Raw genomic sequence first — 138,021 nt, 5'->3', positions numbered from 1 at the left:
ATTTTTGCTCTAGGCACTATCTTTAAAGGCTTCCAGGAGGCACCGATTCACTTCCGCCCCACATACAAGTTTGACACCGGTTGTGACGTGTACGACACCTCCTCCAAGCAGAGAACTCCTTCCTACACAGTAAGAAACCCATTCATCGTCATCCCTCATGGCTTTGGGCAAGAAACATTGTTGATGTAGGAGTCTTAACCTACTGTACATCTGTCTCTGTGTATTGTAGGACAGAATACTGTACAGGAGCAGACAGGCAGGTGACATCAAGGTCATCAAGTGCAAGAGTTGTACAGAGATGACGACCTCAGACCACAGGCCTTTGGTCGGCGTCTTCCAGGTCAGACTGCCCTCTGGTTGTGGGAAAGCTGTGTCCAAACTCTGTGTCCAAACTCAAGAGCTCTCACCCCACTCCTCCTCTGTCCCTGATGAGACGCCTGAGCTTCTTGGTGCGTGTGGTACAGCACAGGCAGCCAAGAAAGGAAAGAAGGGAAAACTATTCTCTCGCTGGAAGGTATATTACACATACTGAATGTATATCTTTCAAAATGTTAATTGATAACACTGCCTTGTCTTTAACTAATTGATACAGAATTACACATTTATATTCATATGTGTAATATTTTAGTTTGTATAATTGCATTGCTTTATTGGGATTGATAAGCTGCAACAGGTATGGCATTTCCATTTGCACCTTTTCTCAACATTCAGGGCTCCAAGAAAATAGACGGCAGTCCTCCGAAATCGATGAAGAGCAAACCTCAAAGCTCTTCCAGGCCTGTATCCTCTACAGGTAAGTAAACCACTGCTCTGTCAAGAATGTTGCACATTCAACTGAATTGATGTTTAAAAAAAAGAAAAGAAAAAAAAGCTGCACACCTATACCATCCTCCTTTCTCTTCCTTCAAAGGGAAAGATGACTCCTCTCCTCGAACAGAGAAGAGCAGTAAAACGTCCCTCTTCACCAGGATGAAGAGAAGAGGCTCCGAAGTTATATCCAGCCTGTTCAAATGCAGTGGATGATACCATCCTCCTTTCTCATCCTTCAAAGGGAAAGATGACTCCTCTCCTCCAACAGAGAAGAGCAGTAAAACGTCCCTCTTCACCAGGATGAAGAGAACAGGCTCCGAAGTTATATCCAGCCTGTTCAAATGCTCTGGATGATAATGATAATCACCAGAATGTAGGCTAATAAAAAATAATTGGGTTTATTTCATTGCCATTCTTTATTGCAATAATAACTTCTTTAATTATTTTCTAACATGATCATTTGTATTGATTAGGGAGTGTGAAAGAGCAAGTAATTATGGACAATTGTGTTTTAACATTGGTACGGATTTTAAATTAAAAGACAGCACAGATCCCCTTTGTTCAGTTTGATGATTATAGAAATCCCACAATTGGTAATTGTAATGGAACGTTTTCCATGTATTACTGGGAGTCCTTCTTCTGCCACTAGGGGGCATAGTTGTTTTATCTTTAGAGTCTTTTGCCAAGGCCATCTACTAACCTCTAACCTCACCAACAGAAAGCTCTGGGACCTGTACTAGACTGATTATTAATTTGATCAGTCCAGATGAATTAAATTGTCTGAACATCCACAAATTCACTCGTAAAATATGTATACATTACAATGATAACTACCTAATAATGAAAGTACTGTATGCTGAGAGCATCTGATTTATAATAATTTGAACACCCTGAGAAGTCAAACATTTATTCATGTATATAGTCATATCTTCTTATGAGGCTGAAGAGGCTATATCTTACATTGCTGCTGCATATTCACCATCTCTAACAGATACACTGATAACACACATTATATGATAACAAACCAGATCAGACATTACTGTTATGAAGGCCCACAGTTTAGAGCCAGTTTAGTTTACCCGAAATCAGCCCTTTTGCCCTGTTATTTCCTTTCTTATTTTTCATACTATTTCTGTACGTTTTATGAAGGTGTATGTATTATTATTGTAATGTTTATGTATATGTTCGATGACGTAGTATATCCGGGGTGTGTCCGTGACCCGGATGCTAGGTTCGGTGGTGTATATATAAGAGACGGAAGTGGTCAGAGAAGTCAGTGTGTGATGAGAATCAGAACGAGAGAGACCAAACGAGAGAGAGAGTAACGAGAAGTCAATGTAAGATGGCGGATTCAGTACCACGCACACCGTGCAGAAGCTGAAGACGCCAGGAAAGTGATTATCGAGTTCAGAGCTGTATAGCCCGTTTAGTTGTGTTCCCGTTAGACAGCCTTGCCAGCAGCCGGCTGTTAAACGTTGGACCAAGCGAGACGCCAAACTGGACATAATCGTCGCCTCCACGAGCGGACTGTGACCGAACGCTGACTCCATCGGAGCTTCGACGTGGACCACCCGGACCTGAGCCCTTCACCCCTCGGCGCGGACTACGAAGAAGGCCCTTTCCCTCCGCGTTGCTACGTCACCCCCCCCCTTTTGTCTGCTACCTTCCTCGACGCACATGCCATCCGACCAGGCCTCAACGCGCACCACAGCCCGGGACTATAAGCCTGTTCAGGCCAGAGACTATGAGTGAGTGATTGAGTGTGTGTGTGGCCGGCGGGGAGGGAATGTATATATCTGGGGATGTATACAACAGTCATGTAAATAAATGTGTTGTTCATATGTGATACCGTTACCGTGTGTTAGTTGTTTGTATGCTAATGCTAATTCCAAGGCTAATGCTAATGCTAATTCCAAGGCTAATGCTAATGCTAATTCCATGCTAATGCTAACGATAGTAACTGCTAGTCTAACGGTTTGCTGGCGCCCCCTGCCTGTATCCTCCTACACTGCCTATTTAGCTTAGAGTTAGTTAGATAACCAGCCCCTTCCTAAATTATACAGTCCTTTTCAGCTACTCCCTGGTTACAATTGGTCCTTCGAGCCGGATAGGTAGTGTAGTGATAGAATGGCTGAGCGCAGCCAACCAGACCAGACAGTTACCCCCCCTTCTCCGCCCCCTGAGCCAGAGCCACGACCACAGAGAGTCCCGCGGTTGCCTCCGAGGTTACAGGAGTATGAGCTTGAGCTCGAAAGCTCACTGAGTGGTAGCGAGGAGCGCACTCCACGGGATACAGTGGTCGGAGAGGCCGAGGTGTCCGCCGGCGCGCGGGTGGCTAGCACTGAGACAGCCCTCAAAGAGCACCAGCCTGAGGATGAGATGGCAGAACCGCAGGGTTTTGCCGTGGAAACGGAAGAGCAGGAAGGAGAGGCCCGGTCCGACAGCGCCTGCGGGCGGAAGAGGGAGGGCCTCAGCCTTAACGATCTGCCTCCCAGTACGGCGCGCTCGAGACCTAGCTCCTGCCGCTCAGTGGCTTCCTCCCGGTCCAGGGTTTCCGTGGGCAGTTCTGCCTCTGGGGCGGATAGCCTGCACTCCAGAGGGAGTAGTGCCGCGCTGTCCGAATGTATGCGCCAACAGGCCGAGATGGCGTTAGAGCGGGAGCGCCAACAGGCCGAGGTGACGTTAGAGCGAGAACGCCTCCAGTTCGAGCGTGAACGAGAGAGGGAACGCATCCATTTCGAGCGTGAACGCCTCCAGATGGGGGCGGCGGAGAGACAGCGCCAGGAGGCGCTAGAACGTGAACGCTTCCAGATGAACGGAGCGGAACGCGCGGCGGAGAGACAGCGCCAGGAGGCGCTAGAACGTGAACGCTTCCAGATGGAGCGCGACCGCCTCCAGATGGAGAGAGAGCAACTGCACGCGGAGAAGATGGAGGAAGTGATGCAGACCATGCGCGACGTGTGCATCAGCAGAGCTCCGTCGGCCCGTAGCTCCAGAGCATCATCCGCACGGCCCTCTCGAGTGCCATCTCCTGAACCCCCCGCCGATGGCTCCATGACCCCCGCCATGACTGTCCAACTACAGGCCCAGCTGACCACCTGGAAGGAAGAGGACCAGGGACCCGACCGCTACGCGGCCCAGAGGGAGCCAGCGTCGCTGCCCGGGAGGGGAGCCATCCCCCAAGAGCGTAGCACACCCCTAGGTCCTCCAGTGCACCAAAATGCATGCAGGCCGGACACCCAGACCGTCACTCCAGCCCCGATCATCCACTACAGGATGTTTCCCCAGGTGGAGGGACCCAAGTTCCCCTTCTTCAAGGACGAGGACAGGAGCCAGTATGTGGAGCTACGCATCTGCCTGGACACGCTCTTGGACGACTCCTGCTCAGAGTCCTACAAATATGCGATTCTCCTTCAGCATGTGAGGAACCCCAGAGCCCACAACATGGTTCTGGCCCATGCCTCCGCACCGACACCTTACACCAGAGCGCTCGCCGACTTGGATGCCCGCTACGGTCGTCCCTGGAACCACGCCCTTGCTGAACTGCAAGCCCTCGAACAGCAGGCCCCCATCAAGGATGAACGGGCGCTGGATGACTTCGCGCTCCGCGTGCACACCTTGGTTGGAATGCTGAAGACGCAGGGCCCAGCTGGCGCCAGCGAGATCAACAGCACCTCCAACGTAGAGCGGCTGCTCCGCAAGATCCCACGCTTCCGGCAGGAGAGGTTCCGGCGACAGCAGCGCGTTCGTAACCCCGGGAAGTTGGGTCTGAGCATGGCTGCCTTCGCGGAGTTCCTACTGGAGGAAGTGCATGACACCAACGTAGACGCCATGGGTTACGCTGAGCCGAAGAAGGAGAGGGAGAAGGGAGACCGCTGGGACAGGCCGAGCTCGAACAGAGGACGCCCAGTAGGAGTGCTGCACACGGAGGAGGAGCCTCGGAGAGAGAGGAAAGCCCGACCTGAGGGAAAGGATTCCTCTCAACCCCCTCCAAAGGGACGGAGAGGTCCACCGCCATGTCCGTACTGCACCAGCGAGCACTGGTTCAATGAGTGCAGTGACTTCAACAACCTGAGTACCGAGGTCAAGCAGAGGTGGCTCGAGGAGAACAAGAGGTGCTGGAACTGTGGGCGCGACCATCTGGCTAAGAACTGCACCTTGAGGAGAAAGTGCAATCGCTGTGAGGAGGTCCACCTCAACATTCTACACGAGGTCTCCCTCGCCAGGTCCACGGAGGGCACCAGAAGCCCTAGGTTCGGTCGCGCACCGGAAGAGGAAACCCCTGTCTACTACCTAGACCCAACCCAGAGCAGCGGCTCCAAGGTCCTACTGAAGGTGGTGAAGGTCCGACTTCACCACAACAACGCTGTGTACGACACGTACGCCGTTCTAGACGACGGGTCGGAACGGACCATCCTCCTCCAGGAGGCAGTGCGCCGGTTGGGGCTCCACGGGACTGAGGAGAAGCTGACTCTGCGCACGATACGTCGCGACCTTAAAGAGGTCATCGGGGCGAGAATCAACTTCTCTATCTCCCCGGCGGGGCGGCCGTCGGATAGACATCGGCTTCAGAATGTCTTCACCGCCGACCAGCTAGCGCTCTCCCGCTACGACTACCCCCTGGAGAGGTTACGCGCAAGATATCCCCACCTACGGCGAGTAGACCTACATCCGATAGAAGGAGCGGAGCCAACCCTTCTCATCGGCTCGGACAACGCTGCACTGATCGTGTCGCTCCGTCCTCCGCTGAGAGGACCACGAGGCTGCCCGATGGCTGTTAAGACTGCGCTTGGGTGGGCCCTCCAAGGCGCTACCGAGTGGAGAGATAGAGACGGGAGAGCTACGTCATCCCTCCATGTCCGCACCGAAGAAGTGCAGACCATCAACTGCCTTCACACCAGTGTGGACTCCATGAATGCGGCGCTGCTAGACAACGTCCAGAAGCTATGGACGCTAGACGTTGCGCCCTACAAGAATGAGAAGCTCTACGTACGGTCAAAGGAGGACGTCTACGCCCTAGACCTCCTTAAAGCAAAGACAGTGCGTATCGAAGTCCAGGGCGTTAAGAGATACGTCACACCACTACTCCGCAGAGAACTCATGCCAGAGTTTCGAGTATCCCCTCGAACCGTCCTACAGTGTCTGACCAGCACTGAGAAGCGTATGAGGAAGGACGAGGTCCTTGCTGCTTCTTACCGAACGGAGATGAAGAAACTGACGGAGTCCGGTCTGGTGAAGAAGCTTGAGCCAGCCGAGGCGAACCAGAGTGCCGAGTCTTGGTACCTCCCGCACCACAATGTTCACCACAACGGGAAGAACCGAGTGGTCTTCAACTGTAGCTACCAGGTGGGGAAGCTCAACCTCAACCACTATCTTCTCCCGGGTCCAACCTTGACCCCAGCCCTCTTGGGAGTTCTGGTGCGCTTCCGTCAGCAGCCGATCGCAGTCAGTGGTGACATTAAGCGAATGTTTCACCAGGTCAGGATGCTGGATGCCCGAGCGACCCCGACCCCTCTATCTACCAGTGGGAGGTGCTACCCTTCGGGACAACCTGCAGCCCCTGCTGCGCTACCTATGCGCTACAGACTCACGCCGCGCAGGAGACGGCACCTCCTGGAGTGTTTGACGCCGTCCATAAGAGCTTTTACGTGGACAACTGCCTCCACAGTTCGAAGACAGCCACGGAAGCCCGTCAGCTAGTCCAGGACCTGCGTGCTCATCTCCAGGAGGGTGGATTTGAGATCTGCCAGTGGGCCAGCAACGACCCGCAAGTCATCAGAGACCTCCCGAAGGAGGCCACCTCGACCAGCAGCGAGGCTTGGGTCTCTCACTCACCAGATGATGCTCAGGAGATGACGCTCGGACTTATCTGGCAGTTCCAGACCGACACTCTACGCTATCGCAATAAGCCTGCCAAGCCTCAACGCGTCACGATGAGAACGATATACAGCACTCTAGCGAGCCAGTACGACCCACTGGGATATATCGCTCCCTTCACGACGATGGCCAAGGTGCTTGTCCGGGAGCTGTGGGCCCAAGAACGAGGATGGGACGATCCTCTGCCTCGTCACCTAGAAGAGAAGTGGAAGGCCTGGGAGCAGGAACTTCCCACTCTCCAGCACATCAAGCTGCAGCGGAGCTACTTCCCTCCCTCCACGGACCTAGAGAGGAGTGTCATCACGCTACATGTATTCTGCGACGCCTCGGAGATGGCGTACGGGTCCGTGGCATACGTCAGAGCGGCAGAGCTTGGAGGTGAAGTCCACGTCTCGTTTGTCCTGGCACGTTCCCGAGTGGCGCCGAAAAAGCAACAGTCCATCCCAAGACTGGAGCTGTGTGCTGCCCTGAACGGCGCGCAACTGGGAAGGTTCCTGCTCGACGAGCTCCAGCTACCTCTGAAGAGCGTCACCATGTGGTCAGACTCCACTACCGTCCTCCAGTGGTTGAAGTCCAGCTCATGTCGGTATAAGGTGTTCGTGGGCACCCGAGTCGCAGAGATTCTGGAGTTGACTGAGGTGAACTGCTGGCGTTATGTAGACACCAAGAGGAACCCTGCTGACGTCATCACGAGAGGGGCAACTCTACAGGATCTGGCTGAGCCCCACCTGTATCACACGGGACCAGACTTCCTACAGGAGCGGGAGTCAGAGTGGCCAGCCACGCCGGCGTTAGCCGAAGACAGAGAGGACAAAGAGCTGCGTAAGACATTGTTCTGCGGAGTCACCCAGGTCGTAGACCCTGAGACTACTCCAGGAGAGGAGTGTGAGACGCTCGAAGAGCTGCAGAAGAGGATGTTCTGCTCCAAGGCCGGTCTACCCCTAGATACTACGCTCAGCGCCGAAGATTACACCGCGGCGGAGCTCCTGGTGCTGCAGAGTGCCCAACAGGATGCCTTCTCCCGAGAGCGGGAGTGTCTCGAGAAAGGGAAGCCGATCCCCTCGGACAGTAGACTCCGCGGCTTAGCTCCAGAGCTCGACGGTGTTCTCATTCGCGTGGGTGGCAGACTGCGCCGCGCTCAAGATCTAGACCTGGACACGAAGCATCCCATCGTGCTTCCCACTAAGCATCAGGTCACCAGGTTGGTCATCAAGCACCATGATGACAAAGTGCAGCACACGGGTGGAGAGCGTGTCTTCGCGGAGGTACGACGGAGATTCTGGATACTCCATGGACGGGAGGCGGTACGGAGATATCAAAGGTCCTGCTCGGACTGCCAGAGGTGGCGAGCCACGCCGCCGCAGCCCATGATGTCCGATCTGCCCGAGGACCGGCTGCGACTGAGACAGGCTCCGTTCCACTCTACTGGGGTCGACTGTTTCGGGCCACTCCTAGTCCGAAACCGGCGAGCCTCCGAAAAGCGATGGGGCATCATCTACACGTGCCTGACGACGAGAGCAATGCACCTGGAAGTTCTGCACCAGCTCACAAGCGACAGCTTCCTCATGTCCTTCAAGAGGTTCACCTCCAGGCGAGGGACCCCTAAGACCCTCCGGTCGGACAGAGGCACCAACTTCGTCGGTGGTGAGGCCGAGCTGAGGGCGAGCTACGCTGCGATGACTGAGGAGGCCCGTGACAGACTCGCCTCCCAGCAAGTGAAGTTTGAGTTCAACCCCCCAAATGCTCCACACTTCGGGGGAGCCTGGGAGCGGGAGATTCGCTCAGTAAAGAACGTCCTACGTACCATTCTCGGACAGAAGGTGCCTACCGATGAGGTGCTCCAGACTGTACTAGCAGAGATTGAGGGCATCTTGAACTCCCGGCCCCTAGGCTATACCTCCAGTGATGTAGCAGATCTGGATCCCATCACGCCCAACTTCTTGCTGATGGGGCGGCGAGACTCTGCACTGCCTCAGGTAGTCTACGACCCTGCAGAGCTCACCGGAAGAAGATGGTGGAGGCACAGCCAGGTGCTCGCGGACCAGTTTTGGAAGCAGTTCATACTGCACTACCTGCCGACCCTGCAAGTCAGGCAGAAGTGGACGAGGGAGAGAGACAACTTGTCCGAAGGTGCCGTGGTACTGGTGACCGACCAGTCCCTTCCACGCGCCGCCTGGCAGACAGGCAGAGTGACCAAGGTCCTGCCGGGTCCGGATGGAAGGGTGCGGACGGCCATCGTGGACGTTGGTGGTCGCACTTACACCCGACCTGTGGCACGCCTGATTGAGCTCCCTCAAATTAGCAAGGACACTATCACCTCCTACCTCACGCTGCTAGAGCAGCCTAGCCAGTGTGCCTTCCTTAGTTAACTGAAACCGAGGGTTTCATGGGGCGGCTGTTATGAAGGCCCACAGTTTAGAGCCAGTTTAGTTTACCCGAAATCAGCCCTTTTGCCCTGTTATTTCCTTTCTTATTTTTCATACTATTTCTGTACGTTTTATGAAGGTGTATGTATTATTATTGTAATGTTTATGTATATGTTCGATGACGTAGTATATCCGGGGTGTGTCCGTGACCCGGATGCTAGGTTCGGTGGTGTATATATAAGAGACGGAAGTGGTCAGAGAAGTCAGTGTGTGATGAGAATCAGAACGAGAGAGACCAAACGAGAGAGAGAGTAACGAGAAGTCAATGTAAGATGGCGGATTCAGTACCACGCACACCGTGCAGAAGCTGAAGACGCCAGGAAAGTGATTATCGAGTTCAGAGCTGTATAGCCCGTTTAGTTGTGCCAGCAGCCGGCTGTTAAACGTTGGACCAAGCGAGACGCCAAACTGGACATAATCGTCGCCTCCACGAGCGGACTGTGACCGAACGCTGACTCCATCGGAGCTTCGACGTGGACCACCCGGACCTGAGCCCTTCACCCCTCGGCGCGGACTACGAAGAAGGCCCTTTCCCTCCGCGTTGCTACGTCACCCCCCCCCTTTTGTCTGCTACCTTCCTCGACGCACATGCCATCCGACCAGGCCTCAACGCGCACCACAGCCCGGGACTATAAGCCTGTTCAGGCCAGAGACTATGAGTGAGTGATTGAGTGTGTGTGTGGCCGGCGGGGAGGGAATGTATATATCTGGGGATGTATACAACAGTCATGTAAATAAATGTGTTGTTCATATGTGATACCGTTACCGTGTGTTAGTTGTTTGTATGCTAATGCTAATTCCAAGGCTAATGCTAATGCTAATTCCAAGGCTAATGCTAATGCTAATTCCATGCTAATGCTAACGATAGTAACTGCTAGTCTAACGGTTTGCTGGCGCCCCCTGCCTGTATCCTCCTACACTGCCTATTTAGCTTAGAGTTAGTTAGATAACCAGCCCCTTCCTAAATTATACAGTCCTTTTCAGCTACTCCCTGGTTACAATTACTGTGTGGCGAAATATACCATAATCTTTCCTAAGTAGTGACAACACAAAGATAATTCTAAATTCCTGTGGCAGGAGAGATTATCAGAGGGGCAGAGTTTCTACCACCATCATTAGTACAGGCGCTGAAGTATGGATAGAGTTCCTCAGTGAAGGTGCAGCCAGTGAAAGAGTAGATCAGAGACCTGGCCAATAATTTAAATTGGCAATTAATCTGGCAAAACATATCCCTTTCCTCCAGAAATCCCAACCACCAGGTTATCCATTTCAATTTTACTCATAGGACATACTTTACTCCATATCTGCTACATAAAATAAAGACCATACCCTCACCTAACTGTACTCTGTGCACCCAAAATACAGTTGGCACCTTTTTTCATATGGTATGGGAGTGCCCTGGAGTGGCTGATTTCTGGAGGACGGTTAGTGATGCATTGTCCCTGATCCTATCCAAACACATTCCACACTCACCAGTAGTCCTATTGTTAAATGACAGTTCAACCCTAGACTTAAACATCAAACAAAGACACATCTGGCTGGCCGGCCTTACAGCGGCCAAAAGGCTTATTGCTTGCAGGTGGAAGTCACCCCATTTCTTGACCACGCAGAGGTGGATATTAGACTATATAGACATAGCCAGCATGGAACACTGGATTGCCAACAGGCATCAGGCAATCTCTGACAATGTTTCATGCTGGGACCAAACTATAACCATTCTCAATAGGCTAATCTATTTGCTCCTTCCATAGGGTCCTGTAGGGTGGGGGCTGTGATTGGGCGTGTGGGTTGGAGGTATTTGGCGGGAGGGACATTTGTGGGAGGAGGGGGAGGGGGGCGGGGGCTGTGATTGGGCGGGTGGGTTGGAGGTATTTGGCAGGAGGGACATTTGTGGGAGGGGGGCGGGGGGCTGTGAGGTCCAGAGAGCAGCCCAGGCTTCATATGCTTCTTGTCTCCTTCAAGCATGGATGCTTACAACATGGAAGATTTTGAATTGGATTTGGACACATTTTTCACTCAAGAGGAACTGGAAAACGTGACTCTAGTCACACTTAAGGAGGCTTCGGTGGTTGGACCCCGTCACTTAGTGGCTCTGATCTGCTATGGCCTGGTCTTCCTCCTGGGTGTCCCGGGCAACGCCCTGGTGGTGTGGGTGACGGCCTTCCGCATGCCACGCTCTGTCACCTCAGTGTGGTTCCTCAACCTGGGTCTGGCTGACCTGCTGTGCTGCCTTTCCCTGCCTCTGCTTATGGTGCCCCTGGCCCAGGACCAGCACTGGCCCTATGGCCCTATGGCCTGTAAACTGCTGAAGGGGCTCATCTACCTGGTCATGTACTGCAGCGTGCTGCTGCTGGTGCTCATCAGCCTGGACCGCTGGCTGCTGGCCAGCTGGCCCGTGTGGTGCCAGAACTGGAGGACGCCTCGGTGGGCCGGCTGGATGTGTGCTGGAGTGTGGCTTCTGGCACTCCTGGGTAGCATCCCCCAGTTTGTTCATTTGACGGAGGTCCGCTTCAGTAGCGCTAAGGCCTTGTGTGTCGGCTCCTATACTAAAGCCAGTGGCTGGCCTGTTGCCACCCTGCGTTTCCTGGTGGGTTTCCTACTGCCCTTCCTGACCATCGTGGCATGTCATTGGGTGGTGTACAGCAGGGCGGGGCATGGAGCACCAACCGGGTTGGGGTCAAGGAGAGCCAACAGGGCACGTTCCCGACGCACGTTGAGCGTCATTGTTGCCGTGGCACTCAGCTTTTTCCTGTGCTGGCTTCCACTGCATCTGCTGGACTTCCTGTTGCTCGAGACCCCTCTAGACTCACCACACAGTGCTAACGTGCAGCTGGCACATGCCTTGGCACTCTGCCTGGCATACTCTAACAGCTGCCTCAACCCACTGCTCTATGTGTGCCTGGGTCACGGCTTTAAGAAGAGTTTGACCGCTTCCTTGCGCAATCTGTTGAACTTTGCTACTGAGGAGCCAGTGGCCAGACCAAACATCTCCAACACTAAGAGCTCAGAGGAAAAGACCAAGGAGATGACGGTTATGTGATGTTGTGTGTACAATGTTTGTGTCTCCCTGTGTGTGTGTGTGTGTGTGTGTGTGTGTGTGTGTGTGTGTGTGTGTGTGCGTACATGTGTGGGTGTTTATGTATGAGTGTGTGTTCTGGGAGAGCACCATACAAGTCAAAGTCATATTAATAGTTGCTGAAGGAACTGAGAGTACATATAATATAATACATATAATATAATACATATAATATAATACATATAATATGCTGGTAAAGTGGAACGTCACTGGAGGCACCCCACCCAAACAAGCAGTGCTGTGACATTGACATGGTGATGCATATATTTGGCTGTCAAACCACCATAAAAATAAAACTAAATATGTCCCCAGACACATTTATTGTGATGGTATTCTTTCATTATGATGCAATCACTTTAGCAGCATATAAATCATACCCCTGTGTTACACAACAGATGTCCCCTCCCCCCCATCTCCCCCTCTTTTGTAATCTTGTAATCATTGTTTTCTATTGTAAAGTGCTTTGAGTTGCATTCATGTACGAAAAGCGCTATATAAATATAGTTTCGCTTCGCTTCGCTTCTGTGGAGAAGGTAAGACCCACCCCATGTCAGGAGACATGTGCAATGTGCAATATACAGTAGTACTAAGGTAGTAATGTACATCAGTAGTGCAAAGGTTATAGAGTGATCACATTAACCAGGGATGAGCAGCCATTATTAAGTATTGTCATTGTCATCATAGTGTAGGCATTTTCCATTGTCATATCCTAAGGTGGGGAGGGGGTACTGAGAGTCATAGTCAAGTGTGGGTGTGTGCGAGGGGGGGCAATAGTTCAGTGGGGTATGTGGAGGGGGGGATTGTTTATTGAGTGATAGCTCTGTTATCTCCATCGGGGAGCAAAGGACTATGGTATTTAGGATTGCTAAAAATAGACAATGCACAAAGATGAGGGGAGACAACTGACTGGTTTTATTCTCCGAAAAGACAAGCTACCCCTCTTGCCAAATACACCTTTAGTGTGTTCACTGTATGTCCACAGGAGTGTAAAGAGGCCCAGGCTGCCCTGCTGTTGGAGGCAAACCAAAGAAAGGCGGAGCAAGAGATCTAGAAAAGGGAGTTGGAGGAAGCACAGGCCAGGTACATGGCAGAGAAGGCCCGAGTGGCAGAAGAAAGAAAGGAAGAGCAAGGTGTCTGGAAGAGGGAGATGGAGGAAGCACAGGCCAGGTACATGGCAGAGAAGGCCCGAGTGGCAGAAGAAAGAAAGGAAGAGCAAGGTGTCTGGAAGAGGGAGATGGAGGAAGCACAGGCCAGGTACATGGCAGAGAAGGCCCGAGTGGCAAAAGAAAGAAAGGAAGAGCGAAAGACCTGGAAGAGGGAGATGGAGAAGAGAGAGAAAGAGGGGGAGCAAGCTCAGGCCAGGCACATGAGAAAGATGGCCAGAGTGGAAAAAGCAAGAAAGGCAGAGCAAAAGGTCTGGAAGACAGAGAAGGAGAAGAGAGAGAAAGAAGGGCAGGAAGCCCAAAGCCTTCTGCAGAAGGAGAAGCAACACGGCGACGCAGAGAAGAAGAGGCTGAAGAAAGAGAGACAGAGGGTAGATAAGGACAGAGAAGAGGTGGAGAGGAAGAGGAAAATAGTTAAGGATCTTCAAGATGAATTAGAGAGGAGGAAGAAAGTGTTGGATAGAGACACTCAGACTGTGAAGGATTGCAACGCAACCTTAAGTTTCATCCAGAAGACACAGAAAAAGAAGACAAAGGAGGTGGAGGACAGGGAGAGAGAGAAGGGGAAGATTGAAAAGGAGAAAGAAAAGGATATCGAAAGGATGAGAAAAGAGATGGAGGCGATGAAGAGGACAGAAGAGGTAGAGAGAGAGGGAGAGAGAAGGAGGGTAGAAGTCGAGAGAGAAGGAGAAGATTGAAAAGGAGAAAGAAAAGGATAATCGAAAGGATGAGAAAAGAGATGGAGGCGATGAAGAGGACAGAAGAGGTAGAGAGAGAGGGAGAGAGAAGGAGGGTAGAAGTCGAGAGAGAGAAGGAGAAGATTGAAAAGGAGAAAGAAAAGGATATCGAAAGGATGAGAAAAGAGATGGGGGCGATGAAGAGGACAGAAGAGGTAGAGAGAGAGGGAGAGAGAAGGAGGGTAGAAGTCGAGAGAGAAGGAGAAGATTGAAAAGGAGAAAGAAAAGGATATCGAAAGGATGAGAAAAGAGATGGAGGCGATGAAGAGGACAGAAGAGGTAGAGAGAGAGGGAGAGAGAAGGAGGGTAGAAGTCGAGAGAGAAGGAGAAGATTGAAAAGGAGAAAGAAAAGGATATCGAAAGGATGAGAAAAGAGATGGAGGCGATGAAGAGGACAGAGGGAAAAGTCAAATTTTGTCTCAGAAAGGCTACTTAGCAGCAAAGAAACACAGCTGCCAATAAACTTGGTGTATTAAGGATTTCGCCTAAATAAGTGCATACATGTTTACATTATATGGTCCCAGCGGGAATGAAACTCACAGGCTTAGGGGTTGCACCATGTATTTCCCAAAAAGACGGAATCATTATAAACTATTATATCTATTATACTATTATATCTGGTTTGCAAATGCAGAATGACTTGCAACATTCATTTGACTGCTAATGTACATTGCTTATGTAAAAAACTAAAACAACTGTGGGCTGTAAGAAAATACATATCAGAACTGATCTTAACTTGGCCGGTCAGTAACTAGGCCTAATATAATACCTTATCACTTTTTTAAAAATGTGCTTGCCCATACTGTAAGCTTCAGCACACATCTTATGGTCATCTGTTGTCACCTACTTTGCTTCTATGGTACTGTAGCGTTTACGGCGTACAGGGTCAAAGCTCATTAGCCCTGATCTGCATGTTGTAATTGGTTTGATGTAGAGTATCTCATCCTGGTATTTGCAATTTATGGATCAATGGTGTCAGAGCCAAGGAGCTAGGGTGCACTAAGTCAAACTTCTGAAGTGCAGAAAGGTTGATCCACTGTGATGCTTGTATAAAATCTGGAGAATTACACATTGCACATAACTAATAGAAAAGTGAACAACTGAATGTCTTCAATTCATTTTGAATATAATATTAAATAATATCATGTCTGTTTTTGTCACATTATTAAGCATAAGTGAACATGTCTAGTATCAAGCCTCTATGTGTACCTCTATCTCTGAATGTGTTATAGATGGGGTTTGTGATTGACCATGTGAATTCATATTTATTTTAAATTTTTTATAATCATTTTTGTAATGTTAGTGTAGATGTGCTGTGAGAGTTCAGTTAGCATGTTCTACATACTGTAGGTACTGTAACTGAAGCTATACCAATGTGGCAGAGGGAGCAGACTCAGAGTACTATGTACTTCACGTTGCGCTTTAGCTAGGCTAACTGTAACTGACAATGTAGGTTGAATCTTCACAGACATCCTTGATTTGATGCCAATGATTATTCTAAAAAGGCTGATAATGTATTCATTAATTATAATATGATTAAGTTAATTGACATGTCTTGTCTATTTAAACCCTGTTTAAATCCTAATACAAATTGCCCTAAGGGGACAAATACATTTGTTTGAATTTAATTCAATTCAATGTTGTAAATATACTCGTATAAACTCCCCTATGTGTATACATTATCAATAGAAGAGCCACAGGAAAGACCTCACATGGAAAGATCATCATTCAGGGACAGTTCATGAGATGGACAAGCCATTATTTATTGAATAAAAAATTAAAGTAGCCACAATACTGCACACATGTGCGACTTCCATATAATTCAAATGGCATGGTATTGTGTTTTAGTTATATAAAGCATGCTCATACATTGAACAGTTTATAAATACAGTTATTTACCTTTGCAGAGAACACTTTAAAAACTAACAATATCTGTCGGTTTCCTGAAAATGTAAAATATTTCTTAGAAACAGGGTTTCAGGGTGGGTTAACGCCAGCAGTCTCCAAATTACTCATACCTTGGAATACAAAACAGTTTACAAACATTTGGATAGATAGCATGCATACAAAAATAGACAAGTGTTTCTGATGAATCCTTCACAATTTACAGCACTGGTTTATTACTGCCAATCCTTGTCTGTCTGTGTGCACCAGTTTAGAGAGGGATTGCTTCTTTCAGCCATCTACTGTATGCCACCCGGTCTTAGAGTAGTGGACTTTCAGAATCTCTGAGGCACTGCACACAGGTTTTAATTTTCTCCTCTCAAATTGTTGTGCCGACATTGCAGTTGTGGAAATGTATATGCAATACACACTGCTCAAAGAAATGAAGGGAACACTTCAAGAATATTATGCCTCCCCAGACCATCACTGACACGCCAAACCGGTCATGCTGGATGATGTTGCAGGCAGCTTAACGTCACCACCGTGTCTCCAGACTCTTTCATGCCTCTCACATGTGCTCAGTGTGAACCTGCTCTCATCTGTGAAGAGAACAGGGCGCCAATGGCGAACCTGCAAATCCTGGTGTTCACTGGCAAATCAAGTCAATCGAGCTGCACGGTTCTGGGTTGTGAGCACAAGTCTCACTAGAGGACGTAGGGCCCCCATGCCATCCTCATGGAGTCTGTTTCTGACAGTTTGGTCAGAAATATGCATACGAGTAGCCCGCTGGAGGTTATTTTGTAAGGGCTCTGGCAGTGCTCCTCCTGTTCCTTGTTGCACATAGGAGGAGATACCGGTCCTGCTGCTGGGTTGTTGCCCTTCTACGGCCCATCTCGTGGTATCTCCTCTACGCTCTTGAGACTGTGCTGGGAGACACAGCAAACCTTCTTGTGACGGCACGTATGGATGTGCCATCCTGGAGGAGCTGGACTACCTGTGCAACCTGGATGGGCTGCAGCCTGCAGGTACTGCCTCATGCTACCAGTAGTGACAAGGGCTCTAGCAAAATGCTAAACTAGAGAATAATCAGTCAGGAAGGATAAGGAGAAAGAAAAGGTCTATGGCCACCAGCTGCAATTTCCTTTTTATGGTCTTTATTTATGGTCTTTGTGGTCTTTATTGTCATTGATATAGTACAGGTACCAAACAACGAAATTTGGGAGGGGGGCTCCCCTGGTGCTAGGAAAGAAGAAGAAAAAACAAAAAAAAACAAGAAGGGAAAGGAGCTGGTTTACATAAATAAAGGCTATGTACACTATCCACTATGCTATACTGTACAAATAAAACACTGTGCTGTACTCTATGCTATGCTATACCTATTCTAACATTTCCTATTCTCTGCAACCTTATAGGGTTGTCTTTTGGGGGTTGTCTTGCTTTTGCCTCTGCTGTCCACCTGTTGTCGCTTTCATTTGCACCAAAGCAGGTGAAATTGATTAACAATTGGGGATCGGTGAAGTCATACGTCTTTACTTCCTATCAGATACCTCCACATTTCCGGCAGCGGGCAAATGTTTCCAATGCTTTCTTGCTAAGTCCACTATCTTTGTTTTCTTGCTAAGTCCACTATCTTTGTTTTCTTCTGACGTGTTATTTAACCCCGGAAGTATTTCTTATGGTCACACACATTCGTCGTCCATTCGTTCCCGAGGTTCGTAGTTTTACTAAACCGATTATTATTGTTTTCACGTAAAAGAAACCAACAGAAACTAAACAAAAACATATGTTTCTGCTTCCCTCTAAATGGGGCTCAACTGACTAGCAAACGTTGTTCCTTCCAATTAGCTGACGTTAGCTAGCCATTGTGGTCGCTGGTTTAAGATCCAGCTAGCTAGCTGATACATTGTAGCCACAACAACAAGGCGAAATGGGATCATCAAAGAAACACAAGGAGAAGACCCGGGACAAGGACACCGACACAGAGCGCCACCGGGAACACAAGAAACACCGTCACAAAGACCGGGAACGGGATAAGGAACGGGATGGCAGCAACCGGGATGCCAGGGAGAAGAGGAAACGGTCCAGGTCTAAGGAGAGAGGCGCCCGGGGCACCGAGAGGGAGGGTCGCAGCAAAGGCGAGAGGAGTGGGGAGCCGCGTGTGAAGAAAGAGAAGGTGGATGTCGGGAATGAGGAGAGCACAGGTACATTAAAGGCTTTGTTCGAAATGGCATACTACATACATACTCATACTTTCTACTAAATTCATTAGATCTATGCATCTCGGTATCCCAGAATACTTTCGCACTGGCTAGTGTTTCAGACGAGAGGTTGCTCATCCAAGGAGATGTGAGGTTTACTTTACACATATTGCATATTGTCTGTAACTTTGTTATTTCCTTCTGTAGACATTGGACCAAAATCCGCAGGTGGAGATGCCTCTCTTAGCATCGAAGAGACGAAGTGAGTAAACAGATATGACATTGAATGATGGAGCACTTCTTAATGATGCAAGAGTTGACACTTGACACATTGCTTTTTATCTGACAGCAAGCTGAGAGCCAAGCTGGGCTTGAAGCCCTTGGAATTGAATGAGGGCAAGAAAGGTGAGTCCGACTTGATTATTTGTTTACTTAAACTAGATAACAATACCTGTAATAGTGAGATCGTGCTTGGGAGTGTGTCTTGTTGTTCGTGGCTTTATTGTTTCACCCTTGTCTGCTCACCCAGAGCTCGGCACCAAGGAGGATCCTCTGGTGGCAGAAACCATCAACCCTGTCTACATTAAACAGCAGAAAGAGATGAGAGAGAAACTGGCCGCCATGAAGGAAAAACGTCTGCTTAATAAGAAACTTGGGTAATTATGTGAAAGCTTTGGCTGACTTTAAGGGCACATCCTCTTTGTTCCATTGCATATCCTCCAAAAATGTACAAATGCTCTTTTCAGGAAAGTGAAGACCATAGCAGAGGACGACTGGTTGGATGACACAGCTGCCTGGGTGGAGAAGAGCCGAAAGATGTCAAAAGAGAAAGAGCTGGCAGAGAAGAGAGTGAGTGGGAAGGGAACGGGAGGGAACCATAATGGGAGGAGGTTTTTTAGATGACGGAAGATATTTTTTGTTTTATCGTCCTTCTCCTTTTAATAAATTCTCTCTCCCGATCAGGCCAAACTTCTGCAGGAGATGGATGAGGAGTTTGGTGTAAGCAGTCTGGTGGAGGAGGAGTTTGGACAGGGCAAGAAGGTACAATCTGTTCGGCTCACCTCACTAGTTTACAACTCCACTGATTTTGAAGTGCTTGTGTGTCTGTGTGATTGCAGGCTACATAACGCTAGCTTTAAGTTGCAGTAAATCGTGATGTAGCTTCCTTTTTTTTGTCTAGATGCTATTATGAGTCTATAGTTGGTCTTCTCTTTTTGAATGCTGTTCTGTCTACCCCTAAGGACGCCTACACTTCACGAGACCTAAAGGGTCTCTCTGTGCAACACAAAATTGAGTCCTTTCAAGAGGGACAAACAATCATCCTCACGCTGCAAGACAAAGGTGAGAGATGGTTGACATAGGCACAGAAATACAATAATAATAATTTAAAATCATGCCTACTCCACATAAATATAAACGGGTCCAGTACATGCCGTCCCTGAAATTAGCCCATTGCATCTCTTTCAGGTGTTCTTGAAGAGGAGGAGGATATTCTTGTGAATGTTAACATGGTGGACAAAGAAAAGGCTGAGAAGAATGTGGAGTTGAAGAAGAAAAAGCCCGATTACAAACCCTACGAAGAGGAGGAGAGTATTGATGACATGGCTACTGTAAGAAAATGTTTCAATATTTAAAACGCTGTCCTCTTTAGGTGGAACACTGACACACTGTATGGCCTATCTTTCAATGCTTTATTCAACCTCACTGTCCCGACTTTGTGCCTTTGCTCTGCAGTTCAAGCCCCGCACTTTGCTGGCTAAGTATGATGAGGAGATTGATGGGGAGAAGAAGAAGAGTTTCCGTCTGACCACCGGGGGCTGTGCTACAGGGGACCGGGAACGTGAGCTTGAAGCCATCCGGGAGAGCCTGCGAGACCAGGCCCAGTCCCTGCATATGCCTGCCCTCATGATAGCCTCCGAGTATTACACACCCCAGGAGATGGTGAGAACAAGGTCTACGCGCAGGTGGTGTCTAGAGAGGAGGAGGAGGAGGAGGAGGAGGAGGAGTTGTGCGTGTGTGTGGTGGGGGGTGGGGTTAAATTGTCGTTCTGTGTTGGCATGACCAGATTATTGTTTTTCTGCTGTCGCTATAGGTGGGTTTTAAGAAGACCAAGCGACGCATCAAGAAGATCAGGAAGAAGGACAAGCCTGAGGAGATGGCCTTGGATGATACACGCAACAGCGACTTCGGCTCCAGGTTCGGCTCCTGTCAACTACGTGTGTGACAGTTTTAGCCATTTTAGTTGCACTCACACTTTCTTTGCATCTCTCCTTCAGGGTTCGGGGTCGGGGCCGCAAGGAATTGGATCAGGTGGTTCAAGAGGGGGCAGGAGAGGGGAGCAGTGCGCTAAAAGATGTTCCCCAACAATCTGATGACATCAGAATGGCGGACATGGACATCAGTGATGATGGTGAGGAAGTTATTCATGGGTTAGTGATGAGTTGGGTTGGATAAATATATTTTTAGGTCATGCTGTTTGTAGGTTTACCAAAGCAGTTTAGAGACACCAAGGGCCCTATTATGCACTTCATAAGTTTGAAGCAATAAGACGAGGCGGTAGATCTAAATTTAAGACGTGGAGGCGTGGTCAAGGCCACTTTGCTATTATGCGTGCGGTAGTGGGCGCCTAAAACCCGGCGCTAAGCAAAGAAATTAGTCATGGGTGTGTTTTGGGCGTCTTCTCAATCAACCCAATCAGCGTGCCAGGTGCCATTCCCTTTAAGAACCGGCTGCGTTGAGTCATTAGCGCTATGCTATTATGGAAGTCCTAAGAAGGAGGTCAGCGTGCTTCTCTGCAGAAGAAAGTAACAAGCTCGTGCATGATTATTTTCTGAATAAACACGGCAATACCTCCGCTTGTGAGTTGAGAAGTATTACAGAGGGGTCGCTGGAAGACTGCAGGAATGACAGATGTTGATGTCATTATATTACGCACGGCATGCTCGTACTGTATGTGCACAGTATGCGGAGGCAACATACTGTACAGCGCTGGCCTCTCCCTTCTGAAATAAAGCATTTATACTGTGACCGTAATTGACGTCTTGCCGTGGAGCCACGTGCGTGTTCATGTGTGCCCACATGCATGCGCAAACCGCGGAGGCGCGCTCGTGTTTCAAAACGTGCATGAAGTCTAAACTTAAGAACTTTTCAAACCACTTCTTAGCGCTAGGAGCAAAGTCAGATTGCATAATAGCAGGGGCGCCTAGTGCACTTCATTAACATATGAACACTCCCACAATGAGCAATATATGCACGGGAGTTTTACGTCTTATGTGTGGGCGCCTATCGACACCTGCATAATAGCAGTAGCGCGTATGAAGCGCATAATAAGGGTGGCGGTAGGTCTTAACCTGGCGGTGCGTCTTAATTAAGACTTAAGACGGCAAGTTAAGAAGTGCATAATAGGGCCCCAAGTGTACACAACAGCCAAACAGCTCACTTTTGGTTTTGGTCCATAACTGTCTGCCAAGTTTGTTGAAAACACACCGCAAGCGTCAACCCCAGCAGCGTGTGTGCGTTTCATTTCGGCGCCCATGTTAATCGGTTAGAGCAGCCATACAGCGCGAGTGAGCTGCATCTCCTCTAGAGATTCGGACACTCGCCTATTTTCTACGCGTGAAAATGATCTGTTGATAGTCATATTGACATCATACCCGCAACATACACTACAGTTTCAATGTCTACATCTGTAAATATGTCAGAAACATTCTTTTTAAATCAACACTTCCGCTATCAGTTTCAAATTAAAAGCCAAGTGTAGCAGAAACCCCACATAGGCTATAATTATATTATAAGAACATCAGGTGGTCCAGTATCCAGTATCTTTGGTTTATTGGGTGAACCAACATTTTTCACTGGTATCTCTTGCCACAAATCTCGGTATTCTCTTGCCACGGCAACAATATGACAGATACCATCTTGGTATTATGTTGCGATTAAAGTCGCGTGAATGTTGGCACGATTGTGAAATATTAAAAAACGAATAACATTCCTGTGGAAATGCTCAATATGCTCTGAATGATTTGTCTAATATAATACTACTCTTGTTCTTTCATGCTTTCATTCTCTCTCTCATGCACACACGTACCCCCGGTTTCAGATCAGATTCAGAGCAACCGATAAAGCGCTGGCTCTCCTTCTGTCTACAACTAGCACTAAAAAACTAAGACCATAAAACAATAAATGAATTAACCATCCATGTTACTATTATCTAGGAAATGTAAATAGACAAGTAGGGTAATAAAGTAACATAAATAGATAATACGTTGTCCTAGACAGTCTTTCTTATTTTCACATGCAGTTTTACAATTAAACAAATAACAGAGGTACTATTATACTATAGTAGGTGTTGCTGAGGTAATTAAGTACTCTTGCTCTGAAAGAGGGTAAACAGAAACGAAGTGACTGCTTTCTGCTTATAACCGTTTCACTTTTTGAACCGCTCATTAACGATGGATGACAGCAGAGACTGAACCCAGAACAATTTATAATGAAGTTAAATTAAACATTATATTATTGAGGGCCGTTATCATGGGCAAACTCAATGTACAAAGATAGGGCTGGCAGTAGCAGCTCCACCGTAGCCATAGCAGAAACGCTTCCAGTATGGAAGCCGCAACAGTGAGAGCCACAGCAGTTCCGCCATGCACACGCGCTGCTGAGGTTGATGCTTGCGGTGTGTTTTCGCCGTTAGTAGGTATTACCTACTTGTATTGTTCACCCCTCTCACCCGGTTTTTCTCTTTCAGAGGACTTCACCCTTCCTGAGGCGACCGTGATAGAGGAGGACGAGGCAGAGCAGGAGCTGCAGAAACAGCTGCAGAAACAGAGGAAGCTCAAGCAGAAACAGCTGCTCAAAGACTCTGAGGAGAAGGTGTGTAGACTCTGTGGAGAAGCAGTATTTCCATTGCTCTACCTCTTTTTACATTGTTCTAACTAGGGATGCACCGATGCCACTTTTTTTCTGACCGAGTACAAGTACTTACATTTGGGTACTTACCAATACTGAATACTTAATAATACCATTACAGTTCTAACAATGACTGTGAAAACATATATTAATATATGATCATAATTATAATATTTTAGCTGGTAACAGACAAGCTAGTCTGAAATTGTCTGAATGAATGTCTGTCTATTGCCTTCAAATCACTTAATAAAGTGAATTGATTATGTAAAAGTTAAATGTAATAGTAAAACGTTTTATTTGCATCATTCTCTCTATCTTCCTCACATGTTCAGCAATGCGCACACACACACACACTACACTCACCTCGGATCGAGTATAGTTGCAAATTTGCAATGCAGTTCACTTTGTGAATGCGAACTTCGTGGCCATTTCTATGCTAGTAACAGAGTAGCTTGCTAGTAACGTGTTTAGCACATTTTTCTTTTATTTCCTTTTTTCATACAAAATAGTGTATATTTATTTTCGATACTATAGTGGAAGAAGAGATCCTCATTTCCAGTGAAGTAGTCGCCATCTTGTTGTGACATTCACTTTGAATGGTCCAAAGAACTACTATATCTTACTACATTTGGCCAAATGAGACCAAGGGGAGTAGGAATCTGCAACAGAGTAGGAAAACGACACAAACCATAAAGTGGTATCGGTGCGGATGTATCGAAGTAGTTTTAGTACTCGAGCATGGTATTGGTTACAGTACTGGTATCGGTGCGTCCCTAGTTCTAATAGTGTGACCTGAAATCCTGTCCTGTGCAATGTTACATATCTTGTATACCTTTACAACTGAGAAAAGTTCAGATCTATTGGGAAGGATCCCTCTAAAGGTTGTCACATGTAATTGCTCTTGGGTGTTAAAATAGTTTTCGAAAAATGGTTTCCTTTTAACCGTTCTCTCTCCTTCTCGCACGGCAGGTGGTACAGCGGGTCAAAGTGCTGGGGGCAGGGAGTAGTGATGATGAAGATGACGACCCTGACCAGAAGAACAACATCGTGTTCAATGCCACCTCTGAGTTTTGCAGAACTCTGGGTGACATCCCCACTTATGGTCTTTCAGGGAACAGAGAGGACCAGGAGGCCATCATGGTGGGTACAAAATGCAGGCCAGAGGAGTTAAGGTCTACAGTTAATCTCAGCACAGATAGAAAATTGGCATGCTGGTACAGAAGATCCTCATTCAGAACATTTTCCTCAGATAGTTTTTTTTTCTTTTTCTGTTAACACACTTGCTTTGAAATTAATTAACATTATTTATAACAAATACATTGTGGTGTGCTCAGTTTCAGAAATTAAAATATCCCTAATGTGTTTTCACTCTGTTTTGAGTCTACGCTTGTGTCAACTCTGTATTTTTTTTTTTAAATAGGATTTCGACCAGGAAGAGGAAAGAGATGGTGCTGGAGGTTCAGACTCGGAGCTGGATGAGAACGTTGGGTGGAGCATGGTCAACCTGGATGAGGAGCAGAAGCAGCCTGATGTGAGTGTCATCCTGTTTTTCAGCTTTGTTCACCTTCCCATGCATTTGTCAGTAGTGCTTTTTAGAGTTGTTAGAGTGGTTAACATTCCATGGCCCATGTGGAGAACAAACAATGTTTTTTTTCTGAACTGCAGAGGTTAATTAAGCTGAATGTGAATTGCTTCTATCACAGTTCTCCACGGCTTCCACCACCATTCTGGATGAAGAGCCTATCGTCAACTCTGGGTTGGCTGCTGCCTTACATCTGTGCAAGAATAAGGGTACGATATCACAGTACACAGCTTACTCTTTAGGAGTATTTGTTTCTTTCTAAAGGATTTAAAGGGGAAGTTTACACAAAATCCATGTTCATGTGTATTTCTGGTCAATCCACAATGTAGTATGGTATTCTAAATGCACCTTTTCTTCCACCTTTGCTCATAACCTATTATTCCATCAGGTCTCTTGGATACTCAAATGCAGAAGATTGCCCGTGTCCGAGCGCCAAAAGGTGGCCTGGCTGACGACAACTACTGCATTGAGGACAAGATGTGAGTTCACTGTACTATGAACCAAAGAGCAAATTATTTGCATTTATTAGATTATTTGGCACAGTAATGACCATCCCTTACTTTTGTTTTATATGTGATGTGTATGTGATGTGTATGTAATAAGAGCCCCTTCATCTAGCAGTTGGCCATTCCCTTATTTACCCTTTCTCCATTCTCTCCCAATTCTAGGACCATAGACGACAAGTACAGTCGGAGGGAAGAGTATAGAGGCTTCACTCAGGACTTTAAGGAGAAAGAAAGCTATAAACCTAACGTCAAGATTGAGTATGTGGATGAATCTGGGCGGAAGCTCACTCCTAAAGAGGTATGTTTGTCTTCAGCCTTCAGTACAAAATAGGGATCAGTTTAAAGAGGTATGTTTGTCTTCAGAGGATATAGTAAGAGATGGAATATTTGAACAAAGGTAAACATTGCATCTCATGCTTTGTTATTTTTTGGGGGTAATTTCTTCTGTGTAATATTGTCGTGTTGACTGGGAAAATTCAGGTGAATCATGCTGATTCGAATATTGCTCAAAATCTCATTCCTTTTCTAGGCTTTCCGGCAGCTGTCGCATCGATTCCATGGGAAGGGGTCTGGTAAGATGAAGACTGAGAGGAGAATGAAAAAGCTGGAAGAGGAAGCGGTATGTACAGTGTCAATTATTTATTAAAACATTTTCCTCAAGTAAATTCACTCAGAAATTCTGTTCTGATTTCAACGTCATAGAGCGCTCTGAAATCAGTTAATTTACGCTCAGTTAAAAGTTTTTACAAACTAACTGTAAACATGGCACCATGACACCAAGGATAACATTACCATCATTTCGCTGGCAGTCAACAATTTTGCTGCAGTTGTTGACGTTAATATTGACAGCGAAGATGTTGTCATTTTCATCTTTAAAAATTCATTCAAATGAACGTTAATTCATCCCATGTATAAACATGATTATGTTTCGTTACACGTGTGTTGAATAATACTGGCTAGAGTACCAATCAAGCGCATTTTGCAACAAATGTCTTCAAATTCAACGTTATGTATTGTTCTGACTAATAAGGTTAGTTTGAGATCTTTCTCAAGATCTAATTAATTTTACTCCTTGGGAATTTGACATTTTTTTTGAGTGTTTATCTGAATCTCCCTGTTCATAATAATCAGCTGCTGAAGAAGATGAGCAGTAGTGATACTCCTCTGGGAACTGTGGCTTTGCTCCAAGAGAAACAGAAGTCGCAGAAAACACCCTACATTGTTCTGAGTGGTAGTGGGAAGAGCATGAATGCGTGAGTAATTTACAAGCCACTTGATTTCCCTCCTTTGTCTTTCATACTCTTTACATTGCATTACTGTAGTGATGGATTAGTCTTTTTGGCATGATAGTGACTTGGGTCATCTTACTTGACTATGGCATAGTGAGTGGAGTAGATTGACAATTCCAGAAACTCAACATGTTTCCACCTTTTAATATGACCTCTAATCTGTGTGATAATTATTTCCCCAGAAACAACATCACCAAATAAATCTGTTGGAGAGGGGTGCTTTACTTTTGAGGATCTTCGCTGTGCTGCGCTCCGCTGCGTACACACACATACATACACACACACACATTTTAAAGACATGTCCTAGTAATTATTGTTGTGTGTAATAAAAGTGGATTTGTTGCTTTTGACCCTAGATGTATGAATCGTACACAATGCTGATCATTGTTATTTACATGAAGTAAAGGATTGACATAACTTTCTGGGTTTTTTATGTTTATTTTCCTCACAACTCAGTCATATGTAGGTGGGATGTCATGATCACATAATGTTAAAGGGTCACATAGGTGCAAATCAGAGCAAGTTGGATATTATGGAGTTGACTGGTCAAACAAAGACTACATTTAGAATCTTCTTATAGGCAGGGACTAATGATAAACAAATAATACTGTTGTTATTGTGGGGTAAAGATAAATGTTCATAGACAAGAAAGTAAAACTAATAATGTGGAAATAAGTTTACAAGATAATTATCAGACATTGTATCATGGTTTCTACATGGAGAAAACGGTAGAAAGACAGCAATAACAAAGATTTTTGCGGAAGCGGAAGGGGAAAAGACCTGACGGCGCGTTTACGAAGTGGTGTGATGGATTTTTGTGAAAGACGCGTTATGAATTTTTTTTGCATTAAACTTTGTAAATTGTTACAAACATGACAGTTGTATCATATATTCAAATTGCATACTAAGTAAGCAATGTTCAACGTTAAGCACACCATTTAATAAAATAAACGTCAGAGTATATACATAAATATGTCGTTACTGTACAGTGAACGAAAATAGGGGAACTCCGCCCACCTACCTCCGGTGAAAATGAAGATTTCTTAAAAAAATAAAAGCGCCTACCATAAACTTGTTTATACATTTATATTTAAGACACTTTGAGCTGCATGGCCACCGTATAAAGCTATCCACATTTTGTATGAGACTGCTCATGGTTGATACTCGATCCATACTTCCATATTCTAGAAGTGTTACTGAGTAGTTAATATAACATTTTGGAATAATATTTGTGCACAGTCCTTTGTCATAAAGTCATATGTGGCGATGATGTACTTTCTGTTACATTATATTTCCTTAGAAAGTGATTGGGTCACAACATGATAACATGTTGTGACCCAATCACTTTCCAGTGATGTCTGACCTCGCACTTTTATTTTGAAGTAGCCGAAACGTAACCGGAAGTCTTCATCTCTGAACATTCCGTTTATTATCCTCGTTCACGTATCACAGAAATAGCCACAGCGAGGTTTCCACCAAAGTAAATACCATCTCCGTGGTCGGCAGAGGGACAGGGTCGGATACGAGGTAACAAACAACCCTCCGTGTTATAAATGAATCTTACGATATAGAAAATCACTGTCACGTTATTGTGGTTTAATGAGGTATTTTGGTAATGATAGATGGCTAGCACACAGCCTGGCTAAATGTGTATGCTGTGAAGCTAGGTAGGTAGCCAGCGAATGTAGTACTGTCTCGTGCGGACAATCTCGAAAGAATTAGACACATGAGTCTACATTCAGTAGTCAAAGATAGTGACAAACCCGTCAAATAAGTTTGCTTGTTAGCGTCTGAGTCAGTAGTGGTTGGTGCTCACGTTGAAGTTAGGCGCGCGGACCTCCAAAAGTGCGCCTTTTCGCTGTGGCTAGGTAGTTAGCTAGCTATTTGCATTTAATTCACGATGACGTAACTAGCTGCAGTAACTTTGCTGGCTGGTTGATTAGCTAGCTTCCTAATCGCTAAGGTTTGGTACATAAGTATTTTTAATACATTACATTTTGGAACTGGGAAACTGTGTCCGTTTCTGTTCAGTCATTGGTCATCACCTCACACTTCTATCAATGTTTAGCGCCCTGCTTAATATAGTTCTATTATAGGCGTCTTAATGACTCATATGTACCATGAATAGGACTCTGTTGCCAGTTTGAAATCAATGAAAAATGATGTGTTTCAGATCAGCAATCATGACAGTGGTGAAAATGAAACAATAACCAAGTGTATTAACTATATATGTATATGTTGTCCCTTAAAGGAAAGCTTTGAGGTAACCACAGGAGGTGCTGACAGACACACAAAGCAGCCATGTCATCAACATCTAAAAAGCACAAAGAGTTTGTGGCAGAGCCCATGGGGGAGAAGGCAGTGATGGCTCTTGCTGGCATTGGAGATGCGCTCGGCAGTAGACTGGAGGAGAAAGGCTTTGACAAGGTAATGTGGGCTTTTCTTCATAAACTAGGCATATTTTTTGCATAACTAAACTGACGTTGCTTATACATTTTCCAGTTTTGTATTTTTGACACCTTTCACAGTGGTTCCAAATTGATTATAACCTCACTCATCTTTCTGTTCTCACATCCACAGGCTTATGTTGTCCTGGGTCAGTTCCTGGTGTTGAAGAAGGATGAGGATCTGTTTCGCGACTGGTTGAAAGACACATGTGGGGCAAATGTCAAACAGCAAGGTGACTGCTACGGCTGTCTGCGTGAATGGTGTGATTCTTTCCTGTAGAGCAGACACTCCTTGGTTTTTCTATTTTTCTTCGAGTTCTAAACATGTATTTACCTCAACTATTATCTCACATCAACTAAGCTCCACCTCATATGGCTTCACACAGCACCACATGAAGCAGGTTAGGAAGTCCCAACATCTGAACAATGTTTATTTTATTATTACTGTACAATCCAAATTCAGAAACCTAAGAATGCTGACAACTGTAAGACATCTACTGACTCATATCATCCAACATTGTAGCTCAGTAATGCTAACCTGTTTTATGATGAATATCTTTGGCAGAACTGAAGCCTTTGGGATGAGTGTTTTATTTAATTTCTGTCTTTCAAAGGGGACAATTTATCAACAAAATTCTGTTACAAAATCTGTGTGTGATTTAGTATGGGTATGATTTACTATGGGTACTATCTTCAACTCTGTTCAGTGATCTCCCATGACTGTTCCTTCTGCATTTACTTAAATTAAGATCTGATAGTATTTTAGAATATATTTCAATAGAAAGAATAAAATTGATTCGGTCCTGTTTTCCAGGAAACCGCCCCACGGTGTTGTCAACCAACATTGTATTATTCACATTTGAAATTGCCGGTTTTTAAAATTGTATGGCTTGAAAGTTCAAGAGCTGCCTTAATGTTGTTATACATTAACACTTGCTAGACAATGTGCCATGGTTTGTGGAGTAGTGCATATTAATAAAAAGTGAACTACTACACATCTCCTTATTTTTAATCAAAATAGGTGCATTGTTGGTCTAGGATCTTTCCCTAGGCTTGAGCATGCTTGTGCTGCTCTAATGTGTAATGGTTGAAACACTGGTTCATGTAATGGTTGATGTGAAACACATGTTTTGTATACAGCTGTGAAAACATGTTAGTTTTTATAATTCTCTTCATTAAATAAATTATCTGAAGAAACTGCAAGAGCTGGATAATTCTGAGTTATTTTGCCAATTTTATAAGATAGATGAAGTCACAAATAAAATGCAAACTTAATCTTGGTCACAGGAGTGTTTTATTTTGATCTTTGATACCTCATGGTTTCTATTTTTCAAAGCTTGTGTTTTTGTTATGAAATTTGCAATACAGTGATGGTCTACATTTTAACATTGATCTCATAAGAGTGATAAGATCCCTGAAATTTAAGAAAAAACAATAAATATAAAAACATGTCCTAAAGAACAAAGTAACAGCAGTTTGTGTTTATTCTTATTTATTAAATGTACCTCTTTTTGTCATAATTTTGACATAGCTAGTTATGTTCTTACTGAAGTAAACTAGACAAAGTAAACAGACAGCATGTATCAGTTTATGGGACAGACTTTTCAGACAGCCTTTTACTGGTGATTATAGACCTTGTCCTAATTGAATCTGTTGCTTAAGCTTCACAGTTTGGCCTACACACACACACACAAACTACTGCAACAAACAGTTTAAATGTGTTGACAGTAATGTCAAGATATCAATACAAATAAAAAATAAATTAAGAAAGGTTACGGAATGAATATTTTCTACAAGTGCATTAAAAGTTTCAAATTATTACATTTGATTCTTGATTCTTCTCTCGTACATCACCTGTTTGCCTGTGATTAAAAAAGAAAATGTGCCCATGAATTGTGTTTTTATCAAGGTTGTCTGTATCATCATGATTCCATTCTCCATGGTGTCATCATGTTACATATAATACATTTCTCAGTGATTTGTTTTCTTTCAGTAGAGCACCAATTGGTATCTGATTCTTAAGACGTTTTTAGGAGAATATATTCTTTAGCTTTTTATAAGAGAAAGCTATAGTACATGAATAGTTTATATTTTAAATTAGTTGTGTTTGTGGTGAATCCATGTTCTATCTGGACTGGTTATCACAGCCAAACCCTGATTTGTCTCAAAGAAGTGCACAGAAGAATTTCTTCTCCCGGAAGGGATTCTCGGAGGTGGGCACAGGGGTGATAAGGGGGTCCTCACAGGCGTGTGCGTCACAGTATGCCATCAGGTCTGCAGCTGCCTTTGATACCTGAGGGTGGTAAGTTGGTTGAATCAGGATTGGAAATGATTGAAGGTTAATTTGGAGTGAAAGAAGGGTATAAACATAATTGACAGGACATACAGTCATACATATTGGCACCCCTGCACTTCTGTCAGATAATGCACCACTTCTCCCAGATTGTTGCAATTACAAATGCTTTGGTGTTGTTCCAATGCAAACAAAAGAAATAAACATGTGAATACCAAAGCATTTGTAATTGCAACAATCTAGGAGAAGTGGTGCATTATCTGACAAAAGTGCAGGAGTGCCAATAGCTTTGTCCATGACTGTATGTACAGAGCTGTGAGATGTCAATTCCATCAGTTAGATTGACAATAACTTCTGTCTTTGACCACAATCCAATGCTGGTGTGAAGGGTTATACTGTATGTTGTAACCCCATTAACATATATTCTATGGGTCCATGTTTTGATACCACTGAGCAGTACATGGCAGTAGTCTTATTATTAAGGCATTAATGCATAGATCTTGGACATTGAAACAGTTCTACCTTGATCCTGCAAAAACTGGCTTCAATTTTCAGTTGCTCGACCAGCTTCCTGGCTTGTCCGACACTCATGCTACTGTTCACTGGGGTGTCTCCTTTCATCCTGTCAAGACCCATGAAAAAGTATATACAGTATATTCACAACACACACACACACACACACACACACACACACACACACACACACACACACACACACACACACACACATTACAGAACGTGCATACCCAGCACTGATGGCTGAGAACGCACAGTATTATTATGTTGCATGACATGAATGAAATGCATTATTTTTACTTACTATAAGCTCCTTCTATTTGTAGAGAAAAGCTTAGATTTATATGGATGTATATCAATGAAATGAGGCAGTTTTATGAATCAGACTACCGGTAATCAGACATGATCTAATTCTACTCCCTCTGCTCCGAAATGTTCCACACATCTTTTTGGCTCATCCTGATCTTGTGGAGTCTAGCATTGTGAGACTAGGATATTACTGACTTTCACTACCAGAGCAAACTATAAAATGCCTTTATCTTCTCCACCCCCCCTCACCCATCTCTCTGGACCATTGGTGTCATTTACTACATCCCATGCTAAAAGCCCTTTGCCTTTGAAACCAATACTTCACCTTGGTATAAATCTATTGAATAAAGAGATGCTTTTTATTACATCTCCCTTGTACTGTACACCACAGGACATATTTAAGAGCTTTAGCCTTGACGTGCATTTGCTGTCCTACAGATAGTCAGCTTGAGTCAGTTAAAATGTTTGTGCATCTAACCGGAAGAGATGTGTTTTTTCTGAAATATGTGTACCAAGAGCACATTTAATGGCTTATTATGTATAGCCTATCCATAGACCATGTATAATTTTCTCTAACATGACATATTGTTGTAACTGGTGAATAACATAAAACAGGCTCAAACAGATCATAATTGTGTCTGTAATTAGGGGTTAAAGGACACAAGCCTGCTTTAGATTATGATACACAATAGATAGAAACAAGTTCACAGGATGAAAAAAATAAACCGCTTTGTAATACATCTGACACCTAACACCCAGTCTTTTAAGGGACCTGTTTAACAGGAACCCATACCATTTGAATGAAACAATAAACTGGGCCAATAGGACAGACTTACAGCACGACGGCACACAGATACACCAAGTACGTGTGAATATTGTCAAATCACATCAACATCAAACATGCCGGGAATATTTGCACACCAATGGTTAACATAATCCTTCTCAAATGACAAACAGAAAAAGGGTTTAGAAGAAAATTAATGTAAGATGGACAAGGAGTGTGTAGAGAAATAGAGGTTCAGAGAAAGAGAGGCCAAAGACCAGTCCATAAAGGAGTCAATTAAAACCATTATAGGCCTCTCCCTCTCCTCTTATTATTCCTCATCACCTCCTCCTCTTCCTTACCCTTGTTATATTCCTCTTCAGGTGCTCTCTCTCCCTCCTCTTCTCTCTCTATCTTTCTTGATCTCTCACCCTCTATCTGTCTGTGTTTGTGATTTCAGTGTAGCTGGACCCCACCCCTCATTGACAGTGTAGATGCTGCCCTGCTCTGTACAGTCCAGTGCACTGCAATTCTGCTACAATGACTACCAGGCTCCTGGTATATGGGTAAAAACCCCTCTGCAGCGAGTGGAATCTGCCAGTGCAGGGAGGAGGGTTCCATAGGAATTGATTTTCTTATGTGGGCTGGAATGGATCATACCAAGTATTCGATACAGAGGGAATGAGGGGGGTGAATGTTGTTAGAAATAACTGCCATAATACAAGATGACCATGCTGTTTTGTCAATATTTTTACGCAGCCTAACTCAATATAGTTGGTTAGCATTTATCATGTGATTTATATTTGCACCAGACGCACACACACACACACACACACACACACACACACACACACACACACACACACACACACACACACACACACACACACACACACACACACACACACACACACACACACACACACACACACACACACACACACACACACATTCATGTGTTGTTGCCATGGGAACTGCTGCAGTCTCTGGGTCTTTTTACATTATATCTTGTTGCCGTCAATGGTCTCTCCCACCCTGATAACATCACTACCAGCGATCCCCATCACTTGGCCATATCACTCTTGTCTCTCCCATATCGGTCAGAGAGGTATGGCTGGAGTGGCTGAAGTAGGGTTAACCCACTAATAATAAGAAAGGGCGTTTCCTAAAGACAATTGGTGGTTATAAGTAACTGAAGCAAGCAGTAAATAATAAATAAATAAAACAATACACGTACTCAAAAGAGAACATTTCAAAGCATCTTTCTAAAAAAATCAGGAAAAATATTAATTTATTTCTGATTTAGTCCCTTCTTCCTTGCCGTAGCGTGGTTGTTGGTCATGTGGTGTTGTTTTGCATATAGCCAGGAAAACAAACTAGAAAAGTGTCACTCTCTCTGCTCAGATATTTTAACGCTTTAGGTTTTAATTTTCATAATAATACTCTACATTAGGCGCAGAGGTGAGTACACACTATGACTATGGACGTACAATTTATTTATTTTTAGCCATGCAGTTGCTAGCAAGCTATCTACAGATATTGGGCAGTCATCAAATTATCATAAAAGCTAGCTTTTAAAAAAACACATGAGTGGCGTTATGAAATATGTTATCTATTGTGTGCCCACTGTGAAGTAGCTATCTTAGACATTGATGAGTAATTAGCCGCTATTTCTAATTTAGCCATCTGTTTGGTATTTATTTTTATATTTTACATTCGGATGTTGTCAGTAGCTAGCGAATAGTCACCCATTGGTAGACATACTAGGGGGCGGGACTAGTAGTTTCAAAGCTCCCGGTATCTGCCAACTAAACGACGACTCACATGGCAACATCAAACGAGATTATTGTTTTTAGACAGAGGTAAATGTAGGCTCCTAATTGTGAATTAATGTCCTCTAACGCAGAAGAGCTAGCTAGCTACATTGACTGCGTCATTCCACCACATTCATTACTAATTGCCATGTCTAATTGCTCCTCTCTCACATGTCCCTTGACAGGGCAACCACACATTCTAGGAATCTATGATACCATTGATTCTTGAAGAATATAAATGCCATAAATGTAAATCATCCCATCTGTCCGGGAATTTGAGGGGGGATTACATTTCCCTAGCTCTAACCCTAAGCTGTTTACAAAAATAGGTTGCAGGGCTGCTGTTTTGCTGAAAAATGAATCCCAGATTGTGGCTTTTATCGCATTGTTTGAAGCACTGGAAATCTTGCCCCTAAAATGTCTATCTAGTCTAATTAGAGTGGATTCTATGTGATATTGAATTGCAGAATGAATCAATACATATTCATTGGTATCATCTGAATTACTTTTGCCTTTGTTTTACAGCTTACTGCAGAAGTTACTCATAAGAAGAAGAATTTAAGTGGGCTTCCTACATCTCAGTTTAACAGTAAAACTTTTTAGGGTATGAGGGTGGAGAGAGAGAGGCTTGTGACTGCAGGTATATCAGGAGTAACAGGCAGGGAGACTTCAGAGACTGGATTGGGACGTCAGGACCAGAGACGGCAGCCTGAGAGAGTCACTGTTGGGCCGTTCATAATGGGCGGTATTATGGGACCGGTTCTGCTATGGGTGCAAGATGTGGCAGCGGTTACTCTGCTCAGAGCTCGTCGGACTCTACTGCAGGCTGGCATCTTGCTGTGCATTCTAGTGCTGCTGCTGTGGGTGTCCATCTTCCTCTATGGCAGCTTCTACTACTCCTACATGCCCACCGCCAGCTTCTCCACGCCTGTCCACTATGACTACAGGTACTGAGACATTATAGGGAAGACATTTTTAAATTATTTTTATTGTTTCATTTTGTGCTTCAATTTTAGTCCACACACTCCATTCACTCACCCTAATATAACAAATAAAATACAAATATAAAGGTAATTTCTTTTACCTGTACTTGTAAAAAACACCCTTTTTCCTCTCTCCACTTTTGCCTCTAGCTCTGACTGTGATTCCTCCAGCTCAGGCATTTGTTCTTTCCCCAAGGCCAACATTTCACTGCTGAAGAATGGCAAAGACCAGGTCTGCTTTTCATATACTGACTATCCTTCTAATGTATAATGTTCTTATTGTTTTATTTGTCCTTTTTACTCTACCCCCTTTTTATCTTTCTCAGGTTATGGTCTATGGTCAGCCATATAGAATATCTTTAGAGCTGGAAATGCCAGAGTCGCCAGTCAACGAACAGCTCGGCATGTTCATGATTAGGATGTCTTGCTACACCAAGGGTGGCCAGACAGTCTCATCTGTGGCGCGCTCTGTAAGTGTGAAGTGCTTGTCATTATGTGCTAGGTTTGCAGTATGTTGTCCCTTCCCTCCCACACATTATTTTTTTTTTTTTTTTAAAGCTCTGATATCCATTGTTAGTCCTACTGGTGTAACCTGTTTAATTTCTGTGTAATCTATAATTGTCTATCTTAATAGTCTGTAATTGACTTCTCACTTGACAGTCTTCGCCCTCTGACATTAACACATTCATTACCACCAGGCTATGCTGCATTACCGCTCTAGCCTTCTGCAGACCCTGAGTACTCTACTGTTCTCCCCTCTGCTGATGACCGGGATGGCAGAACAGAAGCAGCATATTGAGATTGAGCTCTTCTCAGACTACAAAGCTAATTCTGTGAGTGCTGTTTGTGGTGGCTTATATACATATCAAATCAATGTTCCCCTCCCACCAATAATACATAACATTTCACACTTATAATATTTCACACTATCTATACTGTGCTCTCCAGAATACTGAGCAATGTCTCGATCTTGTGATCAACTTAACATTGCCAAAGCAAGTGTGAAGATAAAAAAAACAAACCAAAAAGAATGTAATGTATTTGACAGTGATGTTGATTTAAAAAAATAATAATATTCAATTTCAGTTCACTTGTGTGAAGAAGCTCTAATCAAACATAGCTTTTAGGAGAATTCAATCTTCCTATGCTCACAATGAACCAATACCTCTACCTCTTGTGATTAAGGGTCAGAATCCAAAGGAGTACATTTCCATGTGTTCCAACCTAAATACAATCTCTGTATTCATTTTCAACCTCTGCACTTTAAGTACCAACCCACTGTCGGCGCCGTCATTGAGATCCAGTCTCGGCGGGTACAGATGTATTCTGCGCAGCTCCGAATCCATGCTTACTTCACTGGAATCAGGTATGACTAACCAGCCATGTAGACATGGAATAGATTGGATTTTCTCTGTAACTTTGCTTTTCTCTTATTTCATCAACACAATTTATTTTGTCTTCCTTTCCCCTCCATACCTCCTGTCCCCCAACATCCTCCTCTGTCTCGTCTCTCCCACCCCTTTGTCTTCATAGATACCTTCTGTACAACTTCCCCCTGATGTCTGCAGTGGTCGGAGTGGCCAGTAACTTCGCCTTCCTTAGTGTGATGGTGCTCTTCGGCTACCTGCAATTTATATGGGGGGGACTTTGGCCGCCAGAGCAAGTCAGGGTCAAGGTAAGTACTGAGTAGAGTACCACTCTCCCAGTTCTACATAAGAATGTATCTGCTCGGCCCCGCGGTGGTGTAGCGGTCTACGCACTGGCCACTAGTGCATGCTGCCCACCGGGGCCGGGGTTCGTATCCCGGCTCGCCAGATCCAGATATGGCCGAGGCACACGGGAAGCGGCATATTGGGCGGCCGCTTCCGAGGGCGGTATAGGAGTATTTCTGGACAAGGATCCGTCGCGCAACACCGCCCCCTGGGTGCCGGAATAACGGTGCTGGGCTCGAGGAGCCAGTCAGCTAGTCTGCCTGGCGGCCTCTTCTGGGACTGCCGGCCACGGGGTCGTGCGGCGGATCCTATGCAATAGGCAGGGGATAATTGGATGCTAGGTTGGGTTCAATTGGCTACCAAATTGGGTGAAAAAAAGGGATGAAATCTGAAAAAACTAAACAAAAACAAAAAAATGTATCTGCTGGTTTATCCATAACCTGTTCTTAAAAGACCCACAATGTTTTGTTCTCTTTTTTTATGTCCGTGCCAAGGTTATGATGGGAGACACGACTCGCCTGCAGCAGAGAAGAGAGGAGGCTCGGAAGCGCATGGGAAATTCTTCCACACAGAGTGAGTGTTTTATTCCACAACAGACGCTTGGTGATGCTCTGCCAGGTCTGTCCTGCAGCTATCTTCAGCTGTTGTTTGTTTCGAGGTCTGGATTTAAATCTGAAGATTGACTTGGCCAGTCAAGAACCTTCTGTTATGTGCTGCATAACATTTATGTTATGGTTATATATGTGCTACATAACATGCATCTTAATTGATTACTACTTATCCGTAATACATGTAAATATCAAAATTGAGTTTAATGTGAATGTGTTTCAGCTAAAAAGCCTGAAAAAGACGATGATCTCTTGGCTGACCCATTGGAAGAATCCAGATTGGCAGCATCAGTTAAAAAGAAAGGTGAGTGTTGTGTTATGTACAACATAAGTTACTCTGTTGTGATGTTGCTGGAGTCTGTACAGTTACAATATTGCTTTGCATTCATTTTTGTAGGGGAGTTGGAGACACCAGGGGTGATAGGTTCCCTGAACGAGACAGGTATCTTTCGGACAAATAAGAAATCTATCTTTCACTTTAATGATTATATCTTTAGTGTCCACTGACAGTAATTTTACTAACTCAACTTTTCTCTCTTTCATCCTCCCTGGTTCAGCCGATGAGCCCCCGGTACTCTTGGAGGCCCCTCAGATTGTTGAGACGGATGTGAGTGTGGAAGAGTCTGATGATTCTCGATTGGAGGGACCCCAGGTGCCTCAACAGGGGGAAACAACACTCAGGCAAAGACAGGGACCCTGGATGAGTCTTTGAAGCATAGCTCAGCTCTCAAACAATTATACACGCCAAGGTATCTTAATGTGCCTTTCCCTTTCACAAACACACACAGACATTGACAAAGACTGATGGACTTAAGAAACAGATTGACAAACTGACTAGCACAAATACACACTCACCAACACACATATACAAATGAATGTGCAAACATTACTTGTATAATTTTAGTTAGTGAACTTGTGTTTTATTTACCTGTCTTCAAAACAAGTTTACCTCATTTAAACCCTGACCTCAGCTCTTCTTCGCTTTTCATTGTAGTATTTTATTAGTGTGGGTGAAGTGAAGGTTAGTGCTCAAACAACTATGGAAGAGGACTTTAAAGATCTTACTGCATGTGAAGATCAGGAGCGACACTCTAATACACTTCTTTAGGGACAAGAATGTAGCATCAAGATTATAGATCAGTTATCCAGTTCTTACATTGTATCTCACATAGATTATATCCCACTCCTAAATACAACTGGATAATAAATTGCTGTCTCAGAGGCCTATGGTTACCCTAAGAATACTGAAGAATATAGTAAGGGTATTTGGCACATAAGAGCCCAAGTTCAAAACGTTTTTTTTAAATTGACTCCTGTTGACTGTTACCTATTTAGAGTCTCATAGTTTCTTCGGTCATTCTTGACTTGTGTAAAAAAGTAAAAAGTATTGTATGAACTTTTTTGTTGCTGTTACACAGTCCACTATTTGTTACTATGTTTTTAAAATATGTGTATTTTTCTGTGTTACATATAATGTTATTTAAAAGATGGTTTAAGGAGCAAAGAAGGTTAAATAAAAAAATGTTTTGTTATTTCTCTGATGAAGTTCATAAATGCAATGATTCTGAATGGAATATGGTTTGAGTTGCGTATGAATGAAATGCAAGTTGCCCTATTTGAGCATTATTGTGAATAATACATTTTACATTTCATAATAATTATTGTATGTTCATACCATACTCAAAATTGATTTACAAATCTATGTTTGATCCCGCCAATTTCATACCAAAGAAGACATTTGTTGCAAGCGAGTAAATTATTGTGTGTAATATAATGCGTTATTTTACTGGGGGGGGGGGAGATGTAAGATTACATACAATACATTTCCAGCAAAGAATGCTACATGTTATTTATGCTTGATACTTGAGTTAATAAATGCCAGTTCAACAATTGCGTTCATTGCCTCAACAGTTTTTACCCAGTTTTATTGTGTCGGTATTGTAGTTATGTAGTAGATGATTATATTTGTTTATGAATGTTATTCTGTGAAACTTGTTGGTAACTATGGTCTCCAGATTCAAAACGTGTATGACGTAAACAGTCGTGAGTCGACAGCAGAGAACATCGAGCAGAGTCGGAGATGTGATGCACATGCTCAGGACAGACAGTCAACATCGCTGGATAGCTTATGCATGCTGGACGAACATCCTTACTACGCATGAGCGCAACATTTTTATTTGTATGAACAGAGATAACTATATCCACTGCAGTTGGAATCAGTTATTTCTGTTTTAGTTCGTGTTTGGGTCCTGACTATGTCATCAGCTGACGATACGCGCTACTACAACAACGGTACGTAGAGAGTTGGCGAGCTAGTGTTGTTAGCCAGGCAGCTAGTCAGATTACCAGGCAGTAACCTTTAAAAGTTCGCTTGATAAAGTTCCTCCACCCTCCCATCGGGGCCGGGGAGGTCTCTATAAAGAGCTTCATAAGTAAAAGGCAACTCTGAAACCATTTGTGTTTTGTCAGTTGAACAAACACTAGTAGCACGCTTAGCTATCTCGCTGTCCTGGATATGACGACCCCGATGTTAGCACGTTTACCTTTCTTGGGTCTGTCTAATTGCTGGAACGCTTCATTCCATATTCAAACGGCATTAAACGCAGTTTCTAATCATTCTGGCATTAAACGCAGTTTCTAATCATTCTATAATTCGTGAAACCTCATATAATGTTTTATATTTGTAAACATGCAAACGTCAACGTGCCATGTAGGTTACAGTTTTGCTCCAGGGATTAGCCTAGTCCAAACCCCTTGAATCCATGGCACGCCGAGCGTTCCCTCTAGCATTGGATGTATTTGTTTACCAGTCAGGCCACTGCTACATGATCTACCCTTTGTACAAGACATTATTGATAGTCATATGGCTACATTGATATTGTATTATCCTTCATTGAAAGGATTGTAAATTCGCTCCTTTTACTAGTGAAAATCAGTTGAATAGAAAACAGAAAAAGTTGTTGATTTATAAAGCAATATTTTGTGTCATTGAATTTATGTGTTGAAGTGCTGACTCACTGTAGAGACTACTGTATTATGTGTTCCAGATCATGATGACAGAGCTGGAGGACAAAAATGTCGCAACCGTAAAGGCAGAGGTCCATTCAGGGCCCCCATGTACAGCGACCAGCAGGCGCAGAGACCAAGGAATCGTGGTGGTCAAAGAGGAGGAGGAGGAGGAGGAGGAGGAGGCGGCGGTGGTCCTGGACCCAGAGCAAGGTTTGATGATGATGATGGAGACGTGGCTATGATGGATGGCAACTCCCAGGATGGATCCTCTCAACACAGATTGTGAGTTTGTGTGAAAGCAGAGTGAGCATTTTCTTTGGCTCTGGTCCGATTCTCTTTCCTTCTAGCTGAAGGTTGCAGTTGTTCACTCTCCCCCATGTATTTAAAAGCAGTACATTAATTTAAAGCACATCCTAGAGGGACTTTTGACCATATCTCTTACACTAATTTAATGATTGTACATCCATGGGGGGGCATGAATGAGTGCACCACAAAAAGGGTAGACAATCCAAACAGAATTCAGAACAATGGATGACATGTGAGCAGGACATGGTCTCAGGAGTGATTTTTTTATTCCTTGTTTGTGAATGACAGTAATCCTTACGGGAGGCCGAATCGGTTTGACCGGGGTCGCAGAGGTGGTGGAGGAGGAGGGGGTCAGAGAGGTCGTGGTAACAGAGGAGGGGATGGAGGAGGAGGAGGTGGCCGCAAAACCTGGTTTAAGATTTCTGTAAGTCTACTGCCCTCTCTCTGCCACATATTGCCTCTTGCTGTTTAATTTTGGGCCCTATCATAAAGTAATATTGATGTTGTGACTTACAGATCCCCCACGGAAAGAAATTTGACAAAGAGTGGCTCTTGAAGTCATTACAGAACATCTGCACCATGCCTTTCACCCCAGTACATGTAAGTCACAATTTGTGTCTCGTTTCTAAGCTTTACCTGATTTGCATGAAAACATTTAACATTTTAAACAAATGCTGTTACCTGAATTAGCAACATTTTACAGACTTTAATAAATTAACCTTCCATATTTACCATTCTATTTTCCCCTCTGCTTTTTCCAAAGTTCCACATAGAAGGCAACCGAGCACAGTTCTACATTGAAGATTCCACTACTGCAAATGCCTTGTCGAAAGTATCTCGGAAGATCACAGATAAAGAGGGCTACAAGGTACTGTCCCATGTCCCGCCTGTATGATGATCATCAATTAGCGTAATGTGGGATTTCCTTTGTTCGGCAACAGACACAAAATGACAGTAGCACCTGGCATTTAGCTCTGAGATTGTCTTTAGAAACATGGGTTCAGTCTTTTACCACAGTATTTTCCATCCCCAGGTGACCGTACTAATGCATCCCTGTTCACCGCCGGCATTTCTTCAGTCTGAACTGAAACCAGGGGATCTTGAACACTTGAAGGTAAGATGATAAGACGCGGTGTTAATTAGGTAATCCGCAACTTTTTGACTTTTTTACACTTGATATATTATGCACTATTTGGGCTGAATGGCTGTAAAGTAATCTCTTTCCCTCTTAAGCAATGCATGGCTAAACGCTTCGATGGCTCTCAGCAAGCCCTGGATTTGAACAACATCCGGATAGACCCAGGTAAGCACAAGACCGGCATGTAGTCACAACGAAAATGTGTTGGCATTCAATTTGCATTTTCATATACAATAGCAGAATAGTTATCTACATTCCAATGGTTCCCACTGCATTTCGTTGTCTAGTAGCCTACTTGTACTCTGCAATGACAATAAAGTTGAATATAATATAATATAATTCCCAATGGTTCCCTGACACTATTTTTACAGATCTGGTGTCTCAGAACATTGATGTGCAGTTGAACAGAAAGAACTCTATGCAGGCTGTGATTAAGATCATTGAGGAGAACATTCCAGAGGTATGGCTGTTGTCCTAAATTCGAAAAGAAGAGAACGCACACCCAGAAAACCTAGACGGGGTGCTGGCAACGGAGCAAAATACTATTAAAAGGGGTAGAAGCCGCACACTCTAGTTCCTGATGCAAAAATGTGGTTTTAATATGACAACCGTTGTCATATTAAAACAATTTTTTGGCATCTGGAACTAGAGTGTGTGGCTTCTACTCCTTTTAATTGTCGTCCTAAATTACCACAAACTTATATGTAACTTTTATAATATTGCTCCACAGCTTGTTTGCCTCAACCTCAGCAACAACAAGCTGTGTCGGCTGGAGGACCTGGTGGAGCTCGTCACCAAGGTTCCCAACCTGAAGACACTCAACCTTTCTCAAAACGAGGTGAGGCGGGTGGGGCCAGGCGTTGCTCAATGGGACCCATCGCAGTCATTTCCTGTCTGTGTCAGTTTTAGGTAGCTGCCTGCTACTGGAGGAACATCAGATTGCATTCCTTCAGCGTGTTTTTTTTAAGCTGCTAAACCAGAAGCGTAGAAGTCCAGACAATGTTGGGGGGGTAACCTGTTACAAAGTATTCAGAGTTAAAAAAAAAGGTTGTTAGTTTTCCAATATTATTTCCTTTTATTTTCTTTCTCAACGGCAACAAATTAGAATCCTACATACGCCACAGGTTTGCGCTCATCCTGTTTCTGTACGAACATTGTTACACTTATAACATGCCCAAGCAAATTTGATACAGTTTTCAAAGGAAGCATTTCAAGGAATTGCTAAACAAGAAGCTTGAAACGTGCAAATGTGATTGTTATCAGGATATATTAAACTATATTTAAAATAGCTGTAGCTTTATTTAAAACATAAATGTGCTGGTAAATAGCAAATTGTGATTGCTTATATATTTCATAATGTGATGCCATTGTTGTGTGCAACAAAATAAACCAAATTTGTTTAATATTTTAGAAGGCTAAACTTGAGACAACAGCTTCACAAGAATTGAGAAAGGCCACGTTTGCTGCCGTTGTGTTGAGATGCTTTGTCCTAGGAGGAAGTAATATCTCCAAAAGCTGCTTTACATGTCAGTATTATCTGTAGTCTATCAGTATTATCTATAGTCAAGCTCTCAACGGTGGAGGACGCCCTCTACTGGGAATAAGACATACATACATGTGCAAGGCATCTTCAGAGGGTTTTTTGTTTTTGGTAACGGAAAAGTAATGTAACAAGTTACTTTCCACAGTAAATAACATTGTAACCTAAGAAGTTACTTTAAAAAGTACCGTTGCCCAACACTGGTCCAGAATAGCAAACCACGTTTTCTGTCTGTTTACTATGGGTTTACATGTGAGATGTGCATAGATTTGTTGATATAGACTCGAAGTGTACAATTATGCTGCATAAACGGGCATCTCATGTCCAAATGTGCTGCTTACTGGCCGGTGTAGCAGATAACATTGATTATAGTAGGAGCATATCACTTCTGTATCAGTGCCTGTCTCTTGCCAATATCAGTACCAGATGTAACAGCTGTGTTACAGTACACAGCATCCCTTTCCCTGTCTTTCATTTTGTTTGACCGAGACCGTTGCAATTTCTCTTTTGTTTGCCCCCGGTTGACTCCCCTGTCATTCCAGATCAAAACAGAGCGTGAGCTGGACAGGATAAAGGGTCTAAAGCTGACAGAACTTTGGCTGGAGAGGAACCCGCTCTGCGACCATTTCAAGGACCAGGTTGTTTACGTCAGGTCAGTTCACACATGGAATGAGTGATATTCTGTTGACAGTATGTTGTGAATGAGTAGGGGAAGGTGGTAGTTAAGCATCCTCTTCTCTGTATATTGGAAACCCAACTTTGGAAGAATTTGTGTCACGGTCACTGTTACTACTAGGGATGAACCGATACCACTTTTTCATTGCTGACACCGACTTTGTTTTCTTTTAAACAGCTGTATACAAGCTCTGTGTGTATGTGTTTTGCATCAATATTGTCTAAAAATCGTAAACACCATGCTCAAGCTAGGAATTGTGAAATGTTACTACCACCCCTCACAGCAATCGCCTTGCAAATTTTGCAACAAGATGTGTATGAAGTAATTCCAGACCGCAGGTCACTATTGTTGACACTGCACTTGCATGTCACCTCAGCTGTGCAGCCGCCAGTCGATGCATGTGTTTGGAAAGTTTTTACGACAGTTTGCGTCTTGGCATCGGACCAGTAAATAGAATTCCCCATCTCCGTTTCCTGATCCATTATTTTAGGCCAATATCGGCCTGATAACAATGCCTAGTGTTGGACCGGTGCATCTTTAGTTACTACCATAACATTGTGCACTCTGTTTAAACAGGTGATGGAATGTCTCAGTGTTTAGATGTCTGTCGCACATTAGTTTTGAAACAATGAATTGCTCGACGTTGGGATTGTGACAAATGTTCATTGTGATTGGGGAAGCACCACTGTTCACTGCATATCCAAAACGTTTTAATTGATTGGATTTGATTGAAGGCATGCCAGCGATACATGCCCATTTCAATTTTCAAATTAAAATAATAAAAAACGTCTTCACACCAGATGGTTTATCATAGCCAACACATGTCATAGTTGAGGACCATACCTACATCTAGGCTAATCTCTTTGCTTGACATATCTAAACCCTTGACACCTTCTAGATGTGGGTTCATCTGTGCCTTAGTGATCTTTTGTGTCTGTCTGTCTGTCTCTCACTCAATCTATCTCTCCCTTTTCCCTCTCTGCAACTCTGCAGTTGATCTTTTCTCTCCATTCATATTCTGCAGTGGAGATGACCCTGTGCTCCCTACAGACACCCCTCTTGTCATATTTACAAAGTCAAAATCCATGCATCCTCCATTTAAATTTGAGAAGGTATTACCTTGAACTCACCAAAGACCTATGCTTATCATAGATATTGACCACAGTATTGTGCCCCTTGATGGTCATTGAGACATTATATTTTGGGAAGAGCTTGGAGAAATAAGCTGGTGTGCAGAAAAGTAATCCTTATAGATTCATATGGGAAACATGGTTTTTACTGTCTGCTTGTGCTAAATGAAGATTGGGCTGCTGGTACCTCCTCTCCTCCACCCATATTCTCTAATCAGGCTCTGGAATGTGGCCAGTGTTGAAGGCTGGTTAGCCAATGACGGGTAAGATCCCACCTACTCTTACCGGGGCAACCTAAGGCAGGCACAGTCGCGCATCTGGCCAGAGCACATTAACGTACAGTGTACGTTGAATGAAGAAGACACTGCGGTGAAGAAGAAAAGAAGATGATTCTGCTGCTGCTGAAGACGTGTGCTCTACAGGCCTGGGGTTGGAGAAGGAGAAAGTTCTTTTTAATCAAAGAGCCAAGCAGAGTTCCCAAATACAAGCTTTATCATAATTCCCCAAATCTAACATACCTCTAAATGAAGGCTTGTTTATGTCAAGTTTGTGGGCCCATTCTTGGAGTGTAACAGTCTGACTAAAAGAAGGACACAAAGTAAGAAATGTTCATGAGTGTGTTTTACTGATACACTCTTGATAAATATAAGTTATTGAAATGAAGTTGCATCCTTTACCTCGGATAGAGGTGTTCTGTTGGCATGTAGACATGCGCTTACCTCAGAATGGTCACTAGGATGTCTACAATATTGGTCTCAACATGTTTCCCCAAAAAGATATAACCAATTAAGGACATTTAATGTCCTTTTTTTTGTTTAGCTACCCAATACAATGTTAAAGTTGTCACTTTTGGAAGTGGGGTCCAAATTGGTTGAGCTGACAATTGTGACCACTGTTGTGCAATAATATGTGCAATGCCATTGGTTCATGAATCAATGCTCCTCTGAATACAGCTCAGTTGTTGAAAGAAGTCCCTCCCATTAGTGATCTGTAGTGGAGCTCAGGGCTCAGCTTCATTTCTCTCTTTCTCCCTCTCTCTATTTGTCAGTACATTAATGATCTCCTCAACTAACATTTAGTCAACTCCCATTTGCTTTTTTAATTTGACACCTGGCGTGCTTGTCTTTTTATGTTTACCACTTCCCTCAACCTCTCTTTGTTGTTGTTATGGCTTTGGTGAGATACACTGATGACAGGTTTTATGTTTAGTTACTGGTTGTTTTCCACACAACAAGGCATGCAACATGGCACCTGATGAGTGTTACATTAACCTCCTGCATATCTGCTTCATGTTGCTTCATCTCCTTCATCTCTGATCTATCATCACCTCTGCTACCTCTCTACCTTTTACTTTCTACTTCTACCTCTTCTGGTCACATGGGTGTATATTAGACAGAGCAGACATCAACATCATTTGACTAGTTGTACACCATATTTACGAGCATTATGTTCCCACACCCGGTGGCTACTCAGAATCACTAATCCACTCCCACTATATAGGTGTGAAAAGCATTTATTTGTCTCTTGTTGGTGTGAGCGCACACAACCCACCGAGTTAACCCCCTCACACCCCTACCCCTCCCCCACCCTTCAAGACTGTGTCTCGGCGTGTAGGGGGGACGGTGAGTATCACGGTGGGGTGAGTACCATGCTGCAGGACAAAGGGGCCGGGGCCGGGGGTGGGTGGCGAAATTGGGTTCTTTGTTGCAGATTGATTTGGCCTTTTTGTTTTATTTTTTTATTCTTTGTTATACTATTCACATGAGCACCTGAGGATGTGTCACTAGTATAACGTACCTCTTGTTGATTGTTGTGACCAGTACTGTCAGCTGACGCATTCAATGAATAGCCATGGGTGTTTTGTATCCCAAACAATCAGTTGAATGCATCTCAATAGAAACTGCTTCTTTACCAAGTTAGGAATACATCCATGGTGGTTGTTTTTGGTTCCTCCCTTAACTTCAGTTACTGGACAGGAAGGATAGCAGCACCATTTGGATAGTTGTTATAATGACACATAATTGGCCACGGAGGATGCTGTTAGGTCATGAGCACGTGTGGTTAGATGATGTCTCCTAGGTTCATTACATTCACTCAGCACTAACTACTTTCTCTTGTATCTTCTGTCTTTGTGAATGTGAGACAGTGCTGTGAGAGAGCGGTTTCCGAGGCTTCTCAAACTGGTAAGGATTCTGTTTCCTTAACCACAAATGGGCAATTATCCATTCTGCATTATTATTATTATCAATCATCAATCTTCACCAACTGTTATGATGATCAATTCAGTGCCAATTAAAGGATTTCATAAAGGGACATTTCTCTATTCAACTCACAGTTGACTAGTTACGTCTTGAAGAAAACAAGTCCTTTTTGTCTAATCGCCTTTTGTCTTCTGTCTTTGTTGTCTGTTCCGTGTCTCACTAGGATGGTCAAGATCTTCCCCCGCCCATTGGCTTTGATGTTGAGGTGACTCCTGCTGCCCTGCCAACCTGCAAGGTAATAAATGACCTCATTGCCTCATTTAGGGGCCGGCATTTTCATTAATAGCCAGTGTCTCCAAAGACATTTCACACACCACGACCATGTGTTTAGAGGAAGTGTTGTCATGTTGGTTGAAAATGCTCACCCTCTGTCTCTGCGGTCTCAGCCCAGTTACTTCTACTCTGAAGACATCAAGACTCCAATCCTTGCCTTCCTACAGCAGTGAGTTTCACTCAATTCTGATATGTGCAATAAGGAGAAACCAGTATATGTACACACTACACAAACACATATGCGTTATGCCAATGCAGTTGACACTCACCATCATCATACTTTGTTGATGGTCAAATATGTTTCTGTCTAAATACATTTCATGTTTAAAGTACAATCTCTTCATAATATATAATATTGTGGTGACTTCTTCTCAGATACTACAGTGTGTATGACTCCGGAGACAGACAACCCTTATTAGATGCCTACCACGATGGAGCGACCTTCTCCTTAAGCATGCCCTTCTCCATGCAGAACCCTTCCAGGTACCCCTGACCAATCATCAATATCATGTTTCTCCAGCCGCATGTTACCAATGGTTGCTCGTCAGTTGGTCTCTTTCTCCTTTTGTTTCTATTTACACCGTTTCTAAGGCAGCCATTGTCTCCCTTTGTCTGTAGGTGCAGTCTTGGAGATTACCAAAAAGACAGCCGCAACCTGAAAAAGCTCAAAGATCCCAGTGAGTCTCCTTCCTCTAATTAAGTAGTTCAGAGTTGTTTGATATCACTCCACAATATATACGTCACATATCATAACTCCACAATATATACGTCAATGCGAGTTCTCTTGGCAGTGAAACTTGGCAGCACCAAATTGTTTTTGAAGTTGTGTATGTAAGAAGGAAAAGAAACACTGGATGAATCTCAAAAGTTTCCTAGATTCCTCACATCGCCCCCCCCCCCCCCGGCCTTCTCCAATGCATTCTGAGGGGGAGAGAAGGAGAGAGGACACAGAATTGAGAGACTTCATAGGAGGCTGATGCACTGATGGTCATAATGAATCCTTCTGCCCTTCTTGTTTCTCCAGCTATGCGCTTCCGCTTACTGAAGCACACTCGCCTGAATGTGGTCGCTTTCCTGAACGAACTACCCAAGACGCAGCACGACACAGCCTCTCTGAATGTGGACGTCAACACCTTCACCGTGAGTAGAGTTTTGCCTGTAACCATCCCCTTGCATCCAAAGCCCACGCCTTTGCTTCACCTCATAGTTGTCTCTCCCTCTACTTTCACAGAACACCTTGCTGTCTTTCACTGTCAGTGGAGTGTTCAAAGAAGGTATGCCTGTTGACTTTTAACTTCTAGAACATGAACATTTATACTGTTGACTATTTTCATCATGGAGTGGAATGGAATGGACTTTATTATACTTTATCTATATCATGTCATTATAACTAACTATTGGTCAAGTGTCTCACAAAGAAGCTAATGACCGCATATATTTCCTCTCACCTAAGTTGAAGGCAAATCCAGAGACTCTGTAAGAGCCTTCTCTCGAGTGTTCGTCACAGTTCCAGCTGGAGGTACCAGGTAGGTGTTGTTATCTGTACTACCAAGAGCAGACTTTTTTGGACAACTTTGTTGAGTTGATTTTATTTCCAGAAATGACATGGGCTACAAAAAAACAAGACTAAAACGGCACAAACTCTGATAATGAATCGGGAAGTTCAGTTGGGTCCTTGGATGGTTTTGCTTTGAGGTTTATTTTCATCCCAATAGCGTTTTGGTTATTTACTCATTCTTCTGTCTCATTTTGATGTTCTATGTTAGTCTTTGTATAGTGAACGACGAGCTGTTTGTGCGCAATGCCACGACCGAGGAGATCCGCCGTGCCTTTGTGGCGCCTGCCCCCACCCCATCCAGCAGTCCCGTACCCACCCTCTCCGCCCCGCAGCAGGAGATGCTCGCTGCCTTCTCCCTAAAGTCTGGCATGAACCTGGAATGGTCCCAGAAGTAAGTTGTGCGGTTGGGGTTTAACACCAGGCTTCATATTGTATGTGTTGTCTCCTTACTCACTTGTCACCTTTTTGAGGAGAAAACACTTCAGTTGTTAGTTTTGATTATTCTGCCCAACTTTGCCATTTGTTTCTCAGGTGTCTGCTGGACAATGAATGGGATTTCAACAAGGCTGCCCAAGTCTACACAGGCCTCAAGGTAACAGAAGGGCCTCCTGTTGTTCTATAAAAAAACTGATTCTGCACGTTCCTTGACCCAAATCATCATCCTAATAAGGGATAGAAAATGTGTTAAAAATATATATTTATATTTATATTGGGGGGGGGATGTTAGGTGCTGACGGTACCTATACTCCTTTTGCATTAATGTATATAAATCTATCATCAGCTAAACCTTGACTTTGACTAAGCAGGACTTCGTCTTCCAGACCTTTATTATGATAGGCTATGTTTTAGTTTCTCTACTGTTAATTTAAACAATTCTTCTTCTTTCGTCTAGCATTTTGAATACCCCTGACCCGAGCATAGATTACTTTTCCTTGCTATGACTGATGTATACTGAGATGATTAACTTACATAGTCAAATGTAATGTGTACATAGTCATCATTGTAGGGTTAATGATGACACCTTCTGCTCTCCCCCCAGGCTCAAGGAAAGATCCCAGATGTCGCTTTCATAAAGTGAAACGGATGGTTGTGAAACATTTTAAATATTTTTGTCTTTTTCTTTAATTCTCAAAAAAGCTCGCCAAATTGATTGGAAGAGGACACAAGGATTGACTCCATTAATTGTGTACTGATTATGATTAAAGTTAAATAATGTTCTATCCTGCTTTTTATTTCATATACTGGATTTTATTCAAATGTTTATTCTGCATTCATTTACTTCATTCATCTGGACACTTCTTCCCAAATGCGCAAAAGTCTGATGGACCAACGCATCAAAACTGGCCTTCATTGTGACAATAGAAGTGTCTTAAACAGACGGTGTGTAGCCATTCGCTTTACTTGGAGGGGTTAGTGTAGCTTTGTTCAGCAGATAAGGGCTGCGTCTAAATGTTTATACTACATAGTAGGCATTTTATTCAAGATTAGAGTGTTAGAAGTATGTGACATTTACCAGAATAGAGCAAAAATGCCAGGACGCCATTCAGCCTTGCCTTTCATAGTATGTAGTATTCACTGCATACTTCAGTAAGTCAATTCTCATTTCAGTCACATAATTCAATGGCCCAGGACATGGGGGTGGGCAATAGAATGTATGTATTGCTTACTGCATACATTTGTACTAAATAGTATGTAGTATGGTCAGTAGGCAGTATGAACATTTGGACACAGCATGAACATTTGGACTTGATTTTGGCATGCCTTTCAACCTAATAATGATTAGAACAGTGTCTATAGTATAGAAAAAGATCACAGCAATAAACATTCACACAAGTATTGACTTTAAAGCCAACTTTATTAGGTAACAGAATAAGCTTTACAGAAAGGGATGTGCTACGCCACAGATGAAACACCATTCAGCTCAGATTTGTGCGCATTAAGTGAGTTTCACTCCTGCCTCTGGCCCAACATGATGACAATTGATATTATGCCCCCAGCTTCATGGCCAAGTCCAGTCAACAATAATACAAATTAGACTGTCCTGCCATTATTCAGAAAGTCCCCAATCCCAGAGGAGACCAGTCACTGAAAAAGCATAATGTTTTGAACTGCATCTTATGAATCATGATTACTGTAACCACAGCTATTTACTTTCCACACCATTCCTGTGCACCCAATGGTTGCATAGGCATGTGAAAAGAGGGTAAATTAGTATCAGTGCATATTTAGAAGTAACTAAGGTTAGATTCCTGCAGTGTGTGGTGAGGATGGGTGGGAGCTGGTTTATAACCGGTCTAAACGAGAATGTTGGAGGCCAGGCTGCAAGTGAGGCCTGTACCATCAGGCTCCACATTTATCTTCTTCACAACCCCGTCCTCCACCAGCATAGAGTACCTGAAATAAAGGATATGATAATGGTATACTACATTGCTTTGGGCATTTTGGCTTTACAGGAGTGGATGGTTAATAATGGAGAAGATGATTTACTATGAAGTGAAAGAGGATGTTGATATGAGTGAAAAAAAAATATTCCAATGCCTAGGTATTGCAGAAAGTTCAACACTGGTTGAACAAAGGTTCCTTACCTCTGGGATCGCTTGTTCCCCAGCACCTGCACAATTTTGTCATTGTCTAGTAACAGATCCACTGCCTATGAACCAAATAAAGTAAGCGTTACAAATTGGGGCATTACATTTTGAGGAAGCTGGCCTAAAATCAAGGATCTTCAGACATATCTGACCTTAGTGAATGCTCCTGTAGGATCGGCCAGCATTCGCACCTGCAAAGGAAAGTAGATATTTAACATTGAAGTATACATACTGTGCATATACTGCGTGCAAGCATGAAAGTAATGCATTATGTTATTCATTTCACTGTACATACAGAACGTTAAATGTCTTTAAATTAAAGCATGTCCTGTAAGTGACAGGTGAAAGGATAGCACACTCAAAGCCATAACCATCTGACAGGTCATACGTCAAGTTGCGACTACAGCCACAGTTCCCAAAAGACCACTATCTAATTGATGTGCTGGGGACTGAGTGAACACTAGTTTTAAACTCCACTAGAAAGGTCAATCAGGATTAGTTAATAGATAAGATAGTTAAAGTCAATTGTCTACTTAACGTCATATCATAATGTAAAAATATGTAAAAAGCCTAGTCTCTTTGTTGTAATTAACCTTTGTATATTGATACATATCTGGAGTGAGGATATGTGGACCAAGCCTGAAGGTTACAGTGACAGAATGTCATTTTCAAACAGCATTTCACACCTTGCCATCTGCTCCGTGCTCCTTTCCCCAGGCAGCCATGACGAATGCGTCATTAATGGAGACACATGCCACTTCCTGCACACCCTTGCTCTTCAGCTCCTCAGCCTGCTCTATAAAACCTGGAAGATGAGTCTGAACACGGGTAAAAAAAGCAACATTTATTTATTAATATTTGTTCCAATGTTTCCAAAAACAAGAGGAATACCTTATCACTGTGTGTAGGCTCAGTTATGATCCATTATGATTTAAAAATTGTAATCAATTAACCGACACAAATGTATACATGAAATTCCTCAACACAACATGAAAGGTGGCAACATTACTAGTCACAAACATGACTTGCACATCAAGATTCTGAATGCATCATTAAATACCACCTGAAAGATTTTTCATTTTCACTTTCACTGGTGGACTATAGAGTGGAGAACAGTACGCTTTAAAAAGAGCTGTTACATATGGGTACACATATGAAATTTGCGTGCCAGCATATTGGCTTGGCCTGTATTGGCATACAGTTTGCAACACTGGTGCTGCACATCGCCATCATCACAAATCATTCCTGATGATATGAGCCTAATATTTTACTTTGTTCACCATATGTAGTGCTTGGTCTACCATAAATAATGAAGGAAAAACATGGTGAAAATAGGGATTCAAATGTAGTCTTCATGGTTAGAAATGATGGTGGGGAGAACAAGAGAAAATGATGCATATCTATGATATGAATTAAGTGAAATGAGGATCATCTGAATGGACATTACCTTGGAGCACCCTGGAGTAAAGGCCCCCGGCACAGCAAACAGAATTCCCTTCTTCCCCTTGAAGAGCTGGTCCATAGCAACCTTGTTCCCCGGCTCACCCTCATGGACCTCCACAGCTGGAAGGGTTGCTCCAACCTTGTGTATGGAGGGTGAACAACATATATAAGTGTCACAATAAGGGAATTGTAGGATGAATATTGACCACAAGGAGGTGCAGATCCCTGTCCCCATGTAATGATTTATTCCTCATCATCGAATGACATTGCAGATATCAAAATGTTGTAATAATCTGTCCCACCTACTACCAATGGAGACCAATATTTCTAACCATATGGAAGACCATCGAAGGATAAACTGTACAAAGACTGTTTATAAATATATCCAGAAGTGTACCTTAATATATAAATAGAGAGAGACATGCAAGTAAGAGGATACGGATTAGCCTAATTGTTCCATCTGCTGTGTTGACATTTTTCTGGAATCTACTTTCTATTCTACAATTCTATTTGTTTTTGAATGGGGACTGCATGATGTCATTTATTTGACCATCCTGTGTCTGTACTTCCAAAATTAAGAATTGTAGTACATGTTATGATACTAGTGGGCACATAATTGACTTCCTTTTTACTGTTTATCCATCATACAATGTAATTGCTTTAGTTTTGTGTGTGGAATGCACGTAATTTCATGTACTATTCTGTATAAGCAAAATGTCACTTGCCTTGATATGTCAACTGTCAACTTCAGTTCTATTTTATTACAAGAAAATAGCAACCTATAACGTATTAAAACATGCAAGACAGAGTTGCTGAGTCATTGTAGAGGCCTACATTCTCAATGAGGCTATAATTAGAATTGGGATAAGTAGGCTAATAAAATAATTATAATAATCAGACAGATAGGCCTTATTCGTCATGACTTTAGATAGTGGCTGTACCCTACTGTAAGGGGGTGCATGGCGGATAAATGCGACAAACATTCTCCCAACCCCAGAATAAAGAGTCTGCAGTCAAGGTCAATAATAACACATGTGCATTGTTTTTGGGTCATTAATGTTCTATAGTGTTTCTTACCTCGATTGGCATGTTGGCAACGAACGTGGTGTGTAGCGATCTAATGCACTGCACCGCACGAGACCCTTTCAGTATCGCTGAGGTGGGAATCATCGGTCTGAGTTGAGCGACTGAGCAAGTCCCTTTACGCTGTGTTATGGTTACAAAACCAGGCCCGGCGATTACAAGAGCATTAGCCGGAAATGATGTGAGTCTCTCTTTTCACGCCATTTCGCCCGGTGGGCGGAGCCGTACGTCACAGCCGGCGTGGATCAGTGTACATTACAACAACAGAAGGTTAACAGTTTTGTTCAGTTGTGTTTTACAATCTGCAGTTTATGGCGTATGAACTTGACACGGATCTTGTTGATCTTTTACATTAATCCTAAACGAGGCAAAAATTGCTATGTCAAGACTCGAGCTATGTGGCTTGCTATGGGAGGCAACCGGCGAGTTGCTGGGCTCGTTCTCGACAAACATGAACGCCCACTGTCACGTGCCCACCGTCCAACGGATGAAATGGCGTGAAAATAGCATCTCGGAAATCCTCCTTGCTGTCACAAAAAATGGCTTACATGTTACCTTACGCCCGCCTCGATGGTCCGGGCTTCATTTGAAGCTTTGCTGAAGTCCCACCTGCCACTAATCTCCCTCTCCTATTCCCTTTTTTTTTCTTCTTTTTTTTCTGTACACCAATTATAATGTGAAAGGTTGTTACCGGTATTACTTTTGTAATTGTACTGATCTATACTAATGCGGAACCAAAAGTGCGAGGCGGAAGATGTGGCTGTCGCACTTCTTTGAGTGGCCAATCAGGTATGACAAATGGTGTGGCATTTGATTTGACTGAATCCGGCTAATTTAACCGGGCTAAACGGCGAGGGCGGATTGTCATATTTTCCATAAGAGCAGCATAATTGTTTATTCAGAAATAAATAGCAAATCATTTACATAAACATTAAGGAAAATATCATACAATGTACTTGCTTTTTACTAGCAGTACTATTAATTTTCCTTTCCTTGAGTCGAGAGGGTTCCAGGCTTAAACATTTATTTGCCAAACAGGCCTAACCCTGTTCAATAAATTAACGCCACTAGGCAGCAGCACTCAAGAGATTAGGCTACCTGTTGGTCCTGTATGGGCTATGGTTGAAATGTGCTTTAAAGGCACAATGTGTAGGATTTCCTGATGGTTTTGATTATTGAAAAGATTATGTGAAGAGTTTATCTATTCAGTTTAGTAGCCATATTATCATTATCAGAACTAGAGAGGTTCATAACCCAAAATGTATGGTGACCAAGCGGTTCCAAATCTTCCTCGTTGCAATAGGGCTATGCAGTCCATCACATCTTTACATCACTTGGAGAACTGTTTAACATCTTTTGTATCACATCTGCTCATCTGAGCAGCCTGGCTGTAGATTACATGGCAACACAACCTGTGTAAAAAAGAAAAGAAAAGAGGATAGATTTCCTCCAGCCACCACCCATGAATTTAGTATTGAATTCTAGCAAGCAAATAATAAGACTTCTAGGATGGTGACAATTACAAGACAAAAATTCCTGTGCAACCAGAACATCATGAGAAAATGATGACAAACTATCAATAACTGAACATTTTTATTATTATTATTTCTTATTAGCGATCTGTAGAAGGTCATTGTGACCATTTTCTTATCATTCCTCTAACAAATCATTCTTGCTTACACACTAAACTGCTGTTTATTGTGAATTATAATTAAAAGTTTTCTGACTCATCGGCTTTGGTGAGCAGGACAGGGAACAGTGTTGCACATGGCAGACAAACACACATTCAAACAAATAAATCATGACAGTAGACGCACAAGACCGATGATATGTGATGGTGTGAGGTCATTTATTACAAAACACAAGCACCTACAATACACTAATCTACCCCTTGTTTCCTGCAGTGTAGCATTTTGTCTTTTCTTCACAGTGATTTAATATGAACAGTCACATTAAATTAACCATTTTAGCTTACTGAAAAATAGTACAGACATTCACAGCCATTGGACGACTTAAACCCACACAAAAAAATAAAACAAGTATCAACAAACATCAGCAAATTGAGTAAAAAATAGAATTTAATCTTTTAAATACAGTATTTTTAAAATACAAATATTGATTTGAAGTTTTCCATATTATAAGCTTTAGTACTACTATTAATTATCAATATTTTTACTGCAGATGTGAAATTTACATTATGTGACTATACAAGGAAATGTGAGACAGAGTTTTGGTAATTTCTTGTATTGCTCATTTACATAAATGTACACAAACATACTAACAACTACCAATGACTTAAAATCTTCTAAATTGTGACACTCAAAAATGCCCTCCCCCGCCCCCTAACCGTACCTATATATGACAGACAAAATGGCATTACATTATGCTTATCTGTATGAAAACACTACCGTTGTATATATTAGTTATTATTGACACAAACATTAACATCTTTACAACTTTCTGAAACTGGACCCAGGCATCCATGTTTGTGTACATTTTCACACACAAATCAAAGTTATCTTTGAGAAGAAAAATGAAAAAAAGAAAAGAATAATGAAACAAAACATAAAATAGGACAGGAATATACAGGACAGAGTTGAACCAATTGTCATCTAGTTTTACTTTTCACTTCACAACTAGAATCAAAATAATTAAACCACAAACTGTCTTAAAGTGTTCAGCCAAGAACAGAACAGGATGTGCACATTAAAAGAATAAGAACAAATATGAGTTTGTTTGTCAGAGACTTTAAAAGGATCTCAGCAGATTCAAACCATGTAGACTCAAGATGGCAAAATCTCCTTTCACTGCTGTGGGAATACCTATGTTCAGAGACTATTTTAATTCATGATCAGTCAATTCCTGACTAGTGTGATGTTCAGATTCATAAAAACATCTATATTCAGATTAATAAAAGAAATAACATTCACAACATTCTCAATGGATTGCTTTATTTCAGTACCAAACCTGAGGCTGAGTGTAACAATCTTAACTAAAAAGTAGCCTTAAAACCCAGAGACAGAAAAGTATTTGGGATAAATCTACTTAATCTATTTAAGAATTTCCATAATTAGCGGCATTCTAGTCTACTTTGTCATTCATGTCAGGGAATTTGTATCACATTGGCTGGCTTTAGCTCCATGTTATTCTTTCAAAAGAAATTGACCACCCTTCACATATTATGTAGATTGAGGGAGCATGTTGCTGCTCTGATTGTTTTACTATCAATTCTTCATCAGCAGCCATGGACCAACACCTTTACATTTTGCCATTCTGTTTCTCCCCAAAGATTGCAAGTTAAAGTCATTGTAGCGACTCTGAATCCAACATGATTGTTGATATACATTAATCTGATGAAATATGAAATCAAGCCTACAAAACAGAGACAAACAAGTAAACAAACAAATACAGTCAATAAGAAGGATTAAAAGGATGGTCTCAGTCAGACTGGGCTGTAAGATTCCCAAATGAGGCTGAATGTGTTGCATTTCATGTTGCTCTGAGCCCCATTTGGGCACCAATAGGCTTGCAGTTCAAAGGTCATACACAGTCCAAGGACCTGCTGGTCAAAACAATAGAGGTCCCTTTCTTCAGCCTTCCAATGCCTGCGAGAAGGGCAACAGACTGCTGGCACAACCGTCAAATATGACGGTTCAAATGAATAATTATAGCTCCAAAATCGGTTTGATCACTTCAGTTCACCAAACGAACAGTTTTCTTTCTTTTTTTTTTAAACAGCACATTCCATCAGAAGAGGAGTGGTTGGTTGACAAAAACTAGGGAAGAGGTCCGGAGACTCAAGTCACCAATGAAATAGGGATTTTAGTCCCCCTCGGACCCCCCCCCCCCCCCACCGATCTCCTTTATTCACTCTCTTGTAACAAGGCTGGCCATGAAACACTTGCTTTTTGTCCCTGATCTCAATACACCTTAGTTCAGTGTAGCCCCACTGCACAATTACAGTGCATCCCCGCACACAGAAACCAGTTTCTTATGTACCTATTGGATCTACTTACAGTATAAATAAAATCTATTTCCATGTACACTACAATATTTTCAGAGTTGACAATCATGATTGATATTCCCTTTTCTCTGACTAAAAATCAATTGTACAGCCTTTTTAAAAGCAGTTTCCCCACACCCATCCATTTGTAAAGCCAGTTCTTGCAATTATTTTCAACCACATTTTACTTTGAGTATTAATTTATCATGTAAATGTATTGTATTGCTTTTAACATATTGCAAGGAATTCCTATCAATAAACTGTAAGGCTGTGTTTGCCTGTGTATGACTGAGCTAGAGTAAATAGTACTACTCTTCTGTGTGCATGTCAATCTGACACGACACTGTCAATGGCCATTTGCCTGGCATTCTAGTATGGCTTATATGAGAAGGAAGATATTGCATTGTTTGCAAAATGTCTAAGCCACATGGTTACAGTCTAGCCTTTGATATCTTGTAGTCCTTCAGTAGTTTATCACCTACAGATCAGTGCTGCATTGGGACAAACCTTAGGGTTAGTGGTAATCTAATATGATTCTAACACTCAAAATTGATTTAACCTCTTTCAATGCAACTCCTTTCCCCCATTTGAATGTATTGAGTCTTTCATCAATGTTTGGCCGTCATGACTTAGATTGAACCATATAACCCCTCAAAAGGACATGGGGTTTCTCTGTTCTTACTCACTTACGAATCTCCCGGAAATAGCTACATAAAAAAAAAATCCAGAGTATATCCCCACATTCTTCATTATCAAATTCTAATAGAATCCTCTCCATTCACACCAGCCACCCATTCACTCTGGCAGACTTCCTGTCATCAGGACCTCACATCCTCCCTCTCTAGGGCGAGTCCATCATGGCCTCCAACATCTCTAGGAAGAGTTTGTGCATGGGCACGCCACCGCGGGTTTTGATGCTGTAGAAGGTGGTGAGGGCGCGGCCAGCGGTCTGACGGAGGAGGGGGAGGGTGAGGAGGAGACGTCCGGCCCGCTGGGGGTCCTCAGGGTGGCGCTGGCATTCCTGCTCCAACAGGGCCTGGTGGAGGAGGTCCCGAAGCTTCTGCACTGCCTCCATGTCCTCTATGTACACAGAGTCTGATAGGGGGAGAGGGGGAACGGGGGAGTCAGTCAGTCCGTGTGTGTGTGTGTGTGTGTGTACATAGAACACTTTATTTGTGTTTCTCTAAATGCCTGCTTTTCTCTTTGACAGAGGGTTTTCTAAGTTTGGGTTTCTGGCAACAAACCTGGGTCATTATGGAACAGGACGTGCTGGTCCAGAGTAATGATCTTTGTATTTGCATAACAAATAGTGCCTCTGTGGGCTAAGCAGACCGGGAGCGTGAGTCTGCTGTTTACAGTAATCTCCAGTTTATTCCCTCAGGGGCCAAAACTGAGTTATTTTCATCAAGAATCTCCTCAGAGATTGGGACTAAAGCATCCACATTCACTTATCCGCATGCCCTGGAAAAGTACCATAGAGCATCTAATGAACTGAAGCTTGCCGTCATAATTTTCAACCTCATTTATAATTTCATTGCAATATCAGATGCATTACAGACACTGTGTGCAGCCTTTTACATACTTGATGAATAGCTTGTTTACCTGAGTTGGTGAGCGCGATGGCTTTGAGCATGACAAACTCCTCACGGTCGAGCTGCATGACACGGAAGCGGCGGGCCAGTTGACTGATGGCAGCGTTGAGCTCCGTCAGTCCAGCCACGCGGGACATCTCCTCGTCAAGGACAAAGTCCTCTGCGAACACCACCTCATCCTCGCAGCCCAGGGAGCGGAAGGCTACTCCCAGCACGAGCACCTCCAGCCACACCGACTGCAGCACAGACATCTGGTCTGCTAGGGACAGCGACAGGAAGCCTGCACGGAGGGGATTCCAAGGTTAGAGTACACAGACTGACCACACTGATCAATCACTCGGCAGCAGCTGATACAACAAGGCAGCATTCCTGTTCCTGATAAACCTGTGAACCATAGTAGAGCTATCAAGGAACCTGCATTGTGAGATCAGAAACTACCGTATCATCATCACCACCACCACCACCACCCCGCCCCATCCCATCCCTCTCCCCCTCACCGGGGATGTGTTTGGCCCAACCGATGATGACAACCAGTTCACGGTCAGCAAGGTCACAGAGGGTGGTGAGTGTGCGTTGGGCTGTGTCAGGCTGCAGGGGGTCAGGCATGGCAAACAGCTTCTCTGGCTCTGCCACCAGAAGGTGAGACACGATGATGTGGGAGGAGCCTGTGTGTCACATACAAACAGGAAACAAAGGTTTACGGCACAATAGGCACTAAGATCCACCAAAAAACACGATTTTTAAGATTGTGCACATGAGTGCGTAGGCATATGTAGTAGGCCTACGAAGTGTTTTGATGGAAATTAAATGACTACAATCCCCTTACCTTTCTCACCCTCTTTTCTAAGGGGTAGAGGGGCACTCTGGTAGGTTGCATTCTCCACCTCTGGACGTCTTTTATACTTCTGTCTCCCTCCTCTGACCCGGTCCAGACGAACTCCTGCAACACAGACACAATGACAATTTAGAGAGAGAGAGAGAGAGAGAGAGAGAGGGAGAGAGAGATGAGGAGAGTAGCAGGTGAGTGAGGGAGAGACAGGGGGGAACCCTCTGCTCAGCCTAGTTGTGGACCTTGTACTCACCCTCCTTCAGCATGCCCACTTTGAGGCACTTTGTGAAGCGGCACGCCTGGCAAGCCTTTCTGCGCCTCTTTGTGATCTCACACTCGTTTGACGCCGGACAGCTGTACTCAATGTTACCTTCAGAGGGATGACAGGAAGTGGAGAGTAAGAGGCCACTCGGAGATGGAGAGAAGGATTTAGGAGAAACACATGAAAACAATATGCTGCTCTAAAGATGTGCTATCATCATTCCATAGGTGGGCAGAAGGGTATCATTCATTATACTGTGATAGAAATGCACACACATTATGCATAAGAGAAAAGAACAAGCAAACAAGACACACCCTTACCCTGGATGGTTCTTTTGAAGAAGGCCTTGCAGGCCTCGCATGAAGCTACGCCGTAGTGGTATCCCGAGGCCACGTCCCCACACACCAGACACAGCCTCTTAGGTAGCGTACTCAGGGCATACTTGCACCGACCACCTCCACTGCCTGTGGAGCCCTCCTCCACACCATCACCGCCCTCCTCCTTGAAGTGGCAGCGCAGAGCCGGTGTGTAGAGGGGGGGGGAGTAGCGCCCGACACCGTCTCCTCTAGTCCCACCTCCACCACTTTGGGAGGAGTCTGAGGAGGCCCCCCCAGGGCTGGCCCTGCCTCCCCCACCTCCCTCTGGACTGCTAGGTTCTGCCTTTATGTAGAGATCTGAACGACGATCCCTGGAAGACATGGTCTCTGTAGATGGATGAAGGAAGGGGGATAAAATGGGAGGGGAAAGAAAGGAAGAGAGAGGGAGGGAGGGAGGGAGGGGGAGACACAGGAGAGGACAAAGGTGTCATGTCCACATTACTGTTCCAGCGTCTCGTAACATTTAATATCATTACCCTTCCCGACAATTCCTGACCATAGTCATTCCAATGGCGACTCCATTAAGATAATGAAAGCTGTCGCCTCTTCATTGAATTATATCACTTGCTTGACAACTGACACGTAGACACCTTAATCACGGCCATGATTTCAACTGAGAGCACAGTTAGGCTACATGGAAATAGTTTTCTTCCTTTCTCTAGCACTGTGATCAAGGGTTTTACTTATGATGACTGTTGTATAGGTATGTTGATTCAGTTACTCAGATAAAAGCGTCTGCTAAATGATTTGAATGTAAATGTAAAATGTACTGTGTGCCTCCTTGTTCGATTACTTTATCACCTGCATAAGAAAATGTAGCCTATACAAAGTAAGACCTTGCAGGCTAACTGCCTAATGATACACAGTGGTCAGCATAAGCAGACAAATGATAACAGCAGACAATAATGTGAATCTATTTCATTTAACAATGTGTGGATGGAATAGTGGGAATTATGGGAGTATGTGAAGCATAGTGAGTGACACTGAGTGAGTGAGAGAGAGAGTTTGAGGTTGTCCGAATGTTTGCGCTAAGATGATGTGCTGACATGCTATGGGTTGTGAGGAGAGACCATAATCCCAGCTCCAACCTACTCTGCCCTCTCCAGATTAGGGTCATTAATCCACAGCAGAGGAGCACCAATCCCTTAATTAAAACCCCACAAGGAATCCCAGTAAAGAGATAGCAAACACTCCAACACTCTAATGCCCTATTCCCACAGAGATAACAGTAAAATGCCTGAAAAGATTTCCTGGTACTAGTTCCTCTGACCACCGTCTGCACAGGGTTGATTTACTGTGATTCTCACACGTCAGTGCAATGCAGATAGTGTCAGGGGGGGGGAAAGTGGTATTCAATGCAAATGCGAATGAGCAAATCTGAGGGGTGCACAGGACGGAGTGGAATTCAATGCAAATGCAAATGAGAATACCTGCATTTCACCTGTGCCCCATTTACAGTGCTTTACATAGCCTAAATTCATCTATGTCAATGACACACTCTAGGGGAGAGGGTGATTTCAATACAGCGGTCCGGGGGTAATGGTTCTGGGGTAACACACCACATTGACAGAGATTGTGTAAGGGCGGTATACTCTAGAACACACAGTCTCCTCATTTCCAAAGCTCTCGCCCGAGGTGTTGCAATGCAGGCCAATGCACTGATGCCGATCCAGTGGCCCAATGTCTCTGACACTCTGTACAGTCTGACTGGCCCTTACATAACCACTCAACTTTGACATTAACCACCCCACCCACCTCACCCTATCCCAAACCTCTCGTACTACTTGCAGGAGCACAATGCAGCCAACTCCAGGAGATGTAGAAATGACATTCTGCTCTCTGGATATCCTGAAGAAGAATTTCACAGTTGACAGGCTTTGCATCTGGTGACTATGACACATGTTCCTGTTATTAATGACACAAACGACCAGAGCAAGTGCGCGGTGGTTAGGTCTAGACTCTATAATCTGTCAAATTAATCACATTTCTCAGATATTTGGCAAATTAACATTTCAAGGGTGTCAGCCAGGCGTCAATGACCTGCTAATGTCTCAATGGGAGGTCCTCACGCCTATTTGTCAACGAGCCATCTACCTACCAGCCCCCCGCTGAACCCAAGTCTAGAGACACATGAAACCCTCCACATGTTTTAATATACAGTAGCTAGCTACTAGCTGTGTGTAAAAGTGTTAGCCAGCTGCTGCTAGCAACGAGCTTAAACCCATAGTCTGGCACTGTACTACGGCATTAAGCATTAGCTGATGTGTCCTGCTAAACGAAACGAGCCACACTGGCTAACGAATGTAGCTCGCAAGCTAATGTGTATACTCGTTAGATTAAAAAGATCCATGGAAACACAAACAGTAAGATCATAGCTAGTTAGCCAGCTAGCTACCAAGCTAGCTCTGATGTGTCTCTGATTTCCATTTCCTTCTCAGACAGTGACGACAACTCACCTGCGACGTTATAGCTTCCACCTTTGACAACAAGACAAGTTCCCCCAAGTTATGTCCTCAAAGCCCTGGCTTTATCGGGTCGGTGTGACCAACTAACCACCGCTAAGCTAGCGTACTGGAGTCCTCAACGCTTCATTCAACGCAGGGCTCGTGAGATGAGATGGGAGTCTGATGGTCCATTAGCTAGCTACTAGGAAGTGGTTCATAATAATAGGAAAGCAAAGCTGACAGCAAATGTCTGATTGATCCACTCACTGTGTCTACAAAACCGTAGCATGCCCACTAAAGTCAGATGCCTTACATAAAATGAGGGAATCAGGGTTCAATCCAACTCTCAGACATGGTCTAAGCTGCATGATATTAGGGTCTGATCACCTGGACAGGAGCCATGGGGTGTGGGGGGGGGGTGTGACCAAAAACCAGCAAATAAGGCGGAGCTGTCACATTTCGTGACGTTAGAATTATAAGGTTCTATCTCAATTTTTGTCAAAATTGAGTTTTTTACATAATCTGATCCATTAGGTGTTTATTAATGCCTGTGTGGTGTTGTTTTTTTTTTAAATGTTGACATTTTTGAGTTAGTAATTCATCAAATACAAAGGTTCCATCTCACAAAACATAATGGAATGTAAAAACTTTGACGCTCAATATCTCTGAACTGCCCTAAACGGAGATAGAACCATATAATTCTAAGCTCACGATTTGGTGCCTGAAGTCAATCAATCTTACCACACACTATTTAACACTGACACATAGGCCTGGTGGTGATTCCGATTTACACTAGAATAATTGGCTATTGAACTACAATACAATCGCCATTTCTTGATAAAAAACAATAAGAAGCAATAGGGGGAAATCAATTACCTGCGTTCTTTGCTGAAGGAAATTCTTACTGGTCTCCTCTGCTGGTAACCCACTCACGTGCGATTGGTTAGAAGTGCAACTGTGGCCTGGGGAGAACACTGTTTTATCAGGAAACCTAAAAAGAAAGACGACACACAATTTAGTGATTTCATGTGCAGGACAATATGTTATACTATAGGCTATAACCTAAACCTATATAGGACAAGGACATCTGATCTGTACAATCTTGATCTTGATCTCTCTCTCTCTCTCTCTCTCTCTCTCTCTCTCTCTCTCTCTCTCTCTCTCTCTCTCTCTCTCTCTCTCTCTCTCTCTCTCTCTCTCTCTCTCTCTCTCTCTCTCTCTCTCTCTCTCTCTCTCTCTCTCTCTCTCTCTCTCTCACACACACACACACACACACACACACACACACACACACACACACACACACACACACACACATCACTTTACTCAACAAAATAAGAAAGTATTATTCACCATTCCAGGCTTATTCATATTTTCTGAAAAGCACTTTAGTCCGGTGTTTCAGGCTTATGAAGCTTGGGAGATTACAGTGATGCAGACCAAGATTGTGACACCTATGCTTGCTGTTTGTCTTAGTGTGTGAGTTAAAGAAAGAAAGAACCAGGCATAGATGTGTTAAACTATCCCATCTCTATATAGTGTGTAACTGACTGCCAGTCTATCCTAAACTTACTCTTCCCTGCTCTCCTAATCAACCCCATTTGGTAGAAATTGCTGACAGAGGGGGAAATCATTTCTTTGTCTTTTCGAAAGGCACAAATTCAGTTCTCATTTCCACACAATGATACATAAAGGCTACATATGTTTTTGCACACACAACACTCAACCACCCCTCCCCCTTACACTCTCCCTGTGTGACACATTCCAAAGGTCAAAGTCACAGGAGAGCTTGAAGGACAGACAGAGTAACTGCAGTGGACTCTCTCTGTCCCTCACGCGTGCACACTCATGTGGTTTGAGTTGGGTGATAATAAGTTGAGATAGAAGGACTTAAAAGCATGGAGAGAAACAATGGACAATAGACAGGAAGGGTGAATGTTGTGGTGAAAAACCTGAGTACCGTAGATGAAGATGATTTTTCAGATTTCTACTTCTTCTCTGAAATTGCTTTGTATTTTATTTATTTTGTATCTTGACATGCAACATCTAGTGTCACAACTAATGTTTGCATGGGCCTTCATCTCAACAGTTTAATCTATACTGAAGTTGTCCATGCTAACTGACAGCTGACTCTTTCCTCTCTTTGCATGAGAATTTACACGCCTTGGATTAGAATACTAGAATAGAATAAAGTTAAATGTTGCCGGGCAATATCCACAAGACAGTATAAAAAAAGGAATTAGGTCTAAGTGGCCACACTTAAATCTAAAAATATACACACAGACCTCCACGTTGATAACATCTACTGATGGTGAGGACTGTAAACTCTAAGCAAACTTTGACAATTGATACTAAAACTGTCAGGATCAAAAGACCCCATTGTTTCTCCTTCCTTTGTTCTTGCATTGATTTTCTAATTGTTCCTTATCTCAACAGTGTGTAGTGGCAATATGACAATACTAAGTTCATTTGAAAGCTTTACATGCGGCACACCGCGGAGACATTGAGAACAGCAGAGGTGACCTTGCCTACTGATCTCAGGCCGGTGAAAGGTTAATTGCCAAACTGGATTATGGCTTCTTAAGATCAGGAATCTCAATCCTGGTCCTGGGGGACCATCATTTGCACGGGCCATTCCTTGAGGAGAGACCAAAGTCACCTGGAGTCACTCCCACATACTTAGAGAATTGCAGTGGGAAAAGTGGTGTGTGTGTATGTTTAAACGGAGTTTCCTGTAAGCATAAAAGACACATCACATCACAGCTGTCAGTAGGCCTATGCCACCAAAGACTAGTGGCCAGTTTTTTTACAGACAGCTGCAAGCTTACTACAAAGTTCAGGAACCGGCCTGATGATTGTTCTCTCATTACTGATCGCTTGATCAGCAGATTGTTATCAATTCCAAATTGCGATGAAGAGCAGCAATAAAAGGTATAATTCTAGAGAGGGTGAAGCTATCGCAGTACGTCAGTCACGATGTCCTACCACAGAGAACTGATACCAAACACATACCAACACACTTGGTGGCTTATTGCAGTAACGCACTGTAAATTATCGCTCATGCGCCCCCTTCCATATGTGGTCACGCAAACTTAATCAGCTGCAGAGAAGAATCATACATGCAAAACACGAGGACGCATAATGGGATTATTGGTACAGTTTTACAATGTTGTTGGCACCCCCTGAACTAAGAAGGCTACTTACTGGTGTTTGCGAATGCATCGCCGGAAGAAGGTCTAAATTCAGGCACCACCGTAACCACTGATCACCCCCACTACAATGATGTCTTGTTGACCGGCTTAGCCTCGATTAAGCTCTCCAGGTTTTCGACATTGCATCAAAAGTGACAGTCGTGAATAGCCGTATTCGACCACGAGCAACCTCCCGGTGGCGCAAAAATATTTCCAAAATGATTGCTTGGAAATGCAAAAAAACTATGTTCCCGATGGCTGTAGGCGCACGGATTTCATGTTTGGAAAAATGCTCAACCAAATGTGTTATTTTCAAGCTAGGGTACTAAGGGTAGTAGACTACCCGTCTGATATCCAGCCTAGTAGTGGTCCCGGTTGTTGGTGTTAGCCTACTGTACCGAGGGGTGTAGATTCTGGCTTTTCGCTGCTACAACTGAGGTTTTGGTTACGTATATCCTTGTCCATTCTCCTCCCTCTGCCCGCCTGCGTCTGTGTGTCTCCGTTACGTCTGTGCGCTGCGCCCTCCAATCCAGCCTACTTCCACCAGCGTCATCACCAGTGCCACCGTAGAGGTTGTTGCAACAATGAAGAAAAAATGACCTACTGTAGGTCTAATGTAGCGTATGCCTGACTCACTGGTTTAGGTTTTTTCTTTAGATCTATACATAGCTAGCGTAAAATACGCGTTTCATCTATAGGCTATATATGGTAGGCTTATTGTAGGCCTGTTTCGATTATGTTTGCTTACAAAAAGAAAGTGGATACATGGACTAAACACAAGATGTTTAGTTTATATAGGTTTAGCCCACTTCTAAATATGAGACATAATAATAATAATAATAATAATAATAATAATAATAATAATAATAACAATAATAACAATAACAACAATAATAATAATAAGAATCTATTCAACCAACAATACATTATTTATTCGTTTTACAGGTTTCACGGATTTGCAATGATTAATTTCAAACCATTTTTCAAAAATAAACTCTCATCACATTTTTGAGGATTCCCCATCGCCTACTTTCTGCAATCTAAATGGGTTATGCAATGTTCATTTTTCACTCGTACTTTTTGCGTTTCATTAAATAATTCCTAACATTGATAGGCTGGTTTAGCCTACAAACATCTATTCCGCTTTGTGTGTTTTATCTATAACGGGTCGGTAGAATGCAATGGATGGCTTTTGCTTCAATTAAACGCACACGCCATAGTATATCACACACACATCGCTTTAGATGGCATGGAAAATGTTTCCAGACGCGCTCAGTCAACTCGGTCTTGTGACTCTGCCTGGGCGGCTTGCTCCGTTACAGGCCATGCGAGTCAGCTGGTACGCGGAGCACTTTTTGGATCGAGGCCAATGAAGTGGGGGTCAATGGGATGAGGAGAGGAAGAGCCCAAGACTCCAATCCGCTAGTAGGTAACATGACCAGAACAGCTGGCATGCAGAGAGGAAGAGAGAGGGGCGCGCATTCTCTCCGTGGGCTCGTGCGAAATGCTGTCACGGAAAACAGTCCCGTGTCGGAAAATTCCAAATAAAACACAGCACAAGTACAGTTCACAACTTGAAGAACCTGCATGGCATTGTGAATGTAGGCTATTTATCACTTTCGTGTAGGCTAGGCTGGCTATCCCCATATAACGATGTGTCACGATATTACTTACAGGCCCCTGGTGTGCATAGGCTAATCTCAAATCAGGAAAGGGTTTTGGTTATGTAGAATATTGTTTTAGGAGTTGTGTTAGACAACCTAAACCCTGGGGGGAATAATGCCACACACGTGGGAGAGGAGACTCGTGGCTGTGTACCCCGTCATTGAGAATCTACCAACGACCTTGAATTCAAGGTCATTCACTGGCTCCGCATACATACACTGCAATTCACTGCGGCTGCACGATGTTGCAGTCTATGCACGCGCACTCTCCGTCGGAAATAAGCATGTGCATATTTTTTTGATGATTTATGAATTGAAAGCGTATTCTCCTTTGGAAATATAATGTTAAGCGAAGAGTCCTTTCATCGTAATAAGTTGTGAAATAAGTATTTTTTTTAAGAGACTTGGAGGAATGAGAGGATAGGCTACTACAGGCTGGATGCCAGGGAAGGGGGTCCTGGTCTGGTCTGGTCTGGTCTGGTCCGGGGGGCTGGTAGGCTGACGGGGCAGGTCACGACCCTGAGACAGGTGTGAACAATCGAAACACAAGCAATCATAGGCTTAGATAGGCTGTCAGCTTGCAAACACACATTATAGGCTAATCTATTGTCTCATTTGAATAATTCTTATATGGCTGTTTTAAATTGAATGTACCCCCCTCCCCCCACCAAGAGTCAGTAACAAAGAGTGGCAAAGGTGAAAGAAACAGACTAAAATTACAATGTTCTCCCCAGTTAGCATCAGCAATTAAATACATACTTAAATTAATGTGCATGCTCCAGTGTTGCTTTTCCCTGCCATTACTCAGTAGGCTATTTTAGGTAGGAAAAAATGGGTCTGGGCTAGGTGAAGACAACTCAAATGGTGATATAAAGAGGTTTAATGATTTACTCAAAGCAGGGGTGTCACCAGGCTGTTCTTGTCCATCTAAACTAGAGTGAACTGAACAAATGGGTAAAAACAGGACGCATGGTTGAGAAGACCCTCAAAGTGATAAACCATCTTTTAAAAATAGTCTGTGTGAGAAAAAATCCAACTGAGCGCAGGCACTGAAGGAAGCTTACATTCCTAGAATTCACCCCCATTATTCTACACTTTTGCATTTTTTTAAAATGTCAATTCCCATTCTGAAGACCCCCATGTCCTGTTGGAGCAGAGAATCAGAACTTAATTTCACACCACAAGCCTATATAACGGTATGTTACATACAATTGCTGTCTTGTCACATGTCTAAGTTATTACAGGGTCAATGAAGAATAGGACACCTGCTGCCACCTGTCATCATGTATAATTTACAGTCTGCATATATTTTGAGTGGCAATATTTTACAACAATTCTATTAGATTAAAAGAGAAGACCAAGGAAGATCTGGTCAAGGCATGTATTTTCAGTAGGCTCATTTATCAAAGCATTAGAAAAACTGTCGCATTGTATTAGTTGTAGTATTATAGCGCCCTCTAGCGGCATCTTCTTCACATTTTCGATATGTGTGTGTCAGCCTGTCTGCGGTGACGTCTGTGATAACCGTGTCCTCGAGCGCAAGGTCACACAGACTCCACTGCGCATGCAGCGCTTGTTCTCACGATGCAGTCACCTCCAAAGTCCGAGGCAAGTATTTGTGTAACTACAGGGCCTAGCTCACTTGTCGGCAACACTTGATAATAGATTATATTCAGATGATAATAATCATTTATTGGACAGGACAAAGATAAGTTGTATAAAGATAAGTGGACGTTTAGTTTTTAATAACAACACTTTAGATTAGGAAATAGTTGGAAATAGTTAGGTCTGAACTATTGGCTTAGGTGCAACTGATAGGGTATGTAGAGTTTTTAAATCTAACAAATGTATTGGAATTCCTTTAATGTGTAGTTTTGATTTCTCAAGTATAAATATGAATCTCAAATTAATATTTTAATAAACCTTTATTACAATAAAAAAACACAAACTATGTTACTGCATATAAAATCGTTCTGAGACACTGTACAATGTTGCAATACAACCATGAGATACATTAGGATGTCCACATTATTTGGACAAAGGTGGACACTGCTTATTAACCAAATTAGTGTTTGCTGAAATAGTACTCAAAGCAGTAGTATCTAAAAGAGCATAGCTAGAAACTGTACCCATACTCTCACTACGTCAGTCTGTACCCATAATCTTTTTAAGAAATGCTAAAAGTTCTTGGTAAAACATAAATAACTGTTGTTCTTCTGTGTTCAGAGTCAGTAATTGGGCGAGGTCCCTGTGGTGGTCCCTCTGCTAAAAGGCATGTTTTTAAGTATTGACATGAAGCCTACAGCAAGTCCCCTGGTGGTCCCTGCCCTGTGAGGCTGTATAAAAGCTAGGCTCTGCCAGTCCAGCTCACACACACCTCCTGCTCACAGTGAAGGATTCTTTGTGAGTTTCTGGACCAGAACCTTATCTCCGCCATCCTGGCCCTGCTTCTGGGCCGCTCACAGGCACACTCTCCCCTGGTAGCTGCTGAGCACCTCTCCTGTCTAAACTCTGGTTGAGTGTGAACAGAAAAACTCACCCTCTATGTGCTTGTCTCCTCTGCAGGATCAGCCCAGCGACAGTGGTGCAGTGATAATGAAATGATATGATACAGTATAACGTTTTATTATTTGTTCTGAGACATACAACATTTTTTCTGATTTCTAAATGAGTTAAAAGGACTAACAGCAATTACATTATCTAATTGAATCTTCAGGTTCAGGTGTCAGGTCTGAGGAATCTAAGCATTTAGACATCACTGCAAGAATCCTTGAGGCAAAAAAAGTCATGTCATTTACTAATAATCTTACATGACAGTATCTGATTACAGGTATCTTCATTATCTAATTCTCTGGACTCTTTTTGCACCAATGGATCAGCCACATGCTGATGGAAGGAAACGTTGCTGTTTCAAACACCAGAAATGCTATGAAGTGTTGAGGCACCTACACTAAATGGAATAAATCCCCACCTGGACTCGGTGAAGTGCCATTCAACATAAGTGATTGTTTCTGGGAGTGAAAAGAGATCTACCATTATCCTGCACAGAGCAATGTACTGCTTCAGATAAGCTTTAACATGATGATAATGTAAAGAAAACCTGACTTCAATTTGTCTTTATCACAGATGACTCAGAAAAGGCTAAGATTGAGAATTTCAGGAAAACCTGGACTCAGCATTGAGAGCAAACTTGGGTGAACTGAGACCCTCCTGTAAAGTTTGAGTAAAAGGGTTATCAGTCTAATCAGGCTTGGCTGCAATAATGTAACTGAGCTCTAGAGTGGCTCTTTCTCCCCTTGCAGGTGTTGGTCTCTGCTGGGGGAAAATGAATGAATGAATGAATGAATGAATGAATGAATGAATGAATGGTCTTTATTGTCATTGCTACAGTACAGGTACCAAACAACGAAATTTAGGAGGGGGGGCTCCCCTGGTGCTAGGAAAAAAAAAAAAAAAAAAAAAACACAAGAAGGGAAGGAGCTGGTTTACATAAATAAAGGCTATGTACACTATCCACTATACTATACTGTACAGATAGACGACTAGGGTTGTCATATTGCACATAGTGTTATTGCACATTCTTTTGAAGTGTCGCAGTTTGCAGGCTAGAAATGTACATATTTGTGCCTCAGCACTACACCTGATTTTTTCAGTCCAGCAGCTGCCATCAATCCGTCCAGACTGTCCAGGGCCCAGAACCTAGGTCTTTGCTGTGTTCAGGGCCTGGATGGCCCTGGGGTAGAAGCTGTGCTTCAGTCTGTTTGTCCTTGCGGCCATGGTCCTGTACCGCCTTTTCGAGGGCAGCCGGGTAAAGTGTTTGTACCCAGGGTGGGTTGGGTCTCTGGAGATCTTGGAGGCCTTCCTGAGACAGCGTGTGTTGTACAGCTCTTCCAGAGAGGGGAGGGGGGCGCCGGTGATCTTCTGGGCTGTTCTCACGACTCTCTGTAGCGCATTTCTCTCCGCGGTTGTGCAGCTGGAGAACCAGTTGCAGATGCCGTAGGTGAGGATGCTCTCCACTGCGCCGCGGTAGAAGGCCACCAGCATCTCCTGCTTGTTGTGTTCCTTCCTGAGGACTCTCAGGATGTAGAGCCGCTGTTGTGCCTTCTTGATGGTGGCTGTTGTGTTGAAATGGAGGGAAGCTGGAGTTGGAGTTGTCTCTGTCTACGTCTGGCTGTGTTCACCATGGTATCATTCAGCATGAGCTCCTCCATGCACTGGGCTTCTACTACGATCACGCCAGGACTGACAGGGACCAGTATGGAAAAACATCCCCTCAGGTGAGAACTAAACTCTCACTCTCATAGCCATTGTCATGACCACAGTACTGTGCCTTCAGACAGTCAATTATTATTAGAATGACTCTGACTGTTCACTAGCAGCACTAACAGTATACTCCTCTACTGTATTTCTTTCCAGGAACGGCATACAACATCAGAAACAGGACACTGACAACCTAAATGCTCCAGATTACTATTCTGTTATGCATTACGAAAGGTAACACTTTTTTTGTAACGTTTTTAAGATTCTATTCACAATAAGTCTACAAGATTCGGCCATACTGTGTTTACTTTCTCCATCTAAGATCTGCCTTCTCTAAGTATGGGAAATAAACCATTACTCCCATTCCTGACTCCTCTGTGGCGATAGGATATCAAGATATGTCTGACATCGACATTCAAAGGATTAACACTTTCTACAAATGCAGCGAGTAAAGATTCCATCATCCTACTCATAGGACATTAACTCTGATTAAATAACCTAACCACTATTATATTCCTAAATTCCCTTAGTGTTGTGTAATAAGTGCAATTGATGCATGGATTATTTTGACAATTGACGAGTTTGACAATTATTTATACTTTAATATGCCTTAAGACCTCTGTTTTTCAGACATTACTTCAGTTTGTATTTAACACCATGAAATTATAATGTGTCTTCTCATTTAGGTATGTAGTAAATTAAGACAAACTACTGAAAGATAACTGAAAAATAATACATGGTTGTACACATTTACAGTATTTGTATTATTTCAAAAATGATGTTTATTTTATATGACAGTTGTGTGCAATACATAGAATTTCATAACTTGAACAATTTACATAATGGCATATGCTGTATACACAGTGCACGCAGACAAAGTCAGTACTGTAATTCATAGGCTAGGTCATGCAAAACCATAAATGGTTATTGGCAGGGACAGGATTCTAGTGGGCCCGTCAGAGACCAAAACCTTGTTCTCTAAAATTTGAGCTCTGGACTTTCAGGGCAAATTTGCAATAGGATTGCAAATTGAAATAAAAAGAACATTTTATTTTTTCTTCCAAAGGCACACAATAGGGATTGAATCAAGGCTAGAAATCCCAAGTGTGAGGTGTGCTTCACTGCTGATTTTCCTTAGTGGAAACAAGGATGTGCAGTTCCATGTTTGCCCAGTGGAGAGTGCTCACGTCATTAGTAAACTAGGTAAGAGTAAAAGTCAGGCAACCCAAGGTTAATGGAGTGATGTGGTTAAACATTTTTTGATTATTATACCAAGGCAAACGTCTCTGCATGTCAGGCATACTCAAACAACGTTTATCAAACATGAACCGTGGAGTGATTCAAATGTAATCACTCTCAGTATTAAGTACAGTACTCAAGTCTGTTCTTCCCTTTAACATTTTCAGTATAAGGATTGCTTCCTTTTTGTCAGGCAACAAGGAATTTTTTTCACACCAAACCCTTTTCTCACACTCCTATGTGCTGCTTCCAGTTCCACTATATTCAGATGAAATGTAAGCTCACTCCTGTCTGTTAAGGCTTAGGTGGAGCAGGCGGGGGGTTTTGAGGGGGCTCTATGTCCCCATTAGGCTCTTTCTTCTCGGGCTTTATGGGGCTGGTTTTGGGGCTCCTCTGCTGGTGTGGTCTCCTCGGGCGTCTCCTCCTGGGCTTACGAGAGTGATGAGAGTTGGGCTGCGCTGGATCCAACAGGGGATCCAAATGTAATTTTCCACTCAATGCATCTGAGGACTCATCAATGAATGCCAGGTTCTCCCCAAAGAAGTCCAGTGGCTGGGTATACACAGGATCTGGGAGTGAGATCTCCTTTTGGACATCCTTCTCAACCACCTGCTCTGTCTGGGTTGGCTCCGACCCAGTCTCAGAGTCTGAATCCGACTCGTTGGAGGAGTAAGAGTATGAAGATGATGAAGATCCAGACTCTGATTGGCTTCGAGGTTGCCCGTTCTCCATCACTCGGCCCACCTCCCCAGGAGCTCCAGTGCCACCCTGGCCTGCCTTGCTGTGACCGCGGTGGCGGTGGCGCTTTCGTCTGCGGCGTTTGAAAGGGTCATCCATTTTGCCAGATATGCGGAAGTCGACTGACATGTTCTGGATGTTCTGACCCCAGTCAGTGGCATGGAGTCGGAGCTCCTCCATCTGAGAGGGGGGAGAGGTGATGGGAGGGAAGGAGGGGGAGAGGGGAGATCACAGGTTGCAGTTTGTGACATTCTATAACGTACACAACCACATTTGTTTTTAAGTGCTATTCTCCCTCCTCCATTCCTAGCCCTCCTCGTCTTCTAACCAACCTCAGCTCTGGTCTTCTCGGACAGGACTCGGAGCCAGTTCCCAATCATGCTCAGGATCGAGACGAAGTAGGCCAGACCCACCAGGATCCAGAACCACACCAGAGGCTTGTACCAGTGGTCGCTACCACCATCCCCACTATCACCTGACAGAGAAACACAAGGGCATATGGATAGGGGTTTATAAGTGTGAGATATACATGTTTTACCACAGACACTAACAGACTTGTACAGAACAGATGAGAGAGCACGCATCACAGGCTGCACTAAGAACTCTAGGGGGCGATAAAACCAGATGAGCCAATTTATAATTCAACTTTCACAGGAAAAGGATTGTGAATAATTTAAAGAGCAAATTAAATGAAATGCAATACACTCACCAGCCACTTCATTAGGCCACTTCATTAGGTAGACTTTTCAACTGCTCGTTAACGCAAATGGGGAAGAAAGGTGATTTAAGTGACTTTGAACGTGACATGGTTGCTGGTGCTAGACGGGCTGGTTTGAGTATTTCAGAAAGTGCTGATCTACTGGGATTTTCTTTCTCACACAAACATCTCTAGGGTTTACAGAGAATGGTCCGAAAAAGAGAAAAAAATCCAGTGAGCGACAGTTCAGATGGTAGAGGTCAGAGAAGAATGGCCAGACTGGTTCGAAATGATAGAATGCCAACAGTAACTCAAATAACCACTTGTTACAACTAAGGTATGCAGAAGAGCATCTCTGAATGCACAACAGGTTGAACCTTGAAGCAGAAGACCACAGGAAACTGAGGCTACAATCTGCACTGATACACAATAGAGGATGGGAAAAACACTCTGAAGAGTCTCGATTTCTGCTGCGACATAGGGTCAGAACAGGGTCAGAATTTAAACATGAAAGTATAGATTCTTGGACTTTGGGCCCCTTAGTACCAATTGAGCATCATTTAAACACCACAGCCTGTTACGAGTCACTATGGTTTGGACCCAGGTGCAGTGCAAAACAAAGGAGGTGGTAGGAAGGTTTGTAGAATCAAAATAAAGTCACTCTTTTACTAGAAATTCAGGGATTACGAATATAACCACACTATAATACGGAAAATAAAAGGGGAGAATACTCAGTCTCCAAAAGCTATGTAAATAATAAAGAGCACAAGGCAATCACAAAAGTTTCCGCAAAAAACAGTCTCAATACTTCCAACCCGGTTAGATAAGGCTTCAAAGGACAGGCACGTCTGATTCACACGACACAAAGAGAACATCTGACATTGACAATGGGGAATTGGGAGCATATATACACCAGGGAGGGAGCAAGGAACTGGTGCACCAAATTACAGAAAATGACAAGAACTTAACAGAACCATACACAAGATCGCCGGGAGAGGGTGCCAAAGGGCACCTACCTGAGTATTGTTGCTGATCATGTCTATCGCTTTATGACCACAGTGTACCCATCTTCTAATGGCTATTTCCAGCATGTCACAAAGCTCACATCATCTAAAACTGGTTTCTTGAACATGACAATGAGTTCACTGTACTCAAATGGCCTCCACAGTCACCAGATCTCAATCCAATAGAGCACCTTTGGGATGTGGCGGAGCGGGAGATTCGCATCATGGATGTGCAGCTGACAAAACTGCAGCAACTGCGCGATGCTATAATGTCAATATGGACCAGAATCTCTGAGGAATATTTCCAGCACCTTGTTGAATCTATGCCACCAAGAAATAAGGCAGTTCTGAAGGCAAAAGGGGGTCCAACCCTGTACTAGCAAGGTGTACCTAATTAACTGGCTGATGAGTGTATGTCTATTAAGTTTTGTACTTTATCCTTGACAGTCATATTCATGTAAATTACAAATAATACATAGTAGCACTACAATCAAATCAAATCAGTGTGATGGCATGAGAATATTGATCGACACAGATTCCTTGACACAGTCCCTATTGCAGTGGTGAAAATACCTGCAACATAGTCTCCAAACCCCACTGTGGTCAGGGTGATGACCACAAAGTAGGCAGACTCTATAAAACTCCACTTCTCCAGTTCCTTAAACACCAGTATTGGCACAGCAACAAAGAGCACGCAACCCAGCAGGATGGAGAGGACAGCTGAGATGATACGCACGATCGTAGGACTCACCTTCCACCTCTGACAGGGAGAGAGGAGAGAGCAAGAACGAGGAGTGAGAATTGGAGAGAGAAAGTTTAGAGAGAGATTGAGAAAGACAGAATAAACATAGCTACAGCACAAACATAGCACATCTCAGAGGACCTCTCTTGGACCCTTAACACCTCTTCCTTGGTCAAAAAGGAGCAGCAGCTCCTATACTTGAGGAGACTGAAGAAAGCCCAGCTGTCTCCCAGGATCCTGACCAACTTCTACCACTGCACCATTGAGAGCATCCTCACCAACTGCATCACAGTGTGGTATGGCAACTGCAATGTGTCCAACCGGAAGGCCCTGCAAAGGGTGGTGAAAACCGCCGAGCGCATAATTGGCACCAAACTCCTTTCCATCGAGTCCCTCCAGACAACCCGGTGTCGACGGAGGGCGGCAAACATCATCAAGGACATCTTGCATCCCAACCGCGGACTGTTTGACTTGACTATGACTCTCAGTATCTCCCCCGTGGGATACTATGGCTATGATAATGAAAATTACAATACTATGATGACAATGACAATACTCTGACGTCTGCACATCCCTGGTTAATGTGATCACTCTATAACCTTCGCACTACAGATGTTTACATTACTACCTTTGCTCATACTGTATATTGCACATTACACATGTTTCCTGACATAGCATTCTGCACATTAGATACTGTACATAAACCACCACACTGTACTAGCTACCTAACTGTACAAAGCTCATAACTGTATATAGCCCATAACCGTATATATCTCTAAACTAAACTGATGTTTACAATACTATCTCTGCACATACTGTATATTGCATAGTCACCTATCACTATTGTTCTATTTATGTTGTGCCCTTATATCACTATTTTCACGTTTGGGTGGATACTAAACTGCATTTCGTTATATAGTACTTGTACAATAAAGTTTAATCTAATCTAATCTAATCTACAGGACATGGTTAATAGTGAGTGTCTTACCAAGAAGAGAGACTCTATTTCAGCAACAGCCTTACTCAGGCCTGTCCCCAGATGGTCTCCAACTCCAGCCAGCAGGAAGCCAAACAGAGGGATCCCCACCAGGGCATAGAAGATACAGAACAGCTGCCCACCCTCCGTCTTTGGAGAGATATTCCCAAAACCTGAGGATGATGATGATGGAGTTCAGAGCTTTAGGACAGTATATCTCACTAATAAGATTGAGTTGAGTTAAGCACAAAGGAGTCATCACATCAGATTGGATGGAATAATTGCTGACTGGAAATTATGCTGTGGCCAGAAAGGATGTGACAATGACACTAATTAGGCCAGGCTGCCTGTGTTTGTGAAAAACAAAGTGTAGCTAGGTGATCTGTAATCATACTGATTACCCACCGATGGTGGTGATGATAGTTCCGGAGAAGAAGAAGGCACTGGCCAGATCCCAGGCGGTGGTGAAGGTGGTGTTGCCGCTAGGATCTACGCCGTCTCCCACCAACTCTGCCACCTCCTTGGATGGGAGACAAAGTCCAGGACAACAGAGTGAAAGAGAGGAGGGATGAGAGGAAGAGGTAGTAGGTGGTAAAAAGAGAAAGAGAAGAAGACAAAAAGAGGGTGGTAGTTTTGGCTTTAAGCTGCTCCCTTTGGTTAACATGACTGGACACACTGACTGGTATACAAATGTATGTAGCAGGGGAGGCTGGTGGAGGTAGAAATCGGAGGACGGGGTCATTGTAATGCATGCGATGGAATGTGGAATTGGCATTTCCGATTTCTACCTCTACCAGCTTCCACTGGTATGTAGGCATATGTACCTCTATGAAGGCCTGCAGTTTTTCTAGGCTGATGCAGGAGTTGTTGTCCAGGAAGGCTTGACGTGTGTCCTGAAGCTGCCCGAACTGTCTCTCCTCGCGGGGGACCTCCAGGGCGCGGAACACCACCGCCCCCAGCACCAGGTAGAGCAACACCGCTGTCAAGAGGCCCAGAAGAGTGGAGCAGCGCATGGCTGAACCTTTGTTCAGACCCAAAGAAGCCTGCTTCCTGCCTCCACTCCCGGTGCTGGTGCGCTCAGGGACCCACCTGCAGCAGGGACAACACATTGCCACAATTACCACAATGGCTGAATGCAACCTAACACGTATAGACAAGTAAAACCTCTCCTTTTGACCATAGAATGACCTCAGCATCCCCAGTCCTAGCTCAGGACTTTTGAACAGTCATGTCAGTCTTGATTACCTCTCTCTCCCCCTCTCCTCCTCCCTCCTCCTCCGCCTCCAGGCCCTCCTTTCTCTGCGGCTGAGGATGGAGTCTCTGGACCCGTAGCTGTGGTGAAGGCCCTCCTCCTCGCAGTCTGAAGGGGGGGACACTGGGTAGGGATGTGGGTGTACATGGACCAAGTTAGGATAGAGGTTGATGTTGATGGTTTTGGGAACACATTTATCATGATGTGATTTTAAACAGACAGGCACTACAGCAGAGAGTTGAGAGGGCAAGGAAGTGCTATTTGAAAAGGTCATTGACACTATGTATGGTTAGGTTTTTGATCATACACAATGATCATATCAAAGGCTAAAGCATATGTATGGCATCAACAAACTCTAAACAGAGATTCCATACATCACTGATTATCAATGATACGTTTCCTCAGAAACACTGAGCAGAACAATGATCAACCACAGACAATGAACCGTAACCCAGATGCCTCCTGTCACTGTGTGGGTCACACCTTCAGGTGCCTGTGTTGTGGAACCAAAATGTTGTGTGAAAGAGACACATCTCTTCTCATATTCTCACTTTGGCTGACAAAAGAATCCATATCCAGATCCACACACGTAAAGAATACAGAGGCAATAAACATTGAGCAAACAAATAGGGTGTGTATGAAAGCAGAGTGGTAAATCAGTGTGTGTGTGTGTGTGTGTATGTGTGTGTGTATGTATGTGTGTGAGTGTGTTTGTGTGCGCTTTAGGACATACCTCCTAATACACCTACAGCAGGGGGACATTGTAGAGATGCCTAACACATTTAGTGTAATGGTCTTTCCAAGCCGCCTCAGAGTGATTGATAAGGTCATTTGGTCATTGATACAACTATAGATTCGAGTCAAGCCAGGTTAAAGACCTCAGGGACATACTAAGATTGGGCTATCAATTTTTTAGGTATGCAATATCTGTTATAGAACACTGAAATACAGTTTTTTCTCCACCTCAGTGTCTGATTATGCATGTCTGTGTGTGTGTGTGTGTGTGTGTGTGTGTGTGTGTGTGTGTGTGTGTGTGTGTGTGTGTGATTGAGTGAGTGAAAGACGAAAGACAGATACTGTTTATTGCTTGGATCTGTGTGCCCCTCTTTGATCCACAGTATAACTTACTTTACTCTTATAGTCTTACAGTCAGCATACCCTGGCACTGATTTACATTAAGCACTAACCCGTCACCCAGGGTGAAATGTACACTAGCAAGCAAACAACTTCAAGAGCGGCTCATGATGCACAAAATAACTAGCACACTCCAGTCAGTCAACCCCTTTGCCATCGTAATTAACTCATTGTCACCATATTAAACCATTCAAAGTGTAGAGTGCAAGAATTATAATCTCTTAATTATATTCTAACTCCACACCCATGTGTAATACAGAGCCGAACATGAGGTATACAACACATATAGTACCACACACAGTCATAATGCCAGAGAATACACCACAAGATCAAATACAATATGAAATAAACCCAAAAATTCACAACCTGTGGAAATGGAACAATCGCAACCAACAATCATCAATATGTTTAACTACACACTACCTCAAAAGGAATGATGTAAGACCCCTTCTGCCTACAACCATGACACGTTTAATATCTCTGCCTCTAACACATGTGATCTAACACATGGCGAGCCTAGCCTATAGCCTCTTACCTCCAAATGAAGGATGTTAACAATCCAGGGTATCAGCCACTTGACGCTTTAGGAGTCTTTAACACACAGGAAAGACAGACGCTGAGAGAGGAGGGTGTTTGCGTGGGAGTCAGTATGAGAGGCAGTGGGAGAGGCTGTTGCTGAGTAAGAAATAAAAAGATACTCCATCAAACTGAGTCCAAGAAGAGAGAGAGAGAGTGAGAGAGAGAGAGAGAGAGAAGTGGTATGAGAGAGGGAGAGGTGGATTGCATGAGAGAAATGGAGTGAGAGAAATGGAGGGAGGGGTCAATGCAGATATACTGAGCTAGAATGAGCTTGGTGGGTAAAACACCCTGAATTAAATCGTTCCGTTTCTCGTAGGCAATAAGCCAAGAGACTGGGAGAAAGAGGACATGATATAATCACTGTGTGTATGTGTGTGTGTGTGTGTGTGTGTGTGTGTGTGTGTGTGTGTGTGTGTGTGTGCGTGTGTGTCTGTGTGCGTGTGTGTGTGTGCGTGTGTGTGTGTGTGTGTGTGTGCGTGTGTGTCTGTGCGTGTGTGTGTGTGTGTGTATTTCCAAAATGTAAGGTAAGATAAAATAAGATTAACCTTTTGTTTTAAGACCGGTGGAGGCTGGTGGAGGTCAAAATCGGACAACAGGCTCATTGCAATGCATGGAACGGAATGGGGACACACGTGTTTCATACCATTCCTCATTCCATTCCATGCTCCAATTTCTACCTACACCAGTCCCCACTGCTTTAGACATGTCACACTTCAGACAAACAGGTGATAACAACTAGAATAATACCACCGACAGCAATATAAAGAAATGACTAATTAATGTTTTATTCCAGAAGTTATTTACGATTCATAAAGTGATGCCTCTTATGTCTGAAACCTTGCATTACAAATTCCCAACTCACTCTTGCATTGTAGCACCATAAACAATTATGTACATCCAAATCTACTCTGCAATATGCTGTAGTAGTATGTACACCTCTCTCGCTCTCTATGCGTGTGCAGAGTGTAGAGTGTAGTGTGTAGTGCGCGCGCGTGTGTGTGTGTGTGTGTGCAGTATCAGTATCAGAGCCTGAGAGTGCCAGCATGAATTCCTCTTGTTGAGTTTACGTGAGGTCTGCTGGTGTAACACTGCCGACACTGCAATGGGCAGCCAGCTCCCCCTCCCTCAGCCACCCCCCTCCTAAGAACCCAGCCGCTCCTTGGAACTGCTCCAGCTGTGCGTGTGTGTGTATGTGTGTGCGTGTGTGTGTGTAGATGTGTGTAGGCGTGTGTGTGTGTATGTGTGTGTGTGTCTGTGTGTGTGTGTAGGTGTGTGTGTGTGTGTGTGTCTGTGTGTGTAGGTGTGTGTGTGTGTGTGTGTGTGTGTCTGTGTGTGTAGGTGTGTGTGTGTGTGTGTGTGTATGTGTGTGTGTGTGTGTGTGTGTGTGTAATTGTGTGGTACAGCAGGTACACAGAGATGTGATTACGCCTCCCAGGGGTATCCAATTGATGGGACACAAGCTCCCAGAAGTCCCAACTCAAAGATTAAATCATTACCCACCAAACACTTCCACTGCCTCTCCTCTTTTTCCCCAGGACTTCTGCTTCCCTTTCTCTGTCCAGCCCCTCCCCTTGCTCTCGCTCTCTCTTACCCAACACGACGAGTGCCAGTCTATTTCTGCATCCAGGTCTCCAATAAAATATTTCAAATAGATTTATATGAATTTTATTTCTGCGACACTAGGAGAAATGCAGATGCCACTTTATATATCTAGAGATCACATTTCTATATTTCATGTTTTATTTGTCACTGCGCTCTGCTCTATCAAATAGATGTTATTGCCACTCTGCAGCACTGAAATTTTGAACTAATACAATTTACTAAACCTACGCTGGCCTCATTAGCTTTAAACACCATACAGTATACGACTGTTTTCAGGATGTGATTTTGAACCTGAAAAACAGCCAATGTTGTTCCATTATTCATGACAATATCAGCCAGTTCTGCTGTGACAGCAAAAACATGACCACCAATTGACGAGCGCTATAAACACCATTACCATGGTCGGATCCTTCTCTCTGTCTGCCTCTCCCTCACTGATTTCAAGAGACAAAATTTATCATGTCAAAATATATTTTCACATTATAATAGAACTTCCTCATGCTATTAAAATGTTTTTAGCAATGCTGATGAAATCTGGTGCCCAGAGATGCCCTGTTGTTGGAGGAGGAGTCTCAAAGATGAAAAACCCCAGTTTGCAATTAACTGATGTACAATACCTTGATGCTTTTTAGTCTGGGCCAACGGTCTGTTACTCAAATTAACAAGCTGGCTTTGACAGTGAAACACTAACGACCATCTGTGTTGTTCTTTCTTTGGCACACCCAGCCACCTAGCGCAGTCTCTCCTTTTGACCCTGCATAGATTTACTTAATCAATGTACGCTGTTAAAATGCAACCAAGTTTTATACAGAATAAGTAGAACTACCATGCTTGCCTTCAATCTGTAAGACTCAATTTCAACAAAAAGTGCAACATTTCAGTCCCATATTGAGAAGCACTTACAGTACTAATATCTTCTGTGCAGTTGCTGCACGAATAGACGGTTACGAATCTGATTTGATATACTCCCACCAAACAAACTTTTATGTACACTTAGCTCCTTCAATTCAATCTGTGTGAGAGCCTCCAGTTTCCCTTCCCTCACAAAAACTGAACTGAGTCCAACTGCTATGAAACAGGAGTCTTATTACTCAGAGGGTTTGGACTCAGTAAATCAAGACGAGGTCTGAGCACTGAAACAGTGCCATACAGGAGATATACAGCATTTCGAATGGTGAGGTAAATATATAAAAAGAAACTAATTACTCAGAGAATGAACCAGACAACAATATACAATAATCAATATAGCATCGACAAGGCTATATAATAACATCTAGCCTGATCTAGATTGATCAAAGTCAAGAGGGGTCCTGACTCCTAAAGGGAAGACATACACTCCCCGAGCACTTGAGTGCCATACTTGAATGCCACAGCCTATTTGAGTATTGTTGCTGACCATGTGCATCCCTTCATGGCCGCAATGTACCCATCTTCTAACGGCTACTTCCAGCATGATAATGTCACAAAGCAAAAGTCGCCTCAAATTGGTTTCATGAACATGACAATGAGTTCAGTGTTCTTCAGTGGCCTTCCCAGTCACCAGATCTGAATCTAATAGAGCACCTTTGGGATGTGGCAGAACGGGAGATTCACAGCTTGAAAGTGCATCTGAAAAATCTGCAGGAATTGCGTGATGCAATCATGTCATCATGGAGAATCTCAAAGGAATGTTTACAAAATGTTGTGGAATCAATGCCACGAAGAATTGAGGCTGTTTTGAGAGCAAAGGGAGGCCCTACCCAGTATTAGTACAGTGTTCCTAATAAAGTGTTCGGTGTGTACATTTATGACATTAGTTTTTCTTTTAACTAGTATAACCGCCAGATAATGAGACCCTTCCTTGAGCCCCACACATTGGGTAAAAAAACTGTAACGTATTGTTGACAAAATCAAGGGTCATGATTTTAGGGATTCAATCAACTTCAAGGCACAATCAGGCACATTCGAGTAGGGGGCGCATCATACATACTAAGTTCTCTCCTACCTCTTCTTCCTACTTACTTCATTGCTGATATTTGCAGTTGTCTTTTACTTAGAAGATCCAGTCTCATCTTAGTATATTTCTGAACATGTTTTCTATATTCATATTTCTATGAAAGTCATCTAAATCAATGATGACAACTTTTAAGACCAAGCTTGTTAAACATATAACATATTGGTCAGTGAACCCCACAATAATTAATAATTAACATCACTGTTAATAATTAGATCACATTGAATATGCATTTGAATCATGTTATGGATTTGAATGTTGTGATGTCATCACTACCAAGGCTAAACAATGTTTTCTAGAAAATGTTAAAGTTCTTACTTCTGCTCCTTCAGAAATGTTTATGGCTCAGATTCCCAATATTCTTCTCTTGGCTGATTTCTTACTATTTCCGTTTCTGCCAGATGTTTACCTGTACAAGAGAAGAGAGACAGAGAGACAGAGAGAGAGAGAGAGAGAGAGAGGAAAACAAGAGAAAGAGAAAAAACTACAGAGAGAGGTGATCAGAGAAACAGGATAGAATGCAAGGGATGGGCAAGGGATGGAGAGAAAAACAAACTTCACGGGAATAAAACGTCCACATTGATTAAATTGACAGTTACCAGCAATTACATGCAAAAATAAAGGGGGTGCTGGTAAGGGAAGGAGATGAGTAGGGAGGAGGGGGTATTGGAGAAATAAATAAGATGACGACTTCCACCATGAGCACTTTTTTCAATTAAGGCCTTCTTGCATTTAAGCCCCCTGACTGTCCTTTCTGATGATGCATGGACTTCGAGGTCTGGAAATGGATTTGTTAGCAAACGTCTGCAATTTTGTCCCATTTAGTCGAAGATGGCCTTGCAACAGTGCACTGAAAACAAGAGGTAAAATATTGTTACAAGGCAGATAACAGGAACAAGAATTAATCTGCAGTGTGAGTTGCCTATATATGGTTATATTAACGTTTCTTTTGACAATAGCATTTGATATGAAAATTATTCATAAAATTAAATTCAATCTTTTTTAGTGCTTACACACTGAATAAGTCTGACCCTCGAACATCTTAATGTCATCATTGGTATGATTCCCATAAGAGAAAGCTTTATATTCTATTCATTAACTCATTTTCTACATTTCGAACATTCTAGCCTTTTCAAAGTCCCAAACTCTACTCAAAGATATGGAACATTTCCCCAATGGCCAACACACCACAGACAATGAGAGACCTGAAAACCGCAAGCACACTCTTACGGTACACCTCTAATCGATATGCCAAGGAACTTTTACACTAACATCTACATTAATCTAATCCAAGCTAGTTCTGAAAGGCTTTTAAACAGGGAGGGATGAGCAGGACCAGGAGAGAGAGGATACAATGAAATATTAGTTTTGTTTTAAGAGGTTTGTCTATTCAATGATTGATACAGCATCCCTATGTTTCATACCGTAGTAAATGCAGCATGAAGAGAATGGGGGAGAACTGGGGTTATTATAAAACATTGTCTGATTGAAAATGCTCTTGACACGGTCTTCCTTAAGTGGACAGTCGGAGCAGTTCCTAAAAGGGTAAGACATACAAACAGCAGTGATAAGGTGTGTTGTTTTGTATCATATCTATCTGACCCTAAGTTCCCACACGTGTGCTCCACTCTCAAGATGCACGGTATCTTGTGCTCCCTAAATTAAAAAAGAACTAATGGCAGGGGGCAGGGACTTTTCACATAGAGCTCCTCTGCTGTGGAATAGTTTGCCAATCCATGTCAGGGAGGCTGAATCAGTCTCAGCTTTCAAATCCAGGATGAAAACCCCACTATTTTCCCTATCTTTCTCATAAGAGCTACAGTTATTAGCTCTTATCCATGTAGATATTTTTCATTTTTTAAACAAACAAACACTTATTAGCCAACACATAGTAATGACACTACACTCACTCTATGGTGATAGATCTTGGTGTGGGAGTTAAACTATGCAGAGACCTAGACCCTCTACTGTCAGAGACAACACACTTGTCCATTCACAGGTTTTGTATGATTGTTTTTATTTTTTATTAATGCAATCTATGTATTAAACGTTGCATTGTATTTTGTATTTGTCTTGTAGGCTACTTTTGTATTACCTGTACAGTGTGTTTTTAATTAAAAGAAACTTTTAACCCTACTTTGAAACTTTTAACCCTAACCCTAACCATAACCCTAACTTAGTGAGTGACAGATAGAGCCCTGTAATCTAATATTATATAATCACCGGTGAGTATGTCATAATCCTCTCTACTGTGGGTATGCAAATGTAGAACCCAATATGTCAAATGCTTCTAGTCATGTGGCTACTGAAATTCTTTGTTGTAAAATCACCACTATAGTAAACAAACAGGAGAGATGAGTATACACTCCAGCTCAGACAGCAGCAGTTAAAACAAAAACAAAAAACTAAATCAAAGCACGTTAAGCTGCCAGTGGAAAGGGGAAATGCTGATCCAGTCAGTACCAAGCTCGCAGAGACTTGTATTAATAGCGGATTAGAATTCTGCCATGCGCTTCTGCTCATTTAACTTGACACAGAGGCTCACTCACCATTATCATGGTGGAGAACATTGTAGAATAACATCATTGTCTGCTATTGAACCAATTTTCTGATTCCCTATTGGACATTCTGAAGGTAAGGACTTTCACTTTAATGGGTGATTGTATGTACAATAAACTCAGGATGATGTATAAATAGTCTTGGTTTGTAAATTTCTTAACACAATCTTTCATAATCATTTGAAACACATTTTGTCAATGTACAATGGTGAAATATAACAGTGTTGTACAATATTTACTAACCCTAACCCTAAATATATCTTAAGAGGAGCTTGTTTGTCAACAAATCTGGATTACATACTGAGTAGCTCTGTGTCTATTGATCTGAGCAGCTGAGGTCAGATGAGATGCGCTTGCAATTTCGTATCTAACCTCATCTCAACAAGCCAAAACATCCTATTGTTCATTATAGGTGCACAAAATGATCCCCACTTTGACTGTAATCCTAACTACAAATCAAAACACCCTTTCCCTCTTCTGCTCTCAGGAGTACCATCATCACACTGTAACGTGTAAACAGTGACACCCCCTTTCCCTCTCTCCTCAGATGTTCCAGTGGCCCTGTGTGTTCACCTCCACAGAGCCCACAGCCCGGGAGAGGCGCTCATCCCACGAGCTGGTGACCAACACCTTGATGCTGGAGCTGAGTGCACTGCTGAAGCGCACCGAACGTCTCCATCATGAGAAGGTGAAAGAGACGCGCAGACGGAGCGCCAGCGTGGACTACACCTGGCTGGCTACACCGCGTCGGAAGTCGTCGTTTGCGCTCTCCCCTGGGGAATTGCTGGACCTTGAGGACCTTTGTGCCAAAATCCCCCCCTCCCAGTGTGGCCCTGTCATCCTGAGGTAGGGGATAGTCATTACATCTCAATGCCTTGTACAGTACAGTACCAACTACCAAGCTCATTCAAAATGTTTCAAGCTTTTCAAAAATTATCTATGAATATCAAGATCAAGAAACTATAGATAGAGAACTCCCTGGTTGCTCTGTCAGTATGTTTGGGGTCATTGTCTTGTTCTATGATGAAGGGCCATCCAATGAATTTGGAGACATTTGCTTGCACTCAAGCAGACCAGATGTTTCTGTACACTTTAGAATAGATTCTGCTGCTGCTGTCAGTGGTATCATCATCAATTAAGTCAGTTCTTGTGGCAGCTATACAGTACATGCCCAAATCATAGCACCACCTCCATCATGTGTTATAGATGAGGTGGTACTTATGGTGGTACATATGGTATATAAAATCTTGGGCAGATCTATTTTTCTCTTATGTCTTATCTGTCCACAATACTTTTTCCAGACCTCTGCAGACTTTTGAGGTACTTGTTAGCAAACTGTAACTTGACCATGCTTTTTGAGGATAACTAGTGCATTGCACCTTGCAGTGAAGCCTCTGTCGATCAGCTGGTAACATATTCTAAGGATGGTAGTTTTGGACACATTCACACCTACCTTCTGGAGAGTGTTCCTGATCTGTAGGACAGTTGATTCTTAACTATGATGAGCATTCATCGGTCATCCACTACTATGAAGTCTTCCTTAGCATACCAGTCCGTTTGCGACTGCTGAGCTCACCAGTTCTTTCTTTATATTGTAACTGTTACAAACAGTTGTTTTTTCAGTCTAAAGTTTCGGCTATGTTTCTGATTGATTTTTCTGATATGCCAGCCTCATAATGTCTTCCTTGACATTCATTGATGACTCTTTGGTCCTCATGTTGACTGAAAAAAATAAATAAAATTAAAGCTGAGAATATCTACTGCATAGTAATTATTTATTATTTTTAAACTGTTTTGAGCATAGAGCTAAAAGCAGACAATACTGCCACTGTAGAGACTATGGAGACTAAGTTGGATGCTGACATTTGCATATTAAGATAAAAGAGAAATAATCAATATCATTCTCACTTCTAGAACATGGAACCTGGTGACAAGATGTGAGCCAGGGGTGGGTGAGGTGTCCCGAATCTTCCGCTCAGTGCTGTGTGACTGCCTGGACAACATGGAGGGGGATGAGGTCATGAGACTCAAGACTGGCCGCTTCAGCCGGTCACGGAGCAAGAGCCTCTCCTACATCAATTTCCACAACCGCCTCAACCCATTCTGGAGGACTACAGGGCACAGGGATAAAGGAGACCTTGAGGAGGAGGAGAGGCGGTCTGAGAATGAGGAGGGAGGCATAGGGGTCAGGAGGTCAAGTAGCATGCCTGACATATGTCCTAGGGAGGAGATGGCCCAGAGCTGAGAAGGGACACCTCAGGGCAGGGATACCTCAGGGAAGGGATACCTCATTCATAGAGTTATGATATATAAATCACTGAACTTATCATAGTGCCAATTCACAGCAGCTAAACCTAAAACTAAATGTTCCCTCAAAGTATTCATGCAACACTTCTTACTTCATAACACAAAACACAATGCTAATATGGAAATAAACTACAAATGGAGATAAACAAGTCAGCTTCACAATAAGCTATTACATTCGTAATGTAAACAGACTAAGTACTTACCCATAAGCTATGAATTTGTTAAAATAACTGTTTTAAGGTATAATCTGCATAAGTTAATGCTGCTGTTCAATGTTACAATAAATGGTACAGTACCATGTACACTAGCCATTTACTGTTGGGGAATAAATGCCTCCTAAGTTTAGTATAACTGTTTGCTACAAAGAAATATAGCCAGAGGGTGGCATAGTGCGTTAGTGATAGTCTCACAATATCAGAAACCTTCATATCCTATCATTGTGTCATAAGACAATGTGAATAATGAACACATGATTGCCGATGACAAAATAAATCACTCAAAACTATCTGTTCATTTTTGTTTAATTTTCATCTTTACATTATTAGCCATGTTTACAACAGAAGCATAGGCCAAATACAATAATTAGAGGTATCAACGAAATGAGCTGTGACCAAGCCATCTTAGTCCAGAGACAGTAGGGTAGAAGCACAAGGGTGAAGCAGTCTGACTCCAAAAAGTGGTAGAAATAGTGCAAGCTAAAATATGAATGGATGTTCCTATTGGAACACTTCTGGATTTCATTTGGGCTCAGCAGAATATCCTTTTCCTGTGATAAAAAGTCACAGTGTGTCTATCAGTCCTACTCTTGAGCAAAAGAAAATCAAATATACACTCTTCACTTTTACCTCGGAGAGGCTCTGAGCATTTTCTAAAAACTGTTCATGTGAGAATCTATACATACTATAGTGGGACGGGCAGTGTGTTTCTGAGAGGAAAAAAATGATTGTCTGTACACCAAACATACTGTATGGTAAAATGTGAGGACAATGGCTTCACATAATTAAAATAAATGTTTCAAATGACGTAGCTTAATTCACAGACATTGCACAACTGCTATTAAAGCGGTTCTGCAGATACATCAATGTGGAAATAAAGGCATCATCAGAAACAAAAGGCCATGCTTCACTTACAAAGTACATCCATTTATCCTATCTCAACCACAAGTTAATGGTCATGATGTGTCCTTCTATGGTCATGGTTGCACTGAGTGCTATAAATGCATGTACAGTTTAAGTGAAGTGCAACCAAAACATTTCCAATCTGCTTTTCTAACCCATTACAGAAGTCAAAGGGCATTCATTATTCTTGCAAATCAGCCCTATGATCACTGGGAGGTGGTATAGACGACAGTGGGGAGTGTAACTTCCGCACAGAAGTCCTTTAGGGTCAAATAAATCTCCCTTAGCGACCCGATTTTGTTCTTTGGATTAACCAGGTCTTTCAAAAGAATTATTCTACAAAGTACAATTAAGTGTGCATTAAAGATCCCATATTATACTAATTTTTGGGCAAGTTATATAGGTCTCTGGGGTCCCCAAAATATGTCTGAAGTTTACCACTCAGATTAAGCATTCTAGCATACCTCTATCCCCCTCCTGTTCAGTCCTGTTCTGTTCTCAACAGGCTGTTTCTGTAGCTTTAAATGCAGATGAGCTGCTGCTCCCCGTGCCGGAACTGGTTGTAGCTTTCCAGCCATGCCTCCTTGATACCATGGATACCATGAGAAACTCATTACACAGAACATTTTACTTGTGACATACCAAAAGCTTTCAAATACAGTCTAAGGTCCCGTTGCAAACACACTGAGGGCTGTTGACAGTATTCATATTCATACTGGAACTGCAACGGCGCTGCAGTAGCATCACTAATACTAGTAACTCTGTGTATCTGCGGATCAGAATGGTCGTATTAGCCTGGGCTTCACTTTGCACACACTTCCCAGCTACTACAGCTTTATGGTCTGAGAATGTTAGCTGCTGGGTGCTAATCAAAGTAACAGAACGTTGACAAGCAAAGGAATTCCTGCAGTTTGACAATTTCCTTTTTCACCATTTTCAGGTGTATCGTTAAACTAATAACGTAAACGTTATTGTTGATCCTGCAACCATGGGCGGAGATACTCAGATGGAGGGGCGATATCATTTTAATGAGACCCCACTTCTACGTAGGATGGGGTGGCAAATCTGAATGAATTGCATGTTTTCTGAAATAGGTAGCCCACAAAAAAATGGCTGGGTTGTTTTAATTTCACAGTTTGTGTGTACTCACTGAAAAAGTTTTTCATAATATGGGACCTTTAAAACAGGAGGAAGGAGTGTCAAGCTGCAACTCTTCAAATCCTGTCAACATGGTTAAAACTATCATGTACTTCAATAGACAGTAATAACATCAACAATGATAACAACAATAACCATGTATTTCATCTCCTTTTGAGGATGTTCGTGGAAGTGAATATAGGTACCTGCATGTTGCATCCTTAAAATTGTCTGTGTCTCTAGGGGTCTTCTTCAGACTTCTATATTCTTCTTCAGAAGTAGAGATAGTACAAAACATGAAAGACAAGGAAGAGGAACAGCCCTCTCTTTTCAGACATTCTTACATTTCCCAAACATTCTCTATCTTGCCACTATCCTCACTCTACCCTCCTCCAGTCCCATATCTCTCTATCAGGCCTCCTTCCTCTCGTCCCTCATCTAACGCCCCCTGGTGCTCAGGCGAAGAAGATCACAAAGATAATGAAGAAAACTATGAGGATGAGGAAGATTTTGATTAGCAGCCAGCGGTGGGATGAGACGGACTGAAAGTACTTGAGAATCTCTCCGTGGGCGAGGTCTACGTTGAGCTGGGTGTCCTCCACATGGGCGTCAATTCTGCAGGAGAGAGGAGGTCAATGAGTCAAGGGTTCTATTAGCCTGCTGGCCAACAAAGATGATCAACAGAACAACAGACTGTCTACCAGTAGCACTGATCATCTTAACAGACCAGTATCATTGATTATCTCAACAGACCAGTATCATTGATTATCTTAACAGACCAGTATCATTGATCATCTTAACAGACCAGTATCATTGATCATCTTAACAGACCAGTAGCATTGATCATCTTAACAGACCAGTAGCATTGATCATCTTAACAGACCAGTAGCATTGATCATCTTAACAGACCAGTATCATTGATCATCTTAACAGACCAGTATCATTGATCATCTTAACAGACCAGTAGCACTGATCTTCTCCACAGACCGTTTCCCAGCATTGATCATCTTCTGCCTGTTTCCCCTGCACAATGCTAGTCTCTCTCTTCTTCCTCATCTCTCCTCCTCCCCCCAGTCTCAGCTCTGCACCCCCAGTCTCACCTCTCATCTCTCCTCATCCCCCCAGTCTCACCTCTGCACCCCCAGTCTCACTTCTCATCTCTCCTCATCCCCCCAGTCTCACCTCTCATCTCTCCTCATCCCCCCAGTCTCACCTCTTCACCCCCAGTCTCACCTCTCATCTCTCCTCATCCCCCCAGTCTCACTTCTCATCTCTCCTCATCCCCCCAGTCTCACCTCTCATCTCTCCTCATCCCCCCAGTCTCACCTCTCATCTCTCCTCATCCCCCCAGTCTCACCTCTGCACCGTCTCCTCCTGCTCCTTCACCATGTGGGCCAGCTGCTGGAAAATGGAGCCCAGCTCCACGATGGTGGTCTCAATGTTCTGCATAGTGTTTGAACGGCTCTGGATGTACGAGTCCTATAAAAACAGACAAACAAACAAACAGATTGACAGACACCCCACAAGAGTTATTTAGTATAAAGCAGTATGAAAAGGTTATACAGATTTCATGCCATTAAATTTGGAATTTAATTAAGTGTGCTTTAAATTTGAGCGCTATTGTCAGCATTATCATTTCCATCAACATGATTGGAGGCAATACCTGTTCATTGATGAGCTGTAGTTGTTGGCTGGCCCGGAAGTCCATGTCTATAGAGACATCAGCCGTCCTTTTAGAGTCGTCTTGCATTAACACTGAATTACTTCCTATGAGAATGTGTGTAAGAGAGAAGAGAAGAACATGTTTAATGTGACACACAGTATAACAATGCTAAAATCCAATAGAGACACAGAGAATACTATAGGGAGTTATTCCTTAAAGTGGGATTGGTCATAAACATTCAATGTTTTTATCTGTATCTACGAGAAAGGGAAGGGGGCGACCAGCGCAACATACAAACGTCTCACCATGCTTGGCTCTTAATGTTATTACCAAAGTGAGACGTTTAACAAATGCATTATATGATCATCCTATTATTCTGTCTTGTATTCATTTACAAAAAAATAAATTGTCTCTCTCAGACGGGAGCCGGCTCCCATCGTTCACTTAAAGGAGCAGCTCATAGAGCCGACTCGTTCCTGACCGACCGATCACTAAATCAGAAACTGTGTAAATAAAAAAGTTTTATATATCGAAAGATTCTGTTTTACATTGGAATATAATAACGGTGGGGGCGACTACAGAATAGCGATCACTTTTCTGTATAGTAAATGAAACGACTAGTTAGTGAAATCAATTAGTTATGTTGCAAACAAAATGGGCATTTTTATCTTGTGGCCATTCACAATAAGAATCGATAAGAAGAAACATAATAGCTGACGCACAGACATAATAGACAGAATAATAACAAGTAACTTCAGATGGAATCTGTATCTCTTTCCATCGCATTATTTGTGGTTCCCCGAAAAACGTATTTGTATTCTGGTACATGCCTAATAGAGATGTCATTTTGGTGAATAAAAAGGGAACTATGAAGCTCATAACAATTTATCTTACCAAAGTTGTTTGCATGTAATGGCGAGGATGCCGGGTCTTGTGAGAACTGCTCTCTTCTACTCTTCTGTTCTTTCAAATTCTGCGAAAAGAGAGGTAGAAGTATGTGCATTGGACTTGGTTTCAACACTAGGTGTCGCGACCATTTTACAGAACGACTAGACCATTTGCAATGATTTCCTATTGTTGAAAACGTTTACCTCTGTTTGGTCTAATTACCAACCCTTGATAATTCTACCCAGTAAAGCCACAGTAAATAAAGAAATGCCTCTGCCAGCCTTACCTCTGTCCTGACCTCGAGTACGGACTTGAAGTCATTTGACATCGATGCCAGTTTTGACTAGAAAAAGGGAAAAAATACTATTGAACTCTATAATATACAAAGAAAGTTTACCATTGCTAATTTTCTTTGTCTGAAAGCAGAAATCATACCTGGAGTGAGACCACGATACTGTTGGAATGTGTCTGCATGTGTCGGCCATTCTGCCTCTCTCTAGAGCGCACTAGCCCCTGCAGCTGTGCTATCTGTTTATTGAGGCTGTTAATGTCCTGGATAGACAAAAAACAGACAGAGTTTGCATTCAATATCAGTGTAATATTGCAAGAGCCAGGAATTCAACAACGTAAAATGACAACATAGCATATCCATATTTTTCCCCACCTGTTTAACGATGTAGGTTAGCTCCTCAATCTCCACAGCTTTATCATCAAACAGGGATTTCCTTTTGGCAACTAGACATGGAAAAATCAGTCAGCAACACAACATTGTGGATAGAAATTACATTTGAAGAAATCACAAATGATGCTTCCTTACGTATTGTGAGCTTTTCCAATTTGGCAAATGTGTTACTCAAGTCTTTCCCAATTCTCCTGTAAAGAGAAGTAATAGACAAAATCTGAGTTTCCAGCTATGAGTAACATGATAAGGAGCGAAAACTAAATATAATGTTACTAACTTTGCCATGAGAGTGAAATCACTGCGTTGTCTGATTGCACTGAGGGCTGGTTTATTGATCTGGACCCCATTCTAAGGAAAACAGAGAAAAGAAGGAACATTAGACCGAATCCACATTAATCATTGACATTTCATTTAAGCTACTACAGTACTACTCATGTCAAATAAATACATTAGGATTGGCGTAGGAGAGAGGAGATGCTAGCTCAGAACTCAACAGTAAGCCCACTCTCTCTCTGTTGCTGGTCTCGCTTGTCTCACCTGTCGACCCTGAAGAGACCTGCAAACTGACTGGAACTCATTAGTGCGATCCCTGCCCGACATGTTGCTGATGTCCACCAGTGGGGCAGGTGGGGGTAAGCTAGGGGCTAGCAGTAGCAGTGGGTCCTGTGGATGGATCAGTGGTGACTGGGTCTGGGAGGGCCCGAGGTAGACACCTTCCTGGCTGCTCCTACCACCGTGGCGACGACGTGTGTTCATGGATGCTGAGAATCATCACCTTTTGAGAGAATGTAGAGGCCGACTTGAGACATCTTTGCTTCCAGACTACGATGCAAACACACTTTAAGATAGTAAGCCTAATTTGTTTATTAAAGTGTTATTCTAATCATCACTTAAATCAGAATATTCTATACATAAGAGCTTCTAAAAGATGGCTGAAAAACTATTCAGTGTGAGTGTAGAAACAAAATTAGCCTATTTCATGAATGAATTCAGTGTTTTGGTCAAAACCACTCTACCTTAGTCAAGTTTTTGTGATCAGTAATAGTAAGGAATAAATACAATATTTAGAACACGGATGTAGACTCTGTGTAACTTCCCCTGTAGATCCATCCTTGTTTACACGCCATGACAGCAGTGATTATTCCTACAGCTGATTGGCCAAGAGAGGAAGACTACTGAATTCATTCTGAAACTGGAACCTAAACAAAGTAGCTAAGCTTTTGACATCACATCACTAAGTTAGCCTCGAAGATGTTGTTAATGACTTTCTAGTCTGCTAGCCTAGCAGCATAGCTGATTATCAAATAACGGAGTGTTTGTAACGTTACAAAATGAATTATTCGCACCATAAACTGCTGGCCCTGTGTGTGGTGTTCAGTTGTGCACAGGCTTTCCTGCTCAACTGACACATACAACTGGATAATACATAATACATCACAATCATTCCCACGGTATACTTTCAACCAAATTATAACAATGTTTAGGTTCAGTGTCAATTGTCAATTACCGGTAATAAAGACTTATTTCTTCGGCTTCTTCAGCGGTCCCTACTTGATCACTTCTTTATGGAAGCATCCGGGTCCTCTCTGACAACACTGACGTCAGCGCCACGTCGACGTCCAATTTAGGTCACGAGGTTGTACGAAAGCCCAGGTGGGCCATACTACTGACGCGTCACCAAAATCAAAGTGACTACATAGAAAGATGCTCTTCGTTAAAAATACATCAATATTCCTCAGTCTGAACATAATTGTTTATATGTATAGTTTACAGTCACAGATAAAAGAGTCTACTGTCTAAGACTTGTGTAAACATAATATATATATTAAAAAAAGCATAATGGAAGACCGTTTTCTTATCCATTCTTTATTTCAGAGGTTTTCTTGGATAACCCAGACAGGTTGACAGATTGAAAGAAATTGTCTGGATTTCCCCCCAGCATCGGATGATGAAGCACTCAATTCCCCAGTTTGCGTACATAATGACCAAGGTGCCCATCTCAACTACAAATACATATCACGTAGATATAGTAACCACTGTTAAATTCAAAACACGTTATTTTTTGTAATGCCTGAACATACAATTAATCAAAATTGTTTAATCAGTATAGGAACATTGGTGAATAAACAAGCAATTGTCCTCAGCAAGAGGCATAGCAAGCAGTACTTATTATAGAACGACTTAACAACTGGACCCACGTTTATCATCTCATACTCTATTAATGATAAATACTCTTAATTAATTAATTGCTAAACAGTTTGTAACTAGTATGGACAAGGGCACAACTTCCCTTTTTTAAATTTGTAGTGCATACTTTTGTACTACAAGGAAAGAAATGGAAAAGAACAGTAATTACACTTAATATTCAGTGATGCCTTTTGAGTTACAACAGGTGAGTAGAAGCATATTTTTACTATTTATCATTACAATGAGTGGAATGTTATGGACACCATGTGTAATTTCTGTATGAATCGTATGTACATTATGTATGTGGAGGTCAACTCAAATTTTCTAAATGTTAAATTTATTTTCAACAGCCGCTGTGTTTGTGTGCAATCACAAGGTATTGATCTTAATGATCAATATGAAACTACGGCTTTCAGACAGTGTCCCTTTTGCATTTCAAATCCTGTCCAAAGTCTTTCATGCTGTATGACATGCCCATTTATCTAAAGACCGCCAATTAAGGGGGGCACTTCAAACATCTAGGGCCACAGACTTAAGCCTAGTCCAGGACTAAATCATACTTTCAATGTAAAATCTCCATTGAAGATGGAGCTTTTTAGTCTAGGATTAGGCTTAAGCCTAGTATATCAACCCTTCAACAGATACATTTGTGTAAAAAAAATACTACTAATAATAAAAGAACATGGTGGGGTCATCTCTTAAAATCAAGCTTTAAATGAAAGCAAAAAAATAAATCCTGCTGATTTGTAAAAGTTGTGTTACAAATCTCAGTGAAATTAAATGAGAAAGTTGATTGAAGCCAGGAAAAGATCACTGTACCAGCTATTAAGGGTGAAGACCTAAACCGCTATTGCTCAGTCTTTTGTCTTCTCATACAAGAACAAAAGGCTGCTATGGAATGGAGTATCAATTACAGTTCAGAAGAGTTATTGTGAAAGTGAACCACAATTGATCAAATATCTTGCTGGTGATGTTCTTTTCTGTAGGACAGACTTTGAGTTTTGAACCCAAGGTTTGTCATCTTAACATTTATTCACTAAACAGAATTCTTGTCCCAAGCAGCTGTTGCGACAAAGGTCAAGAGACCCAATTCGATCAACAGTTCCGGAACCCCAAACGGATCAGAACAGCCTGATCATGCTCTCCCTGGATTTGCCAACTCCAACCCATTTCACTGCAAAACAAACACAGACATTATCATCAACTCATCAAACTATGGACTGTTTTAGTACAACTCATACACTATCAGCACCATAAACTGTGTCTTGACTAACCTGGCAACTCCAGGAAGTCCTCAATGAAGCGAATGTAGCTTTGTGCATGAGGGGGCAGCTCCTCAAATATCCTGATCCCCTCAGTGCTGCAGCACCAGCCAGGTAACGTCTCATACTGCACGGCCACTCGCGACAGCACGTCCATATTAGCTGAAGAGAGACGGACAGCGAATGAGATCGGACACAAAGAGAGGGAGTGCAAATATAAAAGAGAGACTTGACCCAGACTATGGGTAAGTGAAAGGAACATGTGTTTAAGATAGAAGGGGTAGTGTCTTACCAGGGAAGTTGGAAAGGGGCTGATCATCAACAGTGTAGGATATACCCACTTTGATCTCTGGTAGTGTATCCAGGATATCAAGCTTGGTCAAAGCGATGCTGAAAGAGAGTACCAGTCTTGTCAAATATGAGTCTTGTCAAACATGGTTATGAAACATAGTTAGATGTGTGGACAGCAACGGAAAGTGGCAGAGGCGTATACAAGAGATAACACCATGTTTCAATAATTATAGCCAGAATAGTAGTAATCATGTCACAGCACCAAGGGGAGAACAGAGACTGGCCCTTACGCAGTGAAGCCGTTAACCATATGGGCATATTTGACCAGAATCAGATCGAGCCAGCCACAGCGCCGTTTCCGTCCTGTTGTCACTCCTACCTCCCTCCCTCTGGACTGCAACAAGTTGCCAACATCCTGTATGGGAGGGTAGGAGCAGAGATTGACTGTCAACTGCATGCACGTACATAGTTATAGGACAGACACTCCATAAAAACAAACACTCACATTGTCCTGTTCTGTGGGGAAAGCCCCAACCCCAACGCGGGTAGTGTAGGCCTTGACGACACCATACACCCGCCCTACATAAGAAGGGGGTACGCCCAGGCCGGTGCACACTCCCCCAACGGTACAGTTAGACGATGTCACAAAGGGGTAGGTCCCTGGAAAAGGTGATTAAACAAATTAATTTACAAGCAACTCAACCATCCATTTCTCCTAAATGGCCATAACATCGTCAAGAAGTACAATCATTTTCACTGATAATCTACAGCCAAAACAACTTCCTCTCACCAAAGTCAATATCTAAGAGGGCTGCATTGGCTCCCTCTACCAGGATCTTCTTAGTGGGCCCAGTGAGCGCCTTGTGCATGAAGTAAACCCCATCAGTCACCAGGGGGCGCAATCTCTCTGCATATTCCTGGCGGGAAAGAGAGGGAATTAGTTGCCAAACAACCGCTGGGGCTCTTACTCATTACAACAGTCCTGACTGCAACAGAGCTAGTCAATTAAGGCTCACTTAAAGTTTTAGGCTAGTCAAAAAGATTGATACTATATGGCACTGTGCTCTTTTCACCTTCAATTGCTTCAGCTCACTATCAATGTCAACATTGAGGTTGGGGTACATAGTCAGGAAATGCTCTGCCAAAAGACGGAACCTGTGTAAAAGAAAAAAAGGTCAGGAACAAAATAATTAATTCTAAAGAAACAAAACAGGGGGACTAGCTTTACATTAGAATGACTGCAAGTGCATTCAATGAGTGCAAAAGCAGCTCGAGAGCTAGATAGTTGTTGTTTTTTGTCAGAGATTTTGGCTTGCATTTAAATCACAAGATACTGCTAATGGCAGCAAAGATAAAGAAGTCGTCACAAAGGGAAAACATTCATGTTCCTTTCTTGGCAAATGCAACAGTAAACTAAATACAAGGAGCGACCTCTCTAATCTCTACAATGTCATAAGTAAATACAGGTAGAACACACTGGGTACTGTGGTGACCCCCACGAAGTGACACACCACAACCACACACAGCTCAGCCGGATGGCCCAGGGGAGCAAACCACAGGCTCGTTAACTCAACGTGCCACACCTGTGCCCCCTCACAGGAGGCTAACATAAGGAGGAGTGGTGCTGTCACAAGGGGGGAGAGCTATGGACCGACAGCACGTGTCGACTGGGTGAGAGCCGGTCCCTGGCAGTACATTTCTGTGGCAAGAGGAATTAATGTGTTTTGTCTGTCACCTGACTGATCCCGGCCGCAGGGAGAGACGGAGAGAGAACCCGGCAGCCCTAGAGGGGAGCCTGTAGGCACCTCCGACCCACGGAGCCAACCTGTTGGCCTTCCTAACCTCCTACGGCGTGCCGAGGCCTTGACCTGGACTATATTGAGTGGAAACATTATTTTGAAAGCCTGAGTTGAACTCGTGTTGAGAGGTTCTTTTTGATTTAACACACCAGTGTGGCTGAACCACTCCCTGTCGTCGCTGTCTGCTGTCTGTTCCGACCTTGGTTGTGCTTATTATACCCGGTCCCACACGTGGTGGTCACCACAGTACACATTATGTCTTTACATATGAAAGCACATAAAACATCAGTTCCTAAACACATTCTGACACATTCATTCATTCATTTAAACAACCAAGATAATTTGGAGACTTACTTTTCTTCAAAAACTGTGAAATCAGACACAAGGTCACAGACTCTCAATCCGTTGCGAGCAGCTTTGGAGGAATAGGCAGGGCCGATGCCCTTTTTGGTGGTTCCCAAGCTGGAGAAGAATCAGAAAAAGTAGGTAGATTGTAGAGAGTTCAACACAAAACATTTACCCTTCCCTTGTGATAGTTCTAAAAGGCATGATTAAACCATCATGTCAATTGCTTATTTTATCACATTTTGATATGATGACACATACTTTGGCTCAACTTGAATTAGTTTCGCTACAGTCTGCAGCAAACTTGTATCAGTTGCAGCCATTCACCTCCCTGTACAGCAAAACCCACTCACTTCTTTCCTCCCTGTTGCGTCCTCTGTTGTTCCTGAATCCCATCAACAGCTTGGTGGAAGTTGAAAACTAAGAGTGAATGATGGAAGTAAAAGAAAGTAAATTCATCCACACTGAAACGTCTTTTAATTTCCAACGAATAGGAAATTAGTAATATGTGACACGTTCTAATGGTTCTAATGCTTTGCTCCTCATATCGGGATCCGATGTAATGATCAGACTTTTCTTTCGAAAAACGTGAACAGTACATTTCCACGTTGTTGAAAATCAATGACACATCGCTAGTCAACTAACACAGCTTGTTTTGTGAGCCTGCTAACAATGTAAAGTAGTGTTATAGTTAAGTAGGTAGTAGTGGGGATTACTCACAGAGTCCATTGCGCTGCAGTATTTTGGCTTGACTTGCGAGTTTGTGTTGTGATTCTCAACAACGTTGAAACATAGTTCCGTGTAGAACGTGTCATATGTTCTATAATCATAAAACATGTAACTCACCAATGTGTGCACGGTCAGAAATCTTTAACCTGTCCTCCCATCCTTGCAGTCCTGCAACAAGAGCACAAAAAACACAGTAAGTGTTATGATCATAAATGGGTCATTTTTGGTTTTGCTTAGGTCTTATTTTGGTTTTATTATATTTGCCCTATCTCAACATGAAATGACAAGAAAAAAGGGTGCAGGGCACAAATCCAAGATGACTGCTGTTTTACCTGATTTTTGGGTCTTTTTACTTGGTTGTGGTTGTGGTGTCTAACCCTATGTTTTGGGGGTCAAGCAATCTAAAAATAGTCATAAGCCATCATATGTTGAGTTAAGACATTTTTTCTCTCCAAATGTACCCTTTTTTATCTAAATTTTTAACCATGACCATAGACTATTTATTGGTAAATTATATATATATTTTTAAAAACAGCTAGACAACAGGTTAACATATGCTAATTAAGGCAAATGTTGTTATGTTGTTATGTTATGTTGGCAAAAAAGGTATTAACTCAAGATCTGAATATGATTTTTCAGGGAATTGGATTTGTGCCCAGCACACTTTTTTCTTGGACCCCAGGGTGAAAATGCTGTAATTTCATGTTGAGATAGGCTAGGTCAAACAGAATACAAGAAAACTGAGACCTAATAAATAACAAAATAAGTGATTTTGACCTCTGTATAGTCCACTCCAAATGTAATTTACCCATCACCCCATTGTCTTTACTAAAGTTCCTTACCTTTGCCTTTTTGCATGTTCTTTGCAGCCTCCTCAAAGAGTCCTGGCATGTGAATCACAACTCCGTTCCCTGCCAGGAACGATTTGCATTAAATGGGAGCAATTGGAAGAGAGAAATGCATCTGACAAAGCATCTTGGTTAGGGGTTCAATTGTACAGGAAAGAAACTGTTAGGCCAAATAAGTCCACATACCAATGAAGGAGACAGCCTTCTTGTTGAGCACTCCACTGGGCAGCAGGTGGAAGTCATACTCCACAGAGTCCACCACCACTGTGTGGCCGGCATTGTTGCCACCCTAGAAGGACAACACATCACATTCACATCACACTCACATCACGAGGGGGGCGCAGGAAGCACGAGCACCATATCCATTCTGCTAGCTTATTAAACAAACTGATAAGAGCCTTCGTTGATCACATAGGCCTACAGTTAAAGCAAACAACACGGACGCCATTTGTTTGTATGCTAGGTGTTTCATTGTCCTTCTAATAAAAGACCACCATCACCTGACTGGGACCACTGACACGCGCATGGTGCTCGTAGCTAATGAACTGTAAGCAGCCACACAACACAAATAGCACACATGGATCTTGAACATTGTGTACAGTTACAGTTAGTATAGTATCACAATGTCAAAACATGGTTTTGGACGTTCGCTATTGTATGTTGTCTCAACCAAAACGGCGGAGATATCATCTAGCCAGCCTAAATCGTATTGTTACCTAACCCATGATGGGGTCGTACGGTGCTGGAAAGAGTGGAACGCAATAATAGCTTAGCTAGCTACTTAGCCAGGAAATAATAGCATGGTAATAGCCACGGCACGAGCCATTACGATTGCAGAAATGCACGTTAATGTTGCATAAGTTTCTTATCTAGCTAACCCAATGTGTTTGAGTTAGTTGGATTGGATTATACTCCCTTTCGCTTGTTTTGTCGAGTTAACATGTCTGGCTCACATTTTGCTTGTGGCTAGGTACGTACCTGGCACCTGCAGACAATGTCCGCGTCCATAGCTAGCAGATCGACCACCTTCCCCTTGCCCTCGTCGCCCCACTGCGCCCCGAGCACCACGGTCACTTTGTTCCGAGGCTCCTTGGGCGTCCGCAGGGACTCGACCGCACTACACTCCCGCGATCGCTTGATAGCGGGCTCCTCGCCGTTTAAGGAGGCCATTTCCCGGCCATTAGACATTGTGCTGTCCGCTGCCATGCTGCTACGCTGCTACTGTTTTTCTCCTCCCGGAAGATTAAATTAGCGCGTTACTAAAAGAGGAAGTGTGCTTTTTACAACCTCCCACTGACCCTGGATCAGATGCTACTGCGTAGTTCTGAAGCATTCGTTTAGTACACACGGCGCACTGGCGGCTTGCCCGGGAGAGGGATTTCTCGGTTGGCTGCCTCTAGGGCTTGAGACAGGTGACTCTCAAAAAAGCTGACTACGAACTTTATCAAAAAAATAAAGAAATGTTGTATGCCATTCATATAAATTATGTTAAATAGTGAGTGGATATTATTAGTTATCCAAAGGTTAGGCCTATCCCCACATCCTCCTGGCTTGCCCTTCGATTTGAGCCGTATACCTCCGCCCTGCCCGTTTACCGGTAATTTAAAACGAATAGACCTAGCACTGCCCTTTAGGTGTGACGTATAACCTCCATCTCTAGGGTTAGGGTTAGGTCTGTGTAGGTTATGTGGTAGGGTTAGGGTTAGGTCTGTGTGTAGGTTATGTGGTAGGGTTAGGTCTGTGTGTAGGTTATGTGGTAGGGTTAGGGTTAGGTCTGTGTAGGTTATGTGGTAGGGTTAGGGTTAGGTCTGTGTGTAGGTTATGTGGTAGGGTTAGGTCTGTGTGTAGGTTATGTGGTAGGGTTAGGTCTGTGTGTAGGTTATGTGGTAGGGTTAGGGTTAGGTCTGTGTAGGTTATGTGGTAGGGTTAGGGTTAGGTCTGTGTAGGTTATGTGGTAGGGTTAGGTCTGTGTGTAGGTTATGTGGTAGGGTTAGGGTTAGGTCTGTGTAGGTTATGTGGTAGGGTTAGGGTTAGGTCTGTGTAGGTTATGTGGTAGGGTTAGGGTTAGGTCTGTGTAGGTTATGTGGTAGGCTACTAGTGTGAAAAGCATTTCGGGAGACTAGTCCCTAGAAAAAGTTGAACATTTTACATGTTTCGTTTTATCTGTTTTACAACAGATGTTGCCCTCCCGCTTCTTCTAGGGAATGCTTAGCAATGGCTTATTATTATGAGGCAAATGATATCAAAGGAAAAACATGTGTTTTATAATACAATTTTATTTCAAAATATAGACCAAAAACAAATGTACATATGAACATTTTAAGAGGGTTGTAAAAGTTGTAGCTATTGAGGCACTTCTATAGGCTACAATAATGAAGCAACTTTGGTGTTAAGGCTGACCAAATCTATTGGTGGTGATACCATGAATTACAGGGATTCAACTTCCAGCCACATATGCCTCACTGATTGACACATAATGACGTGTCAATCACATGTATTTCATAGTTTTGCCATAACATGGCAAGGGTTAAAGGAGCCAATTCAGTCAGATATGTAAAATAACTTTGGACAGTATGAGTGACAACACAACGAACCTTACTACTCAGGGAAGCATGTTTAGTGTTTGAGATGTGATAAGTCAGGTTCCGTTTGACAAAACAAATCAAAGATATTTGGAATCCTGGGAAAATACAGTAGAATATTTTTTATGTTAGAATTCATCCAGTCCTGTACATATGTAGTTGCCCTGCCATGGGTCCCTGTGCCTCTGCAAATCTTGTTCTCAGGCTCTAAGAGCACTTCACAGTAAAATTGCAGAAATTACCAAACAAATTACTTTTGATTAGAAATGATAAAGTTAGTTCGTATAGATTTCTATTTAACAAAAAGGCACTGATGTAGCGAAGTCTTTTAAGTCTAAGACGAGTCAAAAGTCACCAATGGTCCAATCTGAATTCAATCCCCAGTCAGGAGATGAGTCACTGATGTCAAGTCATGACAAACCTCAAGTCCAAGTCCAAGTACTACATCACAGACTAAAAGGGTATAAGGGTTAACTTAAACATGTTCCCAGCTGAAATTATCATTGAACTCCCTTTACTTCTTTACCATCGTCCTTGTTGAGTGACCTATCAAATCCCTCATATAAAAATATATATTGAAAAGGGATGTGATGACAACATATTCCATCAGGGTAATACCATGTGTTTAATCATAACTGGCCCTGCACTCATTTGGATTCTCTATTTAGCATGTTAGATTAATGGTATAATGTGGAAATCTAATGTAGTGTGATAAGACCTAACGATAAAGATAATGATAAGCAAATTAAGTCTTAATGAAAATCAGGGAATCAGGTGATGAATAAGTTAATTTAGTTTTTATTTCCCTCTATTTTTTCTCTTTAAATCTTTAAATTGACTATGCTATTTGTCATATAGATATATTCTAACATATCAATTTCATCCCCAACATGAAAATAATGTCATGTTCCCATAGCACCTGCCCCACCCCTTCACCATAACATGTTCACATTCAAACACCCACCACCTGTCACATTTACAGAGTTCAAAATGCAAAACCTTTCCCTTTCAACTGATCCCACCCCAAACCTTTTATTTTCTTACTTCAAGCCACGCACCCTGCCACTGACGAGCGATTAACAATTCTACTCTCCTCTTTTGGAGGGGGGCACGAGGTGTTCTGGCAGATCAGTGGGCAACTCGTGCCCCTCAAGCTTCACTTTGATCAGATGATTGGCGAGGGCAAACTCGTACTCGTCCAGGAAACCGTCCTTGTCTACATCAGCCAGCTTCCAGATCTTCCCCAGCACCGTGTTGGGCAGCTTGGACTTCACCATCTCTTTCTTGGCCATGGCGCCAGACACCTTGCCATTGATAGGAGAGAGAGTGTAGAAGATCTCATCGTAGGTGGGTTTGTCCCGTGCCACTACCCACTCGAGCTCATCAATGCCCTCGCCTGCACCCTCGCCATAGCCATGGCCGAAGGGCCCATTCATGGTGCCTTCAAATGCACCACCCTGGACAGACTGGCTGGGCATGGCTGCCTCCTCTTGGCGGACAAGGGTCATGAGTCTGGCAATATCGTTGGCTAGCATGTCCTCAACTGCCTCCAGCAGCTTAGGCTTTATAGCCTGGAACTTAGTGAAGTCCTGGCCTGCCAAGATATCCTGTGTGTTGACAAAGGGTAGAGGTCAGGGGATATAAAGTTAAGGAAGGACATCTGCAATCAACTACTTTGACAACAAGCTGTCTGATCAAGTTGTATAGTAAATATTGCTATTTCAGGAAGTTTGCTGAGTGTGCTAATAAAAATATACAGGTACAGTAACATGTGACAAGTCACTAATATAGCTGGACGCCTATTTTCTTTTAAAATAAATCTCCTAACCTACACAATTTTCCCACTGATGATGGGGAAAGAGAAATTATGAAAATATTCCAATAATTGTGGTGGGTGCAAGTCAGTGCTGCAATGCTGTGAAACCCAGTGAGTGACATTCAACTTTACCAATGTGGCTACTTCTACAACACAATTACTTCCATTTAACAAATACATGTATTTTTATGTACAGTACCTGCATCTTCGCTAGTTTGGGGAAGTCCCCAGGTGAGATCTGGTGCTCCTTCTCAATTTTCAGGTAGATCTCTCCCAAGTTGGCGATGAGCTCCTTCTTCTTATTATCCTTTCCAAACATGTTGGGCATTTCTTTCTTGAGAGAGCTGATGATGTAAGCATGGACCTGGAGGGTGGCAAGTGGAAGAATGTCATATCTGGACCATTGACCATTGTGGCACATTGTGATTCTACTATATTCTACTATATATTGTTTTGTAAGGTTCAATGAATGCCATCTGGTACCCAATCAATCGAATACACTAGATACTTTATAATGTAGGTTTCTGAGAAAGGAGGCTACTTTCAGGGGATAAATGTTAACAGCTCCAAAGTGTAGTGTCTCACCTTTGCGAGGCGAGCACGCTTGATGAGGTCATTGAGCTTCCTGAGGGCAGCATTCCGAGGCAAACTCTGGATGTCGCGAAAAAGGTCAGTTTCCTCTGCCTCAAAAAGCTTTCGGTTATCTGGAATCAGGAGCGGCTGAGCCCAAAAGGAACCGATGTACACCCGGATCACCTCTGGGGTGCCGACGATTTTTCCGAGGGACCACATGAGGGCGCCATAGACCCTCATAAGCTGCTGCGTGCCGATCTGGTCAGCCTTGTTCAGAACCACGCGCATCTTGTCCTCATGGTTCTTCAGGGCGCGGATCACCTCAGAGAACTCATCAGAGATGTCCAGTTTGTGGGCGTCGAAGAGCAGGATGATGCGGTCGACGCGCTCAGCAAACCACTCCAGAACGGCAGCAAAGTCATAACCTGGAGAAGTGTAGAGAGTTATGGTTAGGTCTGTTAAGGGTGTTAAATCTTGCTTACTGTACATGCATGCGTTCAACTATTTCCCCAGATGACCACATTTAAAATCAGTGGAATGAAAATAGTGGCTAACCATAAATTCCTGACCAAGGCGAGTCTTTATTTGAATGACATGAGTTATTATTATACAAGGCGTTACAATATAAACCCACATATGTGTGTTTAAGAATGTGTGTGCCACCCTCAGGTCAAGAGGGTGTTTGTTTCTCTACATGTGCATATCAATCAGCTCTGAGGCCAGTGTCAGCCCAGTTCATCCTGTCTCCACGGTCCTTCCACACAGCCAAAGACAAACTCCCTCACACACAGCTACAGATCTACAAACAGGTACATTTCACAATGAGAGAGACAAAATGTGTTTTTCCTGTGCCAGGAAACCCTTAACAAAATAACACCCTCCATTTTCCTCTCTCCCCTCTCAGTGTGACACGCTATGGACACTAGCGTTTACCCGTTACCTATAGAACACAGGCTAAGAGCATACACATGGTTAGAGCGGATTCAATTTAATTGTATGTGATCCATCCCAAAAATTCATAAGAAATCAATGCCATGAGTCAGATATTCATCTCATGGTCTAAAAAAATAAAGATTATGTATACTTTGACTGTTTTTCTCTCTCTAACAAGAGCACAATTTGTAAAGAGTTCAACAAAGGATATCAAGCCCTAATAAAAAAGAAACTGTAAGTATTAAATTGGCCCATTCATGACATGACAATCATAGCGTTAGTTGCTAATTCTGTATGAAGTCCATTCCATCCAACAGAGATGGCTGCCTACTCCCTACCTCCACACAGACACATCCTCCTCAGAATAACAAACAGGAAAGAGCCCTCAAAGCATAAATTTTGCAGCGGAGACAGTGGGCCCACAAAGGGACCTCTTTCTCATCCCTGCTTAGAACAGCAATTTATCTTTTCATTCTAAGATGTACTTGGGGCCAAGCAGGGCACAAGTGACATCTTCACACTGTGCTAGAGGCGGAGACGCAAAACTTCAGAAGAGAGCAATACTGAGTCGTAGTTTTGGCCATTCTCCTTATCAAAAACTATTAGCGTCCACAGTTTTTTAAATGGGTTTAGGAAGTGCTGAGGGAACAAGGCTGACTCGGCATTCTATTTGAGCAGCTTGCAGAGAACCAGATCTGTCCTTATCTCACTATCTCTCTCACACAACCAACATGCAGCCTAGAGAGCTACACACCAAGAACACTGCAGAGCTGTTCTTTTATATGTAACAGCTGGATGTTTCAGATTCAATGACATGACTGTATATTAGCCTACAGCCTATGAAAACAAAATGACAAGCCATCATGGTGGCCACCTGTGTGCATAAAGTAAGTAAGTAGCCTTGAGAACCGATGGTTTCATAGCCTGAGGCGGTTTGAAGTACACCCCCTGGACATGACGCTGGTATGTCGCAGGGTCTTACCCCCAATCCAACCCTTAATGCTGAGTGCCAAGCACTCAGGCATCGGGTGTGCATAAAGCATCTCCTCTTTTTAGTCTGCCTGTCCCTGGAGTGGCGCTTCACTCATCAATAGTGACTGAGAATAGACAGTTATGTCACTGGGAGTTTCAGTTGAACAGTAGTCTGATAGAACTGTGCTGTTAATTAGGATATCAAACCCCAGTGATGGGGAGAGCCCTAATGAAAGACAGGAAGGTTTGTTTTGTGTCAACGTGGGTAGTTTTGTGTCAACGTGGGTAGTTTTGTGTCAACGTGAAGTGTGATCTCTGGACCTGTCCAGTAACAGTGTGACCCGGCAAAGTCTACGAACAGCTCAGCTCTTATCTCTCTCTTGCTTTAACTGGGTAATGATAATAAAGACAATAAAGAGATATCCAATCCACTCTGAGGAGATCAAAAAGCACAGCGACAGTGATAATTCTTCTCTTCTCAATCTAAGTGTAATTGTTGCCACACCTTAAAAAAACAACCTTAAAATGACCACTGGTGGAATAACATTGAAAATGTGACCTGAGAAAATGGCCTGCCAACAAGAGAAGGAAGAGCATTCCAATTCCCAAAATACCATTACTTTGAGAAAGCCAAGCCAAGCCTCACCTCACCTCTAACCACTCAGTCTGACCATTGTAAGTCAGGCCTCACAATAAATCAGGCCTCACAAAAACGTGTCCTGCCATGGATACGAATACTGTAGCACATGCGCTGATCTTATGGATAACGTCAGTCAGTGACATACTCAAACTCCTATGAAGCATAGATTAGAAATGTGAAACCTGTCGCGGAGGGCTCAGAAATAGACATGCTCAGCTGTCCGATAGCAGGCCTGTTTGTATGTGTCTGGATGCCTATACTTGAAGAAATCCAGCACAATCCGGTTTGTTTCCTACAAACAAAGTCTAGCTAACCACGTACACCACCATGAGCCGTTGTCAGTGCATACCATCAACTTGGCTGAGACATCAACTGTGTTAAATTGATGAGCTTAAAACACAGGCGATGAAACCAAGGCAGGCAGATACACATGCACAGAGAGGAGGGCCCAGTATGCTGTCCAACACTGAACTCACCCCTGGACCCTCTAACTTCCTCCTCTTCCACTACGTGTTCTCCTTCCGGAATTCTGACGTGGACTGGGGCAAAAGTCATGAACCGCACTGGCCTTGTTCCATGAAAGTTATCTAACTAGTTCATTTACTACAGTCCTCCTTGGTAGTACTAGTCTCACAAATGCAACTCCTTCAGTCCTAAACATCATTATTGTTGTGAGGAATGTCTTCGCTGACGGACCTGGAGCCTGGGCAGTATGACACATAATTGCCATAACTTAATCAAGTTATAGAGGCTATAACGCCTTGGCTAATGGGTCAGGGTGAAAGGTCATTCATTACACATGGAAAAGCCTCCCCAGTTACTGGAAGGGCTCAGAACAGAGGAAGGATCTATGAATGTTAGGAATGGAAATATGAATTCCACAGAACAATGGTTGATGGCTAATGTGACTGTGTGTTACATATGGCATATGGGTTACCTAAAGCGAAGGAACATCTTGGGAATCCTTTGTTGACGCAGTTTAACCGATTCATACTGTATTTGTACTGATGCATGGGTGCGAGTGTCCGTGTCTGTGTGTGTTTGATCAACTAAATTGAACTTTAAACGGCTCCGAAACATAAACAGGCCTGAAGTGGCGTCAAGACGAAACTTCTTCTCCTTTAAGGTTAAGGAGCCACGTTGCATAAGCCATCTGTCACCAGTTAACCACATGTGTTCAAATATTTTCCAGCTCGCTTGCAGAAACAGCAACCCCTTTATTACTAGGTTTAATTTGCCAAGAATCGTCTGAGTCAGAGAGAACATCACTGACACCTGACACTCAGACAGAAGCGTAGACTCACTGTGGCTACAATGTGTAGAGTAAATAAGAATCTGTATAGTAAATAATGAACCGTCTCTCCAAATGACCCTTGCACGTCATGCTAGAGTGATAAAGATATTGTCTGTCTTTCCTTCACAGACCAAGTGACAGACTGTTGTCTTACTCACCCTGACAGGGCAGAACAGCAGTTTCCTCGTAAGGAGAAATGAATATCTAACCCAACACACTTAACTGTGTGTTATGGGCAAGAACATCATATTTCTTCTTGAACAACACTAAAGACAATAACACAATAACGTTCTAGATTTGCAGACAGGCACCAAGGTCATCATGCAGACAGGCACCAAGGTCATCATGTCATGTAGATCTAGACAGCTGAATATTATTTTTCCATATATCTCCTCAAACATGTTTTATGATTAACAGAATTGTAAAGCTATGGGAGGTGACAGATATAGTCAGAAGACTTCAGGAAATTATTAACTGCCCTTGCCAGGTCTGAGCCAGGACGAATGGAGACAAGTATCACATTTCTTGGGCAGACAGCACACTGCAAAGGCCAACAAAGACATTGCATTCACAGACCCTATTAGATTAAGCAATTAACGAAAGCAAATGGAGGGAAAGGAGGAAGGGGAGTTCAGAGGTTGGTGAGAAAATGTGTGAGGTGGAAAGACTGACAGCGTTCAGTGTGGACATGTGCCACTCCTAGGTTACAGGGACAATGGAGAAGCGTACTGCAGTGACCCCCATTTACTCTAGGGAGGGTTTCCTGCGTGTGTGTGTGTGTGTGTGTGTGTGTGTGTGTGTGTGTGTGTGTGTGTGCATGCTATAGAGAGATAAGAGCCAAGCTTGGGGAAACTACAACCGACCACCTAATATTTTCCATCATTGCCTAAGCAGGGCTTTCCCTTCTGGCCCTGCCTTGCACAAAAAGCGTATTACCCGTGTCAGAGAAAATAATGAATAATAACACTGAGTGCACTAAAACTGTAGTCCCAGTGAAGTGTAGTCAACACCTGATAAATTGCAATGCAATTGCATCAATGTCATGTTCAATATCGAGGCCTATATTCAAATCTATTCAGGCCTGTCCAATTAGTGTTCACTGTGGTCCACGTCAGCATGTGTTTTGGTATGGCCGACAGTGGTTGGGTATGTAGTATTCAATATTCTCTCCAGTAAGTGCATGAGTTGTAATGCCCCACCCCAACAGCTAAGTGCTAAGCTAAGTACCATGTTTCCGCTCTCATCAATTTCATTGGACCTCAAAGCCTCTCATTTGACCTTCTGCCTTTAGCACTCAAACATCAAAAAGTTCTAGGCCTACTAACATACCGGTATTAACAATCAATTTTACACCACCAAGGTTGTGAGGGAGTCAGAGCAGACAACTTTATAAAAGCTCAGTCCTTCTCTCCCCTTCTACCTCCTCCATAAGTCCCTACAATCTCATCCCTCTTGTCCATGATTGTGCTTTCCCCTCAAAACCAGCTTCACACTATCGTCACTGTAGGTGACCCTGTGACGACCAGGCTGGTATGTTCACACTTAAGCATTGGACTGAGTTGACTCAACACTTCGAAGGCCCAGAATGAACCAAAAAACGAAATGCTTGCACCAGGGTGACAAGTTAAATGTTAACACATCAGGGTAGAGCTCATTCAGGGTTGAAGATGTGCCTGTAACCCCGGGGGATTCCACTGGGACAAAATACTTGGGTATGAAATCACCTAGTATTCTTTGTTCAGCTTGCTGTGACTCATCTTTATAGCCACTCATGCACTGCAGTTAATGTTGTACCACACACACCCACACACACGTTCAAGGACAAAGAGTAAGTTTCACCTCCTAAGGCATTTCAAATATTGTCCCCTATAACGTGCCAAAAGTCTCATTAGCTTTGCATTGCTAATTGTTGTGTAAACACATCTATTGGTAAAACAGGTAAAACCTAGAATTCTAAGTATACTTTGGATACTGTAAGGCCTCAGGCACAGAGTGAACTAACAACTCTGTTCACCAGTCTCATTGTTACTTATCCTGCACAGGAGCCACAGAAGCGTTTCAGCCCAAATCCTCTGTCCCCCACCCCTGTCCTGTGCCTCTCTGAGCCCCCTCCTCCCCACAGCAGCAACTGTTTCCTGGCCCCTGGCGGCCTTCCTCTTTGTCAGTATTCATCTCAGAGTGGGATGCCACTCACACCTAGTCCCCCGTCACTGTGGAGAACATGAGGGGGGCAAGGGTGTGGGAAGGCCCTGACATCCCCTCTTCCCTTGTAGACACACACAGACACACACACAGACACACACAGACACACGACAGGAAAGTACCACAGCTTGACAGCCAACACCTCAAACTAAAATATTGTTTTCCTATCATAGAAAAATACAACATCTTCACACAATACAATTACCCTATGTTGCAGCTACGTAGTAAAACAACATAGCCTAAAGGTTGGACAAGAACATGTAAATGAGGTGGCTGTACCTTGACGCAGAACACACAAAGGAATTTGGTATATAAATCGGAGAGTAGGTTGTTATGCAGTAACGTAAACAGGACGGCTAAAAATACATGCCTTGTAATGCTCTGGTAATGTGTCTGATTCAATTACAATCCTCACTAAGGGTGTTTCTAAAATATCTCCAGCATGAATCTGCATTCAGGGACACGTGTTCAAATTATTTGACCATGTTACATGGTCTTAATTGGACAGACTGACCATAAAGAGAAAATAGCAAGATTAGGGTTAGGGTTATGGCTAGGTCTCGATTTAGGGCTAGGGCTGGAGTTAGGGGTAGAAGTTAAGGCTGGTGCTAGGGTTAGGGCAGAAGTAATGTCATTGTGTTGGGGAAGAAGAGTCGATGAAAGGGATGCTGGAAGACGGCGGAGTCTAGAGAGGGAATGAAAAGAGTGGTTACCTCTGCTGATCCTCTGTTTCTCTCCAGAGAGAATTCCTGGGGTGTCAATGATACTGATGCTCTCCAAAACAGCATTGGGCATCTGGGCACACACAAACCTGTGTCAAAGAAAGAAAGCGACAGAGTGAGCATCTATAAATGACAACAACCTCTGTAATCAAAGAAAGTCATAGCAACGACTCGCAACCAAATTGAATCATATGTCATCATACTTCAAAATTATGTCTATTCATTGAAAGTCAGAATACAGACATACCACAAACGACTAATAATAACAACTGAGCTTTGATGATCATCTATTCTAAGACAATAGATGAGAAGCAGTGTAGGCCTATGTTCTGTCCTGCCCCTCTAAAAATAGAGTGACTTTATTGTTTTTGGAGACCCTCCAGATTGAAGCACAAAACCATATGCTACACTCAATACAATGAACAGACGCCCCCACTCTTTGTCCACTATGTAGGCCTATACTATACAACCCCTTTGAATTAGGCTTCAACTGAACAACTTCTAGGCTAAAGGTTCTACACCAGCAAGAGTTTGGACACAAACATCTGTCTGCTCTCATGCGATTAACATGTAATCGAGACTCTATGCAGGGCCTTCAGTAACTGTTAGCCTGGATGATCTCACCACTCTCTGTTTTTCTAAGATACAAATGACTTTAAGCAAGGGGAGTGGCAAAAAGCAGAGCATACTGGGGGGGAAAATACTGTAGATCTCTTTCCTCTGCTGAAGTTGTTTTTCTCTCGTTTCTCTTCCCCATGACTGAGGGGAAGGAATTCCCTTCTTTTTGGCAGAGCTCTTCTCTCTGCAACCCTTTACCTCACCTTTTCCATGATCTGATTCTCTCAGCTTATCTGTATGTGTACTGTATATATGTCGGCGTTACTCACGACGATACCACTCTGCGTCGCTCACAGGTATAATTCCCCAATTCTTAAATGCCAGTTGCTGTCATCTTTGTCTTATTTGTCTTTTTATACCTACTTTATTTCTCCTATTGCTGCAATGTCGAGGAACTGAAGTCTAAGAACTTTACTCTCTTATACTTATATAACTGGATGGAAGAATAAACTTGAAACAAAACAAGATCACCCCTCAATTTCAACCCTCCACAAAGCACTCAGCCAACCCTATTCCCCAATCCACACCCTGGAAGTGTTCCTCCATTTCCCTTCTGTCCATATTGGTCATGAATCTGCGTACCAGTCTCTCCTAATTCCCTCCCTTATTTCCACAAACTCTCATCCTGAATTCCTGACGTTCCCTTGGCGAGCCTGTTTGCCAACCAACATGTGTTCTGTGTCTCTCAGTACAGTACAGAGCTGTAAACTCAAACAGAGAGACCGCTCAGGGAGACACGGACGTACACCAGCATACACACACCACCCTGACAGCACCGTGCATCTCTGGAGGGTAACGTCAGGGGGGCTGGGGGTCGGATCAGATGCAGAGCGCGGCTGGATGTGACGGAAAGGTCATGGATGACAGAGTGCATTGCCAAGAGTGAAAAGGAAACACGTTGTGTGGGTCAGAATTTCAGCTGGGGACCATTTTTGAGTGTGCTGTTTGCAAGAGAAATAGAGAAACTGCTGAGTCAGTCCCTGAGATATTTCTGCCAAGGCAAAGCTGGAGTAAAGACCTGACTCAGGCCTTTCCTGGCTAAATCCTGACCAGTTGACCGACCACAACAACGCAAAAAATGCCATTGGTTAACCAGTGAGTGAATCGGTCTTGGGCTCAGTAAAAAACAGCATATAGCCTACATGCTTTTACCATTTAACCGTTCTGGGTGTTGTAGACAGAGAGATCTGTTATTGTCATAACAACAAGGGGGAAGGTATAGCCTAATATTTCCTGTGCCAAACAAATCTTGACAGCCGACATTTGACAATGATTGGGTATGAATGCATCCACAATATGAATCCATCTGGACAACTTGACAGTTGACCCTAGACTGCACTAACACACAGTTGTAATCAGGTGTCAATGTTAGGGTTAAGGGGGCCATAGGGCTAGGAGGAGAGACCAGCCCTGCCTAAAAGACAGTAGGGAAATCATAAACTGAAGGCTCAGCTCAGCTCCTGCACTGTCTGTTCTAGGAGGGCAAATGGGACTCCCTGCTAAAAAAATAAGGTTAAATAAAAATGGAACTGATCTCTGTATCTCCATTGAATAACTCTACTCTGTTCTGTAATTAAACAGTAACATTACAGCACCACTATTCTCAGCTTCCATCAGTGCTTCCCATGGATGACTCCTGCCTATGTCGACTCCCTCTTTTAACAACCCCACCCCCGCCCGCTCCTTTACTTAAGTCAGGAATGACATTCAATACTGAGGACCCCATTTCCTGTGTGGCTGTCAAGATGACCCCTTTAAAAGATGGAATAGTGTCAGCTTGTGTCACACCCAAGGAAGGTGCACAACTGATTGAACATTTGGAAATACGTGTGCAAATCATAGTGTGCCATAGTGTCTCCAGGAGAGTCTACGACCATTTGGAACACAAAAATACAAGACGTGTCAAACGTGTCAAACCTAAATTAGGCTACACTTTTTTTGGACATGGATATCCTTAACACCCTTTACTAATTCCTATTTCCACAACCTTTACTAATTCCTATTTCCACACCCTTTACTAATGCCTATTTCCTATGTCCACTGTGGTGTTCAACATAAACCGAATCACTCACAATAATATGTAACTAGTTTGGCAGGTTCAAAGGGCAGGGAAATAAATTCCTGAGAGGTTACCATAAAACTGCTCAGTAGTGGTGTAGGCCCTGTGACAGACTAGCATCCTGGCCAGGGGGTTGTCAAACTGCCTCACACTACAGAAACAGGAGATAGGCTAAATCACTAGCAAATAAGTAGCCTTGTGTGCCAGTCAGAACACGAGCCAGAACGGATATAGGCCTACAGCAAGAGCCTATCTCACAGCAATAGGGTAGGCTGGAATGTAGGCTAATACATGGGAGATACAACAAATTACATTGCCATTAACTGTAGACTATTGCAATGCTCTTGCAATGGTCAAATCGTTCAGTGTGATAGTCCAATGGTCATGACTGAGAATAGTTTGAGTGAACCAAGGATCAATATCCCTGACTAGGCTATACGTGTAAAGGTATGACATGAAATAGGCTAAATCTGTCAAAGTTAAGTAAGGCCTCAAAATGTAAAACTTCTCTATTGCAAATCAATGCTATGCAACTGATATGCAAAGTAATGTCAGTTAATAATTGATTGAACCCGAAGATGCCTTGTTCCTTGGTTTCGATGGAAAGTTTCCATAAAGGAGACAATCTGCAATCAAAGTTGCCTATGTATACAAATCTAAATGTAACCACCAAACCAATTTGAAAAAGTGATCTGTTATTTGTGATCTGTAAAAAGGGAGGTACTTTTTATATTCTGCAACTTGACAGTCTGAGCATTGATCGCCACACCCCTTTTCAGTCTGATATTACATAAATAATTTAATTCAACTGCTATCTCTCTTCCTATTTGAGACCCTCTTGACTTGTCAATCAGTTATGGTGATTTAGGCTACAGTTGGATTAATATGAATATAGGAAAGGAAAATAAATGTGTATTTTGGTATTTCTCTCACTCCTCAAGAGGACCAAAGCTTTTCGAAGTTCAACACCAAAACTGGCCACTCCCCGCCACCTTCTCATACTTTCAGAGTAGTAAACATCCAGGACAATAAAACAATGTTGAACAAATAAACTAAACTATAATTTAAATGAGGAGCTGCAGGCATTGCTTTCGAGATAATAATAATAATAATAATAATAATAATAAGTAGAAGTTATTCATTTAGATTACTTAAGAAATTATGTTTTTCGATGACAACCAAGATCATAGTAGCAGTCATCCTCTTGAAAGACATTGCTGCTAGCTCTAGTCTAGAGGTTACTACTGCTAGCTAGTAAAGTCTCCAATGTTGGGCTCAACCTAGTATGGGTCAACCAGTAGACCAATGGGGTTAATACATACATGTTTCAGAAGAGCTCAAACACAGCAAGCTACGGTCATTTAAAGGGACTCTCACCTGTTTAGAAAGGCATTGCCGAACGCGTTGAGTTTCCTGAAGGGTTTCTTGGGGTCAACCACCAGAGCGTTGCCCGGGATCAGCCCGTCCTGCTCACCGTGCATGACCGCTATGAAGGAGTCGGTGGTCGGCTCGGGCCCAATCCGCATACCGGGGAAGTCCTGCTCCATCAGATGCCGGATGAATGTGGTTTTACCAGTCGAGTATTGGCCCACTAAGAGCACCATGGGCTTGTTGTCAAAATCGGCATCTTCTAAAGCCGGTGAATGGAAATCGTGGAAGCGGTAGGCGTCTTCCAAGGGAAAGAGTTTGTTTCTGTAAAGTCGCTTCAACCCGTCCGACACCGTTTGACATAGTTCTGGGTCGTTTTTCTTTCCATCTTTGCTGGCCCAGCTGAACATGGTGCCTGATTTTAAAAAATATATCGTACGCGTAGAATGGAACCCAAGTTGTCAACTGTCACTTAATATGTCGTTGACTCTGTGGCTGTGTCGCTGTAACGAGTTTGAATGAGTCTCTATTAGCCAGCCTGCTAACTAACCCTTAGCCTAAAGCTAGCTGAAAGTGTCGCCCTCCTCAGACTGACTGAAAAATGATAACGGTTTGTCAAAGGTTCAACAACAACCCAGTCAGACCTGTGAACCTTCAGTCAGACCTCAGCTGTCTTCACCTGAACCTATCCAGCGTACTAACTACGTTTGTAATACATGAATGGAGCTGTCTAGCTATCCCCGTCCTGTGAGTGAAACGACTGTCGCTAGTGTAAAATGCCTCGTAGTGGTTCTGGTTGCTTGGCAAGCGCCGTGGAATGAAGCCCTCCCTGCCTTGTCATAGAAGACCTCGCGACCCCTCTTCTCCTGAGCGCCTCTCCAGTCCTATGGAGGGTGTATCATGCCTGATTTAAATACAATACAAACATCGGAATGCAATACACACATCGGAATGGAATACACGTGTAACACCAAATACAATGCAAAAATACGGAATGTTTGTGCCAAAATAAAAGCAATGTGTATTACATTTGAGCGCAGCGTATTCCATTCTAGCATGTGTATTGTATTTGGTCACGAGTGTATTCCATTCTGCATGTGTATTACATTTGAGCGCTGTAGGTATTATGGCACTTGCAAATAGGCACTTGCAAATACAATGCAAATTAGTATCCGCCCATATGCAAATTAGTATCCGCCCATAGGTTCTGGGTACTCATTTGCATTGCTTTTCGATATCCGGTTACTCATTTGCATTGCTTTTCGATATCCTATGTAAATCCGATCTAATTTGCATTGTATTCCATTCCGATGTAGGTATTATGGCACCTACATCGGAATGGAATACAACCTTCCGGTTCCAGCCATAGGTTCTGCCCTTTCCGGCCATAAGTGGCGCTGTGATTCGCTATGGGAGCTTCAAGAGAGTATAAAAACGGTGACATCTGGAGTTTGCCCTTTCATCAATTGCTGCACGTGTTGCCTGTTGTGTGTCTCCAGCCTTTCCACGAGCCTTTTCCTTATAATAGCCTTATAGTATTAGCCTAGCATTTATCATATCATAAGGTTAACAACATGGACGCATTTGAGATTGTACGACGAGAAATCCGTGGCCTCCAACTTCAGACGGAGCAAAACACAGTGTCTAACGATTTTGTGTTCTACCGCGTAGAGTGGCTGTTGGATAGAATGGGGCAAATCTCTGCTGCTATGGGTGTAGAATTTCCTCAAGTAACGGTAACCGCCTTGATGACCATTCAACAGGAACATTTGTTGACATTAACGATGCCAAACGCAACAGCACCCGAGACTGGGATCATCACCACTGGCCGACCGGGCCGTCCAAAATTGGACGTCCCGTTCAGTTTAATTGAGTTCTACGTCAGCTTGGGCATATCAGCGACAGATGTTGCCGGTATACTCAATGTTTCGCTGAGGACGATCAGAAGAAGAATGGAGCAAAACGACATGAGGTCAGTCACACATTGAACTGAATACTAAAACTAAAACCAAACTCTGATAATTATATTACCGTCCGGATTGACATGTCAGTATTTGGTAGGCATTGCATGATTTTGCAGATATCTGTGTTAACTGGTATGTAATATCGTGGTTCCAGTGTTGCAGCATTCGGCAGAAACCTTCGTTTTCCATAACACTGTAGGCCTACAGGCGAAGGTCCTTGCAAATAAACCCAGATAGACTTGGCAGTAGTCGGAGCCCTCGGGGAGTTAAAGTTTGTTTTGAAATATAATCGTTCCATCCAGACTCTAGATGTCGTATCTGTTTTTCCCCGACATGCTAGAAACACATAACTACACATAATTAGATGATCACACAGCCCCAAACGAACGTATCCACAAAGTATGAGTATTTTGTGATCGTTAAACTGCTGTTTATTATATCGAGTGGGTACTTGGGTACTCGGCTGCGTTCGTAAATTCGCTCTGGAAATCTGATCAGCAGTCATGGAATGCCTCTTGTCCAATCAATCCTACGAACGGACACACACAGACATCACTGTAAACTGTATGTAACGTCATATAAGTATGTCATAAATATTACAATATATCTTTTTTTCACAATAGGGTATCAGATTTCTATTCTGATGTGGAAGATGAGCACCTGGACACCATTATTTCTGATATCCAGCATATGTTTCCCAACTGTGGGTACAAGATGGTGCGAGGACATCTTCAAGGGAGAGGCATCAGGGTTCAGAGTATGTAGTCTGATTCAGAGTTTGGCAAACCTACAGCTATCTTGGCACCAAAGGTTTTATCACATGAATACATTTGCCATCAAGAAAGTTTAAATCATGTTTACATCCAATGGACAATCATTGAAAAAGGTCGATGGTGAAAATGAGTCCACAGCAGGATCCGTATATCATGCTTGAACGCTTGTGAACCCTGTTGGAATTTCCACACATTTTATGCTTTTATTTGATCTTCATATGAGTCCCATAGTCTGATGACGACTTTCAAGCATGACTGTATACAGTGTATTGAGGGAGGGGGATTTGGAAAGTAGCTTGTGTTGTTAGTGCAGAACAGTATACAAAGCTCCAAATCCCACAAAACAAGGTTATGTGATGTATTTTGTAACCATATTGTCCTTTTAAATTGTATTAATGATCACTGTTATTGGATATTATGATCATAGGTCTCCGAGTCCAACAAGCAATGAGACGCATTGACCCAGAGGGAGTATTGGAGCGTACATTACGTCTGAACACAATAAGAAGAAGGGTGTACAGTGTCCCCGCACCAAACTGCTTGTGGCACATTGATGGGAATCATAAGCTTATCAGGTATCCATAGATAATATTGGTCAGAAGTGATGAATAACAAGTAATTGAGAAAAACAAAATCATATTCATCATAAATGTGTCTCATTTCTTATGTTTTCTGAAGGTGGCGCATCATTATCCATGGAGGGATAGATGGTTTCAGCAGAATGGTTGTGTTTCTGAAAGCATCCAACAACAACCGTGCCGAGACAGTCTGTTCCCATTTTCTTGAGGCTGTCCATGCACACGGCTTGCCATCCAGGGTTCGCAGCGATAAAGGGGGCGAGAACTGGGATGTAGCAAGCTACATGGTGGCCAACAGAGGTATCGACAGACACTCCCACATTGCTGGGAGAAGTGTGCATAACCAGAGGTATTTCTTTCACAAGTAGTCATATTTCTGTAACAATACTCTGTAACACCTTACACCAATTACAATTGTTCAACACCTATTACCCATATTATTGTAATGGTGACCATGGTATGAAGCACTCTGAGGCGTTTGTATATATTTCATGGGTAGGGTTAATGAGCAGCCTACCCATGCAGTATATTTTGATATATGCATCCCTCTTTGTGGTTTACACCATACATATGGTGTATATTTTATCCCCCAACAGAATAGAGAGACTCTGGAGGGATGTCTTCATCGGTGTGACAGAGCTCTTCCACTCACTCTTTTGGCACTTGGAGTGTGAAGGACTCTTGTGTCCAGACGATGAGACACACCTCTTTGCTCTTCAATGGGTGTTCCTGCCCAGGATTCAGATGCACCTGGACTTCTTTGTCCAGGGGTGGAACCACCATGGAATCCGCACTGCCCGAAATCAGTCACCCATGCAGCTATGGCACAGGTTCCGAAACAGCCCAGGCGCTCCAGATCTACAGCAGGTTTCTATACTTTTTTATTAATCCTTTATTTAACCAGGGTAGTCATATCGAGACAGTAGCCTCTTTTTCAAATGAGCCCTGGCCAAGAAAAGCAGCACTTAATTAAAAAAAGATGTTGTTATTATTTATTTATACTATAAAAACATACAACATACAACATAAAATAACAACCAACAAGCAACAGAAACAGTGAGCGGATACACTGTTTTTATATACCTTTAAAATCATACCAAAATAGACAGTTGTTGTCATTGGAGTTTATTGGAAACAGTAGATCACTAATGGAAGATCCTTCAACTCATGCTGAAATAGGCTGACATTCTCATATTACATTGCTGTTAAAAATGTAACCGTCTTTTTAAGTGGTGCAGCCACTTCTATACATGACATGTGTCCGTCTGTGTGTGTCCGGTTGTAGCATGAGATTGTGACGTCATCTGTCATACAGATACCTCTCAAAACCAATAACCCTATCCATTCTGTTTAACCTGATGTTTAGGTGGACATTAACTACGGCATTGACTGGATTGGACCCAGTGACCCTGGAGAAGACGCTGCTGGAATTCAAGTGCCTGAGATTCAACTGTCACGGCAACTTTCTCAGGCAGAGCTAGACCAGCTCCCTCATCCTGATAACACAGTGAAAGATTATGGGGTGCACTTGTATTTGCAAACACTGGAAGTCTTGACTACCCTGTTGAGCTAGACTTTGGATGACATTGCTAGAGTCGTGAGGGACAGCTCTCCAGTGAAACACGGCAACATCCCCCAGCTTGTAGGCCTGGAGAATGGCACCGTGCTTGTTCAATGCTACGACTGGCAAAACGTTATTACTTATCATTACTTGTTTACTTGTGTTTGCACAGCATGTTATTAAAATAAATTCTGTTTCTGATTCAAGACTTTTTTGTATCATTAAAAGAATAATAGTTACAACAACCATAAAGCCTCCATAATGATAAGCTGGCTAATTAGCTTAGGTAATACCTTGCTAGGTAATAATGTTAGCTATAGCTATCTGACCCAGTGACTAACTGTTACGTCCACCAGGATCTGACCTCCATATCAACTCTATCAGACCGTAACTGTGGGGAACATGGCGCGTTCCGACCTGCAGGGGGAGCCACAGGACGGTTGGTGATCAGCCGGTGCCAATTGCGCCCCCATCCCTTCACCAACCGTCCTGTGGCTCCCCCTGCAGGTCGGAACGCGCCATGTTCCCCACAGTAACCCTCCATATCAACTCAATCAGACCTCCATATCAACACTATCAGACCCTAACCCTCCATATCAACTCTATCAGACCTCCATATCAGACCTCCAAATGGTGCGACAGCAACCATCTCATCTTAAACCCCACCAAAACTCAGGAGGTTGTGTTAGACCCAAGGCAGGTAACTGACCATGAGCCTGTGGTCGTTAAAGACCAAACAATCATCCAGGTGCCCTCTTATAAGTACTTAGGTATTCAATTAGTCAACCATCTCTGCTGGAATACACACTTAGACAGCTTATGTAACAAACTACAGCAGAGGCTTTATCACCTGAGGCGACTCAGACTTTATGGGGTGAGAAAGCAGATCATGAGAATTTTCTATCAGTCCATTGTTGAAAGTGTAATCAGATATGGAATAATTGTGTGGTTTGGCAACTTAACTGTACAACAAAAAAACAGACTAGTCAGCATTCACAAAACAGCCATGAAAATTGTAGGTGAAAGAGACTATGCGATCCTAAATAAACTATATGAAAAAGCTGTCCTGGACAAGGCTAACAAGATAATCGCAGACCCCCAACATCCGCTCTCCACAGAATACGAAGTTCTCCCCCTAGGTAGAAGGCTTCGCATGCCAAGATGTAACTATAAGCTCTTAAAACTATCATTTGTCCCATTCTCCATTAAACTAATCAATTCTCTCAAGCAGAAACGATGATTAGGACATGATCACCAGCACCTGCACTTTATCTTAGACACCACTTGAAGGGCCATGTGCAATATTCGAAAACACCACTTGAAGGGTTATGTGCAATATATATTTATACCAAATGATGCCATGTCCAGGTGGAAACTGCTGCCAATGTCACTCAATGTTTGTTGCTGTCCTGTTGTTTACTTTGTCTACTGTATGTTGTATGTATCGTCACTGTTGCACTTGAAGCATGAAAGTACCATGCCCAAGACAAATTTCCCCTCGGGGACAATAAAGTACAATCAATCAATCAATCATATCAACTCTATCAGACCTCCATATCAACACTATCAGACCCTAACCCTCCATATCAACTCTATCACACCTACACCTGTCCACGGGCGGCTATTTGAATAGGCCTGATCTAAAGTATAGATAGTCGTGTGGAACAAAGGAGCACTTGAAGACAAAGGACTGCAACAGAGAATTTTATTTAATTTTTTGTAAAAAATTGTAAACATACATCATAATAACAATAAATTAATAAGAATAAATACATGTATACATTTTAATAAAAATAAAATAATGAAATACAACAGATCAGCAAACGAGATAAATAATCTACTGTTCATTCAGAGTTAATTGTATCAAGTGCTCTTTTATTGTTTTCTTGAAAGTGCATCTAGAATTAGTTTTACTAACATGCTTGGGTTAATGAATGAATGAATGGTCTTTATTGTCATTGATATAGTACCAAATAACGACATTTGGGAGGGGGGGCTCCCCTGGTGCTAGGAAAGAAAACTAAAAACAAGAAGGGAAAAGAGCTGGTTTACATAAATAAAGGCTATGTACACTGTCCACTATACTATACTATACAAATAAACACTGTGCTGTACTCTATGCTATACCTATTCTAACATTTCCTATCTCTGAACCTTATGTACCCGAGGGTTGTCATATTGCACATAGTGTTATTGCACATTCATTTAAAGTGTCGCAGTTTGCAGGTTTGAAATGTTCACAGTTGTGTTTCAGTATTGCACTTGATTTCAATCTAGTAGCTGCCATCAAATGTCTAGATTGTCCAGGGCCTAGAACCTAGGTCTTTGCTGTGTTCAGGGCCTGAATGGCCCTGGGGTAGAAGCTGAGCTTCAGTCTGTTTGTCCTTGCGAACATGGTTAAGAGTTCCATCCTGTTATGGCTCTGTGAATTACAGTAGATTTGTCCTAGGTCTAGGAGGTAAGAGATGTCCTGAAATGGCCTGTCTGGTCAGATAGTTACTTTATACACACTACTTGGTCAGAAAAGTACTGTGGTTTCTGTGCCCCCTCGTTAATCCTTCAAGCAGTAAACATCGTTGTGCATGTGAGCGCATTTGGACAGCATACATGAGGGGACATCAGGGCAAGCTGCCATTTGAATCTAAACAGTGGCAATGTTACAGACAGTTCTATTTTTTATTATTTTTTGCCATTTAGCAGACGCTTTTATCCAAAGCGACTTACAATTACAAATTTGTTCGGTTCTCAATAGGGTTAAATGCTATATTCTGGTCAGCCCGGTTGTAAATCGGGCCATGCTAACCCATCACTAGTTCAAACAGACCTTAGCAGACTCTAAACAAACAAAGAGACACGGAATTCATCATGATTTTCTTGCGCAGTGAGAGTGAATCCCCAGGTCTCGAAAGACCTCGGATTCAAACTGAACTTTTCCTCTCTTGAGCCAGTATTTATTCCCAAACAGAAAGACAAAAGGGGCAGGCCGAGCACTGCGTGGTTATAAGCAGTTTCATGGGAAAAGCATCTTAACATAAATATTTCTCATGAAAATGTACATCTTAAACATAAACACTCCTAGGACTGCTCAGCTCAAATATAAACATTTTCATGGTAATGTACCTTAACATAAACAGTTCCATGGGCTGCTCTGCCCAATACAAACATTCCCAGCTCAATGTACAGCACTTAGCAAAATCAGATTTACGACAGGGCCCCTCTGACAACACAATGTCAGGAAGGGAAACTACCCAGGCTGGGATAGCAGATAACACATACCTTGTATGGTTGTGCACAACAGTTGAACTCTCAGAACAGAAGTGTAATGCACAGAGCACATGGACTCAATGTACTCCTCAAAACCTTGTATGGTTGAAGCACAACAGTTGAACTCTCAGAACAGAAGTGTAATGCACAGAGCACATATATTCTTCCAAATGTACTATAACATTATCAAAACACAATTCAAACCTATCAAAATTACAGGGACATTCCCCCTGGAGTAACTGAGGGCTAAGTGCCTTACCCAAGGGCACACTAGTAGTGGTGTGGCTTCAGGCGGGATTTGAACTCACAACCTTCCGATCCCAAGTCCAACTCACTATCCACTAGACCACCACTACCCTACCTATTAACATCTACACAGTGGCAATGTGACAGGCTGGGGGTCAGGCAGGTGGAGTGACTAGAGAAGTCCAAATCCAGTGTCAGTTGTGGACACAGAAGCCACAAGATCATTTGCAAAATCCTGGAAGGATGTGTAGCGACCAGGTAGCTTTAACAGTTCTGAGCATGTGGCTGAAGTGGGCATCTGGACCGAGCAAACTTCAACATGAAGTTGTTCTGGCAGAACACTCCACCCTACCCAGAACTTCAAAAGCTGGTTCAGTTCTTCTGATGTGGCTGCAGAAAAAAAGACACGCGTTTAACAAACTGACTATTTGACAACTGGACATCCACAGTGCTGTAAAATGTAACTACATTCCCTGAAATGGTCTGTCGAATACAATTGGACATTTCAATTTACCTGCAAGTCAGACAACAGAACATTCACGTACACAACGGTGTAGAATAAATAGCAATACAAATCGATTTCTTACCTTTCTCAATATATTCCCTCAAGAACCCAGTCACACGACACTGGATTTCAAGTAGCGAGATATTGGGTGAGTAGTCGTCGTCCGAGTCTTCGCTCTCTTCTGTTGGCCACACAATTCGCCCTAGAATCATCTATGAAAATAAGACGATTTTACTCAAAATATTTGGATTATAGGACCAGTTAAAACTGTCATGTACACTTCCATAACATGGGACATAGTGAGTATACTGTACTCTTGGACATGCAAGGAGTGACAAGGCCAGGTATTGACTGGTGTGAGGCATCGAGTGCTCACTGTATTTTAATACCTCTGGGACCACATTAACGCTTGACGATCTTGGAAGAAGAACCTCCACTGCCTCCGGTCTTTCCTTTAAAAGGTGAAGGACCTGACACTCCTTCAGCCCCTTCCTCAGCTGTTTCACCTGCTCCCTTCTCCGACCAAGGACCTACAATAATAGTTATTAGAAGAAAAATATTTATAATAGTTATTAGAAGAAGAATCCACTTCTATGGCCAATGCCTTGGTTAAGGCATGAGCCTAACCTGATTACAACAGCAATCTCCAAAGGGCAATTGATTCAACAGCAAATACTGAAACCTACTGCATGGATGAGAATCTTCTCAGCCAGCCATTTCCTATTGTCAGAAGTGAGTTGGGGCAGGTCCCAGTTCAGGCACAGGTCATGCAGGGTTTGCTGTTCGTCCTCCCTGAGGTTTCTCTGGCCATCAAGCTGTGAATTACAAAACAAACAAAGCAGCACGAATCCTGTTAAAAGGTTACATGTAAATATTATCATGTTGTTACACAATCAGTTGACCCTTGATTTCAATTACTAGCAGGCACTTATCCCGAACTACATTAATGTTGTTCACCATTACAGCATTGTCGTCAAATGCAAATGATAAGCAAGGATATGGAGGGAAAATCTTTTAATAAACATGGAACTCACAATCTCAACCATTTCCCGTATGTCCATGTCTGGGCAGTCCAGACAGGACAGCTGAGTGTCGTCAAAGAGTGCCTGGCTCAGTCCAGTCAACCTGGGACCCCCGTGGATAAAAGAATGGCCAATCATTTTGCCCACAACCACAAAAAGCCCACTGTCAAGCAGGACTTTGGAAGTGGATGGCACAAAATGATCTTCCTCCCCTTCAAATAAAAGGGTCTTCCCCCCTGGTCCACCTGGAAAATGGAGTGAGATGAGAACAAGTTTCATTTATCATCCACAATAGTTTTTTTATGAATAAGCACAAAACATGCTTTTTGTCATATCTGACACCTATTTGCCATTTGTAATTTGAGGGGCTTACGAGTTTGGCAATGTATAGCTTACATATACAAAAAACTGTGCATAGTACGTTGCACAATACATTATTTTATCTGTTTGGTTGCTTATAATGGATTCTAAACGGCCTGTGTTAATTCATGTAGTCAGTAGTCATTGCCTATTTAGTTAATAATTAGGGAGAAAACCAAGTTGCTGATGCAAATGACACTGCCTTGTGTGAATACTCATGGTTAAATAAATAAATGTATCAACTGTTTATCAGTTGTGTTAATGGAACAGCACATTTAATATGGAAGTGAAAGAGGTACCTAGACTGATATCAAATCCAAATTGGAGTTTGGAGATTGTCATTGAGAAAAAGAACCGAGAAACTCCCGGCCCGACAGCTTCATCACCTAAACATTACGAAACACTTATTGTAACTGAAACAAGAGATATGTATTGTAGACTAGTAAATTAGAGATTTAGAAACTAGAGATTAAATTACATTAGACTAAATGATTGATTAAATTACCGATCAAGTTAACAAACAGGGGACTGGCCCAATTCACGTTCTGCTGCTTATAGAAAGCCAAAATACTCCTCTCCTTATCTTCTGAACCGTCATTCATGTCAAGTCTGACCCAGAGGACAGGGTTGTGCTCAGCATTTCGCAGAAGATGCTGCCTGAATAAGAGTGCTGCTCTCTCAATATTCTCCTCCGTCTTCCATTCTGTGAAAACAAAACTGAATTACATTCAAAACCAGAGCTTCAAAAGTCTAAAAAGTCATGCTTTACAACAGTAACAATAGGAATTCATGCATGAATAACAATGTAGTATTACTGATTAGTATAGCAACTATTCTTATCACATTTTATACATTTTTTTCAACAGTCAAAATAGTGAAAATACCACCGCTCATCCGTGATCAGACTTAGCTGAGGTGTTCAAACAACATCACTTGATTAGCCAATGCACAAAACACCTGTGTCACACAGCTCGCAATAAACAATGATTTTTGCACAGATTTGAGTGTGTGGATGCTGCTTTTTTTTTTGCACTCAGAACAGTAAAAAAAAAAACACAAACCAATTGCAGGTTGCTCGTGGCTTATTGCTCCCTCCCCTGAGGTGTTGGGGCGCATGGAGGTTCTCCCTGAGGAGGAGGGGCGCATGGAGGTTCTCCCTGAGGAGGAGGGGGGCATGGGGGTTCTCCCTGAGGAGGAGGGGGGCATGGGGGTTCTCCCTGAGGAGGAGGGGGGCATGGGGGTTCTCCCTGAGGAGGAGGGGGGCATGGGGGTTCTCCCTGAGGAGGAGGGGGGCATGGGGGTTCTCCCTGAGGAGGAGGGGGGCATGGGGGTTCCCTCTGAGGAGGAGGGGGGCATGGGGGTTCTCCCTGAGGAGGAGGGGGGCATGGGGGTTCCCTCTGAGGAGGAGGGGGGCATGGGGGTTCCCTCTGAGGAGGAGGGGGGCATGGGGGTTCCCTCTGAGGAGGAGGGGGGCATGGGGGTTCCCTCTGAGGAGGAGGGGGGCATGGGGGTTCTCCCTGAGGTGGAGGGGCGCGTGGAGGTTCCCTCTGAGCTGGAGGGGGGCATGGGGGTTTCCCTTGCGGAAGAAAGGAAGAAATGTTTAGACATTTGGTTACTACATTGAAATTACCAATACTATTGTTACATAAATACTGGCATATGAAATAACAAAAATGTCAAACTTACACACAACTGTCCACATGCTCATTCATATTTGAGTGTAGGAATCGTTGACCACAATATAAACAGCCCACCATGGGTCCATTACATGGTTCAACATCCATAGGCACCTAGAATTAGACAAATACAACACTGATCGAATCAGATATATGCTACAAGTTTGATACAATAACAGACAATAAAGTACTGTTTTATCCTTAAATTTCACTTTGTCCCAATACTAATGAAGGTACTACTGTACAAGTCAGAAATAATCAGTGTATTACTAATTTAAATATACAGTACACGATAATATAAAGGCAAGTGTCCAACCCTCACATCAAGCACACAGACATGGGAATCAAGAAGGAATAATGTCATAACAGAGGAATCTGATGTGTTAAGAAAGCTTGCTTCACTTACAGGATCCAGATCCAGATCTTTCTGAAGGGGCCTGATATAAACAGTGGATGTTCCCAGATGACATTCACAAAGAAAGAGTGGAGTATAACCACTACCAGGACATTGGATTACATCCAGAGCTCTTGTTCTGGTCTGGCCCTGTGACCTGAGTAGTTCAATTCCTCCACTGCCTTCAAGCTTGGGATACACCAAGGTCAATTGTTCCATAAACCCCTGGGCACTGCACCTTTTGTCTTTATATATATATATATATATATATATATATATATATATATATATATATAAAAAGATTACACAGGTTACTATTAGGACAAGTCCAAAGAACAAGTTATTAAACAGCCCTGTAAGACAAGCTACTCGTTAAAAAAGAACAAAAAACATTTTAATTAACATTAGGCTACATTGTCTATCAATTTTACCAGGGAACGTTATGCGCCTGTTGCCCAAACCAGCCACCACGAGTTCCTCCTTTCCATAGGCAGAAGGGACACGGCTGTCCTTTCTGCCACTCAGGCAGAAAAAGTTGTGGGTGTAAGTTGAGGGTTGTTCCTGTCTGCGCTGGACAACCCTGCTCCCAACTGACGTTGACCGGCGATACGGCATAAACACCCGTGACAGCTCACCTACATCCAATAAACATCATGATTAAAATATATCCTCTGTAATTTTGGGTACAATTAAGTATGTCACACCGTGGTAAAGTTGTTTTTATATTCGGCATTCAACAGACATTCACATTCGGCATTTTAGGGACCAAAAAAGTATAGGGGAATCTACTCTGTATACTGCAAGTATAGCTATCTAGATTTCGGGTGGAGAAGCGGTGAAAACAGGCAGCGCCAGCTCTCTCGACCAGCATTTTTTTGAAAAGTCTTACGAGTAGGCCTATGATCAATGTAATGTTAGCTATCTCTAAACATGGATTTGGCTGGGCATAAATTAATTCATTTGAGGTGGTAGACACAGTCTGTTATAGGAAAATAACGTCGAAAAACAGCGTGGAGAAGCGGTGAAAACAGGCAGCGCCAGCTCTCTCGACCAGCATTTTTTTGAAAAGTCTTACGAGTAGGCCTATGATCAATGTAATGTTAGCTATCTCTAAACATGGATTTGGCTGGGCATAAATTAATTCATTTGAGGTGGTAGACACAGTCTGTTATAGGAAAATAACGTCGAAAAACAGCGTAGGTTATTTCGGGGGTATCATGACAATTTATCTGGGGCTAATATCATACCTTGCACAACACCACGAGCTGTCGTTACGGCTCTAGAAGGGCCAGGGTGGACCAGGGGCTGTTCAGCAGGCGGTGCTCGGGGACTGGGAGCAAGGTGGGCTGGAGGGAGACTAGTCTCTTCGAAGGCATCAGCTGCCTGCCGCAGCACATCTGGCCATGTCGACATTTTTAATGGCTATAATACTAAATAGGCTAAATAGTAATAAATAATACTAAATAGGCTATAATACTAAATACTATACTATAGGCTGTGGAAAGGCTGGAGACACACAAAAGGCAACACGTGCAGCAATTGGTGAAAGGGCAAACTCTAAAAGGCAACACGTGCAGCAATTGGTGAAAGGGCAAACTCTACAGATGTCATAGTTTTTATACTCTCTTGAAGCTCCCATAGCGAATCACAGCGCCGCTCCCATAGCGAATCACAGCTCCACTTATGGCCGGAAAGGGCAGAACCTATGGCTGGAACCGGAAGGTTGTATTCCATTCCGATGTAGGTGCCATAATACCTACATCGGAATGGAATACAATGCAAATTAGATCGGATTTGCAATGCAAATGAGTACCCAGAACCTATGGGCGGATACTAATTTGCATATGGGCGGATACTAATTTGCATTGTATTTGCAAGTGCCTATTTGCAAGTGCCATAATACCTACAGCGCTCAAATGTAATACACATGCAGAATGGAATACACTCGTGACCAAATACAATACACATGCTAGAATGGAATACGCTGCGCTCAAATGTAATACACATTGCTTTTATTTTGGCACAAACATTCCGTATTTTTGCATTGTATTTGGTGTTACACGTGTATTCCATTCCGATGTGTGTATTGCATTCCGATGTTTGTATTGTATTTAAATCAGGCATGATACACCCTCCATACAGTCCCTCCCAGCGGAGACAGCAGGAAAAGATTGGAAGAAAAAATGTGTTCAAGTTACAGAAGGCGTGATTTCAAAATAAAAGCCAGCAAACTTACACGTCAAAGCACATCAAATGTAAACATTTAAAATGAATTTAAAACATTTAAATGAACGTGCAATAATACTATGTGCAATATGACAACCCTCGTGTACAGAAGGTTCAGAGATAGGAAATGTTAGGATATTTATAGCATAGCATAGAGTACAGCACAGTGTTTTATTTGTATAGTATAGTATAGTGGATAGTGTATATAGCCTTTATTTATGTAAACCAGCTCTTTTCCCTTCTTGTTTTTAGTATGTTTTTCCTAGCACCAGGGGAGCCCCCCCTCCTAAATTTCGTTGTATGGTACCTGTACTGTACTAATGACAATAAAGACCATTCATTCATCAATGCTTATGTGTGCTATGTGTTTTGCAATTATGAATGACTAACGAAATCGCAATAAAGCGGGTAATTGTGCAGATATTCCTGTCATTACCTGCATCGATTCGTAATTGTAACTTTAGCCTATATTATATTATTTCCACAATAGAAATACTCCTCACGGACAGCATTGAAGAGCTCAATATTTGCTCATTGTACAATCATGACACAAATGTGATAGAGTTCTGATCAAGTACACTAAACTAAACTTATCATGAGCATAAAGATGACTCCTCTAAGGCTGTAATGTGAAAAAGAAAGTCTGGAGTTAATACATTCTTGTGGTTATCCCTGACTCCCTAAGGATTTCTTATGAATTGAAATGACCATGAGAAGAGGTTTAGCTATGTGATTTGGTTGAAGGGAGGGGAAAGATAATAGTAAAACTGAGACACTATCCAGAAGCAACCCCTATCCCCTAACTTCTGTAGATTTGGAGTTGGACAGCTACATTTGTATTATACTGTATTATGATGTATGTTACTGAGACTGTCTTGTCTCACTGCTTTACTGTATGCCAGTGAATATAGAGCGCCCCATAAATTGATAATGGTTTAATATAATAAGATCATATATAATTCCACCAACCTCAGTTCTGTGACTAATAAAAAGGTCTTATTTAGTTTCTAAGCAGTACAGTAGCTCTACAGTGCCCTCTGGCTCATAGGTTAGATGGAATTCTTTGCCATCTTGCTTATTTCTATCTAATCCTTTCAGATCTTCAATAGTGTCTAGGAAATAGGGGTTATGGGATATTTATGTATTTATTTGGTTATAGGGATTGTGCCCGATGTGCTCTGGGAGTCACTTTCATCTCAACTGCTTCTGGCAGGTTTATGTTGCAACACCTCCACTCTGTGGTCAGACTTAATGCTAAGGTCCAGTATAGCCTGTACTAGACTACATGTCAACTTCTTGGATGTAGATAGGAATGATCCCACTCCAGGTGAAACAAGAGCACACAACCCCGTAATTATGCATGTGTTAGATATATTCTAATCTAATGCATGATTGCAGATAAGTGACACACATGCTCAACTAATCAGAAAGTCGTTCAATCTTTATTTACAATATTAGCAACCAAACATATAGCACTGGCATAATTAACTTGTACACAAGTGGGCTTAGATGTAGACCTTTATTCCAAAACACTCTCCATTTGCTCAATATTTGGTAACGTGACATGTTGTGCAACTGATCATGTGAAATCTTAATAATCAAGATTTCATGAAGTATGACATTCTTAATATTATTCATTGTGTGTCATAAACAGGCTACACCTTAGTTTTCTGGTAACTCCCCTCCTAAATTTCGTTGTTTGGTACCTGTACTGTAGCAATGACAATAAAGTCCATTCATTCATTCAACTCATCAACCGTATCAATGACCCTGTTTATCTAAAACTGGCTGTGTGTGCTCAGCAGGACAGGCACGGCAGTGGCCTACAGAACTGACAGGCAGTCGTGTTGCAAACACTGGCTGTCAATTCATAGGTCATCACCCTGCGTCCCATTCTTCTTCTTCTTCTTCTTCTACTATGTGTAGTGTTGAACTACCCATTTGGGCTGAATACCTTAACACATGCTACTCAATACATTTAAAAACAAAATGTGACAGTGAGATGAGAGAGAAACATCTTACATGTTACAGGAATGACATTGTCATTAGCACGAGGGCTGGTTTAATTCACATCGTTCCTTAGTTTCTGATTCAATGTTGTAGCTGGTTGAGGGTGACTCTCTGCAGGTAACAGCATCTCCACTGGAACAGATCAGCAGCTTCCACATGGAGTTGCTGTTACAGCCAGCAAGCCCCAGTTTGGTCGACCAGCTGCTGACAGCATTCTGAGCCTCCCACAGGAGAGAGAGAGTACTACATCAAAGCTGGTGCATACATACTTGTGCACTGATTAGATGGTTTACATGTGCCTAATGTATACATGACATGTCTATACATTTTGCTCACACTTTACCTACTGTACCTAATATTGGTCAGACTCTCAGTTGAACATTTGGTCACACTAAAGTTGTTTCTGGCAGGAGTCAGATCTTTCACCCGAAGATACCTGAAACAAAAGTAAAGACAGGATAAATGAAAGGAAATGCTGAGGTTAAGTCAGGACGTGGACTTAGCAACTCTCTATCGGTACATGTGAGGTGCCTCAGATAGCAACTGACTTTGACCCTTCCTTTCCCCTCCTCCCATCTTTATGACCTGCCATAGACGCCATCATAGCACACAATCCACCAATAGAATGGTCAAAGGGCCAAGGCCTGTCTAGATAACACAGTTTTTATGGCGGCTGTCAACATAAGGGAACGTTGCAGATTGTCAGTACACAATGGGTGTGTCTGGCCTCTCAACTAGTCCCTTTTTGTCTTTCCTACTCACAGTTGTTATTTCACAATTAAATGTATTTAGCATTTTGTATAACTGTTTGTCCCTGATTGTTATTCACTTAATTGTAAAAAAAATAAATAATAATAATAATAATAATCTGCTTTTATGTCCTGCTGTCCCTCTCTCCATCTGATATCTCTGTAGACTTTGCCTTGCAATAAACCCTTGTCTCCTCTCTAACTTGGGGAAAACAAAACAATAAAGTAATTAGAAAATGGTGACTTAAGCTCTATTGCCCATTGCTGTCACTCTCTCAAACACCATCTTTTCTGATTTCTATTTTGGACCAATCTATACTATGTTTGCTACAGTGGAGGCTGGTGCATTACAAAGAGCCCGTCCTATGATTTCTACTTCCACCAGCCTCCACTGGTTTGCTGGGCAAAATGTCTGAAGTTGATCCTCACATTTAAATAATAACCACTATGAAATATTCATCACCAGTGATAAACACACACCCTTATTGTGCCACAAATTTAATTGGAGTGAAGTGTATCCCTCAAAATGAATTGGCACCTTACAACATACAACTTCCCCCCTCCCTCTCTCCCCCCCTCTCTCTCTCCCCCCCTCTCTCTCTCTCTCTCTCTCTCTCTCTCTCTCTCTCTCTCTCTCTCTCTCTCTCTCTCTCTCTCTAATATAATAATATCAACGAATGATAATTGTGGGCCGATCAAGGTGTTTTCCAAATAAATAATGCTGTCCCCACTAATGTTGCAGGTCTGTCTGATGAACAGTGATTAAGGCGAAAGTCATTGGTTGCACCCCTCTATATGCCTTACACACATGCATCTGCACATGGGTACATGTGCCCCTATCAGTGTCAAGTTTTAAGGATTTTTCTCAATAGTTAGCAGAGCTTGTGAATATACAGTGTAAAAAGTTTAAATCCTGTACTGTATATTAAGCAAACGTTTCACAGACAAACATAAAGCATGAAAACTATTGATTTGTACTCACCTTCAGATGCAGCCCGGCCTGGTGGCTTTCAGAGGAGGAAGCCACTGGTTTGGAAGAAGCTTTTGGAATGTGAGAGCAGTACACATAAATCAGAGAAGAGTGAGATCTGAAGTAGCACAAACACTGGGAAACGGGAAACAGAAGACAGGACAGTGCTGAATATAGACAAAGAGAGTTACACAGCTACAGTAAGAGCAGAGAGAAGGAGAAGGAGTTTAGGGTGCAGTTGTCAGCAATGCAATGGCAGAGAGAGAGAGTGGCCAGTTTAAGAGATCAGGAGTTGGAGCTAGGTTAATTATTACACTCCCAGTCAATATTTAACAGGCTCAACGCCCTGCCCCTCAATACAACATCCTGATTCCACATAGACCAACACACAAGGTAGGGCTACAGCGAAACACACTCTTATTTCTCCTTTGTTCCATGCATGAAACACACAGCCAACACAAAAACACACAATGTCAGCTGAAAGTGACAATTATACCATAGCATAAATAATATATATATATACTATATATATATATATATATATATATACATATTCATATGTGGATCCACCACTCCAATTTGAATTCTCATTTGTCATTACTATTGGTTGCATGGTGATTTGAAACACCTGAGATAATCAAAAGAA

At 42.9% G+C, this 138,021-nt stretch overlaps 13 protein-coding genes across 14 annotated transcripts; 6 read left to right on the top strand and 7 right to left on the bottom strand.

Annotated features, from left to right (window-relative positions):
• Positions 1 to 11,076: 11,076 nt before the first annotated feature.
• Positions 11,077 to 12,153, top strand: LOC308155749 (C5a anaphylatoxin chemotactic receptor 1-like; the record flags this gene model as incomplete). Its single annotated transcript, XM_080529123.1, has 1 exon — positions 11,077 to 12,153. One exon carries the CDS (start codon positions 11,077 to 11,079, stop codon positions 12,151 to 12,153), a length of 1,077 nt encoding a protein of 358 aa, XP_080385249.1.
• A 5,528-nt stretch (positions 12,154 to 17,681) lies between these two features.
• Positions 17,682 to 26,864, top strand: sart1 (spliceosome associated factor 1, recruiter of U4/U6.U5 tri-snRNP). Its single transcript, XM_080529787.1, has 20 exons — positions 17,682 to 18,174; positions 18,379 to 18,433; positions 18,521 to 18,576; positions 18,701 to 18,827; positions 18,918 to 19,020; positions 19,135 to 19,212; positions 19,413 to 19,512; positions 19,639 to 19,781; positions 19,906 to 20,112; positions 20,264 to 20,367; positions 20,448 to 20,581; positions 22,919 to 23,043; positions 24,049 to 24,219; positions 24,500 to 24,610; positions 24,783 to 24,870; positions 25,050 to 25,140; positions 25,330 to 25,465; positions 25,697 to 25,786; positions 26,299 to 26,420; positions 26,639 to 26,864. Exons 1-20 carry the CDS (start codon positions 17,901 to 17,903, stop codon positions 26,655 to 26,657), a joined length of 2,334 nt encoding a protein of 777 aa, XP_080385913.1. The 5' UTR covers positions 17,682 to 17,900; the 3' UTR covers positions 26,658 to 26,864.
• A 1,022-nt stretch (positions 26,865 to 27,886) lies between these two features.
• Positions 27,887 to 30,312, top strand: banf1 (barrier to autointegration nuclear assembly factor 1). The gene is made up of 3 exons (XM_080529824.1): positions 27,887 to 27,983; positions 28,708 to 28,883; positions 29,037 to 30,312. The coding sequence occupies exons 2-3, from the start codon at positions 28,758 to 28,760 to the stop codon at positions 29,181 to 29,183; spliced, it is 273 nt and encodes a 90-aa protein (XP_080385950.1). The 5' UTR covers positions 27,887 to 27,983; positions 28,708 to 28,757; the 3' UTR covers positions 29,184 to 30,312.
• Positions 30,313 to 31,067: 755 nt separating this feature from the next.
• Positions 31,068 to 31,817, bottom strand: gng3 (guanine nucleotide binding protein (G protein), gamma 3; the record flags this gene model as incomplete). Its single annotated transcript, XM_080529825.1, has 2 exons — positions 31,068 to 31,196; positions 31,719 to 31,817. The coding sequence occupies 2 exons, from the start codon at positions 31,815 to 31,817 to the stop codon at positions 31,068 to 31,070; spliced, it is 228 nt and encodes a 75-aa protein (XP_080385951.1).
• Positions 31,818 to 35,250: 3,433 nt separating this feature from the next.
• On the top strand, positions 35,251 to 38,846 carry bscl2 (BSCL2 lipid droplet biogenesis associated, seipin). The gene is made up of 10 exons (XM_080529811.1): positions 35,251 to 35,545; positions 35,732 to 35,813; positions 35,908 to 36,051; positions 36,280 to 36,414; positions 36,850 to 36,947; positions 37,115 to 37,256; positions 37,788 to 37,866; positions 38,125 to 38,205; positions 38,299 to 38,343; positions 38,459 to 38,846. The coding sequence occupies exons 1-10, from the start codon at positions 35,337 to 35,339 to the stop codon at positions 38,611 to 38,613; spliced, it is 1,170 nt and encodes a 389-aa protein (XP_080385937.1). The 5' UTR covers positions 35,251 to 35,336; the 3' UTR covers positions 38,614 to 38,846.
• Positions 38,847 to 40,096: 1,250 nt separating this feature from the next.
• nxf1b (nuclear RNA export factor 1b) lies at positions 40,097 to 50,983 on the top strand. The gene is made up of 21 exons (XM_080529790.1): positions 40,097 to 40,193; positions 40,949 to 41,192; positions 41,505 to 41,640; positions 41,733 to 41,816; positions 41,980 to 42,084; positions 42,250 to 42,330; positions 42,450 to 42,519; positions 42,726 to 42,814; positions 43,085 to 43,192; positions 44,437 to 44,546; positions 47,847 to 47,883; positions 48,125 to 48,196; positions 48,348 to 48,403; positions 48,610 to 48,717; positions 48,853 to 48,911; positions 49,259 to 49,374; positions 49,466 to 49,508; positions 49,688 to 49,760; positions 50,001 to 50,183; positions 50,324 to 50,384; positions 50,832 to 50,983. Exons 1-21 carry the CDS (start codon positions 40,157 to 40,159, stop codon positions 50,868 to 50,870), a joined length of 1,911 nt encoding a protein of 636 aa, XP_080385916.1. The 5' UTR covers positions 40,097 to 40,156; the 3' UTR covers positions 50,871 to 50,983.
• A 653-nt stretch (positions 50,984 to 51,636) lies between these two features.
• Positions 51,637 to 55,044, bottom strand: prdx5 (peroxiredoxin 5). Its single transcript, XM_080529818.1, has 6 exons — positions 54,901 to 55,044; positions 53,828 to 53,962; positions 53,067 to 53,198; positions 52,533 to 52,571; positions 52,378 to 52,442; positions 51,637 to 52,186 (listed from the first exon to the last, which is right to left on the bottom strand). The coding sequence occupies exons 1-6, from the start codon at positions 54,991 to 54,993 to the stop codon at positions 52,087 to 52,089; spliced, it is 564 nt and encodes a 187-aa protein (XP_080385944.1). The 5' UTR covers positions 54,994 to 55,044; the 3' UTR covers positions 51,637 to 52,086.
• A 1,715-nt stretch (positions 55,045 to 56,759) lies between these two features.
• On the bottom strand, positions 56,760 to 67,770 carry esrra (estrogen-related receptor alpha). The gene is made up of 8 exons (XM_080529803.1): positions 67,618 to 67,770; positions 65,290 to 65,404; positions 61,913 to 62,296; positions 61,584 to 61,700; positions 61,328 to 61,441; positions 60,999 to 61,166; positions 60,512 to 60,781; positions 56,760 to 60,004 (listed from the first exon to the last, which is right to left on the bottom strand). The coding sequence occupies exons 3-8, from the start codon at positions 62,289 to 62,291 to the stop codon at positions 59,751 to 59,753; spliced, it is 1,302 nt and encodes a 433-aa protein (XP_080385929.1). The 5' UTR covers positions 62,292 to 62,296; positions 65,290 to 65,404; positions 67,618 to 67,770; the 3' UTR covers positions 56,760 to 59,750.
• A 7,291-nt stretch (positions 67,771 to 75,061) lies between these two features.
• Positions 75,062 to 79,937, bottom strand: kcnk4b (potassium channel, subfamily K, member 4b; the record flags this gene model as incomplete). The annotated part of the gene is made up of 6 exons (XM_080529802.1): positions 75,062 to 75,685; positions 75,838 to 75,980; positions 77,780 to 77,966; positions 78,937 to 79,097; positions 79,330 to 79,444; positions 79,749 to 79,937. The coding sequence occupies 6 exons, from the start codon at positions 79,935 to 79,937 to the stop codon at positions 75,062 to 75,064; spliced, it is 1,419 nt and encodes a 472-aa protein (XP_080385928.1).
• A 10,952-nt stretch (positions 79,938 to 90,889) lies between these two features.
• stx5al (syntaxin 5A, like) lies at positions 90,890 to 97,417 on the bottom strand. Of its 2 annotated transcripts, XR_013937413.1 has the most exons (12): positions 97,345 to 97,417; positions 96,375 to 96,612; positions 96,115 to 96,185; positions 95,973 to 96,028; positions 95,820 to 95,890; positions 95,591 to 95,707; positions 95,442 to 95,498; positions 95,162 to 95,240; positions 94,268 to 94,371; positions 93,962 to 94,083; positions 91,932 to 93,219; positions 90,890 to 91,115 (listed from the first exon to the last, which is right to left on the bottom strand). XR_013937413.1 is itself a non-coding variant. In XM_080529812.1 (11 exons), the coding sequence occupies exons 2-11, from the start codon at positions 96,591 to 96,593 to the stop codon at positions 93,060 to 93,062; spliced, it is 1,056 nt and encodes a 351-aa protein (XP_080385938.1). In that variant the 5' UTR covers positions 96,594 to 96,612; positions 97,345 to 97,417; the 3' UTR covers positions 90,890 to 93,059. The 2 variants fall into 2 exon arrangements, 1 of the variants encoding a protein (XP_080385938.1); XM_080529812.1 differs by having other exon boundaries at positions 90,890 to 93,219.
• Positions 97,418 to 97,702: 285 nt separating this feature from the next.
• Positions 97,703 to 104,522, bottom strand: adssl (adenylosuccinate synthase, like). Its single transcript, XM_080529800.1, has 13 exons — positions 104,277 to 104,522; positions 103,485 to 103,587; positions 103,293 to 103,361; positions 102,568 to 102,618; positions 102,075 to 102,141; positions 101,731 to 101,838; positions 100,651 to 100,732; positions 100,368 to 100,494; positions 100,083 to 100,237; positions 99,868 to 99,992; positions 99,579 to 99,676; positions 99,299 to 99,448; positions 97,703 to 99,198 (listed from the first exon to the last, which is right to left on the bottom strand). The coding sequence occupies exons 1-13, from the start codon at positions 104,502 to 104,504 to the stop codon at positions 99,146 to 99,148; spliced, it is 1,416 nt and encodes a 471-aa protein (XP_080385926.1). The 5' UTR covers positions 104,505 to 104,522; the 3' UTR covers positions 97,703 to 99,145.
• Positions 104,523 to 105,558: 1,036 nt separating this feature from the next.
• ehd1b (EH-domain containing 1b) lies at positions 105,559 to 119,813 on the bottom strand. The gene is made up of 5 exons (XM_080529795.1): positions 119,087 to 119,813; positions 115,024 to 115,121; positions 108,282 to 108,694; positions 107,896 to 108,060; positions 105,559 to 107,487 (listed from the first exon to the last, which is right to left on the bottom strand). The coding sequence occupies exons 1-5, from the start codon at positions 119,485 to 119,487 to the stop codon at positions 106,966 to 106,968; spliced, it is 1,599 nt and encodes a 532-aa protein (XP_080385921.1). The 5' UTR covers positions 119,488 to 119,813; the 3' UTR covers positions 105,559 to 106,965.
• Positions 119,814 to 120,861: 1,048 nt separating this feature from the next.
• On the top strand, positions 120,862 to 123,965 carry LOC308155748 (uncharacterized protein; the record flags this gene model as incomplete). The annotated part of the gene is made up of 6 exons (XM_080529122.1): positions 120,862 to 121,049; positions 121,665 to 121,798; positions 122,242 to 122,389; positions 122,493 to 122,741; positions 122,989 to 123,259; positions 123,759 to 123,965. The coding sequence occupies 6 exons, from the start codon at positions 120,862 to 120,864 to the stop codon at positions 123,963 to 123,965; spliced, it is 1,197 nt and encodes a 398-aa protein (XP_080385248.1).
• Positions 123,966 to 138,021: the final 14,056 nt, after the last annotated feature.

Source organism: Nansenia antarctica (assembly GCF_963989245.1).
Source record: "Nansenia antarctica genome assembly, chromosome: 4".
In the NCBI taxonomy this organism is placed as follows: domain Eukaryota; kingdom Metazoa; phylum Chordata; class Actinopteri; order Argentiniformes; family Microstomatidae; genus Nansenia; species Nansenia antarctica.
This window is presented reverse-complemented; position numbering and strand designations above follow the sequence as displayed.

Excerpts from the sequence above, each read along its gene's own strand:
- banf1 (XM_080529824.1), top strand. The coding sequence starts at position 28,758 with ATGTCATCAACATCTAAAAAGCACAAAGAGTTTGTGGCAGAGCCCATG. Across the intron at positions 28,884-29,036 it reads AGGAGAAAGGCTTTGACAAG|GCTTATGTTGTCCTGGGTCA; the intron begins GTAATGTGGGCT and ends TCACATCCACAG.
- ehd1b (XM_080529795.1), bottom strand. The coding sequence starts at position 119,487 with ATGTTCAGCTGGGCCAGCAAAGATGGAAAGAAAAACGACCCAGAACTA. Across the intron at positions 108,061-108,281 it reads AGCGTGCTCGCCTCGCAAAG|GTCCATGCTTACATCATCAG; the intron begins GTGAGACACTAC and ends GCCACCCTCCAG. Across the intron at positions 107,488-107,895 it reads CCAAACTAGCGAAGATGCAG|GATATCTTGGCAGGCCAGGA; the intron begins GTACTGTACATA and ends GTCAACACACAG.
- adssl (XM_080529800.1), bottom strand. The coding sequence starts at position 104,504 with ATGGCAGCGGACAGCACAATGTCTAATGGCCGGGAAATGGCCTCCTTA. Across the intron at positions 101,839-102,074 it reads ACGCAACAGGGAGGAAAGAA|CTTGGGAACCACCAAAAAGG; the intron begins GTGAGTGGGTTT and ends ATTCTTCTCCAG. Across the intron at positions 99,677-99,867 it reads ATGGTTAACGGCTTCACTGC|CATCGCTTTGACCAAGCTTG; the intron begins GTAAGGGCCAGT and ends ACTCTCTTTCAG.
- stx5al (XM_080529812.1), bottom strand. The coding sequence starts at position 96,593 with ATGAACACACGTCGTCGCCACGGTGGTAGGAGCAGCCAGGAAGGTGTC. Across the intron at positions 94,084-94,267 it reads TACAGCTCATCAATGAACAG|GACTCGTACATCCAGAGCCG; the intron begins GTATTGCCTCCA and ends CTGTTTTTATAG. Across the intron at positions 93,220-93,961 it reads CAGGAGGAGACGGTGCAGAG|AATTGACGCCCATGTGGAGG; the intron begins GTGAGACTGGGG and ends TCTCTCCTGCAG.
- prdx5 (XM_080529818.1), bottom strand. The coding sequence starts at position 54,993 with ATGATTCCCACCTCAGCGATACTGAAAGGGTCTCGTGCGGTGCAGTGC. Across the intron at positions 53,963-54,900 it reads TTGCCAACATGCCAATCGAG|GTTGGAGCAACCCTTCCAGC; the intron begins GTAAGAAACACT and ends TCCATACACAAG. Across the intron at positions 52,187-52,377 it reads GGGAACAAGCGATCCCAGAG|GTACTCTATGCTGGTGGAGG; the intron begins GTAAGGAACCTT and ends CCTTTATTTCAG.
- sart1 (XM_080529787.1), top strand. The coding sequence starts at position 17,901 with ATGGGATCATCAAAGAAACACAAGGAGAAGACCCGGGACAAGGACACC. Across the intron at positions 18,434-18,520 it reads CTTAGCATCGAAGAGACGAA|CAAGCTGAGAGCCAAGCTGG; the intron begins GTGAGTAAACAG and ends TTTATCTGACAG. Across the intron at positions 19,213-19,412 it reads AGTTTGGACAGGGCAAGAAG|GACGCCTACACTTCACGAGA; the intron begins GTACAATCTGTT and ends TCTACCCCTAAG.
- nxf1b (XM_080529790.1), top strand. The coding sequence starts at position 40,157 with ATGTCATCAGCTGACGATACGCGCTACTACAACAACG. Across the intron at positions 47,884-48,124 it reads TTCCGAGGCTTCTCAAACTG|GATGGTCAAGATCTTCCCCC; the intron begins GTAAGGATTCTG and ends GTGTCTCACTAG. Across the intron at positions 49,761-50,000 it reads GTTCCAGCTGGAGGTACCAG|TCTTTGTATAGTGAACGACG; the intron begins GTAGGTGTTGTT and ends GTTCTATGTTAG.
- esrra (XM_080529803.1), bottom strand. The coding sequence starts at position 62,291 with ATGTCTTCCAGGGATCGTCGTTCAGATCTCTACATAAAGGCAGAACCT. Across the intron at positions 61,701-61,912 it reads CTTCAAAAGAACCATCCAGG|GTAACATTGAGTACAGCTGT; the intron begins GTAAGGGTGTGT and ends ATCCCTCTGAAG. Across the intron at positions 61,442-61,583 it reads AGTGGGCATGCTGAAGGAGG|GAGTTCGTCTGGACCGGGTC; the intron begins GTGAGTACAAGG and ends TCTGTGTTGCAG.
- bscl2 (XM_080529811.1), top strand. The coding sequence starts at position 35,337 with ATGGGCGGTATTATGGGACCGGTTCTGCTATGGGTGCAAGATGTGGCA. Across the intron at positions 36,052-36,279 it reads TCTCATCTGTGGCGCGCTCT|GCTATGCTGCATTACCGCTC; the intron begins GTAAGTGTGAAG and ends CATTACCACCAG. Across the intron at positions 38,344-38,458 it reads AGGTTCCCTGAACGAGACAG|CCGATGAGCCCCCGGTACTC; the intron begins GTATCTTTCGGA and ends TCCCTGGTTCAG.